Here is a 144,179-nt window from a genome sequence, read left to right as displayed (position 1 = left end):
CTGTGATTGGAAGTCTCTGAAATTCTATGGAATAGAAACTGTACCTGTAGATAAACGTGGGGGAAACAGGGAGAAACTATTGCGACAGAAGGAATCGCGTCACATCATCAATTTCAGAAGCATGACACTGTTTGGTCTGAACCAGTCGGAAGAATTATACATACATCTTTAGCACCAAAAAATGACTAAACACTAACGAACTCAAGGATACAACTCATGAACTCCATGAACATAACTGAGAAATTATTGTGTACCTAAAGGGGTCAAGAGTTACAGGATTGCCCACCAGAGGGCCAGACCCAAATAATTATAACAAGTATTATTATTAACTTTTGTGGCACACAACATAAGTCCATTTATATATGCAATGAATGTCTTGCATTTGAGCTTTCACGAATTTACTGCATGAGTTTTATCTGATAATATAATGTGGTAGCAGAATATTTTGGCTTATTCAGTTAACTAAAATGATTGCATAACAGTTAAGCATTATTATTATATAAAAAAAAAAAATTTCTCAATCGTTTGAAGAAAATATCATGAAGAAAGTAATTTGACTACATTACCCAGAATTCTGATATACGAATTCCCGCTCCCAACAGGAAACGTAGATATGACAATGTCCTGTCTGAGTTCAATTTAAAATGTAATGTTTTTTTCAACAATTTCAACCATGATCAAGTCGACGGAATTCGACGAAACGCGTTGGTTGTTTTTGTAGCGTCTTTCTGACTGTGGATTGTGATGGCTTGGTAATAAATTGAATCATTGGATATCATAACTTTTGGCTGGAGTGCGACCCTATTTTCTTCGTATGGGAGGAATTGTACATGTGTTAGCGGTTTGGTCCGAAACCGCAAGGGTGCCGCACCTTCTAAATTGAGCGCCAGAGAACACCGGAACCTTTTTGGACCGTTTGGCTACATATATAAATATATGTATATATTTATATATAACTTTGAATCATTACGTAAACAACGTACCTGTATGTATATATATATATATATATATTCACTGAAAAAACCATAGGTTTCACACACGTTATAGTTAGGAATTAGCATTTAAAAAACCTTGCAAATTCACTGAAAAAACCATAGGTTTCACACATGTTATAGTTAGCGGAAATGTTACTGATAAAAAACCAATGAAATTCCCCCGTTATAGTTAGTGCAGGCAACTATAACTCACGCGACCGCAATCCTCTGCTGATGCTAATACTGTATTTAGACACTTATTTGCCCATGTCTTCTTCCATAAATTTTTATCTATACATATATTACAAATATTTTTTTTTCATAAAGACACATATGTCATCAGCAGAAGATTGCGTTCGCGTGAGTTATAGTTGCCTGCACTAACTATAATGGGGGAATTTCATTGGTTTTTTATCAGTAAAATTTCCGCTAACTATAACATGTGTGAAACCTATGGTTTTTTCAGTGAATATATATATATATATATATATATATATATATATATATTCACTGGAAAACCATAGGTTTCAGGGGCGTTATAGTTAGCTGGACATTTACCTCATACAAAACCCTAGAAATTCCCCTGTTATAGTTAGTTCAGCTAACTATAACTCGCGCCCCCGCAATGCACTGCTGATGACGTCACATATTACATCACTCATGACATGGTCAGTGACATCACTGATGACATCTGAAATGACATCACTGATGACGTCATCCAGTGAGTGTGTGTTTCTGTAAATTTCAAATATATTTAATATATATATAGGGAAAAACCTATGGAAGAATGAGTGGATGTATAAGTGTGTGAATGGGTGATTTAGTAGGTGCGTGACTGACTGTATAAATGAGTCTTACTGCAGACTAGTGACTAAACTGTGTGAATGTTTGTATCTGTCTGTCTGTTGGTGTATAAGCGGCTGCATGGTTTTGTGACTAGCTATATGAGTGTCTCTATGGGTTATTGATTGGTTGTCTGAGTATCTGTTTGGGTGCCTGAGTGTTTGTGTGGGTGGGGTGTGTGTGACTCTGTCCATACTTGTGTGAGTGGGTGATTCTATGGGTGCATGGTTTTAAGAGTGCATCTGTGATGGACTGTATGGGTGGGTGAGTGTATGTATGGGTGTGTTAGTGATTGAATGTATATCTCAGTGGTACATGTGTGAGTAACTACATATGTGAAAGGCAGTATATATGTGTGTAAGAGTATATAAGTGGGTATATGTGAGAGTGTGTGATTGTGAGAGTGGCTGTATGGATGAGTGTGTGCTTGTATCAGTGATTGTATAAGAGCGTAAGAATGTGGTACTATTTTTATGAGTAAGTGAATTTGTGTGTGTATAACTGCATAGGTGAGTAAATGGGAGTGTGATTAATTATTTGCATGACTAACTAGGTGTGAGAGTACCTCTGTGGATGATTGGTGGTGTGTGAGTGTCTATGTAGGTGTATAAATGCATATGATAGTCCTGTACTGAGTGACTGTAAGTATGAGTGACTGTACAGGTGAGTGAGTGGATGTGTGTGTAGATCTAAGAGTCAATGAGTGGGTATGTAGTTATTGGTATTGGAGTATCTATGGTTTTGAGAATGGACGTTTGAAATTTTGATTGAGTATATCAAAGGGTGTGAGAAGATGCACTAATTTATCACATGGATGACGTCAACAGTGATGTCATCGGTGATGTCATTTTAGATGTCATCAGTGATGTCACTGACCATGTCATGAGTGATGTAATATGTGACGTCATCAGCATTGCGGGGGCGCGAGTTAAAGTTAGCTGAACTAACTATAACAGGGGAATTTCTAGGGTTTTGTATGAGGGAAATGTCCAGCTCACTATAACGCCCCTGAAACCTATGGTTTTTTCAGTGAATTTCTAAGATTTTTTAAATGCCAATTCCTAACTATAACGCCCCTGAAACCTATGTTTTTTTCAGTGAATTTCAAAGGTTTTTTAAATGCTAATTCCTAACTATATCAGGCCTGAAACCTATGTTTTTTTCAGTGAATTTCAAAGGTTTCTAAATGACAATTTTAAATGTATTAATTGTTATACTGATTTTTTTGATACTGATTTACTACATTTTTTAAACTATTTATTTTTAGATATATTTTTTTTAATAACATTATAATTACATTATACATTACAATACAAAATATACTTTCTCAGAATGAATTACTTTAGTTTAAATACTTGGCAAATAGGCAACAGACTTTTAAGTACAGTAGTTACAGCTGTTGCAATGGGCAACACAATTTCAAACACAAAGCAACATTGAGCTCAATGTGAATTTCTAGTTAAATGCAATTAGTTACTTTAGGGATTACTTTTCTAACCACAAGACTGGATCCTAGATTCAGTCCTTGGACATCTCCTGTAAACAGTTGAGTAAAAGCGCTTTGTTTACAGTAGTGATTTTTTAAGGAATATTATTGTATTTTAAAAGTTGACACTTAGAAACTTTTTCCCATAGAATCACCAATGTTATCCTATGGCAGAAAATTCACTTAGCAGGTAAGTAGTGTTATCGTTACTTTTTCTTACTCAGTGGTGGATCCTGGATCCATCACTGGCCAACCTCCTGTAAACAGTTGAAAGAATGTGTTTAAGTCATACAGACGATTTTTTAGGAATATTTTTAGTTTGTGAAAATAGACACTTAGAAACTTTTCTGGTGAAAACCACACAATGGATTCCTATGGAAGGAAATACAAGTTACTGGTAAGTACGCTTAGAATTACTTTTCAGGGTCAGTGCTGGGCTAAAAGATGCAGCCCTGGGTTCTCTCCTGATAACAGGCGAGTAAATCGGAATTCGTAGTTCGGCTGATTTTAGAGGAATATTTGTACGTTTCAAAAATGGACACTTAGAAAATTTTCTGGTGAAAACCACACAATGGATTCCTATGGAAGGAAATACAAGTTACTGGTAAGTACGCTTAGAATTACTTTTCAGGGTCAGTGATGGGCTAAAAGATGCAGCACTGGGTTCTCTCCTGATTACAGGTGAGTAAATCGGAATTCGTAGTTCGGCTGAGTTTAGAGGAATATTTGTACAATGGTTAGGAAGGGGGAGGGGCCTGAGGTGACGTGTGCAAACACACCCTGTGGCGCGTTTTAAGTTGGGGAATTAACTCCTCTTCAATCCTGAGTTCCCCTGGGGGCCAACTAGCTCACCAGGTACCTCCAGTATGCACCAGGGAGCTGCATTGCAGAGAGGTCTTCAGAGGCCATGCCCCTTTTTACAACACTCTGCAACACAGCTCCGTGGCGCTTACTAGAGGTACCTGGAGGGCTATTTGTACCCTAGGGGACCTCAGGATTGAAGAGGAATGAATTCCCCAACTTAAAACGTGCCACAGGGCGTGTTTGCACAGTATCACCTCAGGCCCCGCCCCCTACCTTCACCACTGTGCAAACGCGCCCGTGGCGTGTTTTAAGTTGGGAGATTAAGTCCCCTTGAATCCTGAGGTCCCCTGGCGGCCAACTAGCCCACCAGGTACCTCCAGTAAGCGCCAGGGAGCTGCGTTGCAGAGATGTGTAAAAAGGGGCATGGCCTCATTACATCTCTCTGCAACGCAGCCCCCTGGCGCATACTGGAGGTTCCTGGTGGGCTAGTTGGCCCCCAGGGACCCCCAGTATTGAAGGGGAATTCGATCCCCCTCTGCAAACGCGCCAGGGGGCTCGTTTGCAGAGTGGTGTAAGGAGGGGGCGTGGCCTCCGGCCCGATCCTTTTTTTTCCCCCTCTTTTATTTTTGGCCCTGGGGACCCCATCCCCCAGGGCCTGCCCCCAATTTTGATTTTGATTTTTTTTTTTAAACGGGAAGGGGGCCGGGCGGTCCCCCTCCCCAGGCCATAATTGGCCCCGGGGACCCCATCCCCCGGGGCATGGCCCTTTGAAAAAAAAAATTTGTATATATGAAGGGGGGCTGCATAGCCCCTCTCCTGTGCCACTTATGGCCCCGGGGACCCCATCCCCCGGGGCCATTTTTAAAAAAAAAATTTGGGGAGGGGGCCACGTGACCCCCCTCCCGGGCCACTTATGGCCCGGGGACCCCATCCCCCGGGGCCTGGCCTCCGTTCGGGGCCGTGGAGGGTTCCCCAATCCCCCCACGGCCCCACCAGCTCCCCGCGTCCTGCGGGAGCTGGCATTGCTTTTCCACATGGGGAGCAGCTAACATGCTGCTCCCCGTGTGGAAAACCAATCGTCTTTGGTATTTGGAAGAGAGAGCAGGTTCCCTGCTCTCTCTTTCAAATACCAAAGCAGTTTGCTATGGCAGGGCGGGAGCCGCGAGGCTCCCACCCTGCCATAGCAAACAGCAGTGTCCCGGGGGTGGGCACCCAGGGACCCTGCAGGAGCCGGCCCCAGGGGGTGGCGGTCCCCAGGGCCATCATTGGCTCCGGGGGGGGCTACGCGGCCACCCCACTTAAGTTAAAGCCCCGGGGGTGGTGGTCCCTGGGGCTTGGGGGTCCGTAATGGACCCCCTATTTTACATAATCAGTGCCCCGGGGAGGTGGCGGTCCCCGGGGCATGTGGGGGGCTCGAGCCCCCCACACAGGTTTTTTTTTTTTTAAAAACCACCCGGGTGGTGGCGGTCCCCAGGGCTGCGGGGGGGCCATGAGCCCCCCGCATACATTAACATAAACCCCAGGGGGTGGTGGTCCCCAGGGCTGTGGGGCCCCTCTGGGCCCCCCATTCTAAGACCATATTGCCCCCGGGAGTTGGCCCCCCAGGGGCTAATTCTAAACGAAGCGTGGGAGCCCGCGCTTCGTTTTTTTTTCGTTAGCGGGATGCGCTGACCCTACGCGCATCCCGCAATTTGAAAAAAAAATAATAATTTTTTGGGCATTGGGGGTCCTTGTGGGACCCCCTGAGCAGGCCTAGGGGGTCAGGGTGTTTCTACCCTACCTCCTTGTTGCGTTTTGTGTCTTTGTTTTTGTGCTTTCTTGTGCCTCGGTTCTACCGAGGCACAAGATGGCTGCCAACACTTCCTGATTCAGAGTGTTGGCAGCCAATTAGCATTCAGCTCGTGCTCGGGAGGGTTCGGGGAGGGTGCGTGGAGGATTAGCGGATCCTCCGCGACCATAGATATCACTAACTTTTTTACCTTAATTTTCTCAGGAACTACTGAACAGATTCACACCATTTATGCAAAAGGCACGAGTCTGACCTGAGGACTACCTCTTTGCCAAATTTGGTGTCATTCCTTTCAGCGGTTCGGGCTGTAGCTGCGACAACAGATCCTATGGGAAATTGCATGGGGAAAATGTGTTTTGTGACCCTCCTTTTTTCTCGGCCCCCGCTTGACGAATCACCGCGAAACTTTCAGGGTAGGAGCGGAGCGGAGCTGGCCAAAAGTTTGGAAAATTTTGCGAAGATTCGTCAATTGGCGCCAAAGATATTCCCAATAGAATGTTGCGGATTTCCTATGGAAAATAGGTCCTAACTATAACTATCTACTGGCGACCGCCAGTAGATTATATATATATATATATATATTCATTGAAAAAACCATAGGTTTCACACATGTTATAGTTAGCGGAAATTTTACTGATAAAAAACCAATGAAATTCCCCCGTTATAGTTAGTGCAGGAAACTATAACTCACGCGACCGCAATCTGCTGCTGATGCTAATACTGTATTTAGACACTTATTTGCCCATGTCTTCTTCCATAAATTTTTAGCTATACATATATTACAAATATTTTTTTTTCATAAAGACACATATGTCATCAGCAGAAGATTGCAGTCGCGTGAGTTACAGTTTCCTGCACTAACTATAACGGGGGAATTTCATTGGTTTTTTATCAGTAAAATTTCCGCTAACTATAACATGTGTGAAACCTATGGTTTTTTCAGTGAATTTGCAAGGTTTTTTAAATGCTAATTCCTAACTATAACGTGTGTGAAACCTATGGTTTTTTCAGTGAATTTGTACGGTTTTTTAAATGCTAAGTTACTTTACGCCATTCGTGGCGTGCGCGCCCACTTAACGCAGTTCGTTCCGTGCGCGCACGGTGCGCTTCGCGCACCGCGTGCCCACTTTACGCAGTTAGTGCCGTGCATGCACGGTGGGCACGCGGTGCGCCACGCGCACCGCGTGCCCACGTTACGCTAGATGGGCCATGTACGCACGATGCGCTTCGCGCACCGTGCGCACATGGAGGACATATTATGCGCTTCCTTGTGATAGGTAATCTGTTGAAATTTTTTTGGGAAATGCTGTGCTCTTATACGCCATGCACAAATGGTGGCCTTCGGCCACCATTTGCAGTCGGGGTGGAGAGAGTGTGGATTTTTTTTTTTTTAATTTTTTACCGTACGCATACGGTAAGCGTACGGTAAGCGTAATCGGCGAAATTTTCGAAAAATAAAAAATTACCGTTTTTTGCCTTGGGGGATCTTTGAAGACTCAACTAACATGGTTATGTGCATGGGCGCTGTCTAAACAGCCCCTTTATATGTTTTTGGCATTTGTTTATCAGCTCCCCCCTCAGAGTGCGAGAGAGAAAATGGCGGCCGCCGCTTCCTGGTTTCGACCGATTCGAATGTTTACTAAGATCTAAGGGCCAATCAGAATCGCGCTCGCGCACGCCACCGTACGCGTACGGTAAACGCACCGTAAGCGCACCGTAATCTGGCTCAGATATATATATTGATTTAAAGGCTATTTTCTCAGAATCTACTGAACAGATTTACACCAAACCTACAAAAGGCACTTCCTTGACCCAAGGACTACCTCTCTGCCAAATTTCAAGTAATTCTGTTCAGTCGTTCGGGCTGTAGCTGTGTCTAAAGGTCCTATGGAAAAATGCATGGGAAAAACGCGTTTTGGGACCCCCCTTTTATCTCAGCCCCCGCTTGACGAATCCCCCCGAGACTTTCAGGGTAGGAGCGGAGCGTAGCGCCCCACCTATTTTGAAAAATTCGCAAGGATTCGTCGACCGGCGCAAAAGTTATTCAAAATAGAATGTTGCGGATTTCCTATGGAAACGTGGTCCTAACTATAACTACCTACTGGCGACCGCCAGTAGGTAATATATATATATATAATATATAATATATAATTATTTTTTATATATTTCACACCAGTTAATAAGTGTGCTAGTCATTATTCACAATGTGAAGAAGTATATATAAATATAATTTTTTTATATATAATGCAAATGTGTTCATCCGAAAGAAGTGGGCATGTGATGTAATATGCCAAGGTTAATCTATACACTTAGCTGAGTGCATCGGGGACCAGAGTTTTCAAACTTTCACGCAGGACAGCAGGACATTTTGATGAGCTGCGTCAATGGAGAAGGTAGGAATACAACATATTTATTAACTTATCAAGATATGTTGCATTCCTGCTCTCCTCCTGTGCTGGTGCTGCCTACCTCCAATTTAGGCACCCTTGCCCCATGGTGCAAGTGTGGCACATTACACTGCACTCCGGATTTTTGTGCAGGAAGGGGATGCCTACCTGCACAAAAACAATTCTTAGAGGTAGGGACAACACAAACTCTTGATGAATCTGGGCTCTGGGATTAGTGGTGCATGATGCTAACCTGACAGGAAGGGTATTGCACCGTAGGAGTGGAGTGGACGTTAGGTGAATGATACTGCTTGGATTTTCTTACAACTTGATATAGCAAGGTGCTTGCTTGGGATGATTTAAGGGATGCAGATTCCTGTTGCTATAAAGATAGTATATCAGGGGTTTTCTCTGTGCCTTTAGGTAGCTCGTACAGTTGTTCCAATCTCCCTGAGTAGTTCAAAATGTAATTTTAGCTTAGGAAACCAGGAATAGGCTATATGATTTAGAAAGTACAATGCTGTGCCTGTCGAAATGTATTTTTTGTAGAGAGTACCATTAATTATTATTTTTTCGTTTATTTATTCCTTTTATAAACACCCAAGGGCAAAAGGGCATCAGAGAAGCAATCAGCTGCCATCATCAGTGCCGTGGCCGGTGGGACTATCACCACCATCAACATCGTGGGAGATGGTTCTGCTGGCCCCAGTAAGTCATAATTGTTATTATTTCTTACTTTTTCCTCTTCCCATTAGTAAAATTATGGGCTCTTATATTTATACTATATACTTTTTTCATCCCCCTATCTAATGATTGTTATCCCAGCATTTTGCTGGGTATTCTATATTTCCTGTTTCTGTGGCTGACTTTCTCATGTCTGTAGCTTTCTTCTGCTCACTTTTTTTGTATGCTTTCCTTCGCCCCTCTTTTATATATCTTGTTAAGAGAACATCTTTTTGGTAACATGAAGAGGATTTCAGGTCTAGGTAAACTATTGACCAAACATGTTTGTTGAGAAGGCTTTCTTAACAGTCAAAAAGTACAGGAACAGAGAGTGATAGAGTGGCCATGGTCATGAACACCCAATTTTGTCTTATTCATACAGTATATTAGCAGTTTCCATGACAGTGCAACATTGCAGGAATGAGATCCCATTACCAATCAATACCAGATGCCCTTCATTGACCATTCTCTTGCACCTCTTCATTGCATTTCACACTCATTCTTTCACAGCCTTATCCCTGCATTGGAAGAAAAAGGTTTTTGGTTGACTTGACTACCTGGCTTTTTTTAAAACGTTGACAACCAACAAACCTAAAGTGAAAGTTTCGATAGAAGATACTGACGACTAGCTAACTGAACTGTAGTGAGGTATTGCTGTTGTACTTTGTATAAAACAATTCCTTAGGTGTCTAATGTGCTATCTAAAATGTGTGCAATATGTTTTTTTCTATCTGCACAGGCCACCAGTGCCGCTAACAGAACCAGCAGCTAACCAGGGACGGAGGAAGCCCAGGCGGTCAGAGGCCGAGCAGTCCTAGCGGTGGCAGGGACAAGTGGTAAGTCACCTTACTTTCTTATTGACAATACTGTATTTGTTAAGCGAGGCAAATATGCCACCCATCACTTCCCTACCCACTGCATTTTGCCATCTAAAACTGCAGCATGGTTCAATTCGTGGCTGCAGTGTAGGCGGTAAAATGTACATCTGCTTCAGTTAAAAGAACAAAGCGGTACAAAAGAAGGTGGTGATGGACGGAGCATCAGAACCAATCAAACACTCACACCCAGTCAACAGATCTGGGTTTGATCCATCACCGTTCTTTAGCCCACTCTGCCACCCCAGTTCAGACATGGCCATGTGCAAATCAGTCTGACCCTGTGCCTCATGGGAACAGTCCAGCCCGAACTGCCAAGCCATGCGTTCCCTGGACCGGAAACAAGCTTCCTAGGACCGGTTTCTGGCATTTCAGCCATCTTCAGCCAGGCTTGCTTGAATCCAGTGGCAAAGTGAGCAAGGGACTCACGTCTGAGCACACCCTGCCAACTTATGGCGAACAAAGCGGTACACAAGAAGGTGGTGATGGACGGAGCATCAGAACCAATCAAACACTCACACCCAGTCAACAGATCTGGGTTCGATCCAACACCGTTCTTTAGCCCACTCTGCCACCCCAGTTCAGACATGGCCATATGCAAATCAGTCTGACCCTGTGCCTCATGGGAACAGTCCAGCCCGAACTGCCAAGCCATGCCCTCCCTGGACCGGAAACAAGCTTCCTAGGACTGGTTTCTGGCATTTCAGCCGTCTTCAGCCAGGCTTGCTTGAATCCAGTGGCAAAGTGAGCAAGGGACTCACGTCTGAGCATACCCTGCCAACTTATGGCAAACAAAGCGGTACAAAAGAAGGTGGTGATGGACGGAGCATCAGAACCAATCAAACACTCAGACCCAGTCAACAGATCTGGGTTTGATCCATCACCGTTCTTTAGCCCACTCTGCCACCCCAGTTCAGACATGGCCATATGCAAATCAGTCTGACCCTGTGCCTCATGGGAACAGTCCAGCCCGAACTGCCAAGCCATGCCTTCCCTGGACCGGAAACAAGCTTCCTAGGACCGGTTTCTGGCATTTCAGCCGTCTTCAGCCAGGCTTGCTTGAATCCAGTGGCAAAGTGAGCAAGGGACTCACGTCTGAGCATACCCTGCCAACTTATGGCGAACAAAGCGGTACAAAAGAAGGTGGTGATGGACGGAGCATCAGAACCAATCAAACACTCACACCCAGTCTACAGATCTGGGTTTGATCCATCACCGTTCTTTAGCCCACTCTGCCACCCCAGTTCAGTTAAAAGAACAGCATTCCAAAATTTGCAATGCATACAAACTGAACACAAGGTGTATTTCCCAGTGCTGACTTAGTCACTTACTAGTACTTCACTTGCAGGAGCAGCTCCTCTATAAGAGCGGAGGAGTGTCGCCCCGCTAATAAATACCCCCAGTGATGAAAAATAAAACAATAATAAGGTTTCTGGGAAATTCTTTATTGTTGATTGATACAAATCATTACAGAAAGAAATAAAGAAAGAAAAAAATCCAAAGGATTATGACAAAAGCTTAATTATTCCGATTTGATCTAGCTAAAATCATGTCTTTGCATATCATAACATATATAATGCATTAAATTGAAAATAATAACAAGGTACGTTATATTTTGGTTCAATATTTCCTGCCCTATGGAACTCTATTCCACTCACAGCACGCAGCACACAAGATCACTGGGCATTTCGAAAACAGATCAAAACCTGGCTGTTTTTATCCTTCTAGAACACATGTGTGTGCATGCTGCGCTCTTGTTCCCTTGGCTTTCAGAAACAGACTATACCTGGCTGTCTTTCCATCTGGCAAGCATCACTTTCCCTGGTCACCCGTTCACGAGTGCTGCGACGCCCCGATGTTGGGGCAGCCATGCGCTATACAAGTACTCCTAACATAACATAACATAACATGCTGATTACATAAGACATCACAATATTGGGAATAAAAAAAAAAAAAAGTGATCTCGATAGAATGCCCTACACTTCCCCAAATTTTAAAATTCATATCATAATTAAAGTACAATAGTTAAAGTGCACTAGTACAATCATTTCCATTTAGCAGCAATGGTCTCAGTCAACTTGATTATACCAATCCAATCCATCTAATGGCGCATCTTTTAGATAACAGCTACCCCCCTACACTAGCCCCTAATTTAAAATCCAGATTTAAAATACCATAATTACAATGAAAATTGTTACAATGAACCTGCGCCATGTTTGACATCTAGCAGCAAATACTAAAGTGCACTTGTGCAATTGATTACAGCTAGCAGCAATAGTTAAAGTGAACTCATGCAATTTCCTAGGCAAGCATCTGATATCGAAAGTCAAACTCTGAGAATAGTTTTTTTCCTGCGATAAAGATAAACTTTACAAACAATATAGACAGGGGATGCATGTTCCCAGAAAGACAATTTCAGACTTAAAAAAAGAGACCATGTTTAAAGTACATGAATTAAAGCGTACCTGTGCAATGTTTTACATCTAGCAACAATTGTTAAAGTGCTCTTATGCAATGAGTAAAGCGTATATATACAATCTTTTGCAACTAGCAGCAATTATTAAAGTGTTCTTATGCAATGACTTTTTAACATCTTTAACGCTTCCGTTTCAAAACCATGCACAAAACTTCAAGAACAATATGTGCAGTTACATTTTCCATTTAGCGTTTTTTTATATCTTATAAAATCATTCATTACTATTTTTTAGTTTTTCATTTTTTAAGACAAACAAAATAATCCTGTGAGACCAGTCATTAATTCTCTAGGCAAGCATTTAATATCAGATGTCCCACTCTGAGAGGAGCTTTTTTCTGCGACAAGGATGTCGTTTACAAACTGTGTATTCAGGTCGAGACAAGTTCCCAGAGAGACAAGTTATAATGGCTTGACGACATGTTCTCACCCCTAATTCATTAAAGATGGACTTTAATTATTTTTCTCTCTTCTAGCAGTAGGGGACAAGTGGATACAATATGCATAAGAGATTCATTATAAAAACCACATAACCGACAACTGTTTGTGGGCTAATTTAATTCCCATTGAGGTATACCATCCTTTGTGGGGTATCTCCCAAATCGTAGCTGCATAAATCTGTTTCTTAAAGATGGTTTTAAGTGGGTTGTGAGGTACGATTGTGGTTCCAATATAATAAATGAGTTAATAACAGACCAAGAGTGTCTCCTTTTAGCGAACTCATCCTTATCCGGAAGAATTGATAAGAAATTAGCTGAGCAATTTATTGTCTGTTTCAACACCACTTTACTCCTGGTTCCATCTTCAAAGGGGGGAGGCTTCCAATTGTTTAAACTCTCAGTTAAATAAGCTCTCCAACCCTTTAGCATACTCATACCTCATTATCTCCTGCCATCATTGGTTCGACAGAGAGCCCCTGTCTGAACAGAAAAAAAGAATACAATGACTTTAAAAAAGAAGATTGTCTTGTCATAGTTTGTCTTTTAAGACCAAATTCCAATCTGACATTAGCAAGTTCAATATACTTTGGGACCCTAAAAACAGATTTAAAACATTTATTTGTAGGTTATCGAGCGATTTTGAGTCTTTACCTCGAAAAATCACTGAGCCATAAGTCAAAGAGGGAATTAGCTTCGCTTTCCTAATCTTAAGTAAATGCTCATGGTTTGGACATGCCAAAATATCTCTCAGCTTTCTAAAAGCAAAGAACAAGGCTGTAGCTTTTGCTTTTTGATTGATGAAATGATATTTAAAAGACAATCTGTCATCAAATGTAATCCCCAAGTATTTGTAAAATTTCACAGTTTCAATATGTACGTTTGTTAATCTTCCATGCACTCTTGTCTAGTTTTGTACCACTAATCGTCATTATTTTTGTCTTCTTTGTATTCATTTGTAAACTGTTAACAGTTAGATATTAAATGAATCAACTAATCTTCTAAGACCTGTAGCAGTGTGACTTAACAGTATGGTGTCATCTGCATACTGTTAGTATTTAATTTCTTGACTTTGAGAAGATAGGCGAGTGGGCATTGACATCTTTAAGATGTGACGGTAAGTCAGCCATAAAAAGATTAAAAAGACATGGTGCCAAGACGCAACCCTGTTTAAGACCACTACTAGTTTCAAGTCAACGAGTTGTACATCTGCTGTCTCCTACTTTAACCTGGAACCATGTATTAGTAAACAACCATTTAATCATGTCAAGCAGCTGATTCGGAATACCCCATGCAGATAACTTAGCCCAGAGTAAATTACGGGGACAGAGTCAAAAGCGGCCTTAAGGTCAACGAAACAAATGTATACATTTTGCTTTTTATACTTTGCTCTTTCAGCAAGTAAGGTTAATACAGTCAGGTTCGTGGTCGTTGACTCGCCCCTTCGAAACACGTTTTGAAATGTTGGGATAAGATCTTCTTTTGTGGCCCATTCTTCCAAAACTGTTCAGCAAACAGCTAGAGAAGACTTTTGCCTCCACATCTGTTAAGGCGTTTGCTGGATTTTCTTGAGGACCACTTTTGTAAATTGACTGCATTATGCTTCCCTGCCATGACTTGGGGACCTTTTTAGGTCTCGCCTGGCGAAAGCAGCCCATGCGTAGCTCTCGTCATTACGAGTACCTTTTGTAATTGATTCTGCCGAGGGCTTTGGTGCACACGTCTGCATGGACAAACATGGCTGCTCTTGCCATTTATCCATAGCAGACAGCCTGCGCGTGTCCATTTTGTTGCCATAACAACAAAAATGCTGCTTCGCTTGTTCTTTTATATCAGTTCCCCCGGGGCACAAGCAGGCATCCACTTCTGTGTTTTTGTTCCAATTAGCTGTCCTTCAGTTCCCCCGGGGCACAAGCAGGCATCCACTTCTGTCTTTTTGCTGTGATCAGCTGTCCTGACAGAAGTGGATGCCTGCTTGTGCCCCGGGGGAACTGTAGGACAGCTGATCAACAGAAAGCATGACCAGTCATATGAGGCATCAGTCACGTGTCAGACATGCTGGGGGACGGAGATTAGGGAGGTACGTGCTGCTAAAAGGCCACAATGCCGGTGCTGAGTTGGGCATGTGCAAGCTAAGTATGATGAGAGACTTCCTGTTCTTGAGCAGACTCGGTCACATGCCAGGCACAGGCTGGCACACCCAGAAACGCTACTGGCAGTGGATACAGTTAACGTCAAGGCAGCTTGTGTTGGTGCAGGGCACAGCAGAGCTGTCCAGATGCCGGGCATTGGGTGTCACATTATGAATGGCTTCTAGGTTGGAGTAAAGTAAATCTGTGACCAACATTGCACAGGTGGCTGACTCCTGACCTGCACTCTGACACGTTAGAGCAACATCGCTCTAGCAGCTAACACGTATGTGATCTCGGCATTCCTAGGCACACCAGGTGAGTTTTGCAACTAGCACAAAATATGGAAAACATTCCATGTAAGGAAGGTCCTGTCGAGCGAAGTGCATCCCGTGTCCTGCAATCAATCACACATATCACGTTCTAAGATAGCTTAGTGCGTTAATGTATCTGCTGAACAGAACAGCGTGTTTTCGAAAAGTCCAAGCAAGTTTCACTGTCACAAATGATTATGTTTAATTGGGTAATAATGGAAGTTTCCTGTTCACATGGCGAAAGATGATTCAGCTTTTGGTCCGTGTTTTAGTAATTGACGATATTTTATTAGTGTATGATGTGTTGCCTCAACGCCAAGAGCAGTTGCATTAGATAGTACATTATCGCTGTAAGATCACACGATAGGCGAACATGACTTTGACAATGAGGCTTTGCTACTTTTCGCTTCCAGCGGTAATCTACACCAGGAAGTTACAACAGGCCGTGTTCATGGCTCGTACCAAGGTCCAAGGAGGGAAGTGTGTGGTTTACTGAGGGCCTGGAATAAAAGGCAGCGGTCCAGTTTGAGTTAATTAATTGTGAAACACCTCGGTAGTGAGTGGGATTGGGCAGCCCACGCACAACCTTGGCTTCATCAGTGAAGACAGGAGTCTTCATCCCCACACCCCAAATTCCAAAGCGAAGCGCTCAGCCCTTCAAACCAGGCCACACAGCAATTTAGCGTTGCTCATGAGTCGATACTCAAAATGCCCCTCAGTTGAAGGGAGGGAGCCTCATGCATTTGCTACCTTAAAGGTCAAAACAGTTTCCTGGGGAGTCCCAAGGGACAGCAAATTGAGTTGTCCATTATGAGTAACTCGTCACACTGGGCACTTGTAAATCTGACTTTAGAACATAAAATTACCTTTTTGGTGCTTTTTAATATATTCGATGGGCTTACCGGCCTTCTTCAATTAGACCGTGACCCGAGCACAGAAAGTCAAGATTCTGATTGCTGTACTTAATGAAGTTTTAACCGTGGGACTCCAGACCACTTTTATCTAAACATAAACTCTCTGTCCCAAGCAAGTGATTATGCAAGTGCTTCCGTGTGACTTACTGTGCTGGTTTTTGTTGGGATTTCCTCTTTATTGGCTGCTGAAAAGCGTACAGCTGGACGTAGTTAGGAAGTACTGGCCAATATTTCATTCAGCAAACCACGAATTTGGATGTCCATCTTGCAGCCTGTCTGTGCCCAAGGGACCACGTGTAGGGCGCCTGATAAAAACAGCACTGGCTTCTGGTGGAAGCAGGACCAGCATGCAAATGTCTTTGTCTGACCTTTAAATATTGATCAAGCTGTACCCTGCATTACACCAAGATTGATCAAGTTGTGCTCCGTATTACACCAACATTCTCCTGGCCCGCGGTTGCACGCTGACTGATATCCATCTCCCCGCACTGGCAGGGCCTCACGTGTGAGTGTTAGGGCTAGAGCTCAGACACTAACTTAATTTATTCCAATTCCTCCACTGTCATTATGTGTGATCTTAGGCAGATGGTATTAGCTTCATTTGCCTCTTAACGGTGATCGCCTGAGCAGAAGACACCTGAGATTTCTACTCCTAAAAGGGAATAACGATACGTCCGCCTCCTCAAAGTGACCCACATGTTTTGGCATGGTATTTGATAAAGTAACGGGGCCCCTGTTAACCTGATACAAAGCCCAGGCAGGGAATATGCTAATGGAAAAAAGAGGAAAACACCGGGCACAGTGTATATAACATATAGATCACCTGTCAACTCCAAATCCAGCAAAATTACTAGTGGCTATACACTGTGAATACATACATTTGTAAAAAAGAGATTTAGAAAAAACTGATTGAAAAATTCTTTAATTTATTTTTATGTTTTTTTGTTGTAATATATAAATATTTTTGTTTTGCTTTCTTATTTTTGAATACATTAATATATCTAAGAACATATCCAATAGTAATAATCAATAAGTAGTCATAATATTAGTATACACATAAATTATATTCCTAGTGGTTCATGATATAGGTAATACACTTGTATAGCTCTTATTTTTTCATTCTCTAGACTTGATATCAATGATGAATACTGAGCATTTCAAAACAACAATTTATACATATCCAAACATAGTTCTTTCTCACAGGCGGTTTGTAGACACAACACGTTTCGGCTAAGCCTTCGTCAGGAACCCGCTCAAGGTTGTATACTCTTATATCTTTTGCTGTAAACGTTATCAATTCAAACCAGGTTTTGAGTATCAGTATGAGTGTCTGAGTGTCTGTATGGTTCGGTGGGGGGTATTACGTAGTGCATAGGTGCATGAATGAGTGACTCACTGTTTGTATGTGTTGAAGACAGCATGTGTGCAGGACTGTATGGGTGGATGAGTGTGTGCATGGGTGTGTTAGTGAGTGAATGACTGTCTCATTAGTTTCTTTATGAGTAACTACACATGTTTTAAACTAGTATATGTGACTATTGGTGTATATAAGTGAGTATATGTGAGAGTGAGAGATTGAAAGAGTTCCTGTATGAATAAGTATGTGTTTCTATAAGTGATTGTTTAAAAGACTAAGTATGTGTAAGTTTCTGTAGAAGTAAGTGTGGTGGTGTGTGTATAACTGTATATGCAAGTAAATGGATGTTTGATTCTTTATTAGCATGAGTGACTATGTGTGTGAGTAACTCTATGGATGAGTGGCGTTGTGTAACAGGACGTCTAGGTGTATGAGTACATATGATGAGTGAGTACATGTATGAGTGACTGTATAGGACTGTTGGTGAATGAGTGGATGTGTATGTGGATCTTAGAATTACTGAATAGGTTGTTGTAACTGATATTGGTATGTCCATTGTTTTGAAAATTTTAGTTTCTATTTTTGAATGTGTGTATCTAAGGTTATATTAGGGGGAGAGGAGGTCTGCCACTCTATCACAAGGATGATGTCATCAGTGATGTCATTTGAGATGTCATCAGTGATGTCACTGACCATGTCATGAGTGATGTAATATGTGACGTCATCAGCAGTGCATTGTGGGCGTGCGAGTTATAGTTAGCTGAACTAACTATAACGGGGGAATTTCAATGGTTTTGTACGAGTGAAAAGTCCAGCTAACTATAACGCCCCTGAAACCTATGGTTTTTTTCAGTGAATTTCTAACGTTTTTTAAATGCTAATTCCTAACTATAACGTGCCTGAAACCTATGGTTTTTTCAGTGAATTTCAAAGGTTTTTTACATGCTAATTTCTAACTATGCCTACAGAGATGGGACATGTGAAGAAAGAAGAAAAAACGCACAAAAAGAAAAAAAAGAAATGCAGAAAGAAGCAACAGAAGTCCTCAAAGACGGAGAAAAGTGCAGGAAGAAGGATAACATGCAGAAAAAACAAACAGAAGAGCAGAAAGAAGCCTTGTTGCAAAATCATCCTGTACCCTCAACTTTTTCAGACGGATACTGGTGGTAACTGAGTCTGACTAACCAGTCCTAGAGCCAGTGCTATGTTAAAAGACACTCAGAATACAATGAAAACACCTACATACACTAGGGAACACTATGCGTTGGGGTCCCCCTGTGATCAGCATGACCTGCTCTGTAAGCCCCTAGTATATAATAGGGCAGGGGATTAAAACTATCTCTTAAAACGCGCCTCAGGCCCCGTCCCCTCACTTCCCCACTGTGTAAACATGCCCTGTGGCCGTTTTAAGTTGGGAGATTAAGTCCCCTTGAATCCTGAGGGTCCCTAGAGTCCAACTAGACCACTAGGTACCTCCAGTAAGCGCCACAGAGCTGCGTTGCAGAGAGATGTAAAAAGCGGCACGGCCTAGACCACCTCTCTGCAACGCAGCGCAGTGGCACTTACTGGAAGCACCTGGAGGGCTAGTTGGCTCCCAGGGTCCCTCAGGATTGAAGGGGAATAATTTCCCAAACTTAAAACGTGCCACAGGACTTGTTTGCACACGTTAACTCAGGCCCGTCTCCTCCCTTCACCACTGTGTAAACACGCCCTGTGGCCGTTTTTAGTTGGGAGATTAAGTTCATTTGAATCCTGAGGGTCCCTAGGGTCCAACTAGCCCACTAGGTACCTCCAGTAAGCGCCACAGAGCTGCGTTGCAGAGAGGTGTAAAAAGTGGCACGGCCTGGACCACCTCTCTGCAACGCGGCTCAGTGGCGCTTACTGGAAGCACCTGGTGGGCTAGTTAGCCCCCAGGGACCCTCAGGATTGAAGGGGAATTATTTCCCCAACTTAAAACGCGCCATAGGGCGTGTTTGTACACGTCACCTCAGGCCCCGTCCCCTCCCTTCCCCACTGTGTAAACACGCCCTGTGGCTGTTTTTTAAGTTGGGAGATTAAGTCCCCTTGAATCCTGAGGATCGCTAGGGGCAAAATAGCCCACTAGGTACATCCAGTAAGCGCCATTGCAGAGAGGTGTCAAAAGGGGCATGGCCTGCACCACCTCTCTGCAACGCAGAGCAGTGGCGCTTACTGGAAGCACCTGGTGGGCTAGTTGGCCCCCAGGGTCCCTCAGGATTGAAAGGGAATTATTTCCCCAACTTAAAACGCGCCACAGGGCGTGTTTGCACACGTCACCTCAGGCCCCGTCCTCTCCCTTCACCACTGTGTAAACACGCCCTGTGGCCGTTTTTAGTTGGGAGATTAAGTTCATTTGAATCCTGAGGGTCCCTAGGGTCCAACTAGCCCACTAGGTACCTCCAGTAAGCGCCACAGAGCTGCGTTGCAGAGAGGTGTAAAAAGTGGCATGGCCTGGACCACCTCTCTGCAACGCAGCTCAGTGGCGCTTACTGGAAGCACCTGGTGGGCTAGTTAGCCCCCAGGGTCCCTCAGGATTGAAGGGGAATTATTTCCCCAACTTAAAACGCGCCACAGGGCGTGTTTGCACACGTCACCTCAGGCCCCGTCCCCTCCCTTCACCACTGTGTAAACGCGCCCTGTGGCCATTCTAAGTTGAGAGATTAAGTCCCCTTGAATCCTAAGGGTCCCTAGGGTCAAACTAGCCCACTAAGTACCTCCAGTAAGCGCCACAGAGCTGCGTTGCATAGAGGTGTAAAAAGGGGCGTGGCCTCAGAACACCTGTCTGCAACGCAGCTCCCTGGCGCATAGTGGAGATACCTGTTGGACTAGTTGGCCCTCGCGGACCCTCAGTATTGAAGGGGAATTAATTCCCCAACTTACAACTGGAGTGCTGCAAGGAGGGGGCGCGGCCTCCGGCACGATGTCGGTCTTTTATTTTTTTTATTTTTTTAAGAAGGAGGGCTGTGTGGCCCCCCTTCTTTCTCTAATTTACTGGCCCTGGGGACCCCATTCCCCAGGGCCTGCACCCTAATTTTTTTTGTTGAAAAAAATAAACTTGGCCCTCCCAAGGCCTTAATCGGCCCCGGGGACCCCAACCCCCGGGTCATGGCCTTTGTTTTTTTTTGTAATTCTTTAGGAGGGGGCTGCGTTGCCCCCCTCCTCAGCCACTTATGGCCCCGGGGACCCCCCCCCCCCCCTCCGGGGCCGGCCTTTGTTTTTTATTATTTCCAAAAAATATATATTTATAGAAACACCTAGGACATGCTGGACAAACCGTATGTACCTAGCACCATGACGATTTGCGTGATATTCATTAAAAGGCGACTATGCATAGAATGAATCCACATGGAATGTATTTACACCGCTAGTGAAGCTCTGACATGTCTGACGCCCTACCGTGCCTAATCCCGGCACCCCCGCCGGTGGGTACTCTCCAAGTAGACACCCTTGTCGTTTATTTATACAAACATGGGTAGCTATTGACGGGCACATTTAATATACACGCACACCAAGCCATTCAAAGGGGATTCGATAAAAATTCAACCAAACTATGCAAGAAACCCCCCTCACGGTTAATAAAACACACATCCACCGCCGGACAAACCTCACTTGAGTCACAGCGTGCTCCTTGCTGAGCCCAATGCTGTGTTACACCCACCAGTGCCTGCCGAGTGCCTCACACCTCTGTGTTGTATTCCACCAGCTAGTGCGTATGCTATGACACTCTCTAGCCCATGTGCACTGTAACACCACCCCGTGAATATGTCATGCCACACTTGCCTTTGCACAGGTTATATTGCCCCATCTAACGTGCCTTCCTCGATGCCTATGTTATAACGCACAGCGCTATGCCATACATATTACAATCTGGGATCCATATCTTTGTCACAGTGCATATGCAACGTTTCACTCCCCAGCACATATTTTATATTACAACTTTAGAGTCTAGTTAGGTTACACAACACTGCCCTGTGCATATTACACTCCAAGGTGCATATTGCATAGCACGCGCTAGTGCCTGTGCTATCTCGCGCTCTCCAATGAATCTGTCATTGCGCGCAGTGTATTGCATATTATATTTCACGCCCTGGTTCATCTTATATCACACTTTTTGGTGCATAGTTTATACCATATACTATATCTAGTTTTCATTTTCAATCGTGCTCTCAGGGCTATGTTCTATATAACACTGCGTCCACCTACCCTTTTCACGGGCATTACATTTTGCGATGGGGGTGGAGGGTCAGGGGGTGTTTCTGCCAAGTGAGCCCGGAGTCACAGTCACAAATGTCCTCTTCTTTCTGAATAAAAGTGAGATTATGCTGCATACTTGTTCATATTTTAAGTAGTTTGCACAGACACACATTTTAAAAACAATAAAGTTCCTAATACCCACCTTCTCTGAACAGTTAGCTTGCTGCCCCATCCACCTCCTCCCTATCCTCTGTTGTCTCAATCCATGGACTAGCCTCCTCCCTCCTGCCATGCATGGTCTGATGTGCTGCCACTGCCCTCCATTTAGCAGGATGTACCAGTCCACTACTCCTGCCCTCCATTGCCCAATTCTATGGCCCATCATTGACCTCCTGCTTAGCCTCTGTGCTTAGCTTGCTGCCCCTATTCTCCTTCCCCCTGCCCTCCGATGTCTTTGTGCATGCCCCTGCTCCATCCTTTTTGCCCACCATGTTCCATGGACCTGCCACTCCTATCTACTCTGAGTGTTTTGTTGAGCTGCCACTTCCCTCCCACCCTCCTAGCATTGTCAGATGACTGTAACCTGTCCCTGCCACCTCCACCCTGCCTGTCCACATGCCAGGCCCCTATCCCCTTCCTCCTGTCCTCCATGGTCCATTTTACTGCCACACCCTTCTGCCCTCCCTGGTCTGTTGTGCTGCAACTGCTCCTCCTGCCTGCCCCGCGTGGTCTGTTGTGAGGCTCCTTCCCCTGAACTCTCTTGTCTGTGCACAGGTCCTGACCCTCCCTTCTATCCTCCATGGTCCTTTGTGCATGCCCATGCACCCTCCTTCTTGCCCATCTTAACCATTGTGCTGCCACTAACCCTCCCGCTTGCCATGTATGGTCTTCTGTGCTGCCATGGCCCCTCCCACCTTCCCTGTGTGGTCAGCTAGCTGCCCCTGACCCGCTCCCACCTTCCCTCCATGGTCTGTATGTATGCCATCATAGTCTCATTGTTGCTCTCCATGGTGTGTCTTGTTTCTAGTGCCCAACCTGCCTGACCTCCATGGTCATCTTGCTGCTCCTGCCCTGCCCCCTTGCCCCAGCCCTCTGTTTCCATGTGCAGACCCCTATTCCCTCCTCCTGGCTTGTCTGTTCCATTGTAATGCCCCTGATCCGTCCCTCCTGCCCTTTATGGTCTGTTATGCTGCAGCTTTCTCTCCTGTCTGTCCATTATGGTCAGCTAGCTACCATTGCCTCTTTCTCCTCTGTTCTCTGTTGTCCATGTGCATGGTCCTGTCCCCTCTCTATTGCTTTCTATGGATTGTTGTGCTGCACTCCCGTCCCGCATGCGCTGTGTGGTGTATTGTGCTCCTGCAAACCCTGATGCCTGCCCTGTAGGGTCAGTTTGGTGCACCTCTCCATGTCCCTCCTGTCCTCTGTTATCCGAGTCCATGTCCCTACCCCAATTCCTCCTGCCTACCATGATCCATTGTACCATACTTGCGAACATTTTGAACTTGGTAAGTGGGAGATTTTGAACAAAAACTTGGGTATTGATTTTCCCCTTTGAGTTACATTGAAAAAGAGGAGATTGTAGATAGGAGACAGATCAAATAAAGCCCATTTGAGCTTAAAAACATTGAACGTTTCCTGGCTGAAAGGGGTCTGTTGGCATGTATGGTTGTACTACCACTGCCTCTTCCTTCTGCCCACAATGGTCTATTATATTGCCACAGCCTCATTTGCCAGTCCTGTATTGTTGGTTTGTGGCCCCTGCCCCCCTTTCCACTGCCCTCCATAGTCTGTTGTGCTGCCACTGCCCTTCCTGCCTGCCCAGTGTGGTCAAATTGTTGCATCTGCACTCTCCTACCTGCCTTCAATTCTCAGAGTCTGTGCCCCTGGCCTCTGCATCTCAACAGTATCCCAATGAACAACTAGATTGCTAACATTCTATATTTATTACAAAAGTGTGGAACGCCTGACGTCATCTTGATGTAATCAAAACTGTAACACCTAGAGTATTTCCTTTAGAAATTACATATATGAGAGGGTCTTATTTGCATCAAAATTATGGTTAGTGCTCTAAAAAACTAAAATGAGGACATATTTTCTGAGTTTTCAAATAGCGACAAAGAACTTTTAGATTATTTGTAATCTTTATGTTTTTTTATCCAGTTGACCACTTGATTAAATGTTGCACCTAGGAGAGAGGATGTGGTGTTACTTCCAGAGCTGCAGACTTTGCAACTGGGGAACCAGGTTGGAGTTTCTGCTTCAGCTCAATATTCTGTGATTCTGGTCAAACAACTTAATCTCCCCATGTCTACAACCAAAATGAATTTGATCTTGTGTGATGTAACCAATGCTCATGTAAAGCACTCCAATACCTGACAAGTCTGCACTATATAAAACTGCAAATACACAAAAAATAAGTATTTTGTACACTTCTGTCATAGGGCTACATGTGGGCTACATCTGGGTGATATTTGTGCTGCATTTGGGCTCTTTTGTCTCTGGTGGCCATCTTGGGAGATTTATTTGTTATGAAGTTTCCTAATTTCCACATTTACTGCAGTCTCCTCAGTAGGAAATGCTTTAAGTTTTTTACTTTGATTCCATCAAGAAGGTATTCAGTTATATCACACATTTGCCAAAAATTCTGAATGTTAGCACTCTAGTTGCTCATTAGATCACTGTAGTAAAGCTACTGCTCACCACGGAAGTCTGCTGCTGGTATTAAAAGTGCATGTTTCAGTCTGCATATCAGAATTTTTTAATGAAATAGAAGAGGATTTGAGAAGTCACTCAAAATGTGCCCTAATTTTTCTTTCTTCAGCACTAATCATAATTTCTATAGCAAAATGAACCCCCTCATTGTGTTCCTTTTTAAATTAAATGTTTTAAGTGTTATCCAGTTTATTCCATTCAAGATGGCTTCAGGTGTGCCATACTTTTGTCATAAGTAAGACTGTTAGCGCTCTAGTTGTTCGTTAGAACACTCTGGGACATTCTGTCATTGGGCTATACTTGGGCTACATCTGGGTGATATTTGGGCTACATTTGGGCTCTTTTGTCTCTGGTGGCCATCTTGGGAGATTTATTTGTTATGAAGTTTCCTAATTTCCTGCAGTCTCCTCAGTAGGAAATACTTTCAGTTTTTTACTTTGCTTCCATCAAGAAGGCATTCAGATGTGTCACACATTTGCCATAAATTCTGAATGTTAGCCCTCTAGTTGCTCATTAGATCACTGTAGTAAAGCTACTGCTCACCAGGGAAGTCTGCTGCTGGTATTCAAAGTGAATGTTTCAGTCTGCATGTCAGGATTTTTTGATGAAATAGAAGAGGATTTGAGAAGTCAAAATGTGCCCTAATTTTTATTTCTGCAGAACTAATCATAATTTATATGGCAAAATGAACCCCCTCATTTTGTTCCTTTGTAAATTAAATGTTTTAAGTGTTACCACTTTATTCCAATCAAGATGGCTTCAGGTGTGCCATACTTTTGTTATAAGTAAGACTGTTAGCGCTCTAGTTGTTCGTTAGAACACTCTGGGACATTCTGCCATTGGTCTATACTTGGGCTACATCTGGGTGATATTCGGGCTACATTTGGGCTCTTTTGTCTCTGGTGGCCATTTTGGGAGACTTATTTGTTATGATGTTTCCTAATTTCCTCATTTACTACAGTCTCCTCAGTAGGAAATACTTTCAGTTTTTTACTTTGATTCCATCAAGAAGGCATTCAGATGTGTCACACATTTGCCATAAATTCAGAATGTTAGCACTCTAGTTGCTTATTAGATCACTGTAGTAAAGCTACTGCTCACCAGGGAAGTCTGCTGCTGGTATTGAAAGTGCATGTTTCAGTCTGCATGTCAGAACGTTTTAATGAAATAGAAGAGGATTTGAGAAGTCACTCAAAATGTGCCCTAATTTTTCTTTCTGCAGCACTAATCATACTTTCTATGGCAAAATGAACCCCCTAATTGTGTTCCTTTTTAAATTAAATATTTTAAGAGTCACCACTTTATTCCAACCAAGATCGCTTCAGGTGTGCCCTACGTTTGTCATAAGTTATGTTATGTTATGTTAATTTGGATTTGTTGAGCGCTTAATACCCAAAAGGTCTCTAAGCCCTGTAAGAAGAGTAGCGTTGAATCCAAGCAATACAGTTACAGTTACGCCCAGGCTTCTGTGAACAGGATGGTTTTTAGTTGTTTTCTAAAGGGGAGAAGGCGGTTTTCCGCGCAGAGTTGGCTAGGCAGCCTGTTCCATAGAGTGGGGAGGAGGGAGGAGAAGGCCCTTCCTCCTTTGGTGACGTAGTTGAACCTTGGGCAGTATAGGAGGCTCCCTGTGGAGGATCTAAGTGTGCGCCCTGGCACGTAATTTGTGAGTCTTTGCTTGATGTAGATGGGGGCTTGGCCATAGATAGCTTTGTGGGCGATACACAGGCCCTTAAATTTAGCGCTTTGTTTTACGGGCAACCAGTGGAGGCGTTGTAGAAGGGCTGAGGCTCGCGTGTGCCTTGGTAGTTTAAAAATTAGCCTGCCGGCATCATTCATAATTATCTGGAGTTTTCTCACTAAGGAGTCCGGGAGTCCGATATACAAGGAATTGGCGTAGTCAAGGCGAGCCAAGATAATGGCAGACACAATAGTTCTCATGGCGGAGAATGAGAGAATGGGGGAGAGCCTCCTGAGTAGCCGGAGAAGGCCCACACAGGTGCCAAATACCGTGGTAACTTGATTGGCTAGGGTGAGTTTGTCATCCACTTTAATTCCCAGGCTTTTATCCACTGGGATCGGGACTGGGGCCTCGCCCAAATCCTGGGGCCAGTACAAGGAGTTCCAGGGGTTGCGGTCATCCGTCATGGCAAGGACTTTGGTTTTGTCAGGGTTGATTTTAAGAGAGTTAGCCGTCATCCAGTTGACTGTAAAGCGTAGGATCTCTTTTGCCCGGGATTGTGCTTGAGGGGAGTTATCAATGTGAAGGATGATTTGGGTGTCGTCTGCATAGTTGAAGATCTGACACTCCATAGCCGCCAGAGCCTTGATAAGTGGACTGAGGTAGATATTAAAGAGAAGGGGTGAGAGTGCGGACCCTTGCGGGACTCCACAGGGTAAAGAGCCTCTCTCCGAGACCCAGTCTCCCATCTGGATTCTTTGGGCGTGGTTTGTCAGGAAAGAGGTGATCCATTGTAAGACAGATCCCTCGATTCCTAGAGATCCTAATCTTTCCAGGAGAGTGGCATGGTTGACCGTGTCGAACGCTGCCGATAGGTCTAGAAGGACCAGCACACAGGGCTTTTTAATGTCGGCAGTCCGTCTAATATCATCCAGTACTGATAGCATCACTAATTCTGTGCTATGGTGAGCTCGGAAGCCGGCTTGCCTGTCCCCCAGGAGGTGATGATCCTCAAGGAACCTGGAAAGGTTTTGCAGGACATGCTGTTCTAGTATTTTAGCAAGAAAGGGGAGTTGGGAGATAGGGCGGTAATTTTTCATGTTCGAAATATCCGCACCGGGTTTTTTGAGAAGGGGGATGATTCTGGCTTCCTTGAAGCAGCATGGAACCTCCCCCATCCGTAGAGAGGAGTTTAGGAGTGCGAGGATGTCCTGCTCAATTTCTGGAAGTGCTAGATTGAATATTATAGGAGGGCAAGGATCGGCTGGCGAGCCTGATTTGATCTTTTTGGCCAGGCATCGGAGGGTTTCTATGTCAAGGGGTTGGAAAGAGGGAAGGGTATCTGTACTAGAGCCCTGTGAGGCATCCTCTGCATAAGGTGAAGGTGTACAGGGGGAGTTGTCAATCTCAGACAGTATATCCTGGATTTTATCGGAGAAATATGCGAGGAAATTATTGCATTGTTCCTGGCTGGATGGGGTAGACTGAGATTGTTTCTGATTAAGTTCCTTCAGGATTCTGAACGTTTCTTTTTGTTTATTGGTTGCAGACGAAATCCTATTTTCATAAAATTCCGCCTTTCTGCACAGCAGCGCCTTTTTATATGAGGCTAGTTTTGCTTTATAATCAGTCAGGGCCGGAAGTTCATAATTTTTTCGCCATTGACGTTCGTAGTGGCGTAGCGTGCGTTTGGAAGTCCTGAGTTCTTACGTAAATCACTGGGCGCCTTTGCCTTTATTGCAGATTTTTATTCTCTTTTCAGGGGCAACTGTGTTGACGGCCGCACAAAGTCGGTCGGTAAGGGCAGTGGTCCCTATTTCAATGTCAGCTTTCACCTGCTTCTTAGGCGGGCGGGCGCGGAGGGCGCTTAACAGTGTCGGGCCATCTATTTTTGGCCAGGTGCGCACCCGTTTCCAGGCCGCAGGGGGCGGAGTTATATGTTTGGTAAGAGGAAGTATCAGGTTAATGCAGAAGTGGTCCAACCAAGGACAAGGGGTGACCTCTTTTAGTGTAATGAAGGGGGCGGTTGACCAAACCAGGTCTAGAGTGTGTCCCAGCACATGGGTGGGTGTTGTAATTAATTGGGAGAAACCAAGGTTGGTGAAAGTCTCTTCTAGCTGGCGGGCCTGAGCCTCCTCGGGTTGTTGATCCCAATGAAAGTTAAAATCTCCCATTACCAGGAGATGTTGAAAACGTGACCGGAGGTTGGAGATGCATTCGGTGAGGAGATCAGTAAAGTTAGGGGAGCATTTGGGGGGACGATAGAGCATGGAGATCGAAATACTTGAGGAGTGATGGCAGACCCTGATGGTTAGCATATCTGCCCCAGCCAGGGATTCAGCCAACACTTTTTCTATGCTCAGGTATTTTTTAAAAAGGAACGCTACCCCTCTGCATCTTTTACCGGCAGGTCGATTGTGCCAGACAGCATCATAGCCATCTGGCATTGCAGCCAGTAGGGTAGGGCCGGACTCATCGTCCAACCAAGTTTCAGACAGGGCGAGGATATCAGGGGCCTCATTTTGTAGGAGCGTAAAGATTTCGATGGCATGCTACTGAAGGGAGCGCGTATTCAGGGCCATTAATTTCAGTGAATCGAACGTGAGAGGGGGAGCACAACCCTGAATGAGGGTGGATTTGGAGTGAGTCCTATCCCTCGTGGGCAGGAGGAGACCTTCTCTCATGAGTGCAATAGTAGTCTCGCTATTTAAGGGGCAGCGGTGCAGATTAAGTGATTTTAGTTCTGAACTGGAGTACGACAGAAGTTGGACAGGGGTTTTGGCCCCTGGGCCCGTCAGGGGGCGGACGGGTGCAGACGGGCTTGCCTTAGGCGCGCCTTTGGCGCGCCTTTGGCGCGCCCACTGCGCGTCCGCTCCAGCATGCTTTAAATGTGCCCCCGTGACCCCTGGCTCCTCCCCGCCAATCAGCCCTGCTGTGCAGCAGCTGACACCCTCACGGTCGCTAGACCTTTGTGAGCGCGTGCGGGGGAGGAGTTCAGTACCGGCCAGGTGAGGCGAATGAGGCTCAAGTGGGAAATCACACTCAGATTCAGAGAGGTAAAAGTGGAATAAAAAGGTTTTAAAAACAATTAAAATGTTTAAAACAGAGCTCAACAATCGTTCTTACACTCAGGAACTGGGAACTAGAGCTTACTGTTTGCAGCATGCACTACCTGGGCTAGCGCGTCTTCTTTTGACAGCGCGTCCGCTCCAGCGTGCTTTATATGTGCCCCCGTGACCCCTGGCTCCTCCCCGCCAATCAGCCCTGCTGTGCAGCAGCTGACACCCTCACGGTCGCTAGACCTTTGTGAGCGCGTGCGGGGGAGGAGTTCAGTACCGGCCAGGTGAGGCGAATGAGGCTCAAGTGGGAAATCACACTCAGAGAGGTAAAAGTGGAATAAAAAGGTTTTAAAAACAGTTAAAATGTTTAAAACAGAGCTCAACAATCGTTCTTACACTCAGGAACTGGGAACTAGAGCTTACTGTTTGCAGCATGCACTACCTGGGCTAGCGCGTCTTCTTTTGACAGAGCGTCCGCTCCAGCGTGCTTTATATGTGCCCCCGTGACCCCTGGCTCCTCCCCGCCAATCAGCCCTGCTGTGCAGCAGCTGACACCCTCACGGTCGCTAGACCTTTGTGAGCGCGTGCGGGGGAGGAGTTCAGTACCGGCCAGGTGAGGCGAATGAGGCTCAAGAGGGAAATCACACTCAGAGAGGTAAAAGTGGAATAAAAAGGTTTTAAAAACAGTTAAAATGTTTAAAACAGAGCTCAACAATCGTTCTTACACTCAGGAACTGGGAACTAGAGCTTACTGTTTGCAGCATGCACTACCTGGGCTAGCGCTTCTTCTTTTGACAGCGCCTCCGCTCCAGCGTGCTTTATATGTGCCCCCGTGACCCCTGGCTCCTCCCCACCAATCAGCCCTGCTGTGCAGCAGCTGACACCCTCACGGTCGCTAGACCTTTGTGAGCGCGTGCGGGGGAGGAGTTCAGTACCGGCCAGGTGAGGCGAATGAGGCTCAAGTGGGAAATCACACTCAGAGAGGTAAAAGTGGAATAAAAAGGTTTTAAAAATGGTTAAAATGTTTAAAACAGAGCTCAACAATCGTTCTTACACTCAGGAACTGGGAACTAGAGCTTACTGTTTGCAGAAGGACTACCTGGGCTAGCGCGTCTTCTTTTGACAGCGCGTCCGCTCCAGCGTGCTTTATATGTGCCCCCGTGACCCCTGGCTCCTCCCCGCCCATCAGCCCTGCTGTGCAGCAGCTGACACCCTCATTGTCGTTAGACCTTTGTGAGCGCGTGCGGGGAGGAGTTCAGTACCGGCCAGGTGAGTCGAATGAGGCTCAAGTGGGAAATCACACTCAGAGAGATAAAACTGGAATAAAAAGGTTTTAAAAACAGTTAAAATGTTTAAAACAGAGCTCCACAATCGTTCTTACACTCAGGAACTGGGAACTAGAGCTTACTGTTTGCAGCATGCACTACCTGGGCTAGCGCGTCTTCTTTTTAGGACTGTTAGCGCTCTAGTTGTTCTTTAGAACACTCTGGGAAGCTGCAGTAGAACACAAAGGAATCAACTGACAGTCTCTGCCCTTGTTGGATGTTCATGTTTTACTGAGAATGTCAGACTTCATTCTCACATGACTGAGGAAGATAATGGGAATTTACAGAAAATAAGCTCTCAGTTTAGCTTATAGATCACCTTCCAAACCTCTGTGGGAAAAGTATGAGAAAATAGTTTTCTCTCAAACATGATTCATGATATCACAGCAGAAGGCTTTTTCACATGGTAAAATCACCTTAGAACACACCACAATTCCTAAAATGAGTATGGTACCATCAACAAATGATATATAATGTAACTAAAGTCTTAAAACCTTCTATTAACTGCAATGCTTTTTAATGAGGTGCTATCATGTATATTGGTCCCAAGATGGCTGCCAACACTTCTTGGATGAAGTGCTGACAGCCAATCAGATCTCACGATGAGATGTGTGGTTAGGCTCCGCCCAGATATATATGTGATTTTACTTTTGATTTTCTCAGGAACTACTGAACGGATTTACACCATTTAAGCAAAAGGCACGAGTCTGAACTGAGGACTACCTCTTTGCCAAATTTGGTGTAATTCCGTTCAGCACTTCGGGCTGTAGCTGCGTCAACAGGTCCTATGGGAAAATGCCTGGGGAAAACGCGTTTTGGGACCCCCCTTTTTTCTCGGCCCCTGCTTGATGAATCACCGTGAAATTTTCAGGATAGGAGCGGACCAGAGCTGGCCAAAAGTTTGGAAAATTTCACGAAGATTCATCAATCGACGCCAACGTTATTCCAAATAGAATGTTGCAGATTTCCTATGGAAAATAGGTCCTAACTATAACTACCTACTGGCGACTGCCAGTAGGTAATATATGTATATATATGCATATGCATTTATATATATGTATGTGTATATATATACATACATATATAAACATATATATATATATCTGCATATCTATATAAATACAAATATAAATGCATGTATACATATACATATATACCTACATATGCATGTTATGTACATGAAGGTTTGAAAAACACTAATAAAAGCAAAGCTAAAAAGCCACATAATTACAAACAGAATTGCTTTAACTTAAACGAGGGCGAGACCTATTGCATTTTCAATGCTTGTCAGTTTTGATGACATCATTAAACAAAGGTGTTAAAATCTCTGTTCAAAGATCTATCTTTGCTTTAAAATTTGAAATCGGAAGTCCGTTGGGGCCCGGCGCACCATTCGATCTTATCCTACTTATTGACAATCTTACTTGATCTGTTTGCCATGTCTCATTGACTTGTGGCTCTGCCTCAATAGGATGTTGTTCATTCTAGAGTGTTCCACCTTTTTTAAGGATCGAGGGGGTTAATTTTTGAAAAACAATGTTAATTTGGTAGAAGTTGTATCTGCAGAGGCCCCATATAGATTACAAATAAAAGACACCCAGTATAATTCAGAGATATTAGCACGATTTGCTCTTTTATTACCATTTTCAAGATTATTTATTATGCCCCAAAATTCTTTCAAATTTTTTGTTTTGCAGGCAAAGTGCAACTTAGTCCATATTCCTTCGTAGTACGTTTGTTTAGCTTTCCATATTTTGTTTTTATATGAACTTCTCAGACATTTCAGTTTGTGAAATTCCAAAGTTTTTAGGGCTCCATTTGTTTTCTTATAGGTGGGCCTTATTGCTTTGTTAAGTTCTCTCTTTTGTTGGAGTAACTCATTTGTGTACCATCCTGATTTTTTGGGCCTCATAATGGACCCTCTTAAAGCAGTTGAAAGAGGAAAGTTATCCGAAAGGAAAGCACAAAGACAAGGCCAAATATCCACCATTGACTTCCCTTGTCCTTTCTCTGTTAACGCCTTAGCAATAGCAGGGTATGAAAATTCCCATATTTCCATTTGATTTTTCAAGTCCCACACTAGCCTTTTCTGGCTGAAGGCCGTTGGCCCTATTTCCATAGATTTTGCATCGGGCAGGTGAGCGACTGATAAAGCCAGAGAAATTGTTTGTGGATTATGGTCACTTTCTATCCTGGGGATCACTTGGTAATCTCGAAAAGAGGATGCCAACTCCTTTGAAATGATGGAATAATCAATGATAAAGAGCTGACCCGACTTTTTGAATGTAGGCACACTCACTTTGGAGTTTTGCGCATCTTCAAGTAGTAACCAAAGATTATATTTGTTGAGCTGGGGACAGCACATCTGTGTTAGCGCTCTACTGGGTTTGTGGCAAGCAGGTGCGTATTAAAGTCTCCTGAGATGATTAGCATAGTTGCTGGGTACTCATGATACAAGATTTATACCACAATGGTAATAAGGTTTATTTATAACCATTTTATTTATCAGCAACAAATCCTGAACCGAGTGTCAGCATGGGGTGGGGCAATTACAGCTGAGTGGTAGCAGGGAGCTCTGCACTTATGTTTAAAGTGCGCATGTCCCTTTAGCTGGCCCTCTTGTGACGGCCAGCCAGACATGCACATTTTCAACCTCTCTAACCTTAGAGAAAGTGCAGGCCTCCAGTGCTGTTAGGAGCGCTCAGAGAAGTTGCTCTCGCTAATTCTGACACTTCCCTCATGCTGTTTAACAGCATGAGAGCAGCGTCAGAATTGGTTAGTGGAAATTCCTGGGTCTCGTATTGGAGCTTTGAGTAAAGATGAGAAGGACATTGTGTGGCAAGCCAGGATGATAAGTGTCATTTTTAAAATGTTTTTATTTAAGAACCCGTATCTTGCTCACTGACCACTGTCAATATATGCCAGCCGCCACTGTTCACTTCATCAGTCTTTAGTTCTGTCCCAGCCTACCAAAAATGTAAATTCCATCTCGGCATGTGCCAGATTTTTCTGTCCAATTGACTTATGTTTCATGGCTTTCATGACGGATTTACGCCCGCTCCAATTCTTTTCCTTCCATGAAGTCTTCAACCTATGTGACTAAGCAAATGAATAGCACATGAACAGTGCCACCCAACCATTTCATAGCTAAACCTCTAGGTATTTTAATCCCTCTAATATACCTTTCTGTATATTAGCGTTCCCGATTGCCAAGTGAAGGTATTTGTCAGAAATAATTTGTGATGTAGGTGGTTGTGTAATATGGGATTAAGTGCCGTGGTGCGAACCTGGGTTATCTCGACAAACACTTGTGTGGCAAACAGAGCATATTGCAATCTTAGCCTTCTGCTTGCTAATCATAAAGAAGTCTCAGACTGGGGAGGAGAACTTTTTAATGTGCCACTGTCAATGCCTGAAGAGCTCGAGGAAGGTGGCTTTGTCATTTGTCTCTTTGAAGAGGTACTTTGACTGTGGTAGTGGTGGATGCAGGTCTCGACAAGGGTCTTACAAATACGAAAGCTGGTGGTGGTGGAACCATATCCCTCCAAGTAGGTTTAATGGGAGGCGTCATCTCGGTGTCCTTTGACCAGCCCTCAATACTGACAATCACTGGCTCGTCCTCATCACTGTCACTTTCTATAATTCTAAGGCTTTCATCAATTTTCCTGTCAACAAAATATCGGACAGCTGCGTAATGCATTTAGTTTTCTAATATACTTCATCTTCCTTTCCATTGCCTAAATGTAGTAAATACTTACCATTGTGTAGTCCACCCTCATCATCAAATCATCTGCTGAGGGTACAATAAGTGAGGAGTGAAAAGTTGGGCTATAGGCTTCCGGCTGTGAAATTACCTCTCTTTATCTATCAAGTAAGAACTCACCTTGCTGCGTTTCAGGTAATAGCTGTTTTCTGGACCGATTTCGTCTTCAGCTCCTCCAAGAGCCCATTTTTAGTAGGAGTACACTGTGGTCCTAAATTTCTAAAAAGGTAAACAACAATGATCTGGCACAGGCTAGCCAAGGTCCACAATAGCAGTGAAACTCTAAAGGTGTAGGGAAATAATTCAAACAGAGCATACCTTGATTGTGTCTGTTTGACTAGTCACAGTATGCTCTTGAGGTCTAAAGCATGGGGTAAAAAATCCAAAATGAATGAAAGGTTACACAACAGCAGATGGAGTAACTGCAGGCATTCATAGTGACTATGTGAACAGATTTAAATTGATCCAAAAAGTAGTGATTAAGCAAATATGCAAATAAGTTAGCTTTCTGGGCATGCTAATTCCGCCTGGGATACATCTCAGCCATTGGATTTTGCTTTGACTGTTGTTAGAATGTACTCCATTACTCTAAGTTCTTCTTCAGCTGCAAGATGCCCAGAAAGTACTGATGTCTATGAAGTGACTCGTTTAATTCATGGGGCGGGGGCAACATAATCTTCATCATCTACTCTTGCGAGAAATAATGACTTGTTTAAACCGAATGAAGCTCTTTCTCCTTGCAACTTATTCAGGGAGCTTTCAATTAGGTGCTGTCACAAAACATCTACATCATGGCTAGAAATCCTATTCTGAATTACAATATTTTAGCGAAGCTCTAGGAGTATGTTCCTGAAGCGTACGAGCGCTTTCTGCCAGTGTCTGAGCATTCCTGAGTTCTCTTCTTGTGTTTAAGGCTTTCACTAATATTACTTATGCCTAGTGTAATCCTCTCTAGCATAGCTACTGCAGAGGACTGTGCATGCTATAATTTGTAGGGATCAGTCCAAATTCAAGATATATAACTTCCACAGTTATGGGTCAGCAAGCAGCAGCTCAAAACCGAATCCTATAATATATCAGAATCAGTTGTGTTCAAGCAATACCATGACAACTCGGGTCAGATGATATTTGGTACTACTCCAGTCATTTCTGGAAAGGCCTCAGTAGCCTCCATCTCTGTCGGCATGAGGGAAAGAGTAAGGTCTTGCTCAACACCACAAGAAGAGTATTAAATACTCTAAGATGCTTCCATAGTTGCTCCTTAAGATCCCTACTAAGCCCATTGATACCAATGAGCACCTACGACAGATGTTTCCAGAGCCATCAGTGTTATGTGGTCATGCTATGCTCTATGGACTTCTACTGCATCCTCACCAGATCCTGATGACCCAAACATTAGAATGCAAATCAGACTTTGGACATTCAGTGGTCCAAATAATTGCAAAGGCTGCTTTTTGTGTTTGTTCTGTCAAGACACTAGAATAACCTGTGCCTGTGGATTAGGATGATCATGGGATAAAAAGACTATGGCCCTCATTACCAGTTTATCTGAGCGGGAGCACTGTCATACATCTCTGATGTTCTTGTCCCGCCAAGCTTGCAGTTCCCCTCACTATTTAGCCTCAAGGTAAGCTCTGTGCTTACACCCATGGAGCCTTGGCTGGCTATGTCAATGTAAACTGCTGGCATGGCAGTCCATCACAATGATGGCCATTCGGCCATTGATGGCAGGGCTTCCAGCACTCGTTTTCATGCATGCGCCCCTGCATGTTGTTGCCATTTGGTTTTGTATTGAGAAAACAGACTCACACTTTGGGAGTTTCTTTTCATATTACAAAATATTTTACTGAATGGTTGGTTCAAGGGGTTAGCCCGCTCAGCATAGCCTTAAGTGCTGTGAATGAAGCCACTTTAGCATGATCGGCTGTCTCAAACTAGAGATCACCACCAGGCAGATATGAACCATCCTCCACCAGACTGGCGAAGACCATGGTGCCATTAGGCAGACCTTTAGATTATCCACCAAGTCTGAGTGATTCCCCTACGCCATGGTGCAGCTACTGTTCTTCTGCAGTACCTTCAGTTTGTATATTTATGTCTACAGTTTTATTGTTTACCACCCATATCCATATATGGATGTATGTGAATAGCATTTCTATAGTGCATACCTGGACAAAGGCATTGGAGCACTGTACGTGGTCAAGAATAAGCATAAAGTCAACAAGTAATAGGAGAGGAAGATGGACTGTGGATGGTTAATGCATTGTGATGCGGTGTTCTTTAATATATATGTGGGTAGTCAGGCAGCCCCCAACAGTCACCTTGTTTTAGAACTCAGATCACTGATTCCATTTGTTAATTTCTGATACCAATGATAATGCTCTAGTTCTAACCTTGTGTTTGTTTTTCTATATTGGTGCTATGCACTGTGTCCAGTGCACTAAGGTGTCGATTCCGATCCTGTAAAACCCGGGTACGAATGGTCGGACGGAGCGTTTATTCCGTCCGACTGGTACCCGGGAAAAACACCTTACAAACTCGCAAGTATGATTTGCACAGAAACACCATTACCGCCCGAGTTGGAAAAAACACCGACCGGCAAAATCTTTACATTCAAATCTCGTTCGGGACGGCGCACATGCGACGTCCGGACGGAGACAGGCAGCGTTTCACGGACCAGCAAGTACGATTTGTGCCGACGTCACTCCGCACGCAGCAGTTTTTACGGGAGCCAAAAACTGCCGGGAAAGTGAGGACGCCGCAAACAAGGAGCCCCAGCACGCCAGGGACAGCGATGGATCCCAACCTACGCATCATCCCGGCCCTCATACCCTACCACCTCGTATACAGAAACCGACGCAGACACTGTAGAAGGTCAGAACAACCCCCAGGGGCAAAGGGGTGTGTGTGTGTGTGCAAGGGCCAGGAAACATAACCCACACCCCACAAATAACTACAACATCATGCACAGCAATTACCACTATGGACTGGTCACTTCGGGGGCGTGTCCACCAATCCCACGTTCCGCCACAACGGAAGTGGACGTGGACGGGTACCCGTCACCACCACAATGGTGGTACGGCACATACCACGCCCACCCCTACATCACACCAACTACGTCGGTACGGCCTGTACCCACATCCCAAAGGCATGGGTATGGGCCGCACCCCCAAAGTTGGGGTGCCCTAGGGGTACGGGCCCCACCCAGCCCACCAGCGCGTGGGTACGGCACATACCACGCCCACCCCTACGTCACACCAACTACGCCGGAACGGCCTGTACCCACGTCCCAAAGGCATGGGTACGGGCCGAACCCCCAAAGTTGGGGTGCCCTAGGGGTACGGGCCCCACCCAGGCCATCAGCGTGTGGGTACGGCTCGTACCACGACAGTGAACAGATACATAGGGGTGTGCCTATCACTCCCAGCAGTGCCCAGACATATGAGGGGTGGGTGCCCATCACTCCCAGCATTGCCCAGACATATGAGGGGTGGGTGCCTATCACTCCCAGCAGTGCCCAGACATATGAGGGGTGGGTGCCCATCACTCCCAGCATTGCCCAGACATGTAAGGGGTGGGTGCCTATCACTCCCAGCAGTGCCCAGACATATGAGGGGTGGGTGCCGAGGACCACCAGCAGTGGACAGAGACAGGGGGGGGGTGTACATCATTATCAGATGACCACAGCTCCATGGGTGAATGTACGTATCCCTAACTTAGGACAATCATGATAGTGCCATAACAACACATCACTGACCGCAGTGTCCCACTCCCATGAGGATGGTCGTCCTACCCCCACTGCATGACACACCACATGTGGGTGTGAGGACAAATTACACATGCATACCCACCCCTGGCGGAGGCAGCACAATACACACACTGAGATCATGCCACAAGACTGCACCCTCATGTCAAACACCACTAAACAAAGAGAGCCAAAGGGAACACACACTCACCCACATTCGACGAATGATAGGAATGTACAGGTGCCGGGGCAGCCAACAAGTCGTTGCCCCACATGGAAGTGAAAGGGTGGAGTACACACAGATAAAATGCCCACAATTGTCAGGCAGGTGCCCAAATACCCTGCAGAACACGTAACACATGTGTGTGAGGCAGGGAGTACACACATGCAAAGTGCGGAAAAGGGAAAATGACCACATGAAGTCATGTCAATATACGCCATACACAAGTACAGTGCCCACCAAGGATGCCACAAACGATGCAGGTGGAGACATTGCACAGCATGCATGGCCAAAGTCGAAGGGATGTGTCACATACCGAGGCAATGTTGACACAGCTCAGCACAACAATTGGGAAACACCCTGCAGGGAAGATGACAGGTGCCACAGAGGAAGGAACACACCTTGGGACAATGTCACCATGCAGTAAGAGCTAACATGACCTACGAATATATGCAGACACCTTGTGACGGCATGCAGATACCAGGGTCCACCCCATGAGCAGGACACAACAACATTTACCAGACACCCAACACATCATCACCACCCCAACTCAGGGAGCAGCAGCACCAGCAGCATTACCAGAATAGAAATAGTGTGCAAACGATAAAATAACAACCACATTCAGCATCTCGAAGAAAAGTAGCCACAGTACAACATTCAACAAGCCCATAGACCACACCAGATGCGAAGTCCCGGGGGGGGGGACACGTAGGGACGCCTCTCCCCAGGCTCGCCTGCACAGTACACTGTGCCATATCATCCACAGAAGGGGGGCATCATGTGGGGGGAAGAACCAGGCACCGCAGGGACAGGAGGGGCACGGGTAGGTGACGTGGGTGCAGGGACGGACGACTCCACTACAGGGGGTGGGGCAGCGCCAAAGGAGGAGGGCAGTTTGGCGCTGCACACGGCCGCAAGCTCTTCCAGTGTCTTCCCTGCACCTGAAGGCACCACAGGCCCCAAGGAGGGGGGGGGGGTCGGAGGGATGGGTCGCAGCGCAACTGGGGGAGGGTGTGGACAGGGGGGGGGACTCAACTACCCTGCCCGGGGAATCCCTCAAACGCTTGCGGGGCAGTGTCACACTGGGGCTGAGGGACGGACTGGCCATGAAGGAGAGTCTGTCCGACTGTTGGGCAAGAGAGCCAAGGGGAGTGGTATTGGAGGTAGTGTGTCATGAGGAATGCGGACTCCTACTGCAACAGCGTGGCTGCTGTTTGCCCCCCGACCCAGTGCCTGTGCCTTCTCCCCCCTGTGTGTGCGTGACAGGAGGTGTGCGCTTGGCCCTCCCTGGTTGTGTGCTGCCTGTGTCCGGTGGGGTGCGTGCATGGGGACGTCTGGGTGTGCATGGGACAGGCATGGGAGTGGGAAGTGCGGATGGTGCCGGGGTAGGGGGGGACGGAGCGCTGCAGGAGACCCACCGCTGCCGTCAGTGACGAGTCCATGGACCTCAGCAACATCCGGTGGTCAGACATAGCTGATTACATGCCCTCCATGTACGACACCATCCGTGTCAGCAGTCTGGTGTGGCCATGGAGGACACGCAGCAGCGACGTCCGGGCACCCTGCAACTGGCGATGAATGTCCACAGACTCTGCATTGACGGCAGCAGGGGAGACAGGGGCAGGGGGTGCGGTGCCTGGCACGACGGAGACATGTTTGGCGTACCACAAACTCCCCTCAGAACCCAGAACCCCACATCCGACTAGCTAAGTGTCCCATTCGATATCCGATGTTGGGCCCGGCGGTCCCAATGTATAGACAAGCCAGAACAAGCGACTTACAACATCCTCAGGAATGGTGGGAATCAGACATACCTGTTCGTCATCATTCACAGATCAGTCCACAACAGAATAGACACAGACAAGGTAAAGTTTAATGAGTACATTCAATGAACCTCACGTCATAAGATGCAGGACTGTGGCCAACATAAGCAGACAAATGGTTAAGGCCACAAACATCAGCATTGTTGCAATATCATAGACATTGAAAGGAGCAATCATAAGAAACTGACAGTGGAAACAGCAACCTTCCTGTCGCCAGTAAACTAATAGTAGTATCATTCGACTAATAGAAGGTCCCTAAGCTAGAACGGGGGACCCCTCACCGTACAGATCAGCTCAGTGGAATCACATCACGGTATCATTTTGTCCCATCTCCTGCAAAAGTCCTCCATCACAATGAAACGAAAACGTGCTGCACTGCAATATGGCCAGCACTCGTCCATCAGGCATCTGCAGCTGCGTGCATGTAATGGCTAACTAGTGGGACGATCAACCTGCACACAACAACATGCACCGTCTAGTCACCCTGCCTGTGTGTGTAAACAATGTACAGTACAAGCTCGCTGCTCACTGTGAAGGATGTCAATCAACAGACAGTCCTCATGTGAAGTAAACTCGAGTAGGCATTTCAAAAGTAATAACACGCAACCACAGTGTCGCGTGCAAAAGCAGACAAAGTGGCAAGATGGCTTACTGACAACTAACGCAGTGGTGCCAACTTAGCATTGTACATAGGGAGATAGGAATCGTCACTACACCCCCCCTTGTTCGTACCACTAACCACTAGGGGCGCAAATTCGAGAACGCAGAGTTCAAGTTTGATAGAACGGAACCAAGGGCATGAACTGGAAGTCCATAGAAGGGAAGCGAAAAAGTCAGAAAAGAAATGTCAATTATGAACGACGTTGAAGGGCAATTAACCATGTAAAAGGGGAGAAAAATATCACATCGACGGATGCACCATGAAATGAGCAGGGCTGAAGTCAATCCATCAAGGCATAGGCACTATAAGTTGCAACAGCTTCCAAGAGGAAATCATCTGCACATTCCCCAAAATTGTCTGCCATCCAGTTCAGCAGGGGGAAAGAACACACGTGTTCCTCAACAATCGGGCCATCCAGCATAATTTGTGGACAACAGGTGGGGACATCAAGATAACTTCTGGATAAGAATTCATTTGCTGCCGTTCCGATGTCCCAATTCCCTAGGACTCCATGTGCAGCAGCACAGGCCATGACACTGACGCCAGAACAGTCCAACTCATAAGCCACTAAGGGGCTCATCAGTCGATCAAAATCCGGGTCAGGAGCCACCGAGTTAGACAGGCACAAATCCAGAGCCCATTCGAACGGACAATCTAGGCAATGAAAGACAGGTTGCACGCAGGTAAAGAAGGGAAACCGGAAGGACAATCCATAGGCACTGCTTAAGATCGCCAGCGGCAGAGTGCCTTAGAATTCAAGCATCATGTTCCGAAGATGGAGCAGCCGGTGCATGCTGTCTTGTAACGCAAGTTGTGAAGCCACAGCGTAGTACGCAGATCAATTATGGCACCCCAGCTACGAGGGCGAGAAGCAAAGGGACACCTCCGAAGACGGTAGACAAAATCGAATTATGAAATGCGGGGATCACACCAAACAAAGTTTGGAAGGAGGTCACGAGGCCGGAGCCCACAATGTAGAAAAAAACAGCCAGGCCACCTGTTGACGAGGCATGAAAGATAGTCTGAATCCGAGTCCCAAATATGTAGTGGGAGATCAGTGTTAAAAAGCGCTTGCACCTCTGTGCGCGTGTGATCTACGTGAAGGCCACATGTTTCTCAGGATGAAGTCAACACGACTTGTTTTTGAGACAATGGAGCCCTTATACTGCTCATCTTGTTGAACTCCGCTTTCAAGGTTGGAATGGAAGGCCAGATGGATACATCCAGCCGGCCATGCGGGGGTGGGAAAAGGTCGTAATGACAGAAAACCACTCGTAGTGATACTGTCACGATGTCAGGAATTGCTGGAAGCATCCCACAGCAAGCTTCTGCATTGAATAGCACATAATTACCGTTAGCAAGCAGCGCACAAGACGGGGTCATGACTGGCACACGAATCCCTTACAGAATACAAGCTACATCATGAGTGTGCATGTAACAAGCACCATGCAATTGAATGTGCCTACACACCACAGAATGATCCGGAGTGGAAGTGCACCCTTCACCTCTTAAATACACCTCCTTGCCGTCTCTCACGCACCTGTTGTCGCCTAGCACGGACACAAGGGACCCGACCAACTGGGAGGGCGGTGATGACCCGTCAGCGTCATAGTCGGTGTTGGGACTGGACAGGTCCTCCGCCTGACTCCCCTCGGCCTCCGTGCCACTTGCTGCGCCAGACTCCCCAGCACTGTTGGCCCTGGTGCTGGCTACCTCCCCCATGTCCGTGCCAGTGTCTCCCTCGGTTTCCCCCGACGATGCTGTGGCTAAGGTAAAGAGACAGGAAGTGACCAGACACCTGTATACATATGACACATGAGTCCAATCTACATAGGACACAGCGCATAGCATGAACGGCAACATGAGTGACATCTACAATACTACAAACATATGTAGGCCCTGCACCACACAGTTGGTTTACCCACCATGCCACAGGGAAACAATGGGGAGCATGACACAACAGCAAACTACTTGTTCTAAATCGATACAGAGGAGCTACTCACTGGGGACAGTCGAGCACTGCATCACTGGCATGGCACAGTCACCTACACCCGCAACTGTCCCCCGATGGCAGGGACACGGATTATGACACTTCACATGTAACTACCGGCGTTGCACGTTGTGACTATGTCATGTGAGTGTCATGTGTTCCCATGAGCTAGCTGTATTAGTTCCGTGACATGCATCTGCATTTGCTGCATTCAACATGTGTGTGCGTGGCGATGGGCATGGCACACTATTACGCACACCAGGCCACATGTGGAATCAGACGTAACGGGTGTATGTATGCATCGCACATGGACTTGCGAGACAAGGACATATCTGCGTAGTCTCAATGTATGTGTCATCATACCTGACATGTACCCCTTCATGGCAAGGTGTGTGAACTGTCCTGTTTCAAGGACATGCGACCTGTGCCTCTAGTGTCCCGCAACCGGTCTGTGTGATAATACATCCTTCTCATGCACATATGTGGATGTCTGTCACTCCTGTAATGCGTCAGCCTCTTCACTTACACTGGCCCACAGCTAGTTCCATGGCATGTCATGTTGACCTTGCGCACCCACGTGTGTAGCTGACTGTTGTTAGGGGTGTTACCTGGCTGGCATACGTGTCCTGGATGCATTGCACAGTACAGACTCTGTATGTAGCATATGTGTAGTAGCTGTTGAACATGTGCTCAGTCCATTGTCAGTGGTGTAGTGCTGTACTCAATCTTTGTTATTCCTTCCAAATTTCTGCAGGGCACCGCCTCTCCCCCGACCAATGCCAGACTTGGCTGCCATGAGGGAACGTGACTGTATACGCCGCTACCGCTTCTCCCAACCGTTGATTGACGACTTGACCACAAGGCTCGAGCCACACCTCCAACCGCTACACAGGTATCCTACTGCACTGACCCCCAAGATGAAGGTGATGGCAGCCCTACATTTCTTTGCCACGGGTACGTTTCAATTGACCATAGCTGATGTAGGTGGCATGTCCCAGACCATGTTCAGCCGTGTCCTGCATGATGTGTTAGAGGCCATGTTGGTACACCTGGATGAATTCATATCCTTTTCAACTCGTGAGCAGTTGACAGGTGTCAAGGGTGAGTTCTATGCCCTGTGAGGGATGCCCCATGTCATTGGGGCCATTGATGGGACACATGTGGCTTTGGTGCCACCACACGCACAGGAGGTAGCCTTCCGTAACCGCAAGCATTACCATTCCATCAATGCCCTTGTGGTATGTCTTGCTAACATGATGATATCCCATGTCTGTTCCCGTTTTCCAGGATCAGCACACGATGCCTACATCATGAGGCGTAGCAGGGTGCCTGAAATGATGCTGCAGCTGCGCAACGAACGTGCATGTCTTGTTGGTGGGTATAATCTGTTAGTCCTGTATTTAGCCGTTTCTTCATATCTTACTGCTTCTCCTGACCCACTTCTGTCCATGATGTTTCCATGTAGGGGACGCTTGCTATCCCAACATGCCATGGCTGATGACGCCTCTCCGCAACCCCAGAACAGCCGCAGAACACCGGTACAACGACACCCATGGGCAGACGAGGCACGTGATTGAGAGGACGTTTGGACTCCTGAAGAGCAGATTCCGGTGCCTCCACAAGACCGGCGGCGCCCTCCCATATGCCCCGGTGAAGGTCTGCAAAATCTTCCTTGTGTGCTGCATGCTGCACAACATGGCAGTGGAGAAGGCCGTGCCACTCATCCTGGATCCTGATGAGCAAGATCATCCACCGGTGGAGGATGAAGGGCTTGGGCACGGGGCAAGTGAGGATGAGGATGAGGACATCCGGAGTCAGCTGATCCGCAACTTCTTCTCATGATGGTGCGTCCATGTGTCTGAGTGTGCAAGCTTAGTGCCTTGTGTGGCATGTGTTGCAATGTGTGTGTCGAGCTGACTGTGTGCCAAGTGACTTGGAGGTGTGTTCTGATGTGTCAAATAAGTGCTAATGTCATTCCCCATATTTGTGCAGGAACACAAAAATCATTATTTCCATGGTGACAACATCAATCCTGTAGAGTGCATGTACATGTCTGCTGATTACTAGCTCCTCGCTGACTTGTTGTGTGTCTGTCCTCCCCAGGTTCCTGCGGCTGTCGTCTGCTCATGTCATCATTGCACTCCTGCTATTCCTCATGATTTTTGCAACGTGTGCCGGATCAGAGTTACATGCACAGAGATGGTGAAAAGTCTTTTTGGGTAAGGAGTGCAGCAAGGCGTTTTGTGGGTGGTACGTGTTTGTGATATGTGGGGACTGCTCCTGTGCATGTTGTGTTACCATGCATACATGTCGACTCACCATGGGCCACGTGACGTGTTGCATGGCTCCCATGAATTGATAGTCACCCTTCCTGACAGTCATCTGTTATGGATTGTGGATTCTGATGAAGGCATCAATGTGTGTCTAACGTCCCTCAGGAACATACGGGATGGTCATGCTGGACATGGTGTGGGACATCCCATATGAGGCTCAATGTGGAATTGTAGACTCGCCGTGTGCAGCAAGGGGTGTGAGGCTCAACCCCTTCACTTGTGTGCCAGCTCAGTAGGATTTACCACATCTGTGTGTTGCAGGGGGTGTCCAGTGTGGGTCACACATGTTCAGCCGAATGACCTGTGATTCTGTTCCAATGGATGCAATTCCGTTAGTGTGAGGCTGAGTAATAAAGGTGTTCGTCATACTCCAAGGTGCCTCGTCTCTGTCAATGCTGGTCTCTTGCCACTTGGCATGCGGCATCTCTGGCATTCTTGCTGTAGATAATGCATAGGAGTCCATGTGTAGTTTAGCGACATGCATGCAGTTGTTCATGGATTAGGCTCCCTATTGGGCATGTAGTACATGGTTGTGTATGTTTTTTAGCGAGCTCAACCACACAATGGGCCATCACCAGTTGCTGAGGGTGTGTCTCCAGTGCGGCCTTCAGTTTCCTGATCCGGGGTAATGGTTCTTTGGTGATTGTGCATGCATTGTCTCTGGCTGTGCCATGTGACACTGGACACTCCTCACTTTACACACGCGCCTGTTGCAGTTGTCCTTCTCACATCCTAGTCTTTGTGTGCAAGATGGGCCATTTGGCAGGGAGATGGCGCATGCTGCTGCAGGCCCTGCACAGGCACCCAGTGGCCACACTCACAAGATGTTGTGCATCATGTTTGGCTCGCTCACATTTGCCATGCTAGTCCACTGCATCTGTACCTCATGCTGCAACGCCCTCTGCATCATGCACATGATCCACAGATAGATCCACTCCAAGTTACGACAGACCATCCCCCAGGTCCATGACGACATCCATCTCATATACTGCCCTGCCCTCTACGGAGCAAGTACATCCAAACTCCAAGGACACTGGTCCACTTCCAGGGGGCATCTGCACACCTCAGCTTCTACACCCTGCGCCCCAGCCACCTCACCGTCCACCATAGATAGCTGCAATGGATCACTGTCTGCTGCAGGATGTCCTCCACACACCCCACCCACACTCAGGAGGCAGTCCACAAACCCGACCCCACACCAACCTTGTACGTCTTTCATCCTAGATCCCATTGGTCCATCTCCGTGCATCCAACCTTGCCCTGGCCACCGTTCTTCACATCCACCGTACTCCAGCATACAGGACATAGTTCTCCCACCTTGCCACAAATACCTGGGACTCCCTCCCCGGGTACCTCCACATGGGCCATGGCCTCTACGCCTTGATGATGATCTCCCAAATAGGTCTGTCCGCACAGTTTAGCAAGCCCCCCCTCAGCAGCCAGAGGCCATCACAGGTGAGTGTTGTGCTCCATGCCTACATTGAATGATGCTTGTGACCCATGTGTGTCCTGTACCAGACTCTGTTCCCAGGGGATGGATGGCTGGAGTTGGTTCAACACTCAGGCATAGTTAGACATTTCCACACACATATGTCGTAGAATAAGGCAAAATGACAGCAACATCTCCTGTGCAGAACAATGTGAATTTATGTTTGGTGGGGTGAGTCTTTTGGTACATGTGCTAAGGTGCTCTACCGGGGGAATGGAATCCAAAGTTCACTGGGGAAGATGGCATCCTTGGCATTGGAAGTCATCAGAGTCCAGACCACAGTGTTGGTCATCATTGGTCAGACTGTGACCAGCAAGTCCATGTGGCAGAGAATGTCATTGGGTGAGGTGCTGCTGTTGCGCCAGAGGGCCAGGTGCCAGGCCAGGTGACCTGGGAGATGGGGATGGTCCGCTGACTCTCACGGTCTTTTACGTGGACGACCCACTTTCCTCCGGGGACCTACAGATGCAGGCCTTGACGATGCTGGGGACGCTCCGTCAGAGGATTCCTCCTCCTCCTCCCTCCCTGTGTCTGGTGCTGGTCTACGCCTGGTGGCACAGGGAGAGTTTGCCAGACTTTGGGCGATCTGACAGAGTGATTGGCTCACGTCCCTGTGCACCGCCAGGAGCTCAGCCAGTCTTGCCTCCATCCGTCCTTGGTGTTGTTGGTGACTGGCATGATGCTTGACCTGCAGGTTCGTTATCTCATCGAGGGTCCCCTGCATCCCGGAAAGTCTGGACACGACCTGGTTGATGCCTCTGGTGTCACGCCGGTATGAGTCCAGGATGTTGCGTATGTGTGACATACCGGGGTCCTGAGCTGGCTGGTCAGGTTCGCGCCTCCGCCTGCCTCCACTCCCACTACCCCTGCCCACACAAGCCTGGCCTGCCGTTGTGGGCACATCGGGTCTACGGGACCCCTGAGGATGGCATCGGCAGGGCTGTCTGCCTCCTCCTGGGTGCCCGCAGAACCTTGTCCCTCCTGATCAGACTGGCTGTGTTGTTCAGTGCGAGCAGGGATCCTGGGTGTGTCCTGGGATGTGGCGGGAATGGGGGTGGTGGTTGGCACAGATGTACCTAACGCAGGTGCTGCAGGTGCTTGTACACCAGAGGGTCCAGGTTGGTCGGGGTCATCCGCGGAGTGGTGAGAGTCGTCGCTGCCGGTGGGATCGTCTTCACGCGGTGCCTGGGACTGTGATTCTTCCCCCCCAGTGTTGGCCTGTGTGTGAGAGAGAGACAATGTTAATGCTGTTTCATGCCACATCCATGTTTCATACATATTCAAGTTGACACAGTTCCCCCAGGTAGTTGGATGTCCCTGGCATTCCTCTCAGTGTCCACTTGGGGATGGGTATGTCACGGGGGACAGATTGGGATGTTCTCCTGAGTGTGTGGCCTGTAGATAGTTGGCTCTGATCAGGCGCGCAACACCCATTGGGCTCACTGGGCTTCTGCCCCCCCCCCGTCACCGGTCCTAGGATGCTTGTTTCCTGTCCAGGGAGGACCTTGCTTGGCAGTTCGGGCTGGACTGTTCCTATGAGGCACAGGGTCAAGACTGATTTGCATATGGCTGGGTTCAAACTGGAACGGCATGGTGAGCAAAAAAACGATGGATTTAGGCCCAGATCTCTGTACTGGGGTGAATGTATGACATTGTTCTGCATTCTGTCCATCAACTGTTTTGTTTGCATTTGTCACCCCGGGTGGGAAGGGTATGCCCAGACGTGGGTCCCTTGCTCTCCATGCCACTGGAATCAAGCTATCCTGGCTGAAGAGGGGTGAAACCCCGAAACCCCGAAACTGGTCCTAGGATGCTTGTTTCCTGTCCAGGGAGGACCTTGCTTGGCAGTTCGGGCTGGACTGTTCCCATGAGGCACAGGGTCAAGACTGATTTGCATATGGCTGGGTTCAAACTGGAACGGCATGGTGAGCAAAAAAACGATGGATTTAGGCCCAGATCTCTGTACTGGGGTGAATGTATGACATTGTTCTGCATTCTGTCCATCAACTGTTTTGTTTGCATTTGTCACCCCGAGTGGGAAGGGTATGCCCAGACGTGGGTCCCTTGCTCTCCATGCCACTGGAATCAAGCTATCCTGGCTGAAGAGGGGTGAAACCCCGAAACCGGTCCTAGGATGCTTGTTTCCTGTCCAGGGAGGACCTTGCTTGGCAGTTCTGGCTGGACTGTTCCATGAGGCACAGGGTCAAGACTGATTTGCATATGGCTGGGTTCAAACTGGAACGGCATGGTGAGCAAAAAAACGATGGATTTAGGCCCAGATCTCTGTACTGGGGTGAATGTATGACATTGTTCTGCATTCTGTCCATCAACTGTTTTGTTTGCATTTGTCACCCCGAGTGGGAAGGGTATGCCCAGACGTGGGTCCCTTGCTCTCCATGCCACTGGAATCAAGCTATCCTGGCTGAAGAGGGGTGAAACCCCGAAACCGGTCCTAGGATGCTTGTTTCCTGTCCAGGGAGGACCTTGCTTGGCAGTTCGGGCTGGACTGTTCCCATGAGGCACAGGGTCAAGACTGATTTGCATATGGCTGGGTTCAAACTGGAATGGCATGGTGAGCAAAAAAACGATGGATTTAGGCCCAGATCTCTGTACTGGGGTGAATGTATGACATTGTTCTGCATTCTGTCCATCAACTGTTTTGTTTGCATTTGTCCCCCGTCATGTGTGTCAGCCCGGCTGAGACAGCCTCGCGGGCTGGCGTCCGTCTAATTGCAGCCGGACCCGAGTACTTCACAGGTGTATGGTAGACCATTTACTCGTAAATGAGCCTTTTGTTGTGTTTTCACCCCTTCTTACAGCCACTCTGCCTATGGCTGGTAGATTTAGCCCCCCCAAATCTTTTTCTGCCCCCCCCCCCGGAAATTGGCTCTAGTTGCCCGCCTGGCTCTGATGCTTACTTGGCTCCGGATTGGTCTTGTTGTGTCACATGTCCATTGTGGGAGTGGATGTATCCGTTGCCTGCCCCGGGGGTGTGTGCTTGTGTTGGGGGGGGGGGGTGTGACCGGGCATGCTGCTGTTGTGTGTTGTGTGAGTTGTCATTGGGTCTCCCAGATGATGTGTGTGTCCCCTCATGGTGTATGCTGGCATGACAGTGTGCGTGAGTACCTGTGCTAGATGCCTGTGCTTGTGGAGTTGGTGTTTGACTGTACAGTGGTCCCAGGAGGGCCTTGTGCTGCATACAGCAGGGCCCAGTGTCAGCGACCTTGGTAGTAGTTTGCCAGTCCCTGTGCATTGTGCATGGGTATGTCCCTATGCCATATGGGCTGAGGACATTGGTGTCTGCGTCTCATTTTCACGATGTGTTGTGTGGGGCCCACCCTCCCAGCCTCCCGGACATCCAGTCTTGTGTTTGTGGTTGTTGTGGCCTTGGACATGGCCTTGCCTTGATTTGTGAAGGGTGAATGGTGACGTTCGTGGCATGGGCGTGGTTATTGAGTGTGGTTGTGTGCGGTGAGTGCTTGGGGGTAGGTGCGTGCATTTGTTGTGGTTGGGGTGTGGATGCCATTCCCCCATGTTACGTGAGTTGTTTGTGTACTCACCAGGCTCTGCGACTCCTTCCACTCCGTGTAGTCCCACCGGCGGTAGCATGGCCATCACCTTCTCCTCCCAGGGATGGTAGTGTACGGGTCTGCGGGGCGGCCCACCTCCAGTGATGTTGGTCTGGGCATGTTCTTCATTCATCTTCCTCTTGACCGCCCTGCGCAGATCGTACCACCTGGCTTGGCATTCATGCCTGGTCCTTCGAACGGGCGCAACAGCATTCACCTTGTCGACGATCCTCTGCCACATGGCAGATTTTTCAGATATGCTGGTCTGTCTGACCATTCTTCCAAACAGCTGTGGCTCGACTCTGATGACTTCGTTGACGAGGAGCTCCAGCTCGCCGTAGTGAACTTGGGATTCTTGTCTGTGGGCATGGTGTGGGGTGTGGGTGTGGGTGGTTGTGGGTGTGTGGGTGTGAATGTGTGTGTGTGTGAATGTGAAGAGGGGGATGTTTGTGGGGGAGGTTGTGTGAAGGTGTGTGAGTGGCGGTGTAGCTAAGGTATGAGTTATATGGGGTGGTTTGTGTGTGAGCTCTGTCCGCAGTAGGTCTGTTGCAAGGGCTCATGGTTTGTGTGTGTGGGCCCTTTTTATTGGTCAATTTGTGGGTGTGGCTGTGTTTGAATTTTGGTGGGTGTGTTATAAGAGGTGGTTGTGTTTGGGGCCTCTGTTGGGCAGTTTGGATGTGGCAGGTCGGTCATTGAGTAGTATTTTGTCGTGTTTTGTGTTTTGTGTTTTTGTGCGAGTCGCTTTGGCCCTCCTTGTGCTGTTTTCCACTGTCCTGGTTCTGTATGTGTCTTTTTCGCGTGGGTAAGATCCATACATTTGCGATGCTGTGTGAGGGTAATGGGGTACGGTGTTGGTGTGCGGCAAGTAAATGCAGTGGGGGGCTGGGGGTACAGTGCGGACAGGGTGGTGTACAGTGCAGACATATTGGGGGGGGCTGTACGGCTCGTACACGGGCATGAGTTTACCCGTGAACATGTGTGCTTCAGCGTTGGCTCTGTACGGGCCTTTTAACGCGCGATTGTGTATTCGGACGGGCGGTCGGGATCGTACTTGCGCGCTCGGACTTGTGTTTTACGATTTGTAAGTTAAACTGTCCGGATCACTTTCGTACACTTTTCCAGACGATATTCGGATGTGGACACTTTCCGACGCACGCTCGTAGACTTTTCCCAACACTATTCGTAGTTATTTTTCACGTCCCATTCGTACTTGCCAGTTTGTACGGTACTTGTGCGACTCGTACGTAAAAAAATATGGATGCGGGTCGTACGCAAATTATTTTTACCGGCTCGGAATCGGCACCTAAATGTACATTGTACAGATTCAATTAAAGTCAGAACTCTTACATCTTGGAAAAAAACTCCATCGAAGACTTGGAATACAGAAAAATTATCCCTAATATAAAAAATTAGAGAACATTAATTGTGGTTTGTGTTTCTCATTTTATAAAAAGATGAGACTACCATACGAACCTACTCTTCAGCGTGGGGTAAGAATGCATTGCCGGAAGCGGTTAGGATGATGTGTAGTTTATTGACTAATAAATATTCTTGCTACCGTACAAATCGCAAACATTTGGACTGAATGCTTCATGTATAGCTAAGTTACACACAATAAAATATTCCTTCTGCTTTCAATACATCACATAAGAGCACTTGCAGTGTATTGATATTTACTAATCATGTCAAATTCATGAAAAAAAATCTAAACCTATTCCGGAAATAAAGGTCATATCAAGAAAATATAAACTTCCTTTTCTGGCGAATTGTGTAACTCGCCCTCTCTGGGCAGACATTTCCGCCTCTGGGCTTACAAAACCCGATGAACGCAAACAGCTGCCTTAAAAATATTATGTTGTATAATTGGGTAAAATTGACACATAAGTAGCTTCCGGGCAGATGACTGTGCAATTTGATGGCTTTGAGTACCCAGAGGTATAAGTGATTAATAGTGATGTTGGTGATGATGTATTCACTGACTAATGGCCTGCCTGACCACCAGTCATAAAACAGAATACCAGTTGTAACTGGTTTGTCTTGCCAGCCCATTGTTCAATGTATAATACAGGAAGCTCAGTGTGGGAAATGATTGCATTGGAAGACCTATCCCCGAGAAGTAAAACTGATGGGAAAGTTAGCAAACTAAAACCAATCTACCCTAAAGAAGAGCAAAGTTCTTATTGTCTGAGCAAAGATGTATGTAGTGCCCTCATTGGCCGTTCAAGTAGTTCTGAGAGACTCCTGATTGGCCTTCGCCTAAGCACCATAGCTGTATTTCTCAGGTGGTTACTGTGAACTGTTGTTGTGTCAGTAACTTACATTTTGTTCATAAGTGAATACCTTGCTTAGCTGTGTTTTTTGTGAACTGTGAAACTGTGTCACGCCAGTAAGTTGCTAGCATTTTCAATGTGAATGACCTTTCTTTCTTCGTTTTTCTACTTAGTGCCTTGAAGTTGTGTTGTGCTCGTAACTCTTGAACATTATGTATGCCAGTAGATTCCTATAGTATCTTTCCCTCACATTGGCTCAGCACTCACGAGGGACTGGCATTTTAAATAACACTCAATTATAAAATGCTTGAAAAGCCCCAGATTTTTGTGCAGGCGCACAACTTGCATAGAACTTAGTGACCTTCACAAATTGGTTGTTCTATTTGTGAAATATACGCAAATGTCATGAGACAATACCTTTGCAAATTAGCACTTTTATAAATAACAGGTAAGAGACATGCCAGGCCTGATTCTTTAAAAAAGGTGAATATGCACCTACTTGTTTACTACCTTGCATGTGTGCTGATTTACAACTTTCAGGTATTCACAAAACATTCCAGGAGTGTATCTCTAAAGCAGAGATAATGACAGGTTTCAAGACATTCATTTGAAAAAGTTTGTGATTTGCTCTTCTGCACGGGAGAATATACATTGTTTACGGTTTTACATGCAAAACAATCTGAGCAAGTCCCATCACTTGCTTACTTTTTTCTTTTTTTCGGGGGTAGGGGGATTTTTTTTTTCTGCATCGGCACAGTTCATGATGGTTGCTCCCTGCCCCTAGATATGGATTAACTTCTGACTTGAAAAGCAATAAGGGGTTATTAGGTTCTAGAATATTTCTTTGTCTTTTAGATATAAAACTACATTTTAAATCTTCCTATTACAATTAAAATTTAGATTTTAATATATTTTTGAATCAAGTACAATAGTTCATAATTTGTGCATTCTTTTGTTTATTAGGGGTTCAAATCATAGAAACTGTTTAGGCGGGATGGCGGCCACCACAAATAAAGGGTGGTGGGGTAGGTGAAGAGAATGTGAGAGGAGTATCGCATGGGGGAGAGCGAGCGTGGGGGGGGTTGTTAGAATATATATATACTTGAAGCCGCCGCCCGCCTATCACTTCCTCTTCTCTTCCTGGTCCCCGCAGCCCCTGCAACAGACTTCCATCCATTCCCCGCGCTGCTCTCCTTTTAGGAGAGCAGCGCGGGTATTAGCCTGAGCGGGCTGAAAAGAAGCTCCGCTTAGGCCAGGTAGTCTGTGGGGGTTTCTCCAGTCTGGCTGTTCAATGCAGCTGGGCTGAAGAAACCTCAGTGTGCATGTGTGTTTTGGTTGGCCTGAGACGGCTGGCCAAACACATATGCGCACTTAGGGAGTGCACATAGCACTCCTCCTCCCATGCCCCGCCCTGCCCCTCCCTGCATGAACTGGCTCAGAGCTGGCAAATGAAAAATAAAACAATGCTAGAACATTGTTTTATTTTTCATTTACTGGCTCTGAGCCAGGCAGTGGGGCGCCGCTCCTCCGCCACTGCGCGGGGTCTCCGGTTTCCGGTAGAGATTAAAGGTGTTGACAGACATCAAAAGATTATGGATCTATGATTTACAGTTTGGCAAGTGCAGCACTTCTACCACAGATTGGCAGATGTCCTATCTATCTAGAGTGTGAATTCATGTGCACACTGTAATAAGGTGCACATGACATCTAGAAAGTTGTTGTGGATGCCCTGCATCTGCCAAACTCTACATAACCCCCTAAATCGTGAAACACTGTCAAAGCATGAATCAGTCTAAAAAAATAATGTATGAATACCCACACACCTGTACTTTTGTAGATGTTCTCAAACTTTCATGTAAATCTCCACTGAAAAGAGATTTATCTGTACAACAATCTCCAAATGCATAACTCCTTTTATCAGGGGAAAACCAAATGACTATCATGCTGTTTCAAAGGATAGTAAAAGTCTTACTTTTTAGTAGTAGTAATTCATCTTTATTCAAATATGCATCATAATCATAAAAGATAAAACATAAAAACCCCATAAATACATCAAAAAGACATTAAAACATACAGGCCACCGAATTGAGCTCAGATCACACATTCTGTAGGCGGTAGGTACAGTGTAAAGGAAAATAGGGCAACCTACGCATTTTATCATTGCAAATTAGGGACTCATCATTTTGTTCCAATATAGAGCACCTTTTAAATAGGAAAAGACCACCAGCATTACAACATGATCAGGTAATAGCTGTAGATGTAAGAAGGCAGGCCGAAATTGGCAAACCCCCTGGATTTTAAGAGTGGTGTTAAATACATTTTGAGCAAAAATTCATAAAATGTACAGAATAAAACCAGATGTATCAAGGCTTGCGTGGAGCAACCACCACAGGGGCAAACTAAATGTACATGGGGATCAAACTGTCCCAGAGGGAAACAGAAACATTACATACTTGCTGTTGGCATTGTCATGTTTTTCTTCTAAACTTCTTGTATATTCCAGATCGCAAACCATCCCAAATAAAGGGGCTGATTCACAAAGAAAGTAATAGATATTCACTGAGAGATTTATATCTACTTCACAGTGTCGATTTACTACTTTCTGCAATTCAAGAATTCTGCACTGAATGCGCTTGGTAAGCTGCGTCTGGCACAGGTTTCAATGAGGATTCCTGGAAAAATCATATGATTTCCAAATCTGCAATTCATTCCCTCTTTATTGAGAGCTCCATTGTGCAGAACACAGCAGAGGGAGACTGGATTCCTCTCTACATATGCATATTTTTATAAATTTTTTCTTTGCAGAGAAACCCCTTCTGCTACCCCCATACAAACTATGGGGTTGATCAATTTTCCTTTCAACTCTCTAAAGGGATCAACACCAGCAAAAATACAACCTTTCCAAGCTGAAAAGGGAAATGTGAGAAGTTTGTATATGCTCATAAACATAGTTGATTGCGGGCGTTCACAAACATCCAAGGATAACACACCTTAGAATGCCCAGGAACACCCATATTCCACAACGTGAGTGGGATTTACGGGCAGTGGAATCTCCCCGCTTGTGATGGACATCGTTGCAGTGTGAGTCCTGGGCAAGCAGCAATCACAATCCTAATCAGGGTAAGGCACCAGCAAACCCCAAATTAGCCTCTGCTCAGCCCCTGGTAGCTTGGCACAGAGCAGTCAGGCTTATATTTGAAGGCATTGTGTAAAGGATGTATGCAACACTTCAAACAGTAAAAACAGTGAAAACGTTATGAAAAGATCATACACCAGTTCAGAAAAAGTAAGTATATTTTAATAAATAAAACAAGACCAAAATGACAAACATTCAATCAGGAAAACCAGAGATATTGAATTTCAAATTGTTAAAGTAATGCACCAAAAGCACCAAACAAGGGATATCTGCTCGCACTGGACCAGGATAAAGTCAATGGCCAGGCTGACCACGGTGGATCACGGGCCAGCTTAGGCCAAGTTAGGTCCGCTGAACAAAGTACCTTAATTCTGGTTGCAGAGTATTGCGTGAGTCCGAGACGTTACGCGGTCGAAGCGATGTGTCATTTCCATGATGCTGCGAGGATGAGGTGCAAAGTCTTGTGTGTCGTCCGCGAGGATACGGTTTACAGAGGCTTGCAATGCAAAGTTTGGGAATCAAGAATGTGTTTCCCAGCTGGGGTGATGTGTTGATTCTGACGAGCTGCTCATCTGAGATGCGGAGACTGCCTCGTCGTCGAGCTGTTGTTGATGAGGGGTGTGAGGACCTGGGTTGGAGATGCGCTTTGCCATTTGTGATTCTGAAGATCCGGAGTGCGCCGTGGACCTTCTGCGCTGGGCCCAATCCACTCAACAGCAGTCAGAGGATGTGCTGCTCATTCAAGGAGATGTGCAGGTCTGGCTAGATGATGCACCATTCAGCAGAGAAGATGCGCCGGTTCTGCTAGTAAGTACCTTAGACCCACTTCCAAGAATCCAGGACTGGGATGTCATCACTTGGCAGGGTAGACTCACATATGGCAGATGCAAGGTTGTTGGAAGCCTGCTATGCCCCTGAGGCTTCAGATCAGCCAACTAGCCCTCAGAGGCACTCTGGGTTCTGGGTTCAGAGATGCAGGTCCAGTCCTTTTTACCTAGGAAAGAGGGCAGCAGGCAACAGGTCAACACAGCAAAGCAGGGGTTTAGAAGAGTAGCAGTCCAGCAGAGTGGCAGTCCTTTCAGCAGCACAGTAGTCCTTATTCTTGGCAGAGTATCCACAGGTCCAGAAGTGTACTGAAGTGGTGATGTCTGAGGTCCAGTTCTTATACACAGTGGTGCCTTTGAAGTAGGGAGACTTCAAATAGATGCATTTGAAGTGCACATATGATCTCTCTTCCGGGCCTTGCTCCAGACTAACCAAAGGGGCATATGCACCACTTTGTGTGTGGACAGGACACAGCCTGTTCAGGTATAAGTTAGGCTGTGCCCAGCTCCTCCCTTCCATCCTGTCAGGATGGCCCACCAGGTCACACCTAAGCTCCAATTTTGTGTGGCAGTCTAGGTGGAATACACAAAGCCCAGCTGTCACTCACTTCACACTTGTGATAAGAGAGAGACTGCAGGCACCAATTGGTTAAGGCAAGAAAACGCCCACTTTCTAAAAGTGGCATTTTCAGAATTGTTTTTTTTAATTCAACTTCACCATAAATTAGGATTTTTTAATTAAGATTCCAGAGACACCAAACTGGTATCTTCCCCTATGGAAATTATGTTTATAAAATGAAACAAGGTAACCCCAATGTTAGCCTATTGGCGATATACACCTTGCAGTAGTGAAAAACTAATTTAAGAGTTTTTCACTACCAGGGCATGTAAAGCTTGAAAGTACATGTCCTACTTTTTAAATACATTGCATCTTGCCTTGTCCAGAGCCTACCCTAAGGGTGACTTATATGTATTTAAAAGGAAGGTTTGGGCCGGCAAGTGGTTTAATTTGCAAAGTCAACATGTCAGTTTAAAACTGCACACACAGGCTCTGCAATTGCTGGCCTGAGATATGTGTTCATAGTTACTTAAGTGGGTGTCAGAATCAGAATCATTGCTGCAGGCCCACTAGTAGCATTTAATTTACAGGCCCTAGGCAACGGTAGTGCACATCACTAGGGACTTATAAGAAAATAAATATGCTAATTGTGGATAAACCAATGTCACCACATTTTAGGGCAAGAGCACAAGTCCTTTATCACTGGTTAGCAGTGGTGAAGTGTGCAGAATCCTAATACCAGCAAAAACGAAGTCAGTATAAACTGGAGGTCTGAAATCAAAACTGTACGGGAAACCATGCCAAGGAAGCCAGGTCTAACACTAGCATTATTATGAATCGTCATCAATAGGCTTTCTAGAATGTTGATTTTGTTAGATGGTGTCAGTTGGGACTGTGACATCTCAACAGATGGACCCTTTAAGGTCTAGGGAGTGTGGGCAATCCTGCCCTGCATCTGGAAGCCCCAGTTTTAACTGCCCATAAGCAAGACTTAGCACAGTGCCAAGCGAGCACCCAGAAAGAAATATGTTTTAAGTAAGTATGCTGAGTACAAACACACGCTCACTTCCTAGTCTCCGATGCACAAACAATTACTCTCTCCAACTGTTTTAAATACTTAGATATAACCCCATTGCCCGAAATGGTTACTCAGGCAACAAATTACCTAGAGAGACTGGGTACACAGCTACAATAATCCTTCAACAATTTTATAACAATTCTTGACCATTTATATCGCGAATTAACCCAATGTAATCACAAAAGAACCATATAGTCAAAAATGTATATCCATCAACATTTTCATTGTTTCACAAAACAAAACAGAAGTATCACATTGGTAAAAAAAAATTTGGAGTGATTACAATCATAATCATCCATATATACAGTTAGCTCCATGTGTGATACAAAATAATACGGAATAATACAGTCTTCTTGATTTGGGTTCCACTTAATTGTGCAATGCCCCATTGCCTGCCACAGCAATAATCCTATTCAAACTTTTAAAAAGCAGAAACCCTACATAAGATCTGCCCTGGAAAGGGCTTGTATAAAGCTGAAGTCGAATGTGTGGTAAGAAAGAATGAAATACGGGAAGTGGTTGGGAAGCTGCGTTAGGTATGGCTTCATAGGATGTACTTCTATTGCACAATAATATCCTTAACATTCAAATTTACAAGCAAACATGAAACATTATCTCATTCCATAACCAACCATCACGTGCGAACTGATGTAATCTTACCATATACATTGAAACCTGTCAATCAAACACAACATATTTTAAACACATGCGAGATTGGATCAAGAAAAAGCACATTTTTATTTCTGGATAGCCGTGGAAACGCGCATTCAGACAGCAAGGGGTTTAACACAGGCTCCTGCAGCCCCTGCGGTACAGGACCCCTTCCCCCCCTCCCCCACCCGATTCCCTTCAGGGGGCTCTCAATCACCCCAAGGCCAATGAATATCTGTGAGACATGGGAGTCTCAGATGCCCCTCATCATATTTTTGCAGGAGCAGTACCCCATAACGCTGTGGATTGGTAATGATTTATTCCGGTGCCATGACTCGGCCACCTACGCGGTCTGAAACCCATCCGGGTTTTTTTTTACGCTTCCACCCGACAAGTGATTATTCAATCGGTGGTAGTGTCATGTCTTGACTATTGCAACGGACTGCTACTGGGTGTAAATAAAACTGTCACAAAAAGACTTCAAAGGGCACAGAATGCGGCTGCCTGCATTCTTTTTACCCTCCCTAAGCACTGTCATACCTCTCATCTCCTGTACCGTCGACACTGGCTGCCTATTGAACAGAGAATTCAGTTCAAAACTCTCTGCACCACCCATAAGATCATACACGGCCAGGGCCCCCAGATACTGCAGGGGCTCTGCATGCCATATGTTCCAACGCGAGCACTGCACTCCGCAGACCTGCATCTGGCCAGCACTCCTATGGTGCGCAGGAGCAGAGCTGGGGGGCGCTGGTTCAGGTCCCTGGCCCCAGCCCTATGGAACTCTATTCCACTCACGGTGCGCAGCACACACGCTCACTGGGCATTCAGAAAACAGATTAAAACCTGTCTGTTTTTATCCATCTAGCATGTGTGTGCATGCTGTGCTCATGTTCCTTGGGCTTTTAGAAACGGACCATACCTGGCTGTCTTTCCATCTGGCAAGCATCACTTTCCCTGGTCATCCATTCTGTTGCTGGGGCGCCCCGTTGCTGGGGCAGCCATGCGCTATTCAAGCATTCCTAACATAACATAACATAACACATGCACCAGCCAGTCATGAAACAGAGCACCAGTTTTACCCACCGGCTTGTTACTCCTGCTCATAGAGCAACAAATGAGGCTGGAAACCCATTATGTCAAATTTAATATCTTTGAATTAAATGCACATCAAAGCTAGACAAACAGAGAGCAAGCTACCGGCACCTACACAAACCAATGTAGTGTCTGCTGCTAAGGATAATGTGAAGGGATCCAATATATATTGCTATAGTGTAGAAAAGTTCACACGGTTATTGTGGCTAATGCACTACCTATGGAAACAGGACCGGTTCGTTCTTTGTTCCGCCTGACCTAAGTGTGTAATTCTGCCCCACTCAGTTTATCTTTCTATGCCTCAGTCCTCTTATTTGAGGAAAAAGGAATATGTTTGTAAACCTCCAGTATTAAGTGGACATTTAAGAAACTGCTCTCTCTGCTGAGCTTGGGCCTGATTATGAGAGGGGTGTATTTGGGTGGGGTATTTCCTACACCTAGTAAACACCAGTTCTCTGGGCGAGGTATTTAATAGCGCCTACTCTGAGTCTGATTTTCTGAAATGAGGCATAACACACGGAATCAATATTTACTTTTTGAATTCCTTTTGGGCCTTTTTTTCTGCACAAGGTCCTGCGATGAATTTCCACATGTTTGACCTGTTGAAATTTGACTGAAAGGTAGTGTTTACCACAAAACTCGAAGTTGATGTCCTTGTGCAAACTTATAACTCATATTCCCCTGTTCTCACAATCAGAGTCTGAAAGTGGGACAAAGTGCAGAAATTTCATGATTCCATTTCATTACATTGCAGATTTTATTTTTTATTTTTTCAATAATACAAACGACCGACAATTCGTTATCCATACAGCGAGCCCAGTTGTTAAAAGCATTTTCAATTCTTGGTTGAACTTTTATGCCCAAATGAGCCGTTTTACGAATGTAAAACCATGCTGCTCCCAGCGTTCCAGCGTAGAAGTGCCCTGGAAAGTTTATAAACACCAACCTAACACATGAGCTTAGAAATGTACTCCTTTGGAGGGATGAGTAAATTCATATCTTCAATGGGAGTGAGGACTCAACCCTCCAAATGTTGGTAGGGGTATAAGAGGGATTCCCCACAGAGCAAAATAGTTTCTCTACAGCAAAAAATAAAAACCTAAATAAATATATAAATAGCAGTTACACTTTTTCAAGGTGTTCAAACGTGCATTGGCATGGGAGTAACTTGAAATTCACAACAAATTTCAAAATCTACTTTTGAGAATCTGTGATTATTACAGCTTCCGAGAGTATCCCTGAAATTCTTCTGAGTTCTAGAAATCTCAGAAATGTATCACAAGCATGGGCATATCTATGGGGTACATTTCTGATTTTTTTGAGAACTGCAACATGCAATTGCATAGTTACTTTTCAGTCGGTCGAATCTGCAAATATATGAAACGAGTATAAACTTTTCTGCTGAAAACTACACTATTGCTCAAACATTATTTCGCAGTTTTTTAATTAAATCTGACTCAACTCGAAGAAGTATGGAAAATACATATGACTGGTGCCATCATTTTTCCTGCACTTCCCTCAATCTTCGAAAAAATGGCAACAAAGCTTACATTACCGGGCCTTTCAGCACACAAAAGCTCATGCAGAGCAAAATAATAGCTTCTACTCTCTAGAATCTCTGGGCCCGATTCACAGAACTAACTTAAGACAAAATCCTAAACTTACTACCATTTTGGTATTCACAGAAGGCACTTACTCATTTTGGTATTCACAGAAGGCACTTACTCATTTCGGTATTCACAGAAGTTAGGAGTCCTAACCTCAGGACGCCTAAAAACCTTCTGTGAATACCGAAAGTCTTAAAATTAGGCTTTTTCTCAGTTTAGGAGTAGTATAGTTAGGAGTCCTAACTTTAGGACTCCTAAATGCCTTCTGTGAATACTGAAAGTCTTAAAATTAGGATTTTTCTCAATTTAGTAGTAGTACAGTTAGGACTCCTAACTTTAGGACTCCTAAATGCCTTCTGTGAATACCGAAAGCCTTAAAATTAGGATTTTTTTCAGTTTAGTAGTAGTATAGTTAGGACTCCTAACTTTAGGACTCCTAAATGCCTTCTGTAAATACCGAAAGTCTTAAAATTAGGATTTTTCTCAATTTAGTAGTAGTAAAGTTAGTTAGGACTGCTAACTTTAGGACTCCTAAATGCCTTCTGTGAATACCGAAAGCCTTAAAATTAGGATTTTTCTCAGTTTACTAGTAGTAAAGTTAGGAGTCCTAACTTTAGAACTCCTAAACTGAGAAAAATCCTAATTTTAAGACTTTCCGTATTCACAGAAGGCATTTAGGAGTCCTAAAGTTAGGACTCCTAACTTCTGTGAATACCAAAGTGAGTAAGTGTCTTCTGTGAATACCAAAATGACTAAGTGCCTTCTGTGAATACGAAAACGGTAGTAAGTTTGGGATTTTGTCTTAAGTTAGTTCTGTGAATCGGGCCCTCTCTCTTTACACTGATCAGCTACATATCACAACAGAAAGTACTCTACCACCCTCAGGGTAAAGTATAGCTGCTGCTATCTATGGGCCCGATTCACAGAACTAACTTAAGACAACATCCTAAACTTACTACCATTTTCGTATTCACAGAAGGCACTTACTCATTTTGGTATTCACAGAAGACACTTACTCACTTCGGTATTCACAGAAGTTAGGAGTCCTAACTTTAGGACTCCTAAATGCCTTCTGTGAATACCGAAAGTCTTAAAATTAGGATTTTTCTCAGTTTAGGAGTCCTAAAGTTAGGACTCCTAAATTTACTACTACTAAACTGAGAAAAACCCTAATTTTAAGGCTTTCGGTATTCACAGAAAGCATTTAGGAGTCCTAAAGTTAGGAGTCCTAACTTTACTACTACTAAATTGAGAAAAATCCTAATTTTAAGACTTTCGGTATTCACAGAAGGCATTTAGGAGGCCTAAAGTTAGGAGTCCTAACTATACTACTACTAAACTGAGACAAATCCTAATTTTAAGGCATTCAGTATTCACAGAAGGCATTTAGGAGTTCTAAAGTTAGGAGTCCTAACTTTACTACTACTAAATTGAGAAAAATCCTAATTTTAAGACTTTCGTTATTCACAGAAGGCATTTAGGAGTCCTAAATTTAGGAGTCCTAACTATACTACTACTAAACTGAGAAAAATCCTAATTTTAAGACTTTCGGTATTCACAGAATCCATTTAGGAGTCCTAAAGTTAGGACTCCTAACTTCTGTGAATACCGAAATGAGTAAGTGCCTTCTGTGAATACCAAAATGAGTAAGTGCCTTCTGTGAATACCAAAATTGTAGTAAGTTTAGGATTTTGTCTTAAGTTAGTTCTGTGAATCGGGCCCAGAGATCCCAGTCATGATCTTTGACCTGGGAATAAAAAACTTAATGTTTGACAATCATACTTTTCATAAATCACATTTGTACATATACAAATAGAAAAATCTAACATTTGTCAGCAAATATTTAGCAATTCTAACATTTCATTGTGAAATATCAGCCCCTCTCTATAATTTATACTTTTCTGCTGACAATTTATTTAATAATTTTTTCGCACTATTTCACATACTGACCTGAAGCGAAGACGTGGATATTTTTCTCCCCATGCCTACAAAATAAAGACGTTTAATTTATGCCAAAAATATTTTTCCTGCAACGCTGTTATGCTGGTTAATTCTAGGGTCAGGTGAAATCACATTTTATTACAAAATATGCACAATTTCATTAAAACTACTTTGTCGGTATCTTCATAAAAAAATGAAGATGAAGATAGACTTCTAATTCAAAAATCACGTGAGATACCGTCATGAGACTGATTCAAGATAAAAATGGGCCTGATTCAAAAACTGCATTTTGTGGTACCTAAAGTAGTACTACAGTACTTACTACAAAATGCAATTCATAGCTTTTCTAAATGAAGCTCTTTACTATGGTGGTGGAGATCTCTACACAAGTAAGCACGTAAGTATACTATATATATATATATATGTATATATATATATATATACCTCCAAGATTTTGTCACGACCCTACCAGCATACATTAAAGATACAACTGACATTTTATTTCAGCTGAGTAACTGTGAGTGGTCGGAAGAATATTTGTTCCTCACCATGGACATCTCTACTTTATATACCAGTATTGCACACTCAGCCGTTTTGAGAGCCGTGAAATTTTTTTGGGGCAAATGACCTATTGAACAGTATCGCCACAATGAGATGTAGATCAAAATGATACATTGGTGTCTTTATAACAATGTGTTCACATTTAACAATGTGGTATTTCAGCAACTACGCGGCGTGGCTATGGGGGCATGCTTTTCTCCCAGTTACGCTGGACTCCATGTGGGCTGGTGGGAGGAGCATGTCCTCAGGTCACAACACGCCTCAATATGGTCTGAGCATGTAATCAAATACTGGCGCTATATTGATGATGTCTTTATTATATGGCGAGGGACCAAAGATCAAGCCAATCACTTTGTCGATACTATCAATGACAATGATTTAAACCTGCAATTCACTGCTAATATTGATTCAAATTTTGCTAATTATTTGGACATCAGAGTGGAAGTAATCAATGGTAGAGTAGAAACTTGTCTATATAGGAAGCCAACCTCTGGCAACACTGCCCCTGAGGCTTCAGATAAGCCAACTAGCCCTCAGAGGCACTCTGGGTTCTGGGTTCAGAGATGCATGTCATCCTTTTTACCCAGGCAAGAGGGCAGCAGGCAGCAGGTCAGCACAGCAAAGCAGGGGTTTAGCAGAGTAGCAGTCCAGCAGAGTGGCAGTCATTTCAGCAGCACAGCAGTTCTTTTTCTTGGCAGAGTATCCACAGGCCCAGATGTGTACTGAAGTGGTGGTTTCTGAGGTCTAGTTATTATACACAGTGGTGCCTTTGAAGTAGGGAGACTTCAAATAGATGCATTTGAAGTGCACATATGATCTCTCTTCCGGTCCTTGCTCCAGACTAACCACAGGGGCATATTCACCACTTTGTGTGTGGACAGGACACAGCATATTCAGGTATAAGTTAGGATGTGCCCAGCTCCTCCCTTGCATCCTGTCAGGATGGCCTACCAGGTCACACCTAAGCTCCCATTGTGTGGGGCTGTCTAGGTGGAATACACAAAGCGCAGCTGTCACTCACTCCACACTTGTGATCAGAGAGAGGCTGCAGGCACCAATTGGTTAAGGCAAGAAAACGACCACTTTCTAAAAGTGGCATTTTCAGAATTGTTTTTTTTAATTCAACTTCACCATAAATTAGGATTTTTGAATTAGGATTCCAGAGACACCAAACTGGTATCTTGGAAATTATGCTTATAAAATGAAATAAGGTAACCCCAATGTAAGCCTATTGGCGATATACGCCTTGCAGTAGTGAAAAACGAATTTAAGAGTTTTTCACTACCAGGGCATGTAAAGCTTGAAAGTACGTGTCCTACTTTTCAAATACATTGCATCTTGCCTTGTCCAGAGTCTACCCTAAGGATGACTTATATGTATTTAAAAGGAAGGTTTGGGCCTGGAAAGTGGTTTAATTTGCAAAGTCAACATGGCAGTTTAAAACTGCACACACAGGCTCTGCAATTGCTGGCCTGAGATATGTGTTCATAGTTACTTAAGTGGGTGTCAGAATCAGAATCATTGCTGCAGGCCCACTAGTAGCATTTATTTTACAGGCCCTAGGAAAAGGTAGTGCACATCACTAGGGACTTATAAGAAAATAAATATGCTAATTGTGGATAAACCAATGTCACCACATTTTAGGGCAAGAGAACAAGTACTTTATCACTGGTTAGCAGTGGTGTAGTGTGCAGAGTCCTAAGGCCAGCAAAAACGAAGTCAGTATAAACAGGAGGTCTGAAAGCAAACCCTTAGGGTAAACCATGCCAAGGAAGCCAAGTCTAACACCCTGCCATGCATTATTATGAATCGTCATCAATAGGCTTTCTAGAATGTTGATTTTGTTAGATGATGTCAGCTGGGACTGTGACATCTCAGCAGATGGACTCTTCAAGGTCTAGGAAGTGTGGGCAATATTGCCCTGCAGCTGGAAGCCCCAGTTTTAACTGCCCATAAGCTGTGGACTATAAGAAAGACTTAGCACAGTGCCAAGCAAGCACCCAGAAAGAAATATGTGTTAAGTAAGTATGCTGAGTACAAACACCCGCTCACTTCCTTGTCTCCGATGCACAAACAATTACTCTCTCCAACTGTTTTGCCCGAAATGGTTACTCAGGCAACAAATTACCTAGAGAGACTGGGTGCACAGCTACATTAATCCTTCAACAATTTTATAACAATTCTTGACCATGTATATCGCAAATTAACCCAATGTAATCACAAAAGAACCACATAGTCAAAAATGTATATCCATCAACATTTTCATTGTTTCACAAAACAAAACAGAAGTATCACATTGGTACAATTGTTTTTGTAGTGATTACAATTATAATCATCCATATATACAGTTAGCTCCATGTGTGATACAAAATAATACGGAATAATACAGTCTTCTTGATTTGGGTTCCACTTAATTGTGCAATGCCCCATTGCCTGCCACAGCAATAATCCTATTCAAACCTTTAAAAAGAAGAAACCCTACATAAGATCTGCCCTGGAAAGGGCTTGTATAAAGCTGCAGTCGAATGTGTGGTAAGAAAGAATGAAATACGGGAAGTGGTTGGGAGGCTGCGTTAGGTATGGCTTCATAGGATGTACTTCAATTGCTCAATAAAATCCTTAACATTCAAATTTACAAGCAAACATGAAACATTATCTCATTCCATAATCATCCATCACATGCGAACAGATTTAATCTTACCATATACATTGAAAAGCTGTCAATCAAACACAACATATTTTAAACACATGCAAGATTGGATCAAGAAAAAGCACATTTTTATTTCTGGATAGCCGTGGAAACGTGCATTCAGACAGCCAGGGGTGTAACACAGGCTCCTGCAGCCCCTGTGGTACAGCACCCCTCCCCCCCTCCCCCACCTGATTCTCTTCAGGGGGCTCTCAATCACCCCAAGGCCACGAATATGACTCCCCTCATAATATTTTTGCAGGAGCAGTAACCCATAACGCTGTGGATTGGTAATGATTTATTCCGGTGCCATGACTCAGCCACCTACGCGGTCTGAAACCCATCCGGGGTTTTGGATGCTTCCACTCAACAAGTGATTATTCAATCGGTGGTAGTGTCATGTCTTGACTATTGCAATGGACTGCTACTGGGTGTAAATAAAACTGTCACAAAGAGACTTCAAAGGGCACAGAATGCGGCTGCCTGCATTCTTTTTGCCCTCCCTAAGCACTGTCATACCTCTCATCTCCTGTACCGTCGACACTGGCTGCCTATTGAACAGAGAATTCAGTCAAAAACTCTCTGCACCACCCATAAGATCATACACGCCCAGGGCCCCCAGATACTGCAGGGGCTCTGCATGCCATATGTTCCAACGTGAGCACTGCACTCCGCAGACCTGCATCTGGCCTGCACCCCTATGGTGCGCAGGAGCAGAGCTGGGGGGCGCTGGTTCAGGTCCCTGGCCCCAGCCCTATGGAACTCTATTCCACTCACGGTGCGCAGCACACACGCTCACTGGGCATTCAGAAAACAGATTAAAACCTGTCTGTTTTCATCCATCTAGCATGTGTGTGCATGCTGTGCTCATGTTCCTTGGGCTTTTAGAAACGGACCATACCTGGCTGTCTTTCCATCTGGCAAGCATCATTTTCCCTGGTCATCCATTCCGCGAGCGCTGGGACGCCCCGTTGCTGGGGCAGCCATGCGCTATACAAGCATTCCTAACATAACATAACTTAACACGTGCACCAGTCAGTCATGAAACAGAGCACCAGTTTTACCCACCGGCTTGTTACTCCTGCTCATAGAGCAACAAATGAGACTGGAAACCCATTATGTCAAATTCAATATCTTTGAATTAAATGCACATCAAAGCTAGACAAACAGAGAGCAAGCTACCAGCACCTACACAAACCAATGTAGTGTCTGCTGCTAAGGATAATGTGAAGGGATTCAATATATATTGCTATAGTGTGAAAAATTTCACATGGTTATTGTGGCCAATGCACTACCTATGGAAACAGGACCGGTTCGTTCTTTGTTCCGCCTGACCTAAGTGTGTTATTCTGCCCCACTCAGTTCATCTTTCTATGCCTCAGTCCTCTTATTTGAGGAAAAAGGAATATATTTGTAAACCTCCAGTATTAAGTGGACATTTAAGAAACTGCTCTCTCTGCTGATGTTGGGTCTGATTATGAGAGGGGTGTCTATTTGGGTGGGGTATTTCCTACGCCTAGTAAACACCAGTTCTCTGGGCGAGGTATTTAATAGCGCCTACTCTGAGTCTGATTTTCTGAAATGAGACATAACGCAGGGAATCAATATTTACTTTTTGAATTCCTTTTGTGCCTTTTTTCTGCACAAGGTCCTGCGATGAATTTCCTCATGTTTGACCTGTTGAAATTTGACTGAAAGGTAGTGTTTACCACAAAACTCGAAGTAGATATCCCTGTGCAAACTTATAACTCAAATTCCCCTGTTCTCACAATCAGAGTCTGAAAGTGAGAAAAAGTGCAGAAATTTCATGATTCCATTTCATTAAATTGCAGATTTTATTTTATATTTTTTCAATAATACAAACGACCGACAATTCGTTATCCATACAGCGAGTCCAGTTGTTAAAAGCATTTTCAATTCTTGGTTGAACTTTTATGCGCAAATGAGCCGTTTTACAAATGTAAAACCATGCTGCTCCCAGCGTTTCCGCGTAGAAGTGCCCTGGAAAGTTTATAAACACCAACCTAACACATGATCTTAGAAATGTACTCCTTTGGAGGGATGAGTAAATTCATATCTTCAATGGGAGTGAGGACTCAACCCTCCAAATGTTGGTAGGGGTATAAGAGGGATTCCCCACAGAGCAAAATATTTTCTCTACAGCAAAAAATAAAAACATAAATAAATATACAAATAGCAGTTACACTTTTTCAAGGTGTTCAAACGTGCATTGGCATGGGAGTAACTTGAAATTCACAACAAATTTCAAAATCTACTTTTGAGAATCTGTGATTATTACAGCTTCCAAGAGTATCCCTGAAATTCTTCTGAGTTCTAGAAATCTCAGAAATGTATCACAAGCATGGGCATAAATCTATGGGGTACATTTCTGATTTTTTTGAGAACTGCAACATGCAATTGCATAGTTACTTTTCAGTCGGTCGAATCTGCAAAGATATGAAACGAGTATAAACTTTTCTACTGAAAAACGACACTATTGCTCAAACATTATTTCGCAGTTTTTAAATTAAATCTGACTCAACTCAAAGAAGTATGGAAAATACATATGACTGGTGCCATCATTTTTCCTGCACTTCCCTCAATCTTCGAAAAAATGGCAACAAAGCTTACATTACCGGGCCTTTCAGCACACAAAAGCTCATGCAGAGCAAAATAAGGGTTTCTACTCTCTAGAATCTCTCTCTTTACACTGATCAGCTACATGTCACAACAGAAAGTACTCTGCCACCTGCAGGGTAAAGTATAGCGGCTGCTATCTATGATCCCAGTCATGATCTTTGACCTGGGAATAAAAAACTTAATGTTTGACAATCATACTTTTCATAAATCACATTTGTACATATACAAATAGCAAAATCTAACATTTGTCAGCAAATATTTAGCAATTCTAACATTTCATTGTGAAATATCAGCCCCTCTCTATAATTTATACTTTTCTGCTGACAATTTGTTTAATAATTTTTTTCGCACTATTTCACATACTGACCCGAAGCGAAGACGTGGATGCTTTTCTCCCCATGCCTACAAAATAAAGACGTTTAATTTATGCCAAAAATATTTTTCCTGCAACGCTGTTCTGCTGGTTAAATCTAGGGTCAGGTGAAATCACATTTTATTACAAAATATGCACAATTTCATAAAAACCACTTTGTCGGTATCTTCATAAAAAAGTGAAGATGAAGATATACTTCTAATTCAAAAATCACGTGAGATACTGTCATGAGACTGGTTCAAGATAAAAATGCGCCTGATTCACAAACTGCATTTTGTGGTACCTAAAGTAGTACTACAGTACTTACTACAAAATGCAATTCACAAACCTCGGGCCAGAGACCTCCATCTCTCATAGCTTTTCTGAATGAAGCTCTTCACCATGGTGGTGGAGATCTCTACACAAGTAAGCACGTAAGTATACTATGTATGTATATATATATATATATATATATATTCACCAAAAGTTGCCCACGCAGATAAGCCCGCACTCCAAAACAGGTAGGTTGCAATCCACAACTTTTATTTGCAATTGATTAAGTAGGCATTTTAGTCTGTGTTTCTCCTTTACAATCCTGCCTGACGCGTTTCAAAGATTCCAATCTTCTTTCTCAAAGGCAGATTGAGAATGCAAGGTCTTTTCAGCCACAATTCCGCTTCTGTTATGTTAAAGTTTTCAAAAACGCTCCTGCTGGCTTTCACTTCGACAATTAATCAAGCTCCGGTGTGTTTATGCAGGGCAGCACGGTATTTGTAGTTTGAAATCACTTTCTGACCTTCAAATGGGTTTCATGCAACTTCGTGAGTTTTTAAAAGAAAGGAGCACTTCCCAAATACACAGAGACTGAAAGTCCAACTCCCATCAGTATTAGATTGCAGGGCAATCTTTTGGGTGATTTATACACGGCAGGTCCAGCCGTGGGGCCGACGCACCTCCCTAAAAAGAGAGAGGGATCTTGTCTTGGAATTATGCCAGGAGAAAACGATGAGCAGGTAATCTAAAAGTAAAGTGAAAGCAGGACTTTCAGTCTGTGTTTCCCTGTTTTAAAAATGACAATTTTGCAAGCACTACAGAGACCAAAATGCCTTAGAAAAAAAGCACACCGGAGGCAGCAGCACACCAGAGGCTCATTAATTGAATAAAAGCAGGAAGGTAACTGTGGTGCTTTGAATGCTGAAACTTCACATGCCTTTGAAAACGGAGAAATGTTCTCTGAAACGCGTCAGGCAAGAGACTAGCAGTGAACTGGAAAAAGCCTCGGACTAAAAAGCCTGCTTTGCTTTGAATAAATATTGGTGTTCCAATTTTACCTGTTGTGGAGTGCGGGCTCAATTGCAGGGCAATCTTTTGGGTGATTTATACACGGCAGGTCCAGCCGTGAGGCCGACGCACCTCCCTAAAAAGAGAGAGGGATCTTGTCTTGGAATTATGCCAGGAGAAAACGACGAGCAGGTAATCTAAAAGTAAAGTGAAAGCAGGACTTTCAGTCTGTGTTTCCCTGTTTTAAAAATGACAACTTTGCAAGCACTACAGAGACCAAAATGCCTTAGAAAAAAAGCACACCGGAGGCAGCAGCACACCAGAGGCTCATTAATTGAATAAAAGCAGGAAGGTAACTGTGGTGGTTTGAATGCTGAAACTTCACATGCCTTTGAAAACGGAGAAATGTTCTCTGAAACGCGTCAGGCAAGAGACTAGCAGTGAACTGGAAAAAGCCTTGGACTAAAAAGCCTGCTTTGCTTTGAATAAATATTGGTGTTCCAATTTTACCTGTTGTGGAGTGCGGGCTCAATTGCAGGGCAATCTTTTGGGTGATATATATATATATATATATATATATATATGAGCACACTTTTAGATGCCTAGCTCCAACTGCCGCTGCTCCTGAACGAAGGGCGCGTCGTCCGTACGGATAAACCAGGCAAAATCTGTTAATATCTCCAATAGTTCAAATCACCCCAGTGAAAAGATGACGACGCCATGTCTTGCTCGATAACACAATTTTAATCGTCAGCTGCTGGATGCGTTTCGCCTGTCCTGCAGGCTTGTTCACCAACAGTCAACAATAAAGTTCATCACCATTTTGAACACTGAAAGGACATGTCACATGATCAAAACTACCACAATAGTGTAATCGAAGACAGACTCGTAGTCTCCACAAAAATAAACGCCTAAATGCATTATGTAGCCGTCTGAAATACTACAACTTCAATTACATTGAAAATTCAACATGTTATAAATCATACTTAACTCCTTTATAATAATTGGCTATTCTTGTTTTCAAGTGAACACAACAAGAAAAAACGAGGAGAGAGTAGTTAATGCCTCCAACCATGCGTAAATATTAAAAGTTAAATAGACTTTGTTCCGCAAATCTCAAAAGGATTATAGATAACATTTGATGTAAAGCCCAAGTGGGCTTGGCAATCAGGGTAGATAATTAGCAAACAGATAATTTGTATGTCCCTTCTAATGTGTTCCACCCTTAGTGAAAAAACATTTTATTTTACATAATATTCATGTCATGCAAATGCATGCAGAAATAAAAGCAAAATGGTTAAAACGATAAAGAGAAGAAGATAGCAACCTCTAAGAAATCTACAAATGTGTATGGAGATCCTCCTCCATATTCAGACCTGCTGGTGCTTTGCAATTTAGTTTGGTTATGTATGAGGATTCCATTTTCCTCAATATTTTCTCCCGGTTCCCACCTCTCATGCTGGGTTTCACAGAATCAATGACAAAATATGACAGCCGAATTATGTTTTTCTGATGGTATCGCTCAAAATGTCGAGCTACTGGATAGGACTTGTCGCCATTTTTAATGGCCCTTAAATGTTGAAGCACTCGCTTGTGTACAGGTAAAATCGTGCTGCCCACGTATCTACGACGGCTACATAATGCATTTAGGCGTTTATTTTTGTGGAGACTACGAGTCTGTCTTCGATTACACTATTGTGGTAGTTTTGATCATGTGACATGTCCTTTCAGTGTTCAAAATGGTGATGAACTTTATTGTTGACTGTTGGTGAACAAGCCTGCAGGACAGGCGAAACGCGTCCAGCAGCTGACGATTAAAATTGTGTTATCGAGCAAGACATGGCGTGGTCATCTTTTCACTGGGGTGATTTGAACTATTAGAGATCTATATATATATATACATATATATATTACCTACTGGCGGTCGCCAGTAGGTAGTTATAGTTAGGACCGTGTTTCCATAGGAAATCTGAAAATTCTATTTTGAATAACTTTGGCGCCGGTTGACGAATCCTCGCGAAATTTTCAAAACTAATGGGGCGCTCCGTTCAGCTCCTACCCTGAAAGTCTCGGGGTGATTCGTAAAGCGGGGGCCGAGAAAAAAGGGGGGTCCCAAAACGCGTTTTCCCCATGCATTTTTCCATAGGGACTTTAGTCGCAGCTACAGCCCGAACGGCTGAACAGAATTATGTGAAATTTGGCAGAGAGGTAGCCATAAGGTCCATGAAGTGCCTTTTGCAGGTTTGGTGTAAATCTGTTCAGTATTTCCTGAGAAATTAGCATTTAAATCAATATATATATCTGTAAGCGCGCAGCGTGCGCGCATTGAGCAAGTCCTGTGCGCGCACCTTGCCGATCGCGAGCGCACTTCTGATTGGTTGTTAGATGTCAGTAAACATTCGAATCGGTGGAAATCAGGAAGCAGCGGCCGCCATTTTGTCTCTCGCATAAAGAGGGGTTGAAAAACAAAGGGGGAGAACTTGAAAAGGGGGCAGAGTGGGGAGATATTGACCCACTAGGCATTGTAAGGGGGTCACAGTAGGACCTTGTAGGGCAAAAAAAAAGATTTATATTTTGAAAAAAAATATCGCCGAGTGCGCGCACCCAGCGCGCACCCGAAATTGTTTTAAAAACAACAAAAATTTAAAAAATTCGCAATTAAGTAAAAAGATATAAGGTGGCTCTAAAAAGAGCCCTTGTGTTTATTGTGTGTTTTTTGGTACCTACAAGTAAGTACCGATGCAGAGTCTAAAGTTCAAGAGGAAGACTCTGTTCCCTTCATCATTGAAGTGTACACCATCTCCTCTATAAATGTCTTGCATGTTGTAACGCAAGTTGTTGTGGTATATAGAACCCATACCATAGTCTCTGAGGAAAGCAGAAATAGATTTGTTGACGTGCTTCCTTGCTTTGTCAATCTGCGGACAAAATTGGTTGGACCAGTTCCACTTTTGCCTTTGGCATATGTTAGAATATACAAAGGCAGTTTGTGGAAAAAGCGACATCAATTGCACAAAGGTGTCCTTAATAAGCATTTCCAGACCTACTCCAGTTAAAGTGCCTAGGTCATTTCCACCACCAAGGTTAGGCTGTGGGAGATGTAGAAAGGTTTTCACCAAAGGCATTAATTGGTGCCACTTTAACCCTCTCTGACCAATCCATTTAATGTCTACATTTGGCAAAGCAAGGTCTCTCACCATACCTCTTTTTTCTGCAAATGTTTCACTCCAGAAGACATAGCTGTGACCTACAATCCACACTGTGAACATCTTCAAAGGAGATCTGGATGCACTCAGAAGGTGTCTTTCAGTAGAAAGGCAAAAAGAAATGAAAGACAGTTGAAAAATGGGGGCACACATACTTTTTTTTATAAAAAGAACTCATTGGGTGTTTCAAACCATTCTACACTAAAAACTAGGCTGTATGTTTAAATTTTAAAAAGCATGTTTTGTATTGGTTCAGAAAAATGTGTGAACAAAGAACATTAGTTTGGATTTGCTGTTAGGTTTGAAAAGTCAAGCACTCTTGCTCTTTGGAAATGAAACATTGTCTGCTGAACTTCTGACCTCTCTGCTCACACCTGTGTTCCATGACCTGTTGCTATGGTAGCAGGCAGAAGTCAAGTTGGGGGAAGGGTACATTTGGAAAGGGGTTGAAGTTTTCAACCAATAGAAATGTGTGATTTCATTTGAAAAAATGTGGGAAGCACTGAGATTTGAAATTAACATGTATATGTGTGAAAAAAAGAGAGGGAAACTGTGCCATTAACTGGTTCTGCTGAGAGGAGACAGGTGTTCAGCTCAGAGATTCTGGTCTGATAAACTGCTGTGTGACTGCCACATTTCTTTCACAACTAACTAATTTTAAAGGTGAGTTATGAGTTTGAGAGGGGGTGTTTGTGGTTAATTTAGATATAAAAAAAAGAATTGTGATTATTTGTTTAAAGTTGTGATTTACATTTTCTGTTCTGGGAGATATTTAACTGTTTTGAATATGTAAAATATTATGGAGTATGTTTTCACCATAAGTTAATGTGTACTGGTAACAATGAGGAATACTGTTTTGTGCCTACCATCAAACCATGAGTCTGTGTGCAGAGAAGAGTTGTTGACAGAGATTTAATTTGTGTTGCTGTTGAAAAGTAAGACTTGCAGTTGAAAGAAAAGGACAGCTTCTTTTTAATTGTGATGGTTAGCATTTAGCAGAAATCACTTTGAAAGAAAAGAGAGGAAAATGGCAGCACATTTGAAAAAAGCATTAGTTCTGTAAGAATTGATAACTCAGGAAAGGGGCAGCCTGTGTTTTGTGCCTACCAACACAGCATGAGTCTGTGTGTATATAGGAATTGTTGTCTGAGATTTAATTTGTGAAGTTGTTGTTCAGTAAGAAATGCAGTCCTAGGAAAGGGGCAGCCTGTGTTATGTGCTTAAAATGATGGCATGAGTCTGTGTGCACACAGGAATTTTGGGCAGAGATTTAATTTGTGAAGATGTTGTTCAGTAAGAAATGCAGTTCCAGGAAAGGGGCAGCCTGTGTTATGTGCCTAAAATGATGGCATGACTCTGTGTGCACACAGGAAATGTGGGCAGAGATTTAATTTATGAAGTTGTTGTTCAGTAAGAAATGCAGTCCCAGGAAAGGGGCAGCCTGTGTTATGTGTCTAAAATGATGGCATGACTCTGTGTGCACACAGGAAATGTGGGTAGAGATTTAATTTATGAAGTTGTTGTTCAGTAAGAAATGCAGTCCCAGGAAAGGGGCAGCCTGTGTTATGTGCGTAAAATGATAGCATGAGTCTGTGTGCGCACAGGAATTGTGGGCAGAGATTTAATTTGTGAAGATGTTGTTCAGTAAGAAATGCAGTCCCAGGAAAGGGGCAGCCTGTTGTGTTTACACAAATTATCCCTTAGCACACATGCACTGTTACATACATCCCTGCAGTCTTCATGCAGTTCTGGAAGTCTCTTTGCTCATCTGTCTTGCACCAGACAATACACAGTGTTCAGAAACACACTCTTGGCACACACGCAGCAGCTTCTCCAACACTCTCATGTGTAGTACTCAGCTCTGTGTGCTGTTTCAGATAGCACTGTGTAATGCAAACACATTCAACGTCACCAAGGCCTCATTTAAATTGATCTAGTCTAATCACTCACCCTGTAACACATGGTCATGGTCTTAAGGAGCTGTTAGGACATGTGCTGTTTTCTGCTTCTGTAAATGATAAGGGAAATGTATCAGGCTGTAACAGTAATTTGGTACTATTCAGGGACACTGTTTTGTTCCAAAAAACATAGCATGAGTCTGTGTGCGCACAGGAATTGTGGGCAGAGATTTAATTTGTGAAGATGTTGTTCAGTAAGAAACGCAGTCCCAGGAAAGGGGCAGCCTGTGTTATGTGCGTAAAAAGATGGCATGAGTCTGTGTGCACACAGGAATTGTGGGCAGAGATTTAATTTATGAATTTGTTGTTCAGTAAGAAATGCAGTCCCAGGAAAGGGGCAGCCTGTGTTATGTGTGTAAAATGATGGCATGAGTCTGTGTGCGTACAGGAATTGTGGGCAGAGATTTAATTTGTGAAGATGTTGTTCAGTAAGAAATGCAGTCCCAGGAAAGGGGCAGCCTGTGTTATGTGCCTAAAATGACGATATGAGTCTGTGTGCACACAGGAATTGTGGGCAGAGATTTAATTTATGAAGTTGTTGTTCAGTAAGAATTGCAGTCCCAGGAAAGGGGCAGCCTGTGTTATGTGCCTAAAATGATGGCATGAGTCTGTGTGTGCACAGGAATTGTGGGCAGAGATTTAATTTGTGAAGTTGTTGTTCAGGAGTAATTGCAGTCCCAGGAAAGGGGCAGCCTGTTGTGTTTACACAAATTATCCCTTAGCACACATGCACTGTTACATACATCCCTGCAGTCTTCATGCAGTTCTGGAAGTCTCTTTGCTCATCTGTCTTGCACCACACAATACACAGTGTTCAGAAACACACTCTTGGCACACACGCAGCAGCTTCTCCAACACTCTCATGTGTAGTACTCAGCTCTGTGTGCTGTTTCAGATAGCACTGTGTAATGCAAACACATTCAACGACACCAAGGCCTCATTTAAATTGATCTAGTCTAATCACTCACCCTGTAACACATGGTCATGGTCTTAAGGAGCTGTTAGGACATGTGCTGTTTTCTGCTTCTGTAAATGATAAGGGAAATGTATCAGGCTGTAACAGTAATTTGGTACTATTCAGGGACACTGTTTTGTTCCAAAAAACATAGCATGAGTCTGTGTGCACACAGGAATTGTGGGCAGAAATTTAATTTGTGAAGATGTTGTTCAGTAAGAAATGCAGTCCCAGGAAAGGGGCAGCCTGTGTTATGTGCGTAAAAAGATGGCATGAGTCTGTGTGCACACAGGAATTGTGGGCAGAGATTTAATTTATGAATTTGTTGTTCAGTAAGGAATGCAGTCCCAGGAAAGGGGCAGCCTGTGTTATGTGTGTAAAATGATGGCATGAGTCTGTGCGCGTACAGGAATTGTGGGCAGAGATTTAATTTGTGAAGATGTTGTTCAGTAAGAAATGCAGTCCCAGGAAAGGGGCAGCCTGTGTTATGTGCCTAAAATGACGATATGAGTCTGTGTGCACACAGGAATTGTGGGCAGAGATTTAATTTATGAAGTTGTTGTTCAGTAAGAATTGCAGTCCCAGGAAAGGGGCAGCCTGTGTTATGTGCCTAAAATGATGGCATGAGTCTGTGTGTGCACAGGAATTGTGGGCAGAGATTTAATTTGTGAAGTTGTTGTTCAGTAAGAATTGCAGTCCCAGGAAAGGGGCAGCCTGTTGTGTTTACACAAATTATCCCTTAGCACACATGCACTGTTACATACATCCCTGCAGTCTTCATGCAGTTCTGGAAGTCTCTTTGCTCATCTGTCTTGCACCAGACAATACACAGTGTTCAGAAACACGCTCTTGGCACACACGCAGCAGCTTCTCCAACACTCTCATGTGTAGTACTCAGCTCTGTGTGCTGTTTCAGATAGCACTGTGTAATGCAAACACATTCAACGTCACCAAGGCCTCATTTAAATTGATCTAGTCTAATCACTCACCCTGTAACACATGGTCATGGTCTTAAGGAGCTGTTAGGACATGTGCTGTTTTCTGCTTCTGTAAATGATAAGGGAAATGTATCAGGCTGTAACAGTAATTTGGTACTATTCAGGGACACTGTTTTGTTCCAAAAAACATAGCATGAGTCTGTGTGCGCACAGGAATTGTGGGCAGAGATTTAATTTGTGAAGATGTTGTTCAGTAAGAAATGCAGTCCCAGGAAAGGGGCAGCCTGTGTTATGTGCGTAAAAAGATGGCATGAGTCTGTGTGCACACAGGAATTGTGGGCAGAGATTTAATTTATGAATTTGTTGTTCAGTAAGAAATGCAGTCCCAGGAAAGGGGCAGCCTGTGTTATGTGTGTAAAATGATGGCATGAGTCTGTGTGCGCACAGGAATTGTGGGCAGAGATTTAATTTGTGAAGATGTTGTTCAGTAAGAAATGCAGTCCCAGGAAAGGGGCAGCCTGTGTTATGTGCCTAAAATGACGATATGAGTCTGTGTGCACACAGGAATTGTGGGCAGAGATTTAATTTATGAAGTTGTTGTTCAGTAAGAATTGCAGTCCCAGGAAAGGGGCAGCCTGTGTTATGTGCCTAAAATGATGGCATGAGTCTGTGTGTGCACAGGAATTGTGGGCAGAGATTTAATTTGTGAAGTTGTTGTTCAGTAAGAATTGCAGTCCCAGGAAAGGGGCAGCCTGTTGTGTTTACACAAATTATCCCTTAGCACACATGCAATGTTACATACATCCCTGCAGTCTTCATGCAGTTCTGGAAGTCTCTTTGCTCATCTGTCTTGCACCAGACAATACACAGTGTTCAGAAACACACTCTTGGCACACACGCAGCAGCTTCTCCAACACTCTCATGTGTAGTACTCAGCTCTGTGTGCTGTTTCAGATAGCACTGTGTAATGCAAACACATTCAACGTCACCAAGGCCTCATTTAAATTGATCTAGTCAAATCACTCACCCTGTAACACATGGTCATGGTCTTAAGGAGCTGTTAGGACATGTGCTGTTTTCTGCTTCTGTAAATGATAAGGGAAATGTATCAGGCTGTAACAGTAATTTGGTACTATTCAGGGACACTGTTTTGTTCCAAAAAACATAGCATGAGTCTGTGTGCGCACAGGAATTGTGGGCAGAGATTTAATTTGTGAAGATGTTGTTCAGTAAGAAATGCAGTCCCAGGAAAGGGGCAGCCTGTTGTGTTTACACAAATTATCCCTCAGCACACATGCACTGTTACGTACATCCCTGTAGTCTTCATGCAGTTCTGGAAATCTCCTTGCTCATGTCTCTTGCAGCTGACAATACATAGTCTGCAGAAACACACTCTTGGGACACACGCAGCAGCTTCTCCAACACTCCCATGCGTACTACTCAGGTCTGTGTGTAATGCAAACACATTCAACGTCACCAAGGCCTCATTTTCTTTGCTCTACTCTAAACACTCAGCCAGGTTGCAGATACTTATGGTATGAAGTAGCTGTTAGGAAATGTGCTCTTTTCTGCCTCTGTGATTTTCCAGGTAAAATGTGTAAGGCTGTAACAGCAATTATCACTTGATCTACCAGAGTAGTAAATGTGCTTTGAATTTGCAAATCCAATTCTGTTTTCTGCTTAGAAGCACACCATGAGGCTGTGTGCGCATAGGAATTGTGGCCACAGATATAATTTGTGTTGCAGTTGTTCTGTTAAAAAATGCACTTGCAGGAAAGGGGCAGCTTGTTTTTCTTCAACTGTGATGGTTAGTACTGTGCACAAATTAGTAAATCACAAATGAGAGACAAATGGAAAAACATTTGAAGTAAATGAAAAGTAAAAAAAAATATTTTAATGAATTATAATTACAAAAAGGATTTTTTTTTAGTTCCTTGCAGGTATTGCTGAGCAACAGTGAAAAAGAAAATGCCTTTAAGGACAAGAAAAAGGAAAGAAAAGCAACAACAAGTATATCTGGACAAAACTGGGAAAAAAAAATAGCAGGAGAAGCTGGTGATGGCAAAAAGAAAAAGTCTACTGGTAAGCAGAGCAGAGATTTCTTAAAAAAGATTTTCAAAAAACAAAAAAATGGCAAAAATAACTGTAAAACAAAGAGAGTTTTATGTACAAAGCAACAACACAGTCAACAGCAAAAAAAAAGCTAATGTACAATCAGAAGTATGTCAAACTGATTTAACACGAAAATTAGATTTTAAAAACTTTCGTCGAAAAATGTTTCATAGAAGAGTGATGTTAAATTTGCTAAAGGATGTGAAAAAATATAAGAAAAAAACAAAATTTATTAAGAATTTTTTTTATAGAAAATATTGTAAGTAAGGCTTTGGAAATAAAAAGAAAACTTTTTATTCTAATTTTGAATAGGATGCGTAGATTAGAAAAATTAGTGAATGCAATGAAGTCACAAAGCAAAAGGAAAAGAGAAGTGAAAAAAAGTAACTTTTGTAAAGTGTTCTTGGGAGAATGGAAACACAGTTCAAGTACTGAACCATTTTTTAATGAAGAGAGTTATCTTCAAAGTAATAGTTTGTTGCATGCAGTTGACACCAATGGTAGAGCATATGAAGTTAAGGATGGTTGTGTGATGCAAAAAGAGAAAATGGTCCCAAGAAATGAGGAAGAAGTAATGGCTGCTGAGGCTATGGGGAGACGTCCAAAAGCCCCAGTGTACACTTGGAACTGTAGTAGTATTTGTACTGTGTGTCAGGAATCTATTGATAAATTACGTGACTTTCTAAGAGAATATAGTAAAAAGAGTGTAAAACAGAAGATGAAGGTGCTTCAAACACTAGATCCATGCAGAGTGAGAGAAACTACTGGTTTGCAGGGACATTCTCTGGCTTGTCTATCTAGAAAAGTGTGTAAAAGTGTTTTTCATCATTTTAGGATGCTGGCTGTTCATCATACTGAAATGAGAAAGTTTGTGAGAACATTGTATTTTGCTAAAAGTCCAGCAGTAAAGTTGAATGAGTTGAATAATGCTCTGTTCCGTGGATCTGTATCAGATGTAGTGAAGGTTACTGATGAGATTCAGTTTTGTTACTTTGGTCCAGAACAAGAAAGTGCAGAAAAGGACACAGTAAATGAGGAAAATGAGGAACAGAATGTAGAACTCATTATTACTAAAAATTTTGAGGATGAAATGACAACATTTACTATCACCTCTAATGAAAGACCAAATATTACTTGTATTTGTTGCCGCAGAAGTCATTATAAAATTCAAACAAGGAGTGTTGATCTGTATAAAAAAAAGTGAAAATGAAGATAATTATAAGTGGAAGGATTTTGCAACATATATATTTCTTGAAAATTGTTTTGAATTGGGTGAAGATCAGCGTATTTGTAAATACTGTTATAATAAGTTAGAAGAAAATAGAATGCCGACCAGAGCTGTACATAATAATTTAGAATTGGATGCTATTCCTGCCGAACTTTCTGAATTAAATACATATGAGTCTATACTCATTCAATGTGTTCATCCGTTCCAGACCATAGTACGTATGGAGCCCAAAACTGGTAAATTACCTCCTTCTGATTTACTGAGAGGTTTAAAAGGAAGAGTGGTGTATTTGCCCTTGGATTTGAAAAAAAATATGGAAACTATTGATGCAGATACTTTGGAAACTGAACCATTAGTAATTCTGGTTAATGGTGTACCTACAAAGAATAAGAAGATTTGGCAAGAGCTGGTGGATGTACGAAAAGTACAAAGAGCAAATTTGTATTTGAAAAAAAATAATAAATGGTATGAATCAATTTATATAGAAGAAGAAGAAGAAGATTTACAAGAAGACACAGAAACACCAACTGGTCAAATTGAAAAAGTGGACAAGTCAAAGGAAGAAAAATTTATGAACATTTTAGCATACATCCTCTTCATTCAAAAGAAGTTATGGGAGACACTATTGATCTGTTTCAGATGAAGAAAGCAAAAGGAACTCCCGTGAGTGTATGGGAGGAGAGCTTGGAAGCTCGATGTTTTCCCCAGCTGTTTCCTACAGGAAAAGGAGGACGATACGATGAACGTCCAGAACAGATTCCAGCTTCTGAGTATCGGACTACAAGACTATATGCAGAAGATCCAAGATTTCGTCAAAGTATTCCTTATTTGTTCCATCTTTTATTTGAAAGCGACTTGTCTGCATTATTTAATGCAGTAAATCACATTTTAAAAAGTGGAGTACATTTACAAAATGTGTCTGCTAAGGATTTTATGGAGAAAGTGCAGCACCGAGATGATCATTTGGAAACACAACTGATCAATCTGATGGCTTGTCAGCGTGGGACAAATGAATATTGGTACCGACGCCATGGTGAATTAAAATGCATGTTACGGAATTTAGGAACTCCTACATGGTTTCTAACCCTAAGCTGTGCCGAGTACGCTTGGGATGATTTACTGGATTTTCTAAGAGAGGCAAATTCAAACATTAAAAACATTGAATACAAGACAGCTGAAGAACTGTGCTCATTGGATCCAGTTAATGTTTGCAGATATTTCAATCATAGATTTGAGGCTATGATGTCCTTCATCTGCAATAAAAAAAATCCACCTCTTGGAGAAGTAGTGGATTTCTTTTGGAGAAAAGAGTACCAGGCAAGAGGCGCTCCTCATATTCATATGCTGTTGTGGATCAAGGATGCCCCAAAGTTTGGAACAGATACTGGTGAAGCAGTGTTATCTTTCATTGAAGAATATGCAACATGTGCTATACCTAAAAGCACAGAAGAGAAAAAGTTAAAAGAGCAAGTTTTACGTTTCCAAAGTCATCGGTGTGGAAAATACTGTCGACGGAAGTACAAGACGAAAGATAAATTCTACACAAAGTGTCGATTTGGATTTCCTAGACCTGTTCTTTCAAAAGGAAGAGTCAACAGTTTTATGTCAGCTGTGTGACATACTATAACCAGAAAATCTCCCAAAAATACCTACAACCTAAAAAGAAATGAAGAGTCAAAATTTATAAATGACTTCAACCCAGTAATTTTATCCATGTGGAATGCTAACATGGATATTCAGTATGTGGCAGACAATTCTTTTGCTGTTGCTCGGTATGTGACATCTTACATCACTAAATCTGAGAAAACAGAATTGAAGGAAATGTGGGAAGAGATTTCTCACGAGAAGACTGTCAGTAAGAAGCTGTACAGTTTCAGTTTAAAGATGTTATCGCATCGAGAAATGGGATCCTACGAATGCTCAGATAGGTTATCATCTGCAAGTCTTTACTCGAAATCCAGAAGAATAATTTGGGTAAGCTTAGGCCTTGCAGAAATGAGAAATCAGGTACTGAAATCTGTTGGAGAAATTGAATATTTGGCCGAGAATGACCCAGAAAGTACAGATATTTTGAAATCAAACATGTTGGACACATATTACCCAAAGAGAAGTCATCATCTTGAGAACATGTGTCTCTATGAAGTGCTGCAGAACTACATTTATTCACGGAAAGCCACAGAAGACATCAACAATGGAAAATATAAAGTCATTGGTGAGGAAGGATGTTTGGTGAAGCAAACAAAAGGAAGTTTGATAAATCACAGGATGCTCAGTTGCGAAACTACTGACAAAAAGGAATTTTACTACTTGGCTCTTTTACAGCTGTTTAAACCATGGCGTTCAGAGGACGAACTACTGGGAGAATTTCAAAGCTATGAAGATTCTTTTAATGCTAGCAAAGACAGTATAGAATGCAGTACTTTCTCAACTTATGTCCAAATGTTAAATGAAGAAAATGAACAGGAAGCAAAAATTGCAGCTGAAGTAGCTAGAGACAGTTCTCAAGACAGCCAAAGTTCAGTAACACTTAGTCAAGATCCCCTAGGACAACCAATCATAGAAAATGAAGCTGCAGTAGCCATGACTGAAGTAGAAACGGCTATGAATCAAGCACAGGAAGATTCAATCGATTTACTAAATCTGGAACAACAACTGAATGAAGAACAAAAAGAAATTTATGAAGAAGTCATCAAAAAAATTGATCATGGATTACTACATGAAAAGAAAGAGTGCTCATGCACATCATTTGAACCAATCAGGATGTATGTCAGTGGACAAGCTGGAACTGGTAAAAGTTTCTTAATAAAAGTCATCAGAAGCTACCTACAGCAAAAAACAGCTTCAAATTTGTCTTGTGTGGTAACTGCTCCAACTGGGTTAGCAGCCTATAACATAAAAGGAATTACCTTACATCGCTTGCTAATGTTACCAGTGGAGCATGAGAACAAAATAGAATACCACAAGCTAACTGGAGAAGCATCCCTCAAAGTTTCAAGAGTGTTGAAGAAGATGCAAGTTCTCATTATTGATGAGGTGAGCATGGTTTCAAATTTAATGCTTGCCTTTGTGCATTTAAGAATGCAACAAATTCTTAAGAGAGACTATGACGTGTTATTTGGAGGAAAACATGTCATAGTTTTTGGGGATCTTCTGCAGCTCACTCCAGTTAAAGGACAACCAGTGTTTAATACTGTGACACATGAAGACACGAAGAAGTCATTAGGAAGCATTGGTAATGCGAATATTTGGTCGTTCTTTGAGTACAAAGAACTCACTACCAATATGAGACAAGCAAACGATGAAGATTATGCAAGTATTCTGAAAGATATCAGAATTGGACTACTCACAGAAGTTGGCAAAAAAGCATTACAGAGTCGGTTGCTACATAACTTATTTCCAAATGAAGAAATAGTTGCAGAGAAAATATACCAGAACATTGCAGAAAAAAATACTGTAATCTGCTTAATGCCAACACTACGTGAGTGCTCAATATTCAATGAGGAACTTTTGAAATTGGAAAAGGAAGAGATTAAGAAAATGGAAGCAGAGGACAAAATTTGTCCTGAAAGAATTACTTTTACATTAACAGGCAAACTGAAAAATAAATTGGATTCACTAGAGAAGAATATTTCCAAAACAGCTGGATTAGAAAAAAATCTATATGTTTGCATGAATTGTCGAGTGATTTTAAGGAGAAATTTGGATGTAGAAAAAGGTTTAGTGAATGGAGCTATGGGAAGAGTTGTGGGTTTTATTAATTACCAGAAAAAAGATGGAATTGAATGTTTAAAAATAAAATTTGATCAGATAGAAGAAGTTAAAGACATTTGTCGTTGTTCAGTTCGTTTCATGCTTGTGAAAGACTTATATGTACGTAGGAAGCAGTTTCCGTTTTCTCTAGCATATGCTGTAACTATTCACAAGTCTCAAGGATTAACTGTAGATAGTGCTTTTGTAAACATTGGTTCTACTGTGTTCAAAGAAGGTATGGCATATGTTGCTTTGTCACGAGTGAAAACATTATCTGGTTTATTTATGATAGACTTTGATGACTCAAAAGTTAGTGCTGATACAAACTGTGTAAAGGAGTATAACAGATTAAGAAGAACCTATGCTCCTCATTTAGGTCAGTATCCTGTGATTGAAAAACATGTTGTTTGTCGGAAAAGGAGATTTGAGAATATCTGTAATGTGGATGAACAGAACAAAAAAAAAAGGACAGTGATGTGATAGCAAGGAAAAAGAAAAAGGACAGTGTTGAAGAGGTTGTTGGTTGCCATTTTGAAAATAGCTCTGGTGTCAACTGCTATGCAAATGTAGTGCTGAATGTTGTATTTTATCTTGAAAAGTTGCTAGAACAGATAATAGTAAATCATGGGAAAAGATTGTGTTCTCTGCTGAGTCTCCTTTATGAGAAGCTGAGTAATGATAAAACTGAAATAGAAAGTGCTACTGATGTTAGAAATCTTTTAGATGTATGTTGTGGTTCTACACAGTTTAAAGAAAATGTCCAGCAAGATGCTCAGGAATTCTTAATATATATTTTGAGTGTACTAGAAGATGAAGGAGTAGAAGTAGAAAACTTATTTGGTGTCTCTTACAAATGGGAACATTGCTGTGAAAACTGTATGAACACATGTAGTAGTAATGTTGATTCAGAAAGGTTCATATTTTTACCATTACCACAAAGTAAATCAGTGACTTTTAGTAAATTAGTTAAAGATGCCAATCACAACATGGAATGTTCTGAATGTAAATCAGACATGTTTTCTACATTATTTTTACAGAAATATGGTCAGTATGTAATTTTAATGATGCAACGTTGTAGAACTGATGGTTCAAAATTGGACACTTTAATAAAGAAGTTTACAGGACAGCAATTATCAATTTCTGGAAAAACTTTTGTTACAGTTGCAATAATTTTTCATGAAGGACCTACTGTAACTTCTGGACATTACACAGTTTATCTTAAATGTGAAAAAGGCTGGACACTGTGTAATGATTCCCAATTGATTTTCAAGCAACGTTTGCCTTATGATTTACCCAATTCTTACTTAATTTTTCTGAAACCTAAATTTTGAAAACTAAAAACTGCATCTGAAGAAAGCATTTTTTGTATTTTTAAAGGATTATAATTGAAGATATCACTTAAAAAGGATTTTGAAATTACTATTTGGCCTAAAGGAAAAGTAATAAAAACAATTGTGGACTCCTTTGACAGAAATTATTTTGGCATGTGTGCTTTTGCGACAAGGTTTAAAGACGGTTTGTCTAGAAAATTTTTATTCATCTAGAGAAGTACTTGTAATATATATGTAATATTTCTAACAAGGTATATTTTAGTGAGGAAAGTTTTAGGGCTTTTTTTAAGCAATCTTTCAGATTGTTTTTTTTTGCCCGCTGTTAAATGATGAATTCAATTGTTTTCACTATTTTAAGTGAAAAATAAAAAATTCTGAAAACAGCAAAAAAAGGGCAAAAAATTGCTTAGTAAAATATGTAAAAACATGTAATGCTTTTTGTAATGTATGATTGAATATTAATACTTTTTTTCTTTTTTGCAGAACTGGAAAGAAAAAATAAAAAAAAAATTCTGTTCCCTTGCAAAATACTTTAAAAAATTTTTTTTTAGAAATTTTTTTTTTTTTTTTACAAATAAGTGAAAAATATTAGTATTACTCAATCCTCCCGTTTCATGCTTCCATTTCTTCACCTCTTTATGAACATTAAATTTAAAAAAAAAAAAAAAAAAAAATTAAAAAAAACTCTTGGGTGCGCGCAGGGTGCGTGCACCTCAAAAAAAAATGTAAAAAAAATCCCTCAAAAAAAAATTTTGGGGGTTTAGTTTATAAGTGGCTCTTAAAAGAGCCCTTGAGTTAATGGAGGGAAACAGGAAGAGAAAAACGAAAAAAAAGAAAAAACATCTATGGCCTACTTGCACTCATGGGCATCAAATTTTCTCTGAATGAGATCAAGACTGGTCTCACCCACAGAAATAAGTTTACCGCAATCAGTGCAGCGTGTGGACAACCTAGCCAAACAAGGTGGTCCAAAAAGAGGTGTGGAAGAAGGCAAAGGCACCACTGCAGAAGAAGTGCTCGGCTGAGCTGCCGAAGATGTGCTCGGCTGAGCTGCTGCAGATGTCATCGGTAGAGCAGGTGGCGGGTTTGCTCCAGAAGCTCGACGAAAAGTCACTGGATGCATTTTGTCAACATGCCTCAACATAGTGTGAATGCTAAAAGAATATTTCTTGTTAGGATTCCCACGTGACAAGACTTTTTGACAAAGTACACATGTAACTTTAGGTGCATTTACCTTTTTTTGTCCCTCTGGAAAAGTGAAAAACTGCCATATAAAGCTGTCTTTCTGCTTCCTGCTCCTCTGCCTCTCAAGAGTGTCCTGGTCACTGTCTGAAGATGGTTGCTGTTCAGCCATTGTATCTCAACAACAGAATAGCTCCTTCTCCAAAGGAATCAGAACTAATAATGAGGGGAGTAGGTGTGGTTTGGGAAGAATCTGGAACTGAAAGTACTTCAAACCAATCAAAAGTGATGATTCTTGATCACATGACTTGCCATGAGGGGATTGGGTGTGGTGTTGAAACAATCAGAATCTGAAAGTAATGATAACCAATAAGAAGTGCTGTTTTATTATGCATATACCCGAGGTGCGCGCACTGCGCAAGCTCCGAGCGCGCACCTCGTGATTACGTATGCGCGAACGCGTAGGAGCGCATGTGCATACGTCATATGCGCGTACGTAGCGCGCGTACGTTGAACACGCGTATACGCGACCGTTATTGCGCTTAATTTTAGCGTATGCGGAAGTAAACCGCGTGGAGCGCGTAGGACGCACGCACGCATGCGTACGTATGTACGCATACGTACTGGGTGTGCGCTCCCAACGCGCACTATAACGTATATTTGCGTACGTAAATAACGTACGGCGGTATTCATAAAAAACTTACGAAATTGTACTAGGAGCGCGCTCAGAGCGCGCACTCCAAGAATTTATATATAAAAAAAAAAAAGTGGAGAAAAATTAATTGCAAAAATTAAAAAAACTGTTCAACTTTATCCTAATTGACATTTTTTTAAAAAAGCAAAAACAAATAAAAAGATACAGATAATATATAAATGAATACATAGGAATTTTATTTTTAATATAACATTTTTTTTTTAATTAAATAATACAAAAATTAGCATTTAAAAAACCGTACAAAATCACTGAAAAAACCAAAGGTTTCACACACGTTATAGTTAGGAATTAGCATTTTAAAAACCTTGCAAATTCACTGAAAAAACCATAGGTTTCACACATGTTATAGTTAGCTGGACATTTCACTCGTGAAAAACCAATGAAATTCCCCCGTTATAGTTAGTTCAGCTAACTATAACTCGCGCCCCCGCAATGCACTGCTGATGATGTCACATATTACATCACTCATGACATGGTCAGTGACATCACTCATGACATCACTGATGACATCTCAAATGACATCACTGATGACATCATCCTTGTGACAGAGTGGCAGACCTCCTCTCACCCTAATATAACCTTTGATACACACATTCAAAAATAGAGACTAAAATTTTCAAAACAATGGACATACCAATTACAGTTACAACAACCTCTTGAGTAATTCTAAGATCCACATACACATCCACTCATTCACCAACAGTCCTATACAGTCACTCATACATGTACTCACTCATCATATGTACTCATACACCTATACATCCTGTTACACAATGCCACTCATCCACAGAGTTACTGACACACATAGTCACTCATGAAAATAAAGAAAGAAACATACATTTACTTGCATATACATTTATACACACACCACCACACTTACTTATACGGGAACAGGATGATTTTGCAACAAGGCTTCTTTCTGCTCTTCTGTTTGTTCTTTCTGCACGTTATCCTTCTTCCTGCACTTTTCTTCGTCTTTGAGGACTTCTGTTGCTTCTTTCTGCATTTCTTTTTTTTCTTTCTGTGCGTTTTTTCTTCTTTCTTCACATGTCCTATCTCTGTAGGCATAGTTAGAAATTAGCATTTAAAAAACCTTTGAAATTCACTGAAAAAACCATGGGTTTCATGCACGTTATAGTTAGGAATTAGTATTTAAAAAACCTTAGAAATTCACTGAAAAAACCATAGGTTTCAGGGGCGTTATAGTTAGCTGGACTTTTCACTCGTACAAAACCATTGAAATTCCCCCGTTATAGTTAGTTCAGCTAACTATAACTCGCGCGCCCGCAATGCACTGCTGATGACGTCACATATTACATCACTCATGAAATGGTCAGTGACATCACTCATGACATCACTGATGACATCTCAAATGACATCACTAATGATATCACTGATGGCATCATCCTTGTGATTGAGTGGCAGACCTCCTCTTCCCCTAATATAACCTTTGATACACACATTCAAAAATAGAAACTACAATGTTCAAAACAATGGACATACCAATACCAGTTACAACAACCTATTCAGTAATTCTAAGATCCACATACACATCCACTCATTCACCAACAGTCCTATACAGTCACTCATACATGTACTCACTCATCATATGTACTCACACACCTATACATCCTGTTACACAACGCCACTCATCCATAGAGTTACTCACACACATAGTCACTCATGCTAATAAAGAATCAAACATCCATTTACTTGCATATACAGTTATACTCACACCACCACACTCACTTCTACAGAAACTTACACATACTTAGTCTTTTAAACAATCACTTATAGAAACACATACTTATTCATACAGGAACTCTTTCAATCTCTCACTCTCACATATACTCACTTATATACACCAATAGTCACATATACTAGTTTAAAACATATGTAGTTACTCATAGAGACACTATTGAGACAGTCATTCACTCACTAACACATCCATGCACACACTCATCCACCCATACAGTCCTGCAGACATGCTGTCTTCAACACATACAAACAGTGAGTCACTCATTCATGTACCTATGCAGTACGTAATACCCCCCACCGAACCATACACACACTCACACTAATACTAAAAAAACCAACTAATAACATATATAAACACCCATGTAGCTACTCACCAACCCATGCAGCCACTTATACACAAAGTGAGAGACTGATAAAGATATTTACATATTTAAACATTACTCAGTAAGCCATGTATTCACTAAGATACACTTAATCAGTCAGTTATACAATCAATTTTTCAAAAAGAAATCATCCATTTAGACACTTATATACCCATTTATTCTTCCATCGTCCGTGAGATATACATATATAAAACATATTTAATTTTCAGAAAAACACACATTCACTTGATGATGTCATCAGTGATGTCATTTGAGATGTCATCAGTGATGTCATGAGTGATGTCACTGACCATGTCATGAGTGATGTAATATGTGACGTCATCAGCAGTGCATTGCGGGGGCGCGAGTTATAGTTAGCTGAACTAACTATAACGGGGGAATTTCATTGGTTTTTCATGAGTGAAATGTCCAGCTAACTATAACATGTGTGAAACCTATGGTTTTTTCAGTGAATATATATATATATATACATATATATATATATATATATATATATATACATATTACCTACTGGCGGTCGCCAGTAGGTAGTTATAGTTAGGACCCCTTTTCCATAGGAAAACCTCAACATTCTATTTTGAATAACTTTTGCGCCGGTCGACGAATCCTCGCGAATTTTTCAAAATAGGTGGGGCGCTACGCTCCGCTCCTACCCTGAAAGTCTCGGGGGGATTCGTCAAGCGGGGGCTGAGATAAAAGGGGGGTCCCAAAACGCGTTTTCCCCATGCATTTTTCCATAGGACCTTTAGACACAGCTACAGCCCGAACGGCTGAACAGAATTACTTGAAATTTGGCAGAGAGGTAGCCATAAGGTCAAGGAAGTGCCTTTTGCAGGTCTGGTGTAAATCTGTTCAGTATTTCCGGAGAAAATAGCATTTAAAAGCATATATATATATATATGCGCGCAGGGTGCGCGCACCGTGCGAGCACCGTGCGAGCACCCTAACGTGCGCGAGCGTAATTCTGATTGGTGGTTACATGTTAGTCAACGTTCGAATCGGTCGAAATCAGGAAGTGTCGGCCGCCATTTTGTTTGTTTTCAGTGCGAGAGTGAAAAAGGAAGGTGGCGAACGTGAAAAGGGGGCAGGGTAGAGAGTTCCTGACCCCCTAGCCTTTGTCAGGGGGTCCCTGAAGGACCCCGAAGGCAAAAAAAAAATTTTTTTTTTTTTAAATCGCAGGGGTGCGCGCACAGTGCGCGCACCCTGAAAAACACAAAAAAAATTTTTTTTTTTACAAAAAAAAAAAAATTATTCGCAGGGTGAAAACCAAAAAAAAAAAAATAATAATTTTTAATACGTAGTTTATTGTAAAATAAATATATAAAAAATAATACATAAAAAAATTAGCATTTAAAAAACCGTACAAATTCACTGAAAAAACCATAGGTTTCACACACGTTATAGTTAGGAATTAGCATTTAAAAAACCTTGCTAATTCACTGAAAAAACCATAGGTTTCACACATGTTATAGTTAGCTGGACATTTTACTGATAAAAAACCAATGAAATTCCCCCGTTATAGTTACTGTAGGCAACTATAACTCACGCGACCGTAATCCTCTGCTGATGACATATGTGTCTTTATGAAAAAAAAATATTTGTAATATATGTATAGCTAAAATTTAATGGAAGAAGACATGGGCAAATAAGTGTCTAAATACAGTATTAGCATCAGCAGAGGATTGCGGTCGCGTGAGTTATAGTTGCCTACAGTAACTATAACGGGGGAATTTCATTGGTTTTTTATCAGTAAAATGTCCAGCTAACTATAACATGTGTGAAACCTATGGTTTTTTCAGTGAATATATATATATATATATGTATATATATATATGTATATGTATATATATATATATATACATATATATTCACTTAAAAAACTATAGGTTTCACACATGTTATAGTTAGCTGGACATTTCCCTCGTAAAAAACCAATGAAATTCCCCCGTTATAGTTAGTAAAGGGAACTATAACTCACGCGACCGCAATCCACTGCTGATGACGTCAGATATTACATCACTGTATTTATTCACTTATTTACCCATTTTTATTTCCTTTAACCTTTAGCTATACATATTTAATAAATATTTATTTTACAGAAAGACACATATGTCATCAGTGATGTAATATCTGACGTCATCAGCAGTGGATTGCGGTCGCGTGAGTTATAGTTCCCTTTACTAACTATAACGGGGGAATTTCATTGGTTTTTTACGAGGGAAATGTCCAGCTAACTATAACATGTGTGAAACCTATGGTTTTTTAAGTGAATTTGCAAGGTTTTTTAAATGCTAATTCCTAACTATAACATGTGTGAAACCTATGGTTTTTTCAGTGAATTTGTACGGTTTTTTAAATGCTAAGTTATGTATTTTTTTTTTTTTTTTTAAGGTTTTTCACCGTGCGCGTACCGTGCGCGCACCGTGCGCGCTCTGTGGGCGCACAGTGCGCTTCGCGCACCGTGCGCCCACGTTACACCGTTCGCGTAATTTTCCCGTTTTTACCGTGCGCGCACGGTAAGCGCACTCCGCGATTTTTCGTAAAAATATTAAAAACATTTATGGCCCTTGGGTGTCCTTTGGGGACCCCCTGATAATTATCAGGGGGTCAGGAACTGTCCAGCCTGCCCCCTTTTCATGTTCTCACCTTTATTTTTCACCTCCCTCGGACTGCGAGAGACAAAATGGCGGCCGACACTTCCTGGTTTCGACCGATTCGAATGTTTACTAAGATCTAACAACCAATCAGAATTGCGCTCGCGCACGGAAGGGTGCGCTTACCGTACGCGCACGGTGCTCGCCTATAGATATATATATGCTTTTAAATGCTATTTTCTCATAAAATACTGAACAGATTTACACCAGACCTGCAAAAGGCACATCTCTGACCTGAGGACTACCTCTCTGCCAAATTTCAAGGTTTTCTGTTCAGCCGTTCGGGCTGTAGCGCGGACTAAAGGTCCTACGGGAAAATGCATGGGGAAAACGTGTTTTGGGACCCCCCCTTTTTCTCAGCCCCCGCTTGACGAATTCACCCGAGACTTTCAGGGAAGGAGCGGAGCGGAGCGGAGCGGAGCGCCCCACCTATTTTGAAAATTTCGCGAGGATTCGTCAATCGACGCAAAAGTTATTCCAAATAGAATGTTGCGGATTTCCTATGGAAACACGGTCCTAACTATAACTATCTACTGGCGACCGCCAGTAGATAATATATATATATATATATTTCCACTGAAAAAACCATAGGTTTCAGAGACGTTATAGTTAGAAATTAGCATTTAAAAAACCTTAGAAATTCACAGAAAAAACCATAGGTTTCAGGGGTGTTATAGTTAGCTGGCCATTTCACTCATACAAAACCATAGAAATTCCTCCGTTATAGCTAGTTCTGCTAACTATAACTCGCGCGCCCGCAATGCACTGCTGATGATGTCACATATTGCATCATTCATGACATGGTCAGTGACATCACTGATGACATAACTGATGACATCTCAAATGACATCACTGATGACATCACTGATGACATCATCCATGTGAATGTGGTTTAGTTTGACATTTAAATATGTATTATATATATACCAATCTGTATTGAAGATTGAGTGGATATATAACTGTCTGGATGGAGGATTTAGTAGCTGTCTGACTGTCTGTTTAAGTGAGTAATTAAAAGTGTCTCACTTAATACATGGATTAGTAACTAAACTATGTGAATGTGTGCAGCACAGTCTCTGTTGTTGTATAACATGCTGCATCAGGTGTTCACTAACTACATGAGTGTGTATATTAGTTATTGATTAGTTGGGTGAGTATTTGTATGGGACACTGAGTTTGTGTGTGGTTGGATAGGGTGTGTGTAACTCTATGCATAGATGTGTGAATGGTTGATTGACTGGGTGTATAGGTTTAAGAGTGCATGTGGAAACAGTTGTTTGGGTGACTGAGTGTATTTATTTGTGTGTTGGTGGGCGAATATATGTTTTAGTTGTACATCGTCAACAAAGTAAAAAAATAAAAGGCATTGTATGTGAGAGTTGGTGTATATAAATGAGTATGTGTAATAGTCAGTGATTGTGAGAGTAACTATATGAATGAGTGTATAATTTAAATGGGGATTTTTTTAACATATTAACCATGAGTTACTATGTGTTTGAATAAATGAAGTGTTGTTGGATAATTGTGTAAGTGAGTAAATGTAAGTGTGATTAATTTTTTTCATGAGTGAGTAGGATGACTGCATAACCGACTAAGATGACTGCTGAAGTGTCAATGTCTATATATGTGTATAAGTGCATTTGATAGTGTTCTATTAATTAGTGACTGCATGTATAAATGATTCTGTTGTTGAATGGGGAGTTGTGTGTGTATAGACTTAGGAATCAGTGAGTGGGTATGTAGTAACTGGTATTGGTGTGTCAATGGTTTCGTATATGGTACTCTGTATTTTACAGTGAGTGCAGAAAGGTTATACTAGTGCATGATGAGGTGTATCAGATTGTCACGTGGAGGATGTCATCAGTGATGTCATTTGAGATGTCATCAGTGATGTCATCAGTGATGTCACTGACCATGTCATAAATGATGCTATATGTGACATCATCAGCAGTGCATTGCGGGCGCGCAAGTTATAGTTAGCAGAACTAACTATAACGGAGGAATTTCTATGGGTTTGTACGAGTGAAATGGCCAGCTAACTATAACACCCTTGAAACCTATGGTTTTTTCTGTGAATTTCTAAGGTTATTTAAATGCTAATTTCTAACTATAACGTCTCTGAAACCTATGTTTTTTTCAGTGAATTTCAAAGCTTTTTTAAATGCTAATTTCTAACTATAACATCTCTGAAACCTATGGTTTTTTTCTGTGAATTTCAAAGCTTTTATAAATGCTAATTTTTAAGTGTGATAGTAGTTATACCTATTTTTTGTACTGATTTTCTACAGTTTTTTAACTGTTTATTTATAAATATTTTATTCATTAAATAACATTATATATTTTTCTGAAAATTGCACAAATTAAAAAAAAATAACATTCAAACTGAAATATTTATTAATTTTCTTGTTTTTATTTTTTATTTTAATATATTTATATTATTTTCTTTAAAAAAAAAGAATTTTTTTTTTCAGAGTTTCGCACTCAAAGCGTACACATTACGGTGGGTGCACGCATTCTAGCCGCCATTTTAGAAAAGTCGTGAAGGATCTGCATACGGTGTGCGACGGCTGCATGTTTTTCAGTTACATCATATGCATTTAATAATACGCGATGTGCGCGATTGGTATGCGACCAGTCCTCGACTCCAGCTCCCGCGCATTCGCGACACATGCGCATTACGGTACGAGATGCTTGTGCGGTTGCAGGTCCCGCGTGACGTCATATACGTGCTGGGACAGGCTGGGTGCGCGACACCCGCAAAAAAAAATTATGTTCCAAAATGATATGTATGTGTCTTTAATATACATATTAGTGCAAGAGATTATCTAAGATATTCATAAAAATAATAGATTTGTATTTATAATAAACTTATATTATTTTTAAATATATTTTCGTGAAGTCGGGTGCGAGCATCATGAGTGCAGAGAACCAGGTCAGCAGAGCTGCTGTAGAGCCAGAGAAACTAGGTCAGCAGAGCCGTTGTAGAGCCAGAGAACCAGGTCAGCAGAGCTGCTCTAGAGCTTAAGAAGTAGGTCAGCAGAGCTGCTCTAGAACCTGAGACCCAGGTCTGCAGAGCTGCTCTAGAGCCAGAGACCCAGGTCAGCAGAGCTGCTCTAGAGGCCGAGAACCAGGTCAGCAGAGCTGCTGGAGAGCCAGAGAAACAAGGTCAGCAGAGCTGCTTTAGAGGGAGAGAACCAGGTCAGCAGAACTGCTTTAGAGCCAGAGAACCAGGTCAGCAGAGCTGCTCTAGAGCCAGAGAACCAGGTCAGCAGAGCTGCTTTAGAGCATTGAACCAGGTCAGCAGAGCTGCTCTAGAGGCAGAGAACCAGGTCAGCAGAACTGCTTTAGAGCCAGAGAACCAGGTCAGCAGAGCTGCTTTAGAGACAGAGAACCAGGTCAGCAGAGCTGCTTTAGAGCCATAGAACCAGTTCAGCAGAGCTGCTCTAGAGGCAGAGAACCAGGTCAGTAGAGCTGATTTAGAGGTAGAGAACCAGGTCAGCAGAGCTGCTTTAGAGCCAGAGAACCAGGTCAGCAGAGCTGCTCTAGAGCCAGAGAACCAGGTCAGCAGAGCTGCTTTAGAGCCGTAGAACCAGGTCAGCAGAGCTGCTTTAGAGCCAGAGAACCAGGTCAGCAGAGCTGCTCTAGAGCCTAAGAACTGGGTCAGCAGAGCTGCTCTAGAGCCAGAGAACCAGGTCAGCAGAGCTGCTGTAGAGCCAGAGAAACCAGGTCAGTAGAGCCGCTTTAGAGCCAGAGAACCAGGTCAGCAGAGCTGCTTTAGAGGGAGAGAACCAGGTCAGCAGAGCTGCTTTAGAGCCAGAGAACCAGGTCAGCAGAACTGCTTTAGAGCCATAGAACCGGGTCAGCAGAGCTGCTTTAGAGTCAGAGAACCAGGTCAGCAGAGCTGCGCTAGAGCCTAAGAACTCGGTCAGCAGAGCTGCTCTAGAGCCAGAGAACCAGGTCAGCAGAGCTGCTGTAGAGCCAGAGAAAGCAGGTCAGCAGAGCTGCTCTAGAGCCAGAGAACCATGTCAGCAGAACTGCTTTAGAGCCAGAGAACCAGGTCAGCAGAGCTGCTCTGTAGCCTAAGAACTAGGTCAGCAGAGCTGCTCTAGAGCCAGAGAACCAGGTCAGCAGACCTGCTGTAGAGCTAGAGAAGCCAGGTCAGCAGAGCTGCTTTAGAGGGAGAGAACTAGGTCAGCAGAGCTGCTTTAGAGCCATAGAACCAGGTCAGCGGAGCTGCTCTAGAGGCAGAGAACCAGGTCAGTAGAGCTGATTTAGAGGGAGAGAACCAGGTCAGCAGAGTTGCTTTAGAGCCAGAGAACCAGGTCAGCAGAGCTGCTCTAGAGCCAGAGAACCAGGTCAGCAGAGCTGCTTTAGAGCCGTAGAACCAGGTCAGCAGAGCTGCTTTAGAGCCAGAGAACTAGGTTAGCAGAGCTGCTCTAGAGCCTAAGAACTGGGTCAGCAGAGCTGCTCTAGAGCCAGAGAACCAGGTCAGCAGAGCTTCTGTAGAGCCAGAGAAACCAGGTCAGTAGAGCTGCTTTAGAGCCAGAGAACCAGGTCAGCAGAGCTGCTTTAGAGGGAGAGAACCAGGTCAGCAGAGCTGCTTTAGAGCCAGAGAACCAGGTCAGCAGAACTGCTTTAGAGCCATAGAACCGGGTCAGCAGAGCTGCTTTAGAGCCAGAGAACCAGGTCAGCAGAGCTGCGCTAGAGCCTAAGAACTAGGTCAGCAGAGCTGCTCTAGAGCCAGAGAACCAGGTCAGCAGAGCTACTCTAGAGCCAGAGAACCATGTCAGCAGAACTGCTTTAGAGCCATAGAACCGGGTCAGCAGAGCTGCTTTAGAGCCAGAGAACCAGGTCAGCAGAGCTGTTGTAGAGCCAGAGAACCAGATCAGCAGAGCTGCTCTGTGGCCTAAGAACTAGGTCAGCAGAGCTGCTCTAGAGCCAGAGAACCAGGTCAGCAGACCTGCTGTAGAGCCAGAGAAACCATGAAAGCAGAGCTGCTTTAGAGGGAGAGAACTAGGTCAGCAGAGCTGCTTTAGAGCCAGAGAACCAGGTCAGCAGAGCTGCTCTAGCTGACACTGACTGACTGACACTGACTGATTGACATTGACTGACACTGATTGACTGACACTGACTGACAGTGACACTGACTGACACTGATTGACTGAAACTGACTGACTGACAATGACTGACACTGATTGACTGACACTGACTGACTGACACTGACTGACACTGATTGACTGACACTGACTGACTGACACTGACTGACACTGGTTGACTGACACTGACTGACACTGATTGACTGACACTGACTGACTGACATTGACTGACTGACACTGACACTGACTGACTGACATGACTCACACTGACTGACTACTCTCTACTACTCTACTACTCACTCTCCACTACTCTCTACTACACTCTTTCTACTACTCTGCTACTCTCTACTACTCACTCTCTACTACTCATTCTCTACTACTCTCTACTAATCACTCTCTACTTCTCTCTACTACTCACTCTCTACTACTCACTGTCTACTACTCTCTCTCTACTACTCACTCTCTACTGTTCACTCTCTACTACTCACTCTCTACTATTCTCTACTACTCACTCTACTACTCTCTACTACTCTCTACCACTCACTCTCTACTACTCTACTACTCCATCTCTACTACTCTCTACTACTCTCTCACTACTACCTACTCTCTACTACTCACTCTCTACTACTCACTCTACTACTCTCTACTACTCACTCTCTACTACTCTCTCACTACTACTCACTCTCTACTATTCACTTTCTACTACTCACTCTCTACTACTCACTCTCTACTACTCGCTCTCTACTGCTCTCTACTACTCACTCTCCACTACTCACTCTCTACTACTCGCTCTCTACTACTCTCTACTACTCACTCTACTACTCTCTACTACTCTCTACCACTCACTCTCTACTACTCACTCACTACTACTCTCTACTACTCTCTCTCTACTACTCACTCTCTACTACTCTACTACTCTACTACTCTCTACTACTCACTTGCTACTACTCTCTACTAGTCACTCTCTACTACTCACTGTCTACTACTCTCTACTACGCTCTCTCTACTACTACTCTCTACTATTCACTCTCTACTACTCACTCTCTACTACTCTACTACTCACTCTACTACTCTCTACTACTCCCTGCCAATCAGTCTCTACTAATCTACTACTCACTCTCTACTACTCTCTACTACTCTCTCTCTACTATTCACTCTCTACTACTCACTCTACTACTCTCTACTACTCACTCTCTACTACTCTCTCACTACTACTCACTCTCTACTATTCACTTTCTACTACTCACTCTCTACTACTCACTCTCTACTACTCGCTCTCTACTACTCTCTACTACTCACTCTCCACTGCTCACTCTCTACTACTCGCTCTCTACTACTCTCTACTACTCACTCTCTACTACCCACTTTCTACTACTCTACTACTCTCTCTACTACTCACTCTCTACTACTCACTCTCTACTACTCTACTACTCTCTACTACTCTCTCTATTACTCACTCTCTACTATTCTCTACTACTCACTCTACTACTCTCTACTACTCTCTACCACTCACTCTCTACTACTCTACTACTCACTCTCTACTACTCTCTCTCTACTACTCACTCTCTACTACTCACTCTCTACTACTCTCTTCTACTCACTCTCTACTACTCTCTCTCTACTACTCTCTACTACTCACTCTACTATTCACTCTCTACTACTCTCTAATACTCTCTCTCTGCTACTCACTCTCTACTACTCTCTACTACTCACTCTACTACTCGCTCTCTACTACTCTTTACTACTCTCTACTACTCACTCTCTACTACTCACTCGCTAATACTCACTCTCTACTACTCACTCTCTACTACTCACTCTACTACTCTCTACTACTCACTCTCTGCTACTCTCTCTACTACTCTCTACTACTCACTATGTACTCTCTATTACTCACTCTCTACTCACTACCTCTCTCTACCTCTCTCTCTACTACTCTCTACCTCTCTACCTCTACCTCTCTACCTCCACCTCTCTACCTCTACACCTCTACCTCTACACCTCTACCTCTCTACCTCTCTCTACCTCTCTCCACACACACACATATGCACATATATATATGCATATATATGCATATGCATTTATATATATCTCTGCTTAGAACATTAGAGAAACTTATGAAAAATGAACTTACAAAGTGGTGGGAGAAAAAATCCCTAGAAAAGTATTGTGAAGTAAACCGAGTGCCCAGGGGTTTACGTGTCCTTATTGCTCCCACATTTGAGAACCCTAATCCGGCAATGGTGGGCAGAAAACAACTTACAAGCCTCCATGAATATGATCCATATTTTGATCAAATATGCGGAGCTAGACCGGAATACTATTTTAGACGAGATTGAAAAAATTTACGGATTGTTAGATGCCACAGGTCAAACAGATCAAATTGCTAAAGGAAGAGCAGAAATAGATGCCCACATGAAGAAACATGAAGAAACCATTAAGGCACGTAAGGTGATCAAAACGACTATGCTACTGGCCGGATTTTCACCTTCTCAAAGAAATTTGACAATTACAAACGACAAGCAATGACAAATAAAATACCTAACTCAGTTCAACAAGTAGTGCAAAGTGGCACTATTGGTACTGACGATGTATCTGACCATGCCTCACTTACATCTAATAGCGACTCCGAAGATGGATGCTCAGGCATTTCGAGAGTTCAGCAGCAGGGGCAGAGTAACTTTACTCCTGGGGAAGAACTGAATTTTATCAGGGAGGACCGGAGGTACACCTTGCGATCCCGCAAACCTCTAATGCAGCAAGGGAACAGTCAACAAGTGTAGGCGGGAAAGGCGGGACAGACACCGGCAGCACTACCAGGAGAGGGAAACCAAGACAGAATTGGAGGTAGAAGGTCGGGAATGCCTTAACACAGCTATTAACTTTTCGGACACTGTCTTGAATAATGCAGAGATCCAGCTACTATCTATTGGTCTCACATACTGTCCACCTAACCAATTCTCTTATAATCAAACAAGAATTGATGTTCTTAAATGTATCCGTAAAGTGAAACTTATCAAATTTTTCCGTTTGAATAAACCAATTGATATGCTGCCTATTTCACCTAGTCCTTTATCCACTTCTGATGCCCTTCAAGTAAGTGATATGCAGAATCTGCGATTGTTGCATTCTCTGTCTAAGGACACTGCTGAATCATCAACACAGGAAGCTATGTCAGAAATGGCGATTAGAATCAATAAAGCAGCAAAAAGTCCTTTTAAACCGGCTTCTACATTTCACCCCCTTATGCCTAAAGATGCGGTGGAAATTTTTAGCGATAGAGTGGTTGAGGAACTAAAGCGTTTAAATAGAACTGTAATGTCAAGTAAACATGTCAGAACCTATAAAAATGCTCAATATCAGTCCCTGTTAGATCTGGGGGTCTCTAGTTGGCAGGGTAGGTACCACTGTCCAAGTAGGGACCCTTGCTTCTAGTCAGGGAAAGGGGATACACTGTTAAGATAACCCCTGCTCACCCTCTAGGTAGCTTGGCCTGAGCAGTCTAGGCTATCAAAGGCAATGTGTAAAAGTATGTGTACCAACACTCACAGTAACACAGTGAAAACACCACAGATTTACTCCACACCAGTTTTAGAAAAATAAGGTATCTTTACTAAAAACTTCACAAGACCAAATACTACAGAAAAACCAACATACAATTAAAAAGATTACTTTAAAGATAGTTCAAGAGTTTGCAGAAAGTACTCCAGGATGTAAAAGTCAGTGTCCTGCACAATGCGACTCTCAATGCACAAAATGCGACACTCTCGTGCCCAACAGTACCTGTAGTTGCGATAAGGTTCCCAAAAGCTATAACAAGGAAGATGGCAAAGGCGATGCGATACTCCTGAGATCTTAGGGAGGCTTTGCAGCAGCCCTGCTTCACGCAGCAGAGGTGGATGCGCCGGCTCCGATCTGTAGGGGGAGGATGCGATGACTTTGGCTTTCGTTGCGTAGGTTTCTTAGGGGGAAGCTTCACGCACCGGTACGATGCGACGATCTTCGATGTGGCGCCATGCGCGGCGCAGCGCTGACTTCTGGCGCTGCAACTCTCGATGCGTCGCGGGACGGGACTCTGCGTCGACACACGCAGCGACTGGATACTTTCACGCACCGGCAGTGGTGCGGCCCGCAAACTGGTTCTGCGACGACCCTCGCAGCGTCAGGAATCTTCACGCACCGGGACGATGCTCGACGCACTCGGCGTTGCGGGGACTCTGGGTGCTGCGATGATGCTGCGATTAAATTCTCCTCGCACTCTCGCTCTTGCGACTCGCAATCGGATGATGCGTCCCTCAAATGGATGATGCGATGGGTACCAGTTACTCTTGTTCACGCTTCTGCTTTCCAGCTCCCAAACACAGCAAAACGACCTCCTGAGGCCCCAAGACTGGGCAAGCACTCCAAGGCAGGTCAGAACTCCTTCAGCAGAGTTCCAGGGGAGCTGGTGGTGAAGTCCTTTTGTTCCTGGGACTTCTTAACAGGGAGCCAGCTCTTCTCAGGCCCTTGGAGATCAGAATCAAAAGAAGGGGACACAGCAAAGTCCTTCCCCTCTCCTTGGCAGCAAAGCAAAACAGCAAGCAGGCAGTCTTCTCCTCTTCAGTTCTCTTCAGCTTTCTCCTTGGCAGAGGTTCCTTCCTAGTTCCAAAGTGATCTAAAGTTTAGGTGTCTGGGGTCCTCTTCTTATACTCCTCCAAGTCTTTGTCTCTCTTTGTTTCAGTGGGGGGATTCCCCTGCTCAAACCGGTTCCTGGGTGTGCTCTGCCCTGGAGCACCTGGTTCCTTTCAGAGTGAGGGGCAGGGTCGTTAGACGCTCAGCAGGAGGTGGAGCCTTCTTTGTGCTGGCAGAGGCAGAGTCCTCAGCCTGGCCAGCAGGTGGTGGAGCCAGCATTGTGCTGGCAGAGGCAGCCCTACTCAAACCCAGGGGCTACTCCTCCCACCCATCTAAAGCAGATCTCCCTATTCACCCTGCTGCTGACTCATCCAGACTCCTGGAGCCACCTAGCCCATCACATGACACCAGTCAGCCAACCAGCACACAGGCACACAGGAAGGTTAAACAGGAGAATAGCTACTTTCTAAAAAGTGCTATTCTCACACAGTGAATTTAAAAACCATCTTGCTAAAAAGATGTATAATTAAATTCTGAACACAAAGATACCAAACTTGGATTTTCTATCTTGCCCTTATGAGAAGATAGGCATGTAAACAGCCTCCCCCATTCTGTCCTATGGGCAAGATAGCCTCTCAGCAGTGAAACACAAAAATGGCTGTAATTCACTACCAGGGCATGTTACACACCTCAGTACATGCCCTACCTTTCAGATACACTGCACCCAGCCCAGGGGGGTACCTAGGGCCACCATAGGGATGCCTGACATGTACAGAAAGGGAAGGATAAGGCCTGGTCAGTGGTTGCACTGGCCAGGTCAACATGGCAGTCCTGGACTGCACATAGGCACTGCAAGCAGGCCTAAGACATCATTTTAGGGCTACTCCTGTGGGTGCCACAATCAGTGCTGCAGCCCACTAGTAGCATTTGAATCACCAGCCCTGGCACACTCAGTGCACTTTACTAGGGGCTAACAGGTGAAACAAATATACCAATCATGGATAATCAATCAATATAACAATTTATACAGAGAGCATATGCACTTTAGCACTGATCAGTAGTGGTAAAGTGCCCAGAGTCCTATTGCCAACAACCACGGGTCAGAAAAAATAAAGGAGGAAGAAGCAAAAAGTTTGGGGGTAACCCTGCAAAAAGGGCAGTTTCCAACACAACCCCCTTCCAGCCTAAAGCCAGGGTAGAGCAAGCGATACCTCGATGGGATTCCCTGCTTAGGGCGATAGAACACGGAAACTGGCCCAAACAGCAGGGCACTATTCCTGTTCTATGCCTTCCTGAACCCGGTTGGATGTCTCCATCCATACTCTCAGGGTCCACCAAGCCAACCCATGTGGGACCCTTCTCCTCACCTGTGGACACCACTGTGCAGCACCTAGCCTTAACTTGCTCACAGATGTGTCCCAACAGACAGACAGCAAGCCGCAGTGACCAGTGACAGTGGTCAGGGATGAGACCCAGGCCTTATGCCTCTCAGGGCCCTCAAACCCCTGTGGCGTCAGAAGGTGGGGGGCAGTAGCCCGAGGTGCTCGGCACCCTTTGTCCACTTCCTTTCCTGTCAGGTCGGGTCTGACAACCTGGCACTGACCCACCAGCCCCGGGCCGGTATCCGGTGGCTGGACAGGAGGCTGGGGTGGGCTGTTCCATACCCGGTCCTCCTCTTCCTTGGGGCTCTGTACCCTCCCACCTGGAGCGGTACCCCCTTGTAGAATAGTCAGGGCACCTGTGGCAGGTGTCCTGCACCATTCGCCCACCAGTTCAGGGGTTCTATCCTGCAACTGGGATTCCAGGTCAGGGGGGACACCCCGGACCTGGCCCTCCAACCTAGGGTCTACACCCTCCAGGTGAACCGGGGTCAGAGGCGAGGACTCCCTCCCTCTACATCCCCTTCCAGAATTCTGCACCCTCCCACTCGGAGTGGTACACCTCAAAGACAAACTGGTAGAGACACTGCTTACAGATGTCCCTCCCTCCAGTTCAGGACCTCTCTCCAGCAACTGGTCTCCCAACCTAGGGTCTAAACCCTCAGGTTGCACTGGGGTCAAAGGCGAGGTCTCTCTCCCTCTGCACCCCCTTCCAGAGTGCTGCACCCTCCCCACTGGAGTGGTACCCCTGGAAGCCAAACCGGTCAGGACACAGCTTACAGATGTCCTTACCACCAGGTCAGGCAGATCCTGAACCTGGCCTCCCAACCCAGGGACTAAACCCTGCGGTTGCACACCTGCCTGGCATGCCAGGACTTCTGGGGACTCACACAGTATCTCCCTGAGGGTGACACATGACTCATGTGTCTCGTGACAGTCTGCCTGGCGCAGATCTCCTGGCCCCTGTCCACCTGGCAGTGCGCGAAGATCCCCCAGGACAGAAGTGGTGTCACCATGGTCACTCCTAGGGGACTCAGCCCTTCTGGCTGGTCCCTGACCCACTGGTTCTCCCACTGGGGAACACATCCCCCTCTCACCCCTCAGTCTGGACTTCTGCACCCTCCCAACTGGAGCGGTACCGCCAGACATCAGAACCACTGGAGCTCTGTTTACAGAGGCTCCAGGTTCTCCTGACACTAGGAGATCCTCCTCAAATGGCCTACTAGCACTGTCTAGGCCCCCAACCTGGTGTTCCCTTAAGGAACCCACCAGGCCCTGAGACTGGGTTTTGGGCACCTTGGGACCCACAGTCCCACACTCACCCCTTCTCCACTGAGACAGGACGTGAGCCCCTACACCCCTCCCACTACACTGGGACCTAACTGGGATACACTGAACCTCTTCCACCTCACAGGTCTGGAAGATATCTGCACCACTACTTTTGGGATCACTCCCCAATGCCTCTTCAGACCCTCTGGCATCCAACCAGAGGTCTGCCTCCAACGCAAGCTCCCTGGAACCAGAGAACTCACTCTCCACCTGGTGTTGGCATAGCTCTGGAAAACAGGGACTTAAAATATGCTCTCCAACAAATGAATCACACAGCCCCCCACAGTTGTCAACCAAGCTACCCTTTGCCTCACCCTCCAGTTCCTCACACAAGTACCCCACACCACTCTCCTGAGATTGGCAAGACAGTACCTGACTGTCTCTGTCACACAACTCACACTCTTCTGGGCGGTCTTCACACTCACACACCAAGGTTTCTACCATGGGGGAACCCCTCTCCCTGTACCTCTCATCTAGGGTCAGTAGAGTGTCCCTCCCACCACTAGGAATATGGTCCCCTGTGCCAGTTCCCCAATCTACTTCAGGGAAACTGCACTCCACTGGAACTACATCATAAACCTGAACCCCCTGGTGTATGTCAACCCCCTCCTTCAAGTCAGGTGCCACATCTCTGGGTGCTTGTACCTTTCTCTCAGCACTAGAAACTACAATCTTGCTGCCACCATCTGAGCTGGACTCCACCTCCAACTCAGAAAAGCTCACTCCTTGAGCTACACATTTTTCTTCTTCAGCTGAGACACTCATGGCCTCAAGCCTCTCGAGCTCCAAATCAAGCTCCCTCAATCTTAGTTCATGTGCCAAGGTCAATTTAAATTCTTCCAAGGTATACATCTTCTTGCTCTCTTCTACTTTGTTCTGGGTTTCTATTTCCATCAGCTTCAACTCAAGCCTCATTACTTCTAACTCATGATCTCTAACCCCTTGGTTTTCCTCCAACTCCTCTGGAGTGAGACTCCTTCTGGAATGGGAGCTGCCAGCCCTTGAGACTGGTCCGACCACGTGCAGATCTTGGGGAACGAAACCATTCTCTTCATCTGCATCATCTTCCTCTTGAGCCTCCCACCAGTCCTTCAAGACTCTTTGTAGCACATCCTTTCTAGATTTGCTTTTCACAGGGCAACCAAGGTCTTTGCAGAATTGCTTGAGCTCCTCAACCCTGTACGAATACAGATCCTCAATGGAAAACTCCAATTCTGCCCTCTCACTTGTTGCCACCTGAGACATGATGCTCTTGAAGAGTTACTAAAAAATAGAATCAAAAATACAGTATGTGGTTGCGTATTGGTCTGTACTTAAACTAGCGAAGTACACAAATTACTGTGGGTCAAGTACAAATACAAGTTCAATCCTCACCGGTGACCACCAATGTTAGATCTGGGGGTCTCTAGTTGGCAGGCTAGGTACCACTGTCCAAGTAGGGACCCTTGCTTCTAGTCAGGGAAAGGGGGATACACTGTTAAGATAACCCCTGATCACCCTCTAGGTAGCTTGGCCTGAGCAGTCTAGGCTATCAAAGGCAATGTGTAAAGTATTTGTACCAACACTCACAGTAACACAGTGAAAACACCACAGAATTACTCCACACCAGTTTTAGAAAAATAAGGTATCTTTAATAAAAACTTCACAAGACCAAATACTACAGAAAAACCAACATACAAATAAAAAGATTGCTTTAAAGATAGTTCAAGAGTTTGCAGAAAGTACTCCAGGATGTAAAAGTCAGTGTCCTGCACAATGCGACTCTCAATGCACAAAATGCGACACTCTCATGCCCAACAGTACCTGTAGTTGCGATAAGGTTCCCAAAAGCTATAACAAGGAAGATGGCAAAGGCGATGCGATACTCCTGAGATCTTCGGGAGGCTTTGCAGCAGCCCTGCTTCACGCAGCAGAGGTGGATGCGCCGGCTCCGATCTGTAGGGGGAGGATGCGATGACTTTGGCTTTCGTTGCGTAGGTTTCTTAGGGGGAAGCTTCACGCACAGGTACGATGCGACGATCTTTGATGTGGCGCGATGCGCGGCCCAGCGCTGACTTTTGGCGCTGCAACTCTTGATGCTTCGCGGGACGGGACTCTGCGTCGACACACGCAGCGACTGGATACTTTCACGCACTGGCAGTGGTGCGGCCCGCAAACTGGTTCTGCGACGACCCTCGCAGCGTCAGGAATCTTCACGCACCGGGACGATGCTCGACGCACTCGGCGTTGCGGGGACTCTGGGTGCTGCGATGATGCTGCGATGAAATTCTCCTCGCACTCTCGCTCTTGCGACTCGCAACCGGATGATGCGTCCCTCAAATGGATGATGCGATGGGTACCAGTTACTCTTGTTCACGCTTCTGCTTTCCAGCTCCCAAACACAGCAAAATGACCTCCTGAGGCCCCAAGACTGGGCAAGCACTCCAAGGCAGGTCAGAACTCCTTCAGCAGAGTTCCAGGGGAGCTGGTGGTGAAGTCCTTTTGTTCCTGGGACTTCTTAACAGGGAGCCAGCTCTTCTCAGGCCCTTGGAGATCAGAATCAAAAGAAGGGGACACAGCAAAGTCCTTCCCCTCTCCTTGGCAGCAAAGCAAAACAGCAAGCAGGCAGTCTTCTCCTCTTCAGTTCTTTTCAGCTTTCTCCTTGGCAGAGGTTCCTTCCTAGTTCCAAAGTGATCTAAAGTTTAGGTGTCTTGGGTCCTCTTCTTATACCCCTCCAAGTCTTTGTCTCTCTTTGTTTCAGTGGGGGGATTCACCTGCTCAAACCGGTTCCTGGGTGTGCTCTGCCCTGGAGCACCTGGTTCCTTTCAGAGTGAGGGGCAGGGTTGTTAGACGCTCAGCAGGAGATGGAGCCTTCTTTGTGCTGGCAGAGGCAGAGTACTCAGCCTGGCCAGCAGGGGGTGGAGCCAGCATTGTGCTGGCAGAGGCAGCCCTACTCAAACCCAGGGGCTACTCCTCCCACCCATCTAAAGCAGATCTCCCTATTCCCCCTGCTGCTGACTCATCCAGACTCCTGGAGCCACCTAGCCCATCACATGAGACCAGTCAGCCAACCAGCACACAGGCACACAGGAAGGTTAAACAGGAGAATAGCTACTTTCTAAAAAGTGCTATTCTCACACAGTGAATTTAAAAACCATCTTGCTAAAAAGATTTATAATTAAATTCTGAACACAACGATAACAAACTTGGATTTTCTATCTTGCCCATATGAGAAGATAGGCATGTAAACAGCCTCCCCCATTCTGTCCTATGGGCAAGATAGCCTCTCAGCAGTGAAAAACGAAAATGGCTGTAATTCACTACCAGGGCATGTTACACACCTCAGTACATGCCCTACCTTTCAGATACACTGCACCCAGCCCAGGGGGGTACCTAGGGCCACCATAGGGATGCCTGACATGTACAGAAAGGGAAGGATAAGGCCTGGTCAGTGGTTGCACTGGCCAGGTCGACATGGCAGTCCTTGACTGCACATAGGCACTGCAAGCAGGCCTAAGACATCATTTTAGGGCTACTCCTGTGGGTGGCACAATCAGTGCTGCAGCCCACTAGTAGCATTTGAATCACCAGCCCTGGCACACTCAGTGCACTTTACCAGGGGCTAACAGGTGAAACAAATATGCCAATCATGGATAATCAATCAATATAACAATTTATATAGAGAGCATATGCACTTTAGCACTGATCAGCTTCATGTCTGTTGCACCATTCAGGGAGTCCTTTCGTTGGCGCTTTCATGAGGACATGATGAGGAAGCTGGAAACTTTTGGCACATTCTCCTTAAAAGCACAGCATGTTGGCGACAGGTTAATCGATTAGACCTATGTAGCGCTTTAGATCTCAAAGCACTATGGTGGGTGCAGCAGTTACAACTCATGAAATATAGGGTGCAACTCACAAGGAGGGGTCAGATTTGAGTGCACATTGGCTGCAATCGAACTCTTAAGATGATGGGCTGTGTATATCCATTATCAGCACTCAGTCTTCGCTAAGTGATCTTGTTCGTTTTGCTGCACCCGTTTGACTTACAACGTGCCTTCTCTTTCCACAATCTCGATATTTGTGTTCCTTTATTTTGAGATGCTTTTAGTATTACTGTCACACACACAACCACACACACAACCACAACCGCACACACAACCACAACCACACGCACAACCACACACACAACCACACAACCACACAAACACAACCACAACCACACACACAACCACACATACAACCACACACACACACACACACACAACCACAAACAACCACACACACACAACCATACACACATAAACACACACAACCACACACACACACACACACACACAACCACACCCACACAACAACCACACAACAACCACACAACCACACACACAACCACACACAACCACACACACACAACCATACACACATACACACACACAACCACACCCACACACACACACAACCACACCCACACAACAACCACACAACAACCACACAACCACACACACAACCACACACAACCACACACACATGTACAACCACACACACACACAACCACACACACACACACAACCCCAACCACACACACAACCACACACACTGCCACACACAAACACACATACAACCACACACACACAACCCCACCCAACCACACACAAACACACACAACCACACACACACACACAACCACACACACAACCACAACCAAACACCCATAACCACACACAACCACACACACACAACCACACCCACAACCACACACACACAGCCACAACCACACCCAACCACACCCACAACCACACACTCACACACAACCACAACCACACACACACACAACCACACACACACAACCACAACCACACACACACAACCACACACACAACCACAACCACACATACAACCATGCACACAACCACAACCACACACACAACACACACAATCACACACAACCACACACACAATCACACACACACACAACCACACACACAACCACAACCACACACAACCACACACAACCACACACATACAACCACACATACAACCACACACACAACCACACACACAACCACACACACAACCACACACAACCAAACACACACAACCACACATACAACCACACACAACCATACACACACAGCCACACACACACAACCACACGCAACCATCCACCCACAACCACACCTACAACCACACCCACAACCACACCCACATCCAACCACGCACACAACCACACACACAACCACACACACAACCACACACACAACCACAACCACACACACAACCGCACACACACACACAACCACATACACACAACCCCACACACAACCACACACAACCACATACACAACCACACACACACAATCCCAACCACACACACAACCACACACACAACCACAACCACATACACACACAACCACAACCACACACACAACCACACACACACAACCACACACACAAACACACACATAAACACACACAACCACACACACACACACACCCAACCACGCATACAACCACAGCCACTCACACACAACCACACACACACACAACCACACACAAACAATCACACCCACAACCACACCCACAATCACACACACACACAACCACAACCACACACACAACCACACACACAACCACAACCACACACACAACCACACACACAACCTCAACCACACACAACCACACACACAGCACATACAACCACACACAACCACATTCACACAACCACACACAACCACACACAACCACACACACACAACCACATACCAAACCACATACACAACTGCACACAAAACCACACACACAACCGCACACACACACAACCACACACACAAAACCACACACACAACCACACACATAACTACACATACAACCACACACACAACCACCCACACAACTACACTTAACCACACACACAACCACACACCCACACCCACAACCACACCCACACCCACAACCATACCTTCAACCACACACACACAACCACACACACAACCACACACACACAACCGCACACACAACCACACACACAACCACACACACACAACCACACACACACAACCACACACACAACCACCCACACAACCACCCACACAACCACCCACCCACACCCACAACCACACCCACAACCACACCCACACCCACAACCACACCCACAACCACACCTGCACACACAACCACACACACACAACCACACATACAAAACCACACACACAACCACACACACAAAACCACACACACACAATCACATACACACAACCACACACAACCACACACACAACCACACACACACAACCAGACACACACAACCCCAACCACACACACAACCACGCACAACCACAACCACACGCACAACCACACACACAACCACACACACACAACCACACACACAACCACACACAACCACACACAACCACACACACACACACACACACACAACCACACACACACACACACACACACAACCACAACCACAACCACACACACAACCACACAAACAACCACACACACACAACCACACCCACAACCACACCCACAACTACACACACAACCACACACAAACACAACCACACACACACACACAACCACACACACAACCACATACACACACACAACCACACACACACAACCACACACAACTACACACACAACCACACCAAGCATTGGCATAGCCAATAGGTCTCGCCTTTGGGCCTTAGCCACACAACAGTTGATGTGGTTGCACCAAGGATATTGTGCTGCATAACTAAATACTTAGAAGGTCCCAAAAGCGAGACCTATTGGCAATGCCAATGCTTGTTGATAAATGGTGTAAATTCGTTCAGTAGTTGCTGAGAAAATCAAAATTAAATAAATATCGATATCTAGAGGCACGCAGGATCCGCGCACCCTGCAGATTAGGATCCGCGCACCCTGCCGATCATGAGCTGCATTCTAATTGGCTGTCAACACTCCAAAGCAGGAACTGTTGGCAGCCATCTTGTGCCTCGGTAGAAGTGAGGCACAAGAAAACAGTAAAATGAAGGCAGAAAACAAGAATAGGGGGCAAGGTTGAAACACCCTGACCCCCTAGGCTTGCTTAGGGGGTGCCACAAGGACCTCCAGGGCCCAAAAAAAGCATATATTTTTTTAAATGCTGTGATGCGCACTGGGTGTGTGGGTCCCACACGAAAATGAAAAAAATGAACCGCGGGCTCCCGCGCTTTGTTATTAATTAGCCCCTGGGAGGTCCAAGTTGCGGGGGCATTTGAAAAATTATGTGCGGGGGCTGAGGGGGACCCCCGCATCTCCGGTGACCCCCACCCCTCAGGGCTTTCTAAAAATATTTGGGGGGCGTACACAGCCCCCCCAGCCCCAGGGACTGCCACCCCGGGGCTTTTTTTAAATGGGTGGGGGGCCTCCAAGGCCCCCCAAGCCCCGGGGTCTACCATCCACTGGGGCTTTTGTTAAATATTTGCGGGGGGCTCACGGACCCCCCACAGCCACGGGGACCGCCACCCCCAGGACTTTTGAAATGTTGTGAGGGGGCCGCGGGGTCCTCCTCCTGGAGCCTTTGATGGCCCTGGGGAGCACCACCCCCCAGGGCCGGCTCCTGCAGTGTCCCTGGGTGCCCACCCCCGGGACACTGCTGTTTGCTACGGTAGGTCGGGAGCATGTCTCCCGCCCTTCCGTAGCAACCTCTGCTTTGGATTTTGGAAGAGAGAGCAGAGAAACCTGCTCTCTCTTCCAAAATTCAAAGGAGAATTGCTTTTCCACACTGGGAGCTGCATGTTAGCTGCTCCCCGTGTGGAAAAGCAATGCCGGCTCTTGCAGGACGCGGGGAGTCGGCAGGGACCGTGGGGGCATTGGGGCTCCCCCCACGGTCCCCATTGTTGTGTATACGCCCAGAGGGATGGGGTCCCCGGGGTGAATAAAAATTAGTGGTAGGAGCCATTTGGAGTTGCGACTCCATCGCGATGCTCAGCGCGGCCCCCTGGTGTGAATGCGCTGGATGGGCGACTCATAGCGTGGCCCCCTGGTTTGTACACGCTGGGTGCACGCCTCCCAGCACGGCCCCCTGCTGTGAATGCACTGGGTGCGCGACTCCCAAAAAAAATTGAAAAAAATTAAAGAAAGAAAACAATATATCAAATTTAAAAAATTAAATAAAAAATTAAACAATATTTCAGTTTGAATTTTTTTTAAACATTTTTTTTGCAATTTTATTAAAAAATATATAATGTTATTTAATGAATAAAATATCTAAAAATAAACAGTTAAAAAACTGAAGAAAATGAGTACCAAAAAATAGATATAACTATTATTACACTTAAAAATTACCATTTAAAAAACTTTTGAAATTCACTGAAAAAAACAAAGCTTTTAGAGACATTACAGTTAGAAATTAGCATTTAAAAAACCTCTGGAATTCACTGAAAAAACCATAGGTTTCAGAGGCATTATAGTTAGGAATTAGCATTTAAAAAACCTTAGAAATTCACAGAAAAAACCATAGGTTTCAGGGGCGTTATAGTTAGCTGGACATTTCACTCGTACAAAACCATAGAAATTCCCCCGTTATAGTTAGTTCAGCTAACTATAACTTGCACGCCCGCAATGCACTACTGATGACGTCACATATTACATCACTCATGACATGGTCAGTGACATCACTCATGACATCACTCATGACATCTCAAATGACATCACTGATTTCCATGATTTAAAACTCCCTGCGCTGCCTGCATACTTACCTTTGACCTTTGATAAAGAGGAGAACACTCGAAATGCGTCAGGTCATGGATTATTTCACCAAGGATTGCTGATGCGAGTTTTCTGCTTGAACATTAAACCTTTGGTTACATCTGCTGTTGTGTGTGCTTCTAAAGCTTCCGGGCATTTGTTGGCAATATATATATATATATATACATACATATATATACATATATTACCTACTGGCGGTTGCCAGTAGGTAGTTATAGTTAGGACCTATTTTCTATAGGAAATCCGCAACATTCTAATTGCAATAACTTTGGCGCCGGTCGACGAATCTTCGCAAAATGCTCAAAACTTATGGCCAGCTCCGGTCCGCTCCTATCCTGGCTCCCACGCTTTGTTAATATTCAGTCCCCGGGGGGGCCAAATCCTGGGGACAATATTAGTATTGGGTTGGGGGGCCCAAAGGGCCCCCCAGCCTCGGGGACCGCCACCCCTGGCACTTCTCTAACATAATTGCGGGGGGGCTCACAGCCCCCTCCAGCCCTGGGGACTGTCACACCTCGGGGCTTTTTCATGTAATGTGTGGGGGGCTCACTGCCCCCTGCAGCCCCGGGACCGCCACCCCCAGGGCTTTAAAAAAACCTGTGTGGGGGGCTCAAGCCCCCCACATGCCCCAGGGACTGCCACCTCCCTGGGGCTCTAAATATTCAAATTGGACTCCCCCGGGCTTTGTAAATTGTGGGAGGGGGGCTGTGTGGCTCCCCTCCTGGAGCCTTGTTGTGGCCCTGGGGACCGACACCCCCCAGGGCCGGCTCCTGCAGTGTCCCGGGGTGCTCACCCCCGGGACACTGTACTTTGCTATGGCAAGGCAGGAGCCTCGCGGCTCCTGCCCTGCCATAGCAAACTTGGTTTGGATTTTGAAAGAGAGAACAGGGAAACCTGCTCTCTCTTTCAAAATGCAAACCAAATTGCTTTCCCACACGGGGAGCTGCATCTTAGCAGCTCCCATGTGGAAAAGCAATGCCGGCTCCCGAGGGACGCGGGGAGCTGGCGGGTCCGTGGGGGGACTCCTAAATGCCTTCTGTGAATGCCCGAAGTCTTAAAATTAGGATTTTTCTCAGTTTAGGAGTCCTAAAGTCAGGACTCCTAACTTTACTACTACTAAACTGAGAAAAATCCTAATTTTAAGGCTTTCGGTATTCACAGAAGGCATTTAGGAGTCCTAAAGTTAGGACTCCTAACTTTACCACTACTAAATTGAGAAAAATCCTAATTTTAAGACTTTCGGTATTCACAGAAGGCATTTAGGAGTCCTAAAGTTAGGAGTCCTAACTATACTACTACTAAACTGAGAAAAATCCTAATTGTAAGGCTTTCGGTATTCACAGAAGGCATTTAGGAGTCCTAAAGTTAGGAGTCCTAACTTCTGTGAATACCAAAATGAGTAAGTGCCTTCTGTGAATACCAAAATGAGTAAGTGCCTTCTGTGAATACCAAAATGGTAGTAAGTTTAGGGTTTTGTCTTAAGTTAGTTCTGTGAATCGGGCCCTAGCTCTCCTACTCACTCAGAGGTATTCAAGCACCTGTACACCTGTACACAAGTTGAAAAGTTGAAGACAAGAAATGCTTCGAAATGCGCATTCTTTTACTACAGTGTCAAAACATGCAACATACGTGTCAAAACAAGTTGAGAAAGCATGAGTACAAAAACAGTTACCATAGTGACACATCCATATCACATGAAGCAAGATGTCATAACAATGATCCCTCTGGACGGAGACCCACAAGCATATCCCCCAACCCCCTTGCTGGGAGGAGTTGCATAAGATGTCCCTGGTCTCTGGGCTTTGTCAGCAGACACCATTACTCAGCCAATACATGGTGAAATGTACATCACATATGCTGGGTCGCTCTGATCACTGGATGGATTCCTCTCCAAGTGTGGGGCAACTAGCCCGCCTTCCCATGACATCTAAAAGGCACCCGTGTCCTCTAGCAGCTGTGACACTTTGTGGAGTCAGGGTGCTAGGGCCTGACCAGAACAGAATGACAATGGACAATGTTCTCCGACCACGGAGAGAATGTTCAGGCAGTACTCCTGGCCCGCGCATAGAAGAAGCTCTGCGCACACTTCTCATGTGACAGACATATACTAATGTACTTGAAAAGGGTAAAAGGATTTTGAATTAGTCACTAACAGTTCCTGTTGTTGTTAAGTAGTTACGGATCTAAGAAGGCACAGGCAGCTTCAAAGGCAATCAGTTCCGAAAGATGAATCAAATCATCTTCAGCAAAAAGGACTGCCATCCAATCCAGCAGTATGAAGGAACAGATGTGCTCCTCGCATCACAAGGATGAAAGGAGCATCCCATGACAACCAGGGAGAGGTTCGATGCAGGCATGGCACAGGAGCCTTTGCGCAAACGCCTGTCTGACACATTGAAAGGCATCCCACAAACGTGTATCACCGGAGCAGTCCTGATGGTGGACCAAAAAAGGACTCACCCAAAGCTCATGATCCATGGCAGCAAGGGATGTGTTGGAAAGGCTGGCATCCATGGCCCAGTGAAAGGGGCATTGTCGACAACAGAACACAGGTTGCACACAGGTGAAATAGGCATAGCGGAAGCTTAGCCTATAACTGATACGTAGCACAGTTAATGAGACACATCCAAAGAGAAGCTGCATGCGGTCACGGTACAGTTGCAACTGACCGGGGCTCGCCTGGACCACAGGACGGGCAGACATGGCGTGAGAGCACTCTTAGAACCAGCGCTCAGCTGTACAGCCACAAGTAGTGATATCAAACCGCTAAATGCAGTCTGAAAATTGGAGAGATGACACCCAGTAGTACTCCAAAAATAGCATGAAACGAAGGGACAAGGCCAGAGCCCACAAGTTTGAAAAAAGTGTGCAACAGCCTTCTGTATCAGAGGCTTTCGATGATTTATGTGTCAGTCCCCTGGAAAAAAGTGGGAGTGCCGTGTTCAGCAGTGACTGAATCGCGCGGGACGGTCAAGGCACCTGGAATTCGAAGGTCTCAGGGCTGGTGTGTCAGCGACTACTTGTTGAAACAGAAACCCATTGTGCCTGCACACTTATTGAAGAATGCATTCGCTGTGGGAATGTGAGGACACAAATGACTATCCACAATCACATATGGGAGAGTAAGGAGAACATTGCTACAGCAAGGAACATGGCGTGCAACAGTTCCTATATGCGCGATGCCTGCCCTGTGACCTCAGCAGTTGTGCTCATTCAGGAGAAGATTACTTCGGTTGTAAAACAGATTTAGCGTGGGTATGCTGTCAGGGACTGGTGTTCATGTGTGTAAACATGCATAGATCGTACATGTCACATGAAAATCCCTGGGAAACAGTACTTGAGAGTGTGAATGTTACAATGTCACCATCATCCACATGACAAGATGTGTTGTAATGCTGACTCTTGTGGGCACACTGCTAAGGATTTCATTGCTTTGCGCTGTGTGATCTGTGACAACTTCCATCATGTCCATGATGATGTTATTAGGGGAATGGGAGCACACTGCTTCACCTCCCAGCACAGGTCACCCCTTGACATTCTGGTAAGTGCAGTTCAGTCATGAAGCTTTCTTGTCATGTGACTGAGGTGTTTCACCTGTGTTGGGCAGGGAGAGGTACAGAGACCCGAGTAGATTTTGACAGCTTCCTTAGCAGACACCGATCACCATGTATCTTACCCCTACTGATGTGGAAGGATAACGTGACACACATGTGTCTAGAGATTCACAGTGCTGCCTGCACCAACCTTGGTGACACACGACAACGGTAACATAAACTGTGCTCTCAGCACAGCCCGCCGCAATGCCAGGAAGGCATGTCGTGCAATTCCATGCACAACGTGGCAGGCACCGTGTGCACCCCCCACCCCCAGAATCCGGGCCCCCAATGGCAAAAATGGCACATTCCCGCATTCATGCTAATATGGATGGCGGTGTCTCCCTGGCACCGCCACCATGTCAGCTGCTTTTCCGCCCGGTCAACTCTGCGACCGGGCGAAAAACCAGCGGATGGTCTTTCTGTCCACCGGGGTCCCCCTCGCCATTGCAATGTGGCAGGGGGGAATTTGGAAGCGGCGGTGGTTTTCAGCGGGCAGATCGCCACCGCCATATGGGCGGTGGCGATCCGCCCGCTATCCAAATGAGCCCCTAAGTCTCTGTCTGACGTAATGGCTTGCAGTGTAGTGCTAGCTAAAGGGTGGAGTGCACGAGATAACCCGTTCCTATCTAGTGCGTTGTCGAGTATAGCATTGAAGTCCCCACCCCAAATGATTGTATCACAGTTTGTCGCTTTCACTTTAGCCCATACAGTTTGGAAGAATTCAGGTGTGTCTGTGTTGGGGCCATATATCGCAACAATCACCATTGGGCTGCAGGCTAGGGTTTTCCTGTATGATTACATATCTACCTTCAGGGTCTAGTTGTTGGTCGCCTGCCCTCCAATCCACTCCGCGTCTTATCAACACAGTGAGTCCTCCAGCGTAATTGGAATATACAGAGGAGTAAACCACCCCCCATCTATTGTGGCACAATCTGGGTGAGGTGGGAAGAGTTAAATGTGTCTCTTGCAGCAGGCAAACATCAATATTATGTCGAAGTAAATAGGAGTGCGCTAGCCTGGCCTTCCTACCATCATTCACCACTCGAATGTTCCAGGTAAGAAAAGTGAGAGAGGTCATTGGGTGGCTACAACCATAAAAGGCAGCGAATCATTAGGAGCGGAGCATAGTAACTTATACATTTGCACATGACAAGTAGCAGAACAGTATAAACGCATAGATCTGGTGAACAATAAATCAACCCCATCCCCCAACCCACCACCCACTCCAAACCCCCAAACAGGTTGTAGATTACCCATTCCAAACATCACAAAACTTGCAACAACTGGAGGGAGTTCTCCCGCAGGGGCACAGTGTCGCCGGCATACTCCCACGATTACTCAGGCTGGCCAAGAACATTTCGATGAGCCATACCAATCTACATGTGGCATTAAAAAAGGAACCTCCCACAAACCCCAAACCAAGGGGAGTGCTCGTAATGGGTGTATAATAGTCTCCTCAGTCCCCAAACTGTACCTCTTAAATAAGCCCCCTGTAGCCCCGTTATCCTTTAGAGGTATATGGGGAGCCCACAAATCCAACAGACCATCACTACAATGTAATATATCAAGCCCCAATTACAAGAAATATACCAGTTTATCGCACTCCCCAACGACAACAATGAGAAACCAAATCATGTTAGCAGGGATCAGCGCAGACTAGACCGATGCGGCCCAGGGATAAGTTTTGCATCAGTCATTGTCGCTTAATCCATGTTCCTCAGCAGCTGATCTTGTAGAGCGTTGTTTGGATGCCTTACCCCCGATGTGTTTTGCGAATTTGAGGGCAGATCTAGCATCAGTAACGAAATGAGCAGATCCATCATATGTTACTTTTAGTTTGGCGGGATAAAGAAGTGCATACAGAATCTGGGCTTGCAACAGGAGACGTTTGGCCGGCAGAAACTCCCGACGCGATGCCTGCACAGTAGGGGTGAAGTCGGGGTAGAAGGAGACGGTATTGCCCCTATTGGTGATCGTTCCCTTTCCCCGGGCAAGAAGCAGGACAGTGTCACGATCTCGATAATTCAGGATCTTGGTCAAAATGGGTCGAGGGGTAGCTCCAACTGGCGGTCGAGGACCCAAAGCACGGTGCGCTCTTTCCATGTCAAAGACAGAGGATAAGTTCAAATCAAATAGTTCATGTAGTAGGTCTGCTACGTAGGTCTCCATCTTGGCAACCGCTGTGGTCTCCGGTATGCCAGTAATGCGGAGGTTGTTCTGTCGAGACCTGGCCTCCAAATCCTCATTTTTAGCGCGGATAATGCCAAGCACCTTATCCATCTGGAGGAGCTGTTCTTTCGTCTCCATCTGGAAGTCGTGATAGTCGGAGGCCTTGTACTCCAGCACATCCAGCCTTGTCTCGTGTGTCCCTACCTGCTTCTTCACCGCGTCTAATTGAGAGGTCAACGTATCTAGCTTAGAGTCTATATTCTGCAGACTATACCTCATTTCAAGCATTAAGGTGCGTAGATCTTCCCCCTGGACCTTCGTTTGGGGGTCCAGTGGCCGCACCGCCCCTGTCTCCATCTCATGTTCTGTGAGCCTTGTGTTCCGACGTTGTTCGAATGTTAACTTTGGTTGCTTTGGATCTTGTTTGCCCATGGCGTAGTCTGTATCCGTCTGGAGGTCAAGACGTGCTCCGCACCATCCCACCGCTGATCAAACAAAAAATGGTAATTCGCGGCCGCACCGTCACCCAATCATCCACCTAGTCGGTGTATCAGCAGCCCAGGCCCATAGTGCAATGTCGCAGATAGTAGAACCCTTCAGGGCAATTACACCGCTCGCAATCAGCACCCCTTCCACCAGGGCGTTCTAATGAGGCAGCAATGTCAGGGGGGATGAACAGTGGTTGGACCGGGAAATGCGCAGGAGACTCTGTTCCTAGGCTGTCAGGTGCCAGCAGGCCCTGGCAGGCCGCAAGATATCGGTACCCTCCAGTTGCAGAAGCAGGCGCTCATCTCACCACCAGTTGGCCAGATGTAGGTGCAGCGCCAGTTGATTCCCCCAGTGTCACAGCGCTATCTCCGTGATCTGACTGCCAAATACTGAAGGCCTCAGACCCTGCACCTGGTAATACCGCTGTGCATGCAGCGCCGATGTATAAGCATCCGGATATAGGCACCCGGAGGCCTCTATGCCAGTAGCAAACTGGCCAATCCCAATGCACTCAGACCCAAAAGCTCCTCCGCAGAGTATAGGTGGCGGCCGTCTCAGCGCCGGGCCGTAATTGCAGCAAATTCAGTCGCGTGGGCTCGCCTCACCTCCGCATTTCACCTACAGTCCAGGGGGCCTGCTGCAAACAGCATCGGGTCTGAAATGTGGTCCGGTTGGCACCTGGAGGCTCCGATCCGACACCCTGCACCACCAGAGGCAGCAGAAAGTCCGCAGTCGTGCACAAGGGGCCGCGGCCTACCCCCCAGTAGAGCCGCGGTCTCGATTTTCGCGCCGGCCGCCTCCTTCGCACTTTCACCAGCTCTCGCCCAGCCGCTGCTGAAGAACGGGGCTCGCTCGACCACCTCCAGCACCCTCCAGCGGCGATCGATGGTTCGTCGTGTACCTTTCAACTTGTGCTACACATGTGGGGTATTGCTAGCCCAGTATGTGCCCACCAATTAATAGGATATTGCCAGGATTATGACTTGGCCGGCGGAGCTCACCTAAGCAGCGGCCATTTCACAGCACGGCAAGCCACGCCCCGTGTAATTAATTTTTTATGTAAGTTGTGGGGTTTATAGTGGTAAAGGGTGGGAAGTAAATTCTTTTAAATTAATGAATAAGTAGTTAATTGATATTAATTTATTAATGTGAAATTAGTTATTGAAATTGTGTAATGATTTTAGGTGTGGGTTTTGGTGTTTAATGGGGTAGAGGGTGGAAAGTAATTTATGTTTAAATAATTAACAATTAGTTGCTCATTAATATTAATTTATCAATTGTTAAATATCTATGGTAAGTGTTTATTGTTATTTGGTGTGTATGTTTTGTTTTTATAGGGGTAACGTTTGGGGAGTAAATCAATTTTTATTTGTTTAAAAAAAATATTTGTTTAATCGATAATTAATTATGTTAACTATGGAGGTACATTTAAAAATAAAATGTGGGTTGTGAATTGTGTGGTGTTATAGGGTAGGAGATAAACAATATTTCATTTATGTAATAAATAATGTTTTTGTTTATAAAAAAATTCTATTAAAAAATAGTTTTTTGTTTTTAAATCATATTTGAATTTTAAAAAATAATCTTTCTAGGTATTTGTTATATCTTTTTGACATCCTAATCTGTTTCTATCGTTTGTAGTATTTCAAACTTTTATATATGTTTTATTTTTTGTTTTTTAAAATCTTTTGTGTTGTTGTTGTTAATTTGTTTGTTTTTAATAGTCCAGTGGAAATATAAATTTTTACCCCTCCGCTATCCAACACTTTCCCTACTGTTGCACAAACTGGAGTGGTAATAGTCACTTTTACCCCTCCGTTATCCAACATTTTCCCTACTGTTGCACTTACTGGAGTGGGAATATTTAGTTTTACCCCTCTGCTATCTAACACTTTCCCTACTGTTGCACTCCCTTGAGTGGGAATAGTAATTTTTACCACTCCGCTATCCAACATTTTCTCTACTGTTGCACAAATTGAAGTGGGAATATTAAGTTTTACCCCTCCGCTATCCAACACTTTCCCTACTGTTGCACTTACTGGAGTGGGAATATTAGGTTTCACCCCTCCACTATCTAACACTTTCCATACTATTGCACTCACTGGAGTGGGAATAGTAATTTTTACCCCTCTGCTATCCAACACTTTCCCTACTGTTGCACTCACTGGAGTGGGAAGAATAATTTTTACCGCTCCGCTATCCAACACTTTCCCTAACTGTTGCACTCAATGGAGTGCAAAATTTAATGTTAAAGAATGTTAAATAGTTTAATGTTTTAATTGATAATATAATTTTTTTTTATTAGCTTTTATGTGATAAGTATATGTAAATATATATATATATTTATTTGTAAATTGTTATATATTTATAAAATTATAAAATAAATTAAAATTAATAGTTTATTAATTGTCATATATTACATTTTATATATGTATGCTTAAATATTGTTTTTATTACATTTATTTTGTTATATTCACTCAAATGCAAATGTAATCTAAATAATTTTTTTAAGTTAATTTTACTATTTAATATATTTAACATAAATTTTTATTTAAATGCAAAAATCAATATTTTGTACATCTATATTTTTTACATCGATATTTTTGTTTAGTTATTTTTGTAGTTACAATTTTAAATATAGCATGTCGATATTTTTGACGTCGATATTTTTGACATCGATATTTTTGCATCAATATTTGTGAGTGGGGATATTTTGGGAATCGATATTCTATCAGTGAACCATATAAAACTGCGGTTATAGATGTGGCTGGCTTACCAAGGTATATCAGGACATCATCAGCATAAGCAGATGTTTTAAGGTTGACATTGACTAGCACTAATCCCTCAATATCAATGGAATTTCGAACATGGGAGAGAAAGGTTCAATTGCTAATAAAAAAAGGAGAGGGGACAATGGACAACCTTGTCGAGTTCCGCTGTAGAGAGGAAAGGAATTAGAAAATGTACCATTAATAAACTGTCGAGCAGTAGGGGAACCATATAATGTCGATACCATTTTTATAAAATTATTACCAAAATAAAAAGAAGATAGCGTTTGAAAAAGAAATTGCCAATGAACTTTATCGAACGCTTTCTCCGGATCTAAAGCAAGAAGACCAGCAGGAGAAGTAAAGATAGAGGCTTTATCAATAACATGAAAGATTAGTCATGTATTATTAACAGAGAATTGTTTTGACATAAAAGCAGATTGATCTATTTGAAATAGGAACGACAGAGTCTGAGTTAACCTGGTAGCTAGGAATTTTGCATATATTTTACAATCTTGATTTATTAGCTAAATAGGACGATAATTTGAAACGTTAGTGTGGTCTTTATCAGGTTTAGGTAAAACTATAATTAAAGCTTCTGTAAAAAAGCCTCAGAGTAAACCGTATTGGGCGAATGTAGTGAATAAATTATGCAGGTGAGGGGTGAGAAAATCAGAAAAAGTTTTACAGTGCCTGGAGATTTTTGAGGTTTAAGTGATTGAATAGCATTTAGAAGTTCTTCAGTAGTGATTGTGTGAGAAATATTCTTGAATAGCTTTAAAATTGTGTCTTTATGAACATCTGAAGAACAATGGGAATGAGAAGCAGAAAAATTGTCACTTTGGAAGCAAAGTGAAATTACTGCGTGGTCCAAAATTTCAATGTTTCCAATAGTAGGTTGAGTTATAGACTTCACTAAGTCACTAGACACCAAGAAGTAATCTAAGCGTGAATGAGAACTATGGGGATTAGAGAAGAAGGTGAATTCTTTCTGAGTAGGGAAATGTAGTCTCTGGATGTCAATCATCTCAGTGTTTTTAAACAAAGTTCTAAGGGACTGAAACGCTTTGGGAAGTGTAAATTTGGTCTAAGATAGTCTATCTAAAAGGGGGTCATTAATCAAATTAAAGTCACCCCCCATAATTAAGGAAACTTTCCCCAGTTGAAGAATTTCAGAGGTAATACGAGACCAAAAATTAGGGTCATCAGCCGTTGGTCCATAAATATTAATTAAATGTAAAATCATATTGCCAATTTTTGCTTTGTCTAAAAAAAATCTACGTTTAGAATCAGATTGTTTATCTAAAATTTGTAATGGGAGATTTTTAAAAAAAAGAATAGCCACACCATTCTTTTTACCTGATGCGGGGGGGGATAATCTGACCAACCCATTTCCTTTGCATGTATGCCAAAATTTTGTCAGCAATGTGAGTCTCTTGCAAAAAACAAATGTCCACTTTTTGCCAATGTAAATAATCTAAAATCTTTAATCTTTTAGCTGGATGCCGTAAACCTTTGACATTCAAGGAAACAACTTTAACTTAATGAGTAGTATTCATTTACTCAGAAGTGAAACAAGCAGGAAAAAATAGAGAAAGAGTAAAGAAACATTAGGAAATATGAAAGAGGTATTATAAGAGACCAAAGAAGTAACCAGAAAAAATAGAAAAAATAAAATAAAGAAACAAATGTATATACAAAATAGTAAAGAACATACATAGACATTAGTGAGACATACATGTGCATATAAGATGAGAGAAGAGACGAGAGAAGAGTACCCGTGCTTAAACGAATCTCATAGAAAAGCCGTAATGGTAGTGACTTGAAATAGAAGGTACATACAGCTTGTTAAAGGTGAAATTATAATATAATCTAAGCAACTTCAATTTGAGGGATCATGTGTATCCATTGAGCGAGGAGAGTGATTATCAAGGAAAGCTTGAAGGTCTTCCGGACGGTGAAATGATTTGGAGATCTCGTCTTTCCAGATACGCATGGTGGATGGATCAAAGAGTCCATATTTGAAGCAAGAGTTTTTCAGTCGTGGTCTCAGAGCTGCAAAATCCTGACGTATGGCAACAGTCTCTAGCAACTAGCAAAATCTTGATGAATGAAGATTTTAGAGCCATTAACCAGAAGAGAAGGAATTTCTCGAGCTGCTTTCCGGATAAGGATGAGGTGATGATGATGCAGAACCTTAAAGATGACTTGCTCGGGTTTAGCCTGGCCTGGTTTACGATAAGATGGGATACAATGCGCTTTGTCAATCTCAAATTTTTCGGAGAATTTCAGACTCAATAAATTAGGCAGTAAGTTTACAAGGTACTGCCTGCAATCATTCCCTTCAATATCTTCAGGCAAATTAAAAATACTCAAGTTATATTGCCTATTTCTGTTCTCTAACTCAGGTAATCTAGTATTGATGAAGGGAATTTTTGCAACAAGTGGTACTAGTTTATTAGTTTCAGTTATGACGTCATGCAGCTTGGTCTCATTATCCGCAACCTTCATAAGGCGACAAGCCATATCTTATTGTATATTTTTAATTTCCATGGCAATATTATCTGTATTTGATCTAACAACCTTTAATTCCTCCAGAAGAGTAATAAGGGAGGGTTTCGATTAATCTACCATTTTTGACTTCACAGGTGGAGGAGAGACTGTCTGTTTACGCTTAGTTGCTGCAGACTTCACTTTCCATTCTCAAGAAAATGAATAAACATAGGCAAAAGTTGTCAGTATTACAATAGAAATAAAGTTAAATATGCCAAACCAGTACAGCAGCTAAAACCAGCAGTGGGAGGAAATCTAGGCCAACGCCGCTCCCTCTCCTAATGCAAAACTCCGCCTCCCTGACAGGAACTTTGGAGCTGAACTGAGGAAAGTCTCAGTGGAGGAGAGCCGGAAGCCAGAGGAGGTCCAGAAGTCACCAAAGTCACCGGAAAACCTGGAGAAACACTTATTATTATGGGCAGGCAAGCGTTTCTCACAGCAAGAAGTGAGTTAAACCTGCTTTTTTGTCTTAAAGTACCTCGATGTAAGGATAGATGAGCCGGAGCTAAACAATGAGTCACCATCTTGAATCGCACGCTCGCTTCACAGGGATTTTATAATTGATTTATTAGAAGTAGTTAACGAGTTTCGGAGTCACTTCCTTTCTCAATACCTTTGCCTGCTAAAATCATAGTACAGAGTATTTGGTTGGTCTATATAGTTTGTTGGCTTATGTCATTGGTGGATTCTTGGCCAATCAGAGGACTGCAACTTCCATGTTTGTTTGTGCTGCGGTCGTCACATCATCTGATTCCTGGCATCATGCTGCTCTCACCGATCTCCATGCTCAATCACGGGCTTGCATGCCTGGTCCTGCCCCTCTGGGTTTCAGATGCCCATTACTTGGCCAGGCAGAGACGGCCAGCTACATCTTTCGGTGCTGTCCCAGTAGGCCGTCACTATCACCACACGCAAAATGGCCAACTCTCTGCCCTCTAATATTCCCCTTGTAGCAGACGCTGGATGAGAAACCAGGAGGCATCTGCAGGCATCTGTACATCACAGGGCGTTCTCAAATTTGAATAATTTGTGATCTTCCTTGGTCGACGGCATCTCCTTTCAGCGGCGGTTCAGCGGCATGGAAAAAAAGTCAATACAAAGGTTCCACCTTCCTCCACCAAACTCAGGGCAGGTGCATCCGTGTTGGTGAGGGTAGAATCTCGCCTATATTGCAGCAACTGAGAGAAGGTACAGAGCACTCACAGGGATTGTATAATTGATTTATCAGCAGTAGTAAACGCGTTTCGGTATCACTTCCTTTCTTAATACCTTCGCCTGCTAAATCATAGTAGAGAGTATTTGGCTGGTCTATATAGTCCATTGACTTATTTCATTTGTGGATTCCATTTCTTGGCCAATGAGAGGGCGGCAACTTCCATATTTGTTTGTGCTGCGGTCATCGCATCGTCCCGTCATCATGCTGTTCTCACCGATTTCCATACTCAATCACGGGCTTGATTGCCTGATCCTGCCCCGCTGGGTTTCAGATGCCCTTTACTTGGCCAGGCAGAGACAGAAAGCTACAGTCTTTTGTGCACTCCCAAAAGGTCACCACTATTGCCACAGACGAAACGGCCAACTCTCTGCTCTCTAATATTCCCCCCGTCATGGCCACTGGATGAGAATCCAGGAGGCATCCGCAGGCATCTGTACATCACTGGGCGTCCTCAAATTTGAATAATTTGCAAGCTTCCTTGGTCGACTGCAACTCCTTTCAGCGGCGGTTCAGCAGCATGGAAAAAATTTCCATACAAGGGTCCACCTTCTTCCACCGAACTCAGGGCAGGTGCATCAGTGTTGGCAAGGGTAGAATCTCACCGAAAATACAGAAACTGAGAGATGGTACGGAGCACTCACAGTGATTTTATAATTGATTTATTAGCAGTAGTAAACGTGTTTTTCGTATCACTTCCTTTCTCAATACCTTCGCCTGTTAAAATCATAGTCCAGAGTATTTGGTTGGTCTACATAGTCCATTGGCTTATTTCATTGGTGGATTCTTACACACCCATACAAAGTTACCACACTGATCATGTCATGAGTGATGTAATATGAAAGGTCATTATCAGTGCATTGCGGGGGGGATAATTATAGGTAGCTCAAGTAACTATAACTGCTGAAGTTCACAGGTTTTGTATGAGTGAAATCTGAGCCTAAGTATTACATCCCTGTAGCCATTTTGTTTCAATTAATTTTGAAGGTTTTTTTTAATTCTATGTCCGAACTATAACACCCTGTAACCTTTGGTTTTTTAAGTAAGTTTCTAAGATTTTCAAATTCTATTTCCTAACTATAATGTCCCTGTAACCTTTGTTTTTTTAAGTGAATTTCTATATTTTTTAACTAGTAGCCATGATTGGAGAGTAGTGGAGAAAAGGAGAGGGGCCTCTGTGCTGCTCTCAGGAATCCTGCTGTGTCAGACTTACTGGAGGTGATAGGAGGCCTTCTGGGCCCCCAAGAACCCTCAGCATCCAAGAAGACTTCATCCCCCAACCACCAGTGCCAGGAGGTGCAGAGTGGTGGAGAAAGGGGACATTGGCCTCCAAAGACCTCTCAGCAATTCCACTGTGTGGGAGTTAATGGAGGTACCAGGAGGGCTTGTTGGCCCCCAAAGACACACTAGAGTCAAGGGTGCTTTATCCTGCAACCAGCAGCGTGGCAGGAGGCACATTTGCAGAGTGGTGGAGAAAGGGGGCGTGGCCTCCAAAGTAATCGCAGCAATCACGCTCTGTGGGACTTACTGGGGGTAACAGGAGAGCTTGTTGGCCCCCAAGAACCCTCAGGATCCCACAATCAGAAGTGTGCCAGGAGGTGCATGTGCAGAGTGGTGAAGAAAGGGGGTGTGGCCTTCGAACACCTCTAAGCAATCCCGCTGTCTGGGACTTACTGGAGGTAACAGGAGGGCTTGTTGGACCCCAAGGACCCTCTGCAGTCAAGGGGACTTCACCCCTCAACCAGTTGTGCACCAGGAGGTGTGTTTGATGAATGCTGGTAAAAGGGGGCAGGGCCTCTGGGGACTTGCTGTTTTTTATATCTTTCATTTATTCAGGGAGGGGGGCTGGATGGCCCATCTTCCTTGGGCCAATTTCAGCCCCGGGTATCCCATCCCCAGTGACCATGCTATTTTGAAAGGGGGCAGGGGCCCGGTGGCCCCCTTCCTTGGGCCAATTTCCCCCAGGGCCTGGCCTTTCATTTTGGTCAACTTAAAGGTGGGGGCTGAGTGGCCCCCCTCCTGGGCTGACTCACTTGTGGGTGCCCTGGTCCCACCCAGGGCACCCACTCTGATGGAGACCACAGGGGGAGCCTGAAGGATCACATGGTCCCTGCAGGCTCCCTCCTGCAGGATCCAGCATTGCTTTGACACAGAGGGAGCTGCTAACATGCAGCTCCCTCTATGTCAAAGTAATTGTGCTCTGCTTTGAGCAAGCGAGAGCAAAATACTTTTGCTTGCTCAAAGTGGAGCACACTTTGCTATGGATTGGCAGGAGCGGTAAAGTACCTGCCAAGCCACAGCAAACAGCTATGTCCCGGGGGGTGGGCACCCCAGGCAATAGCAGGAGCTGGTCCTAGGGGGTAACGGTCCCCAGGCCCATCTATGACTCCTGGTGGGGAGCCATGCAGCCTCCCTCAATCCCACAACAGAGCCCCAGGAAGGTGGTGGTCCCTGGGGCTGTGCGGGGCCACGGAGCACCCTTACTTTAAATGTCAAGATGTTCCCCAGGGAGGTGGCAGTCCCTGGGGCAACAGAGGTGCCCCACAGGCCCTCCACAATCTTTCAATTTAGCCCCGGGGAGATGGTGGTCCCTGGGCTGTGGGGGGTCATGTGGACCCCCAGCATTCATTTCATATTGATGCCCGGGGGGTAGCAGTCCTCAGGGGGCCCCACAATAATCTGCATTTGCCCTGGGGAGGTGGTAATGCCCAGGGCACAGGGGTCGCCCAGTTGGCAACCCCCACCTAAAATATGCATAATGTCTCAGGGAGGGGATGGTCCTCAGGGCTTTATAAGCCATAGGAGGGGGGGCCTCCTTTTTCTCTGTCCCCCTTGATGGATCACCCCTGAAATGTTCAAGACAGCAGCTGAAGCAAAGGGCAAACTAGTTTTGAACATTTCGTGAGGATTTGTCAAACGACACCCAAGTTATTGACAAATGAAAAAACGTTCTTCCTATGGAAACTACATCCTAACTAGAACTACCTACTGGTGACTGCCAGTAAGTTATATATATATTCACTTAAAAAACCATAGGTTTCACACATGTTATAGTTAGCTGGACATTTCACTCGTAAAAAACCATTGAAATTCCCCCGTTATAGTTAGTTCAGATAACTATAACTCGCGCGACCGCAATCCACTGCTGATGACGTCACATATTACATCACTCATGACATGGTCAGTGACATCACTCATGACATCACTGATGACATCATCCTTGTGATAGAGTGGCGGTCGCGCGAGCTATAGTTATCTGAACTAACTATAACGGGGGAATTTCAATGGTTTTTTACGAGTGAAATGTCCAGCTAACTATAACATGTGTGAAACCTATGGTTTTTTAAGTGAATTTGCAAGGTTTTTTAAATGCTAATTCCTAACTATAACGTGTGTGAAACCTATGGTTTTTAAAGTGAATTTGTAAGCTTTTTTAAATGCTAATTTATGTATGTATTATTATATTTTTTATATATTTATTTTACAATAAACTACCTATGTATATAGTTATAGATTGACTGTATCCTGTAATATGGAATGGCTCAGCTCTTTTTTTTTTATTTGGATAAAGTTGAACAGCATACTTAATATCTTCTATAAACTTATAAACAGTTTAAAATGTTTGTTTTTTTTAAGGTTTTTTCATGGTGCGCGCACGGTGCAAAATAAAATGTTTTTTTCACCCTTCGGGGTCCTTCAGGGACCCCCTGACAAAGGCTAGGGGGTCAGGAACTCTCTACCCTGCCCCCTTTTCACGTTCTCCACCTTTCTTTTTCACTGTCACACACAAAATGGCGGCCGACACTTCCTGATTTCGACCGATTCGAATGTTGACTGACATGTAACAACCAATCAGAATTACACTCGCGCACGTTAAGGTGATGACATCATCCAGTGAATGTGGTTAGGTTCGTTATTTAAATATGTATTATATATATAGCAATTTGCATTGAAGAATGAGTGGATATATAAATATAAATATCTGGATGGAGGATTTAGTAGCAGTGTGATTGACTGTTTACTTGACTAATTTATAGTGTCTCACTAGATATATTGGATAGTGACTAAACTGTGTGAATATCTGTATCACTTTGTCAGTTGTTGTGTATACTTCTGCACCAGTTGGTTACTAGCTACGTGAAAGTCTATATTATTTATTGATTAGTTAACTGAGTATTTGTATGGGAGAGTGGATGTGTGTGTGGTTCGGTGGGGGGTGTGTGCCTGGCCAAAGATGTGTGAATAGTTGATTCAGTAGGTATATGAAGTTAAAACTACATGTTATAACAGTTGTTTGGGTGAGTGAATATCTTTATGGGTGTGGTGATGAGCCAATACATGTCTCAATGGTACATGTCCAACAAACTAGGAAAATAAAAGCCAGTGTATGTGTCAGTTGTTGTATATAAATAAATATATATATGACTCAGTGATTGTATGAGTGACTGTATGGATAAATGTATACTTGTAATAGTGTTTTTATAACACACTAAGGTGCCGATCACGATCCTGTAAAAACTGGGTACGAACCGTCGGACGGAGCATATTCTCCGTCCGACGCGTACCCGGTCGTAAAAATATACAAACATGGAAGTACGATTCGCACGGACATACCATTTCCGTACGAATCGTACAAAACCCCGACCGACGAAAATAAACATACAAATGAGATCCGGGAAAGCGCCGACGTGACGTCGGGACGCACGCAGCCTGCCATTCACGAACCAGGAAGTACGATTCGCACCGACTTCATCCCGCACGGACAATATTTTCCGGCAGCCAAAAACTACCGGGAAATCAGGACGACGTGAACAAGGAGTACCTGCACGCGACGGACAGACATGGACCCGAACCTACGTGCCATCCCGGCCCTCATAGCAGTCGACCACCTCTACAGGTTACAACGCAGACTCCGCAGAAGGTCAGAACAACAAAGGGAGGGGGGAAAGGGGGGGGGCAGGAGCAGGGGCAGGCCACAAAACCCCCACCAAAGTCACACAGCACACATGCCCTGGACATACCTGACCCCCAGGCCCTGGTCACTACGAGGGGGTGGGGCGTGTCCAGCAAAGCCAGCGTCCGCCACAACGGAAGTGCTTGATGACGCGAACCGGCAACACAACAATACAGGTACGTCCCGTACCCACTCCTTAAGAGTGTGGATACGAGTCGTACCCCGCCCACACCTACGTCACCCCAACAATGGCGGGACGGCTGTACCCACGTGGCAAAGGCCTGGGTACGGCCCGCACAAGCATTCCATAGCATGGGTATGGATATGTACGGACCGTACCCCCACCCCCGTATGCATGGAGCGTACCCCCCACCCCAACAGTGTAAGTATGACCCGTACCCTCACCCGCGTACGTATGGAGTGTACCCCCCACCACAACAGTGTAAGTACGACCCGTACCCTCACCCGCGTACGTATGGAGCGTACCCCCCACCCCAACAGTGTAAGTACGACCCGTACCCTCACCCGCGTATGCATGGAGCGTACCCCTACCCCAACCGTGTATGTACGACCCGTACCCTCACCCGCGTACGTATGGAGCGTACCCCCAACCCCAACAGTGTAAGTACGACCCGTACCCTCACCCGCGTATGCATGGAGCGTACCCCCACCCCAACCGTGTATGTACGACCCGTACCCTCACCCGCATACGTATGGAGCATACCCCCCACCCCAACAGTGTAAGTACGACCCGTACCCTCACCCGCGTACGTATGGAGCGTACCCCCCACCCCAACAGTGTAAGTACGACCCGTACCCTCACCCGCGTACGTATGGAGCGTACCCCCCACCCCAACAGTGTAAGTACGACCCGTACCCTCACCCGCGTATGCATGGAGCGTACCCCCACCCCAACCATGTATGTACGACCCATACCCTCACCCACGTACGTATGGAGCGTACCCCAACCCCAACAGTGTAAGTACGACCCGTACCCTCACCCGCGTATGTATGGAGCGTACCCCCCACCCCAACAGTGTAAGTACGACCCGTACCCTCACCCACGTACGTATGGAGCGTACCCCCCACCCCAACAGTGTAATTATGACCCGTACCCTCACCCGCGTATGTATGGAGCGTACCCCCACCCCAACAGTCTAAGTACGACCCGTACCCTCACCCACGTACGTATGGAGCGTACCCCCCACCCCAACAGTGTAATTACGACCCGTGCCCTCACCCGCGTATGCATGGAGCGTACCCCCACCCCAACCGTGTATGTACGACCCGTACCCTCACCCACGTACATATGGAGCATACCCCCAACCCCAACAGTGTAAGTACGACCCGTACCTTCACCCGCGTACGTATGGAGCGTACCCCCCACCCCAACAGTGTAAGTACGACCCATACCCTCACCCGCGTACGTATGGAGCGTACCCCCCACCCCAACAGTGTAATTACGACCTGTACCCTCACCCGCGTACGTATGGAGCGTACCCCACACCGCAACAGTGTAAGTAGGACCCGTACCCTCACCCGCGTACGTATGGAGCGTACCCCCCACCCCAACAGTGTAATTACGACCCGTACCCTCACCCGCATACGTATGCAGCGTACCCTTCACCCCAACAGTGTAAGTACGACCCGTACCCTCTCCCACGTATGCATGTAGCGTATCCCCCACCCCAACAGTGTAAGTACGACCCGTACCCTCACCCGCGTATGCATGGAGCGTACCTCCACCCCAACCGTGTATGTACGACCCGTACCCTCACCCGCGTACGTATGGAGCGTACCCCCCACCCCAACAGTGTAAGTACGACCCGTACCCTCACCCGCGTATGCATGGAGCGAACCCACACCCGTGTATGTTCTAAGCGTACATATCCTGAAATAGGAGGGTTGGGTGCAGAGTCCTCCCAGCAGTGCCCAGACACAGGAGGGGTGTGTGCAGAGTCCTCCCAGCAGTGCCCAGACACAGGAGGGGTGTGTGCAGAGTCCTCCCAGCAGTGCCCAGTCACAAGAGGGGTGTGTGCAGAGGCCTCCCAGCAGTGCCCAGACACAGGAGGGGTGGGTGCAGAGTCCTCCCAGCAGTGCCCAGTCACAAGAGGGGTGGGTGCCTATCACTCCCAGCAGTGCCCCTGCAAAGAAAAGGGTGGAGTACCCACAGATCCAATGCCCAGAAATGTCAGTCAGGTGCACAAAGATCCTGCAGTACATGTACCACATGTGTGCGAGGCTGGGAGTATACACATGCATAGCGCCAAAAAGAAAACATGTACACATGAAGTCATGGCAACAGTCTACATACACAAGTACAGTGACCGCCAAGGACGCCGCGAATGATGCAGGTGGAGACATCGCTCAGCATGCATGGCCCAAGTCTAACGAGTCCCTCACACACCCAGCCAATGTACACACAGCTCAGCACCACATATTGGAAAGACCCTGCAGGGAAGATGTCAGGTTACACAGAGGAAGGAACACACCTTGGGACGATGTCACCATGCAGTAACTGCTTACATGAACAAAGTTATGTAGCCAACAGCTTGTGGTGGCACACAGATACCAGGATCCACCCTATGACCAGCACAAGACTACAATTCCCACACACCCAACACATAATCACCACCCAAAATAATGGGGCAGGTCGACCAACAGCAATACCAGACAGACAGTAGTGTACTAAGGAAAAATAAATGGCTTTATTCAGCATCCAAAAATCTGTTTGTCCCTTGAAAGTTCAAAATGTACAATGCCCATAGGGCAATCCAAAGTTCAAATCCAGGTGGGGGACACAGTGGGACGCGTGTCCCCTAGCTTGACTGCACAGTCAGACTCCTTCGTCTTCCAGAGCGGGGAGGGCATCATGTGGGGGGGAAGGACCAGGCACCGCAGGGACATGAGGGCGAAGGGTAGGCGTCGTGGGTGCAGGGATGGAGGACTCCACCACAGGGGGTGGGGCAGGGCCAAAGGCGGAGGCCAGGATGGCGCTGCACACCTTAGCAAGGTCCTCCAGCGACTCCCCTGCACCCGAAGGAACCACAGGCCCCAAGGAGGGGGGGGGGCGGAGGGATGGGTCGCGGCGCCACTGGGGGAGGGTGTGGACAGGAGGGGGGACTCAACCACCCTGACCGGGGACTCCCTTGACCGCTTGCGGGGTGGTGTCACTGTGGGGCTCAGGGACAGAGCGGCCATGAAGGAATCTTTGCCGGATATGTGGCCAGGAGAGCTGAGGGGAGGGGATTTGGAGGGAGTGGATTTGGTGGAATGCGGACTCCCACTCTGGCTGCGTGGCTTACGTTTGCCCCCCGACCCAGTGGGTGTGCCTACTTCACCCTGTGTGTGCGTGCCAGGAGGTGTGCGTTTGACCTTCCCTGCTGGTGTGGTGCCTGTGTCTGTTGTGGTGGGTGCATGCTGACGTCTGGGTGTACGTGGGACAGGCATGGGAGTGGGAAGTGTGGATGGGTCAGGGGTAGGGGGTTGGACGTAGCGCTGCAGGAGACCCACTGCTGCAGTCAGTGTCGAATCAATGGACCTCAGCAAGTTGCGTTGGTCAGCCTGCGATGAGAAAATGCCCTCCAAGTATGCCTCCATGTTGTTCAGCACTTGGCTGTGGCCATGGAGGACATTAAGCATCGCAGCCTGACCAACCTGCAACTGTCGCAGGATGTCCACAGACTCGGCATTGGCGGCAGCAGTGGAGGCAGGGGGTGCGGTGCCTGGCAGGAAGGAGACATGTGGTGACTGGGCACGCTGGGAAGGGACACGAGCAAGTGGGAGGCGGCTGATGACAATGGAGGGGGCGGGGAGAGATGTTGTGCCGCTGTCAGCTGCTGGTGCAGCCTTCGCTCACTCGGAGAGATCATCCTCGGACCCGTCAGCTTCATATTCTGTCGTGCCAGTGGACAGGTCCTCGGCCTCACTCTCCTCCGCCTCAGTTCCACTCGATGTGCCAGGCACGATGTCACCGTTGGCACTGGTGCTCGGTCCCTCCGCTCCGTCTGTGCTCATGTCTCCCTCCGTGTCCCCCGACGATGCTGTGGGCAAGGTGAAGAGACAGGAATTAATCATACACCTGTATACATATGTCACATGAGTCCAATCTACATAGGTTACAGTGCATAGCCTGAAAAGAAAGATCAGTAACATCTACAAAACAAGGTACAGATGTAGGGCATGCAACACACAGTTGGTTGACCCACCATGCCACTGGAAAACTATGGAGAGCATGACACAATAGCAAATGACATAAAATGGAGTTTGACAGAGGAGCCAGGCCCTGGGGACAATCCAGCACTGCATCTGCACCACACAGCGTTGCCGAAAATAGGGATGAGCAGGGACCATATCCATGAACTTGAGGCACATGCTGCATAGGTAATACTGAAAACATGCCCACCATGACTGGCTCACTGCACCTTGAGTGCATGTGCAGACAAACATCACACATTGGCCAGACCTAGCAAGGAGATATCAGGTTTTGACATGTAGGCTTTGCCCGCACCAACCACCCCCTACATGAGACAATTTGTTGAGACACAGGAAGCACTTACATCTCTTAGTCTGGGTGAAATACACATGGGCTGGATAAATGCAAGATTGGACACAAAATACCCAAGGTGCGCCTGTCCAAATAATCATGTACAAATGGTCATCATCAGATGATTGTAACAAGACACACAGGCACTGGCCACCGTGAGTATGAACATGGAAAATCAGGTCAGGCTGTACAGTGGACACTTGTACTACATTTTACGTCAATATACATGGTGCCAGGGGACAATGGCACAGAGCACAACCTATGCTGTAGACACTGAGAGTGTCCACGTTTTGTGATGACACACATGACACCTAGGAAAATATGCCCCAGGGGACAGTAGTGGCCACACAACTCCATGGTCCTGAATGGGAATGACTGCAACACACGCCACCATCCCTGCACTATGCGTATCGCACACTCATGCACATCATGTCACAGGCCACAACATAGGACATGCGTGCTGTAAGGCATGACACTTGAGAGACTAACTCCCATGTCTGGACTCAGCATCAGTGCCAACTGACATGGAACCTACAAGTACTGAACTGGACAGGGCACAGGCAAGGTCCCAAAACCTGTTACACACCACCCCCACACATGATGCTACAGGCATAGTTCACGTGGAGAAAGTGCCAGCCTACATAACCTTGTGAAGGAGTGACTACACACAGACCAGGGAACACATTGCAAGGAGGGGAAGGGAGGCAGGAGAGCACCGCTATACTGTGGGTAACAGGATCTGCACAGCACCTTTGAACACTGGCAGTGTATCCATGCAACTGTGCACTTACAAATGCTGGTGACACACAACAAACACACATGTACCTACCCCCTTCCTGCTGCTGCTTCTCCTGTAAGCGCCTGTCCAAGTCTGGAAATACCACCGCCAGCACACGCTTGTGGATGTGGGTCAGACGGCGGCGCCCGCGGTTCTTATGGGTCTCAGGTGAGTCCCCCAGCAGGACCCGTGCGATCCTCCGCGTCCAGCACCGGATATCCTGCCAGCGTTTCCTCACCTGGGCCAGGCGCCGCTTGCGACCGTCCGTCCTCCTCACGGCACTGATGGCGTTCATCCAGATCTGCTTCTTGGCAGAGGCGCCTACCTGTGAGGATGAACAAGTGACACTACATCAATACACCTGGCACATGTCACAGAGACACATATTAGAACAAATTTGCTGTTTACAACAAGGCATAGTATGCATCCAACGCATTGCACCTTTGTCATAGGGACATGATCCTCTGGGGAAGGGCAAAAGCAGTACGTGCCATTGAAAGTACACAGGTGGAATGAGGGCAACGACACAATCAATGATCCAGGCTCACAATGTGCATCACAAGCTACACCAGGATAATGTGCAGCACCTCTAAGCAGTCACATGCCACAGGCCACTGACGCTACCTCAGCAGAGTACACAGACACACACAGGCACAGGACATTCACCTGCCATTGCCAAATGCAGCGACAAACCTCACTCTGCACATGTGCCACTAGACGGGGGGGCTCACAGGTGTGGGGCTGGCTCTGCACGTCAGACACACAGCACTGCTCCCTGCTCACATCACATGGGCAGGGTATATCCATCCCTCATGCAGCCCGGGTGCCACACTCCACATATGCACCCACCCACATGACAGGGGACTTACACACACACCGATGTCCAGGGTATGAACACATCATTGGACACTCTCAGCACAGGTACACAGAACTAACACACATCTGTGGGTACAGTCACCTGTCACACTGGGCTGACCACATAATAAAATGAGGACTGTAGAGGCTACATTCCCAGGAGGACAAGACAGGCAGAATGTGGCATGCACCATGCAGTGATTGTCACAGTAAACACAATGCAAGTGAGGACGGCAGACATGCACCATAGCATGCTCTGGCTGGGAGACATCAGGCATTCCCCCCCCGGGACCCCCCCTACAGTACATAGCATGTGTGTCACACCTGGACACAATGCCAGAAGTCACAGTCACAAACAATGGACACAGTCTGTGCTAGTAGACTCTGCACTCACCTGATACCCTGGTCGCCCATACAGCAGGGGGTACTGTGGGAGGATCACATCCAGGAATGCCAGGTTCTCCTCCAGGGTGAAAGGCTGTGCCCTCTCCACAGACCTTGACATGGTTCCAGGGAATCAGTAGCAGCAGCTGGGTCGTAGAATCCAAAGATGTGCAGGCAAATGCTCCCTCATGGGATCTGGCTGCCTTATATCTGCCTTGCTGGCCTGTTTCATGCACAGGAGTACAGAGTGATTGGTCACTCACATTTGCATCCTATGTTTCCTCCAATCCCTTCAAACCTAGCACAGTCAGTGGGTTCTTATTGTGTTTTTTTCTTGAGCATGATGTCAACTCCAGAACCACATTGCAACAAAGTAGATTCATTCAAACTGACTACTGCTGTGCACCTGCTGAAAAAAATTCAAACTTAAAACTTGGTCTCCATGACAACCAGCCTGCATGTAGGCCTTTATACTTGTCCCTCATGTGTCCCCTATGTAATTTGGAGTTTCACACACAGGTACGGTGCGTACCGGGGCCCTAGGGCACCCCAAATGCATAGCAACGGCCCGTACAGGCGTGTGTACGGTCCGTATCACTATGGGTGTGCTCGCGTATGCGTACCCATAGTGATAGTGAGCGTACAGGTGTGTGTACGGTCCGTATCACTATGGGTGTGCTCGCGTATGCATACCCATAGTGATAGTGAGCGTACAGGCGTGTGTACGCTCACTATCACTATGGGTACGCATACGCGAGCACACCCATAGTGATACGGACCGTACACACGCCTGTACGCTCACTATCACTATGGGTACGCATATGCGAGCACACCCATAGTGATACGGACCGTACACACGCCTGTACGCTCACTATCACTATGGGTACGCATACGCGAGCACACCCATAGTGATACGGACCGTACACACGCCTGTACGCTCACTATCACTATGGGTACGCATACGCGAGCACACCCATAGTGATAGGGAACGTACACAGGCCCTCTGAGCGAATGTACGGTGCCTTTCACACATCACAGTGGTGACAGGCAGCACACAGGAAGGAATAGAGCTGACATACTTGTCCATGGATGGACATCAAGGCATTGTCTGGGCATTACTACATGTGTGGGGCACAGGTGTGAAACTCTGTGATGTGGCACATTACTCCTGAGTCGAGAAGGCAACAGATGTATGATGAGATGTGTACAGATGTTATGTGTGACGGTGCAATGTGTGCCAGGCATGCCCTTAACTCCTTTGACATGTGTGCATGTCGTACTGCACACTAGGGATGAGCGTCACTGGCATGGCACAGTCAACAACACACGCAAGTGTCCTCTGATGCCCGCTACAGGGGTTACCACACCAGACATGTGACTACCCACGGTGCACGATGTGTCTATGTCATGTATGTGTGGGGTGTTCCCATTAGCTTGATGTTGGTGCTCCCTCAAAAGCATCAGCTGTTGCAGCAACCAACATGTGTCTGTGTGTAGATGGACATGGCACACTGTTACGCACACCAGGCCACATGTGGTATCGGATGTGAGGTGCGTATGTATGCATGGGACACGGAGTAGCGTAACAAGGACATGTCTGCATCCTCTCAAGGAATGTGTGGTGAGTCATTATATGTACACCTTATTGGCAAGGTGTGTGGGCTGTCCTAGTGTAATGTCATGTGACCTGTGGCTCTAGTGTTCCGCTACCAGTCTCTGAAATCGACATCCTTCTTCTGCTGATGTGTTGATGTATGTCACTCCTGTGTTGCGTCTGGCTGTTCACTTACACTGGGACACAGCTAATCCCATGCCATGGCATGTGGAGGTTCACAATCTCCGTGTGTAGCTGGGTCTTGGTAGGAGTGTCACCTGGCAGCCATACGTGTCCAGGGCATGTGGCACATACCTGACTCCGTATGTCGCATATGTGTATTGACAGATTAACATGTGCTCAGTACAAATAAATTGTTGTTGTAGTGCACTCACTCCTCCTTGTCACTTCCAAATTACTGCAGAGCGCCGCCTCTTCCCCGACCAATTCCGGACTTGGCTGACATGCGGGAGAATGACTGTATCCGGTGCTACCGCTTCCCCCAACCGTTGATTGAGGAGTCGACGGCGAGGCTGGCACCACACCTGCAACCGCTGCACAGGTATCCTACGGCACTGACACCCAAGCTGAAGGTAATGGCAGCCCTACATTTTCTTGCCACGGGTACCTTTCAATATACCATAGCTCATGTTGGTGGCATGTCCCAGAGCATGTTCAGCCGTGTGCTGCATGATTTCTTAGAGGCCATGTTGCTTCACCTGGATGAGTTCATCCATTTCCCAACTCCTGAACTGTTGACTGGGGTCAAGCGTCGATTCTATGCCCTGGGAGGGATGCCCCATGTCATTGGGTCCATAGATGGGACACATGTGGCTTTGGTACCACCACAGGCACAGGAGGTAGCGTACAGGAATCGCAAGCACTACCACTCCATCAATGCCCTTGTGGTGTGTCTGTCCAACATGGTGATTTCACATGTCTGTGCTCGTTTTCCAGGATCAGCACACGATGCCTACATCATGAGGCGTAGCAGGGTGCCTGAAATGATGACGCAGCTGCGCAACGAACGAGCATGTGTTGTTGGTGGGTACACTCTGTCTGTCCTGTATTTTGCGTAGACTTCCAGCACGACCGCTTCTCCTGTCCTACTTATGTCCATGTGGTTTCCATGTAGGGGACGCTGGCTATCCCAACATGCCATAGCTGATCACACCTCTCCGCAACCCCATCACGCCGGCCCAGCTCCGCTACAACACCGCCCATGGCCGGACAAGGCGAGTGATAGAGAGGACATTTGGCCTCCTGAAGAGCCGATTCAGATGCCTCCACAAGACCGGCGGTGCCCTCCCATATGCCCCGGCGAAGGTCTGCAAAATCTTCATGGTCTGCTGCATGCTGCACAACATGGCAGTTGAGAAAGCTGTGCCACTCATCCTGGATCAAGATGATCAGGACCATCCACCCGTGGAGGACGAAGGTCTTGGCAATGGGGCTAGTGATGTGGAGGATGTGGTTCCGCAAGAGGACATCCGGAGTCGACTCATACGCGACTTCTTTGCTTAGTGGTGAGTACCAGTGTCTGTGTGTGCACGCATTGGTCCCCGTGTGGCATGTGTTGCGATGTGTGTGTCCATCTGCATGTATGCCACGTGAGTCAGAGGTGTGTGTGGATGTGTCACTGGAGTGATGGTGCCAGTGATGAGTGTATTTCCCCAGTCAGAATTGTGACCTAGCATGTTGTCATCCTTACATGTGTCGAGTACATGCAAGTGGCTGTGCTTTTTGTGACTGACTTCTTGTGTGTCTCTCATCCCCAGGTACTTGCACATGTCGTCTGCTGGTTGCATTGTTGTGGAATTGCTATTCCTCATGGACACGTCATCGTGTGCTGACTCAGCGTTACACGCACGGACAAGTTTGGAAGTCTCCTTCGGGTAAGGGATGCATCAGGGGTGTATTGGGTGTGGCAGTTGTTTACGATGTGTGCACACTGCCCCTGTCGATGTTTGGTTCCTCTGCAGACATGTCGCATCACCATGGGACACATGACATGCAGCTGGGTACACCTGAATAGATGGTCAGACTTGTTGACAGTCATCTGTGATGGGATTGTGGATTGTGATGATGGCATCAATGTGTGTAACACTGCCCTCGGACACATATACGGTTTGCATTGGCTTGACATGGTGTGGGACTTCCACATCAGAGGATCAATGGTGTATGGCAGCCTCTCCGTGAGCAGCAGGGGGTGTTTAGCTGTTAGCCGACACTTGTGTGCCAGTTCCATGGCTATCACGCATTTGTGCTGCAGAAGGGGGGTTCCAGTGTTGGACCCACATGTTACTCCACATGACCTGTTTATGTGTACTCCGAGTTGCCTCTGCATTCCCGAATACATGAATAATAAAGGTGTCCCTATGCCTCCAAGGTGCCTATTCTCAGTCAATGCTGGTGTGTTGCCACGGTGCATCCGGCATGTCTGGCATGGTTTTCCGTGATAGTGGCTATGTGTCTATGTGTAGAGTAGCAAGATGCAAGCTGTTTGTGTGGGATTAGACTGTGTATTGTGCATGATGTCCATGACTGTGTGGGTATTGTGACATGTGTCATCCCCATGCATCCAACGTTGGCCAGGCCACCATTCTCTGCATCCACCTGACTCAAGCTTGCAGGACATGGTTCTGCCACCTGTCCACACATACCTGGGTGCCCCACAGGACACTCCACATGATCCCTGACCTCTGCGCATGGCTGTCGCTGTACTCAATATGTCTGTCGGCACGGTTGTGCGGCCACCCCCTCAGCTGGTTGGGCCCATCACGGGTGTGTATGGTGCTCCATGTCTGTCTTGCCTAATACAATGTGACCCATGTGTGTCCTGTGCCAGACTCAGGCCCCAGGGTGTGGATGGTTGAAGTCAAATGAGAACTCAGGCATGGTTAGACTTTACAAGACACATGTAAGGTAATAATGCAAAATGTAGGCATCATCTCTTTATCGTGTAACTTTTTATTTTGGTTGGGGTACGTGGGGGGGGTATGACATGAGGGGCTTTCCGGGTGTGTGGAATCCAAAGTTCACTAGGGGAGTTGGTGTCCTTGCCATTGGAAATCCTCAGAGTCCATGCCACAGTCTTTGTCAACATTGGTCAGACAGTGACCAGCAAGTCCATGTGGCAGAGAATGTCTTTTGCTGCTGTGCTGCTGTTGGTCCAGTGGGCCAGGTGCCAGGCCAGGTGTCCTGGGAGATGGTGCTGTTGCGCTGACCGTCACGGTCTTTTCCATGGATGACCCGCCCTCCTGCGGGGACCCTCAGAAGCAGGCCGTGACGATGTTTGGGATGCTCCGTCGGATGTCTCCTCCTCCTCCTCATCCCTCCCTGTGGGTGGTGATGTTCTACGCCTGGTGGCACAGGGAGGGTTGCCCATGTTGTCGGCTATCCGACGGAGTGAACGGTTAATTCCCGTGAGCACCGTCACGAGCTCAGCCTGTCTGTCCTCTATCCGCCCTTGGTGTCGCAGTAGACAGGCATTTTGCTCCGCATGTTGCTGGGCCTGCTGGGTCTTGATCTCCTCGAGGATGGACACAACCTGGGCCATGCCCGTGGTGTCCTGCCAGTATGTGTCCAGGATGTTTCTGACATGGGAATATACCGGTTCCGCAGCCAACTGGTCAGGCTCGCGCCTCCGCCGTCCTCCACTCCCACCACCCCTGCCCACTTGCACCTGGCCTGCCCTTGTGGGCACATCGGGTCTCCGGGACCCCTGAGGGGTGGCATTGGCGTTGTAGCCTGCCTCCTCCTGGGTGCCCGGTACACTGTGTCCCTCCTGGCCAGCCTGGCTGCATTGTGGTGGTGGGGCAGGGATCCTGGGTGTCTCCTGGGATGTGGCAGGAGTGGGGGTGGTGGTTGGCCCAGTTGTACCTGACGCAGGTGCTGCAGGTGGTTGGACACCAGAGGGGCCAGGTTGGTCGGGGTCGGGTTCGTCCACAGAGTGGTGAGAGTCGTCGCTGCCGGTGGGTCCGTCATCCCACCGAGCCGGGTCCTGTGAGTCTTCCCCCCCAGTGTTGGGGGGTGATCCACGACGTTGACCTGTGTGTGAGAGAGACAATGTTAATTTTGTTCCATGCAACATCCATGTTTCATTCGTTTCTAAGTTGGCACATTTCCTCTGGGAAGTTGGATATGTCTTGCATTCCACTCACAGTGCACTAGTGCATGGGTATGTCCCTTGGCCACAGCTTTTGCGACTTT

The sequence above is a fragment of the Triturus cristatus genome, chromosome 8 (assembly GCF_964204655.1).
Source record: "Triturus cristatus chromosome 8, aTriCri1.1, whole genome shotgun sequence".
In the NCBI taxonomy this organism is placed as follows: Eukaryota; Metazoa; Chordata; class Amphibia; order Caudata; family Salamandridae; genus Triturus; species Triturus cristatus.
This window is presented reverse-complemented; position numbering follows the sequence as displayed.